The 144,179-nt window shown below is 40.1% G+C and overlaps 1 protein-coding gene across 1 annotated transcript; it reads left to right on the top strand.

Annotated features, from left to right (window-relative positions):
- Window positions 1–43,064: 43,064 nt before the first annotated feature.
- Window positions 43,065–142,303, top strand: INO80 (INO80 complex ATPase subunit). Its single transcript, XM_008702234.2, has 35 exons — window positions 43,065–43,651; window positions 43,880–44,049; window positions 44,142–44,209; window positions 45,983–46,144; window positions 50,437–50,557; window positions 51,623–51,837; window positions 59,058–59,111; window positions 60,128–60,331; window positions 62,354–62,549; window positions 63,808–63,875; window positions 64,923–65,132; window positions 65,616–65,696; window positions 66,387–66,482; window positions 71,659–71,718; window positions 72,155–72,297; window positions 73,430–73,514; window positions 74,500–74,617; window positions 75,562–75,647; window positions 78,663–78,830; window positions 79,046–79,179; window positions 80,428–80,495; window positions 81,194–81,287; window positions 82,050–82,221; window positions 97,035–97,175; window positions 102,844–103,069; window positions 107,189–107,316; window positions 118,201–118,295; window positions 124,886–124,958; window positions 132,380–132,538; window positions 133,161–133,263; window positions 134,490–134,578; window positions 137,213–137,368; window positions 137,671–137,830; window positions 138,537–138,752; window positions 140,709–142,303. The coding sequence occupies exons 1-35, from the start codon at window positions 43,509–43,511 to the stop codon at window positions 140,924–140,926; spliced, it is 4,680 nt and encodes a 1,559-aa protein (XP_008700456.2). The 5' UTR covers window positions 43,065–43,508; the 3' UTR covers window positions 140,927–142,303.
- The last annotated feature ends 1,876 nt before the right edge of the window (window positions 142,304–144,179 follow it).

Below are 144,179 nucleotides of genomic sequence, written 5' to 3'. Positions count from 1 at the left end.
TTTAAAATCTAATCTGTCTGATATGAGAATTGCTATCCCAGCTTTCTTTTGAGGTCCATTGGCATGAAAAATGGTTTTCCATCCCTTCACTTTCAGTCTGGATGTATCTTTAGGTTCAAAATGAGTCTCTTGCAGACAGCAAATGGATGGGTCATGTCTTTTTATCCAATCTGCAACCCTGTGGCGTTATGGGAGCATTTAGGCCATTCACATTGAGAATGATTATTGAAAGAAATGATTTTAACGATGTCATGTTGCCTGTGAAGTCTTTTGTTTCTATAGATTGTAAATTTCTGTTCTGCATCATTCTTGGGGCCTTTTTACTTTTATAGAACCCCCTTAATATCTCCTGTAGGGCTGGTTTGGTGGTTACGAATTCCTTCAGTTTCTGCCGATCCTGGAAGGTCCTTATCTCTCCATCAATTCTGAATGACAGCCTTGCTGGATAAAGGATCCTTGGCTGCATGGTTCTTCTCAGATAGAGCTTTGAAAATACCCTGCCAGCCCTTCCTAGCCTGCCAGGTCTCTGTAGACAGGTCTGACGTTATTCTGATATTTTTCCCTCTGTACGTAAGGATTTTCTTCCCCCTGGCCGCTTTCAATACTGTATCCTTGGATCTAATATTTGCGAATTGCACTATGACATGACATTATGTAGGTCTGTTCTCATTGACCTTGGGAGGGGTCCTCTCTGCTTCCTGGACACAAATGCTTGTTTCCTTTGTCAGATTAGGGAGGTTCTCAGCTACAATTTGTTCAAATATCTCTTCTAGACCTCTCTCTTTCTCCACCCCCTCGGGGATGCTGATGATTCTGACACTGGAATGTTTCATTGAGTCAGTAATCTCCCGTAATCTAAATTCTTGAGATTGGATTTTTTTGAGGCAAGTTTCTGTTTTAACTTTCTCTTCTACCATCCCATTCTCCAATTCACTAATTTGTTCTTCTGCCTCATTTACCCTGGCCGTCAGAGCGTCTAGTTTAGACTGCATTTGATTCATAGCATTTTTAATTTCTGCCAGACTCACTCTCACTTCTGCCCTTAGAGATTCTATATTCTCGTTAATATTTTCATTAATAGTTTTTTTCAAGCCTACACATCATCTTGACCACTGTTACTCTGAACTCCATTTCTGACAATTTGGTTATATCCATATCCATCAGTTCTGTGGCGAGGCCACAGACTCATTATCTTTTCTTTGCTGGGGGATTTCTCCTTCTTCATTCTGATGAGGAGAGGTTGTGGGGATGCCCAGAGCCCAAGTTATTGACCAGGACACAGGCAGTGTGCACTTGTTTTATAGGGACTGCTAATGGTATTAATTGACAGTGTGAGCCTTCTGCTACGACGCACTGAAAAGAACTTGGCATCACTTCTGTGGAACTACAGCTGAACTAACATAACCTAAATCTAATGTCAGAGAAGGTCAAATTGAGAGACATTAGCTCAAAAATTAACTAGGTTTAAAAGATGGTGAGTAAACAAACTTCTCTGTTCCTGTTAATTACAACTAAACCCCCAAAACACTATTTAGAAAACAAACATAAGACTCTGAATGGTGGACAGAAGACAAACCAGCAAGGAACACCAGGACATCAGGAATGACATAGTGGCAAGATCCCTGGATTTTCTTTTTGTCTTGTGTACCAGGTTTGGATCTGAAGAAGCTGGCAAACTTGAAACCAATGGGTACAGATTAAAAACCCCCCAAAACCCACTTTTTAGCCAAAAGAACCAGGAAAAGGGCAGCCTGGCAAGACAGAAAATTTTTACAAAATATCACACTCCAGCCAAATAACACAGGAAAAAAAACTGGCCCAGCCCACATCCATCCAGCAAAGGCTGGCTGGGAGCCTGACTTTTGCCCTTGCAGCCTATAACAAGGTGCCCCAACCTATGAGATGCACCAAAGAAAGCCAAGTAGGGAGCCAGGACTTTCATCCTATCTTGGGGTAGCAAGTCCTCCTACCCCAAGACATCAGTGGAGAGAGACCATGTGGAGATATGGAACTCAAACCTCCCACCAGCCTAACAGGAGCCCCACATTCAGATATCAATGGAAACAAGTGAAGAACCTGAATTTCTACCTCCACCTGCAGTAACAAGATGGCACAACTCCCTTCCCCTGCTGGCGTGCTGTCAGAGAAGGCCAACTAAAACAGGGCTAAAAAGACCGCGAATCATATTTGAAGACACAGATGAAAATGTCCAGGTTTCAGTGGAGATCACCAAGAATTAACATCTCTAACTTCATGATAAAAAGACTATTAATAGAGCTGAGACTAAAATAACGGAGACATTTCCTATTCAGGAAAAATAATTGAGATGACAGTGAATTTCTTTTTAAAAATTTTATTTATTTATTTTAAGTAATCTCTACACCCAACATGGGGCTCAAACTCACAACCCCAAAATCAAGAGTCACATGCTCTACCGAAGCCAGCCAGGTACCTCTAAATTACAGTAGATTTCTTATCAGAAATCATGGAGACAGGAAGAGAGTTGCACAATATTTTTCCAATGATGAAAGAATGCCAACTCAGAATCCTATACTTAGTGAAATATCTTTCAGGGTTGAGGAAATCAAGACATTGTCAGATGAAGAAAAACTAAGAGACTATTAGTCATAAGACCTTCCTAAAAGAATGGCTAAAGGAGTTCTCTAAAAGGAATTATGAAAGAAGGAACTTGAACATCAGGGAAGAAAAAGGAACAGATAAGTAAAAATAATGTAAGGTAGGCGCCTGGATGGCTCGTCGGTTAAGCATCTGCCTTCAGCTCAGGTCATGATCTCAGGGTCCTGGGGTCAGGCTCCCTGCTTGTGGGAGCCTGCTTCTCCTCTCCCTCTGCAGCTCCCCTGCTTGTGTTCTGTCTGTGTCAAATAAATAAATAAATAAAATCTTAAAAAAATATATATATATATATGGCTTTTTTCTCCTCGATTTTGTTTGACTTAGTGTTTGTTGTATGTTTGTCAAACATCTCCCTGATTATGTGACAGTTGAGGCAAAAACTATACCACTACTATGGGCTGAATGTTGTGTCCCTCCAAAATTCTTATAAAAAACCTAATGCACAAGGTATGGTATTAGGGAGATGGGGCTTTCAGAAGGTGATGATCATGAGGTTATAGCTCTTATGAGTGGAAGTAGTGGCTTTATAAAAAAACCATAGGACTCCCTAGCCCCTTCCACCATGTGAGGACACAGTGAGAAGTCAGTATAATCTGCAACCCAAAAGAAGGTCTTACCAGAACTTGATCATGACAACACACTGATCTTGGACTTCATCAGAACTATGAGTAATAAACTTCCGTTGTTTAGAAGCCCAGTCTGGGGCACCTGAATGGCTCAGTCAGTTAACAAGCGTCTCCCTTGGCTCAGGTCATGATCCCAGGGTCCTTGGTTCAAGCCAATGTCAGCCTCTCAGGCAGCCTGCTTCTCCCCCTCTTGTTCCTCCCCGCCCTGCCTGTACTCTCTCTCTGCCTCTCAAATAAATAAATAAATAAATAAATAAAATCTTTAAAAATAAATAAATAAATAAAAGCCACCCAGTCTATGGTATTTTGTTATAGTAGTCCAAATGGACTAAGACAATCACTGTCTGATGTTCTAAATATATGTAGAGAAATATTTGGAACAGCAGAATGCTGCGTTCTAGAAGTACTTTAAGGCAAGTAAGGGAAATAAAAACACATTCGAATTGGAAAGGAAGAAATAAAACTGCCCCATTTGTAGATGACATGATTGTCTACTAGAAAAAAAGGAAAAGAAATCTACCAAAGAAATTTAAGAACCAATATGCGAGGTCAGTAAGATCTTAGGATACAAGATAACCATATAAAAATAAACTGCAGTTTGATTTACTGGCAATGAACATGTGGACACTTGGATTAAAATACAATAGCATTTAGATCACTCAGGAAAATAAAAAATATTTACGTATAAATCTAGCATTGTAACCTATGAAGCACAAAGTCTTAATTTTGATAAAGTCCAATTCATATATTTTTCTTTCTTCTTTCTTTTTTGAGATTTTATTTTTAAGTAATCTCTACACCCAGCATGGGGCTTGAACTCACAACTCTGAGATCAAGAGCTCCACCAACTGAGCCAGCCAGACACCCTCATATATATTTTTTCTTTTTGTGGCTTGTGCTTTTGATATGATATCCAGGCAACCATTGCTAAACCCAAGGTCACAAAGACCAGCTGAATTACAAAAGCAAATCATTGTAAGAAAGATAACCTTTTCAACAAATGGTGCTGGAGTAACTGCACACCTATAATGGGAAAAAATGACGTTGACCTAAGTCTCGCACCACATAATAAATTAACTCAAAGTGGATCATGGACTTAGATGTAAATTGTAAAACTACAAACTCTCAGGAAAAAATATAGCAGAAAATCTTTGGAATATAGGACTAGGCAGAGTTTTTCGACTTGAAACCAAAAGCATTATCCATAAAAATAAACAGATGAATTTTACTTCATCAAAATGAAAAACTCTCTGAAAGAATTCATTAAGAGGATGAAAAGACAGACTACAGACTGAAAGAAAATATTGCAAACCACATATCTGTCCAAGGACAAGTATTTAAAATATATTAACAACTCTCAAAACTCAACAGTAGCCTTTTGCCTTCTCCCATCCATTAAAGCGAGATGGGTCACCACCAGTTCCATTGAAGCCACTCATGAGAATCCAGCCAGGTGCTTGCTCTTGCTACCTTTGCTCAAATCTGCACAATCTGGTCTGGAAATAAGGCCTCAGTTAAGTGACAGCAGTGTTTGCATCAGTGTGCAGTGGGATAGGTTGCATCCAGTTGGACTAGGTGATATTCCTTGAGTGGCTCATCCAAGACATCTAGTGACAAAACAAACAAAAAAACAATGCCAGCCCTTCTACTTTAAGCAATGGAGATAACAATGAGAACAACAAACTTAACAGTAGATAGGAAACAATCTAAATAGCAAACAGTCCAAAAGCAAAGAATCCATGGACAAAAGACATGAAAAGACATTTCAACAAGGAAGATATACGGACGGCAAATAAACACATGAAAAGCTGCTCAACATCGATAGCCATCAGGGAAATGCAAAATAAAATCCTGATGAGCTACCACCTCACCCCATTCACACTGCAAAAATAATAAATACAGACAATACAAGTGTCACGCAGATTTGGCGAAACTGCATTGCTCCTACATTGCTGCTGGGAATGCAAAATGGTATAGCCACTTTGGAAAACAATCTGATGGTTTCTTTAAAAATTAAACATATAACAATCATACAACCTAGCAGTTGCACTCCTAGGTAGTTCTCCCAGAGAAAGACTTAGGATCACAGCAAAACCTCTATATAAGTGTTTATATTAGCTTTATGCATCACAGTAAAAAAATTGGAAACAACCCAGATGTCTTTCAGTAGATCCATACCATGAAATAGTACTCGGCAAGAAGGAAAGATTGCTGCACGCAACAATTCCTACATGAATCTCCAGAGAACTGTGCTGGGTAAACGCCAATCCAAAATGTTACATACCATATGGTTCTGGCTATATAACTTTCTTGAAACAAAATTAGAAAATGAACAGTGTACTGCTTTCCAGGATTAAGGAGGAGATAGGGGTGGCAGGAAAATGAAGGTGGCTGTAAAGGGCAGTATGAAGGAAACTTCTGGTGATAAATGTTCCATATCTTTTTTTTTAAAAGATTTTATTTATTTATTTGACAGAGATAGAGACAGCCAGCGAGAGAGGGAACACAAGCAGGGGAGTGAGAGAGGAAGAAGCAGGCTCATAGCAGAGGAGTCTGATGTGGGGCTCGATCCCATAACGCTGGATCGCGCCCTGAGCCGGACAGACGGCTTAACCGCTGTGCACCCAGGTGCCCCAAATGTTCCATATCTTGACTGTATATATTACGTAACACATGAAAAAATGTTCAAAATCATTAGCCATCAGGGAAATTCAAATCAAAACCACATTGAGATACCACCTTACGCCAGTTAGAATGGCAAAAATTGACAAGGCAGGAAACAACAAATGTTGGAGAGGATGTGGAGAAAGGGGATCCCTCTTACACTGTTGGTGGGAATGCAAGTTGGTACAGCCACTTTGGAAAACAGTGTGGAGGTCCCTTAAAAAGTTAAAAATTGAGCTACCCTATGATCCAGCCATTGCACTACTGGGTATTTACCCCATTGATACAGATGTAGTGAAGAGAAGGGCCATATGCACCCCAATGTTCATAGCAGCGTTGTCCACAATAGCTAAATCGTGGAAGGAGCCGAGATGCCCTTCAACAGATGACTGGATTAAGAAGATGTGGTCCATATATACAATGGAATATTACTCAGCCCTCAGAAAAAACGATTACACAACATTTGCAGCAACATGGACGGGACTGGAGGAGATTATGCTAAGTGAAATAAGTCAAGCAGAGAAGACAATTACCATATGGTTTCACTCATTTATAGAACATAAGAAATAGGAAGATCGGTAGGAGAAGGAAGGGAAGAATGAAGGGGGGTAAACACTTGATCTTAGCCAAAAGGCTGAGAAGCGATTGAAGGGGGGGTAAACAGAAGGGAGAATGAACCATTAAAGACTGTGGACTCTGGGAAACAAACTGAGGGCTTCAGAGGGGAGAGGGGTGGGGAATTGGGATAGGCCGGTGATGGGTATTAAGGAGGGCACATATTGCATGGTGCACTGGGTGTTATATGCAAGTAATGAATCATGGAACATTGCATCAAGAACTGGGGATGTACTGGGGCGCCTGGGTGGCACAGCAGTTAAGTGTCTGCGTTCGGCTCAGGGCGTGACCCCGGCATTATGGGATCGAGCCCCACATCAGGCTCCTCCGCTATGAGCCTGCTTCTTCCTCTCCCACTCCCCCTGCTTGTGTTCCCTCTCTCGCTGGCTGTCTCTATCTCTGTCAAATAAATAAATAAAATCTTAAAAAAAAAAGTTAAAAAAAAAAGAACTGGGGATGTACTGTATGGTGACTAATATAACAAAATAAATATTATTTTAAAAAATACCATTACCAGTGATGTTAACTTCCCTTGCTTTTGTTCACTTGGTTAAGTTGATGTTTGCCACGCTTCTCCACTATGAAGTTACTTTTTTGACCTTTTTTGGTTAATAAGTATTTTGTACGGAGATACTTTGAGACTGTGTAAATATTCTCTTACTCTTCGAACTTTCACCTGCTAGTTAATGCAGTGATGATACTTGCCTGAATCAGTTATTATGGTTTTCAAATGATTTTCCAATCTTATCATTCCTTCCTCATTTATTAATTTACATTTAAATGAAAGAAGAGCTTTCCCTTCTTCACCATTCATTCACTCGTTCATTCATTTATCTATATATCTATTCATATCAGCTTATGGAGTCTTTTATTATAATAATAATTCTGTACTATTAGTATTTATTTTGATGCTCAAATTGTCCCAGATTTGGCCAGTGGGATCCCTCTTTAGTTATCTCTTATATCCCTGTGACATGTCTTTATTCAAAGACAACAAGATCAGGGGTGCCTGCCTGGCTCAGTTGGTAGAGCATGTGACCCTTGATCTTGGGATCATGAGTTCGAGCCCCATGCTGGGTGTAGAGATGACTTAAAAAAATTAAATTGAAAAAAACAACAACAAAGACAACATGATCATCTACATAGAAAATCCTAGAGAAGCTACAAGAAAACTACCAGAACTGTGAGAATAACAGTGTTTTAGGATACAGATTAATATACTAAAATCAGTCATAATTCTACATAATAGGAGCAAGCAACTGAAAATTAAAGTGTTAAAAATACCATTTACAAGAACAAAAATAACGTGAAATATCTAGGGATAAATCTAACAAAATATGTGCCAGATTTGTATTTTGTTTTTTTTGGTTTTTTTTTTTTCAGATTTGTATTTTGAAACTACAGTTGATAAGATAAATTAAGGAAGACTTAAATAAATGGAGAGACCTACCTGTTTATGTATTGAAGAGTCATAATTGTTAAACTGTTAATTCTTCCCAAATTTTGGGTAGAGATTGGTAAGCTGATTTTAAATTTATATGAAAAAACAAAGATCTCAAATAGCTAAAACAATTTTGAAAAAGGACATAGTTGGAGAACTCATACTATCTAATAAGACTTATGCTAAAGCTATAATAATCAAGACTACGTGGTATTGGTATAAATATAGACAAATATGTAAATGGAAAAAAATGAGTACAGATTGTCAATTCATTGTCAACAAAGTTTCTAAGATGATTCAATAGAGAAAGGATAATCTTTCAAAAAATGGTTGTGGGAACTATTGGACATCGATATAAAAAATGAGCCTTGACACTTGCCTAACAACAGATTAAAAAAAGTAACTTAAAATGGATCACAGACCTAAATCCTTAAAACCTAAAATATAACTTCTAGAGGAAAGCACAGGAGAAAAATCTTTGTGATATTGAATTAGGAAAAGATACCAAAAAGAGGACACAAAAATAAACTCAGTAGCAAGAAACCCCAAACAATTCCTTTAAAAAATGGGCAGAGTTGCTGAATAGACATTTTTCCAAAGGAGGCATATAAATGGCCAATAGGTACACGAAATAGTACTGCACAGTATTAATCATCAGGAAAATGCAACTTAAAACCACAGTGAGATATTACCTCACACATATTAAAATGGCTATTATCAAAAAGGTAAGTGTTGGCAAGGATGTGGAGAAAAGTGAACCCTTGTGTACTGGTGGTGGGAATGTAAATTTATACAGCCACTATGGGGGGTCTTCAAAAAAATTTAAAATAGAACTACCATATGATCCAGCAGTCCCAATTCTGGGTGTATATTCAAAGCAAATGAAATAGATCTCGAATTGATACCTGCAGTCCCATACTCATTGCAGCATTATTCACAATAGCCAAGCTATGGAAACAATATGAGCATCTGTCTGATATTTCTTCTCTGTTAGTTAGTAGCCAGCTTATGATTAGATACAGAAAATCTTAAATCCCTGCAGTTTATAATTCTCCCTGACTTTTCCAAAAGGCTCTGTATGTCTATTTGGGTACACCTTTAATGCTCTAGCTTTCTCTTCTGGCTTACATATTAGGTGTGAAACAAAGGATTGATGGTATTAACAAAATGAATTCTGTTGAGCCACCCTACAGCCAGAAGAGAAAATACAAAATTGTTGAGGCCAATAACTATAGAAAGAAAACTGGCTAAAGAAACCCAAATCTAGTAGCATAGCTGGTTGAAATGGGGATAAGGTGCCAGAGTCAAACTCTAACATCCCCTGGATCAAGGCATAGTAGGTCACCTGAAAGGACTTGCCACGGAAACACTGTTTGAACCCTTTCACTCTCTCTACATCCAACTAGTCAAATTGACAATCGTTATGCCTTTTTCTCCAGGGGATCGATGGGTTAGTTTTATCACTGTGGTTGGGTAAAAACTGAGTTTCTAAGATCAGTCAATATTATAACTAGAGTGTGCTGACATATACTAGACAGAACTTTTCCCCTTTTTTAAAAACCTTTTCTGGGACGCCTGGGTGGCTCAGTTGGTTAAGCATCTGCCTTCAGTTCAGGTCATGAACCCAGAGTCCTGGGATTGAGTCCCGCATCGGGATCTTTGCTCAGCAGTGAGTCTGCTTCTCCCTCTGACTGCGGCTCTCCCTGCTTGTGCGCTCTCTCTCTCTCTCTCTGGCAAATCAATAAAATCTTAAAAAAAAAACCCACCAACAACAAAAAACCTTTTCTTACGGAAAATGTCTAACACACTTAAAAGTATGTAAAAGAGTATAATAAATCCCCAGGTACTCATGATTACACTTGCATAATTATTAATATTCTGTCATTCTTGTTTCATCTGTTCTTTTCATTTTTTTCTGAAGCATTCTTTAAAGATTTATTTATTTATTTATTTGAAGGGGCGGGAGAACCTTTATCGTTTTATTTTTCCATTTGACACTTTTACATTTTTGGCGACCCAGAGGAGCACCCCATGTTTTTGGAAATCTGTTGTCCCCCTCTACAATCCGATGGTTCTGGTAGTGGGTTGTCTGTTGTAACCCACTGCTCCAGTTCAGCCCGTTGCGGATCAGAAGCTCCTTGTGTATATAGAGGAAATTTCGCTGGCATACTGTAGTCTTATTACTGATATTTACCTTGATCACTTGGTTAAGGTGGTTCTGCCAAGTTTCACTACCGTAAAGTTACCACCTTTCTCTTTTGTGCTAAAATATATCTTGGGTGAGACCCTTTGAATCTATATAAATCCTCAAATTTTCACCAGCTAATTTGGCGTCCATCAGTGGGTTTTGTCTGCAACAGTTATTACTGTGGTGTTTGCTTAATCGTAATTTTTGTTATCCTCTTACCTTCTATATTTATTAAATGGAATTCTGCTCTGAGAAAGAGCTGTCTGGGGGCACCTGGCTGGCTCAGTTGGAAGAGCATGTGACTCTTGATCTCAGAGTTGTGAGCTCATGCCCCACATGGGGTGTAGAGATTACTAAATAAATAAATAATGAAAGCGCTGTCTCTTCTCCCTTATTCATTTAAATAACCAAGTACTATATCAGGATAGACACAGAACTGTTAAAAATAAATATCTTTGGGTCATAATGCAATACTATCATTATGTATTTTCTGTTTTGGCTGTTAGGAGCTCTTTCAGGTTGGCTCCTGTGTTTTCGTGATGTCCTTTGTTGAGTATTGTTTCCTGGCATCACAAGATATTCCAATCTCATCTTGAATCAATCATTTCTTCAAGGTTCTCCTGTTCTTTTTATTGGAGAATGGTGTTTAGAAATCAGTATCTGGGGCGCCTGGGTGGCTCAGTTGGTTGAGCGACTGCCTTTGGCTCAGGTCATGATCCTGGACTCTCAGGATGGAATCCCACATCAGGCTCCCTGCTCAGCAGGGAGTCTGCTTCTCCCTCTGACCCTCCTCCGTCTCATGCTCTTTCTCTCTCTCTCAAATAAATAAAATCTTAAAAAAAAAATCAGTATCTGTGTACTCGGTATCCTCATTGCTTGTAGATACTCTCAGCAGACAACTAGCAAATATATATGTTTATTTACAAATATATTTATATTAATCCACACATACACACCAATCTATATTTCCGTACTTGTACATATATTAAAAACCATAATCTTATACTGATACCTCAGATTGCAGTCCAACACCACAGGCTTCATTTTAGTTTTCCCCTTTTCCTTAATAACTTTTTTCTTCAACATTGAGAAACTCCGCTCATGATCTACAATATATTTGTTTAACTCTAGCATACACATTAGTTTCAAATTGCTAATCTACCTCCCACACCCCTGAAAAAAACACTTAGTATGTAGACGACAGCATTTCTGTACAGTATATTTGATCTTACTCTTAGGTATCCAGTCGATATACTATTTACCTCGGTTATTTAGGTGATTTCTTTTCTTCCCTATCCTCTGCAGAGTGCCTAGGTATAATCACAAGGATCCTGAAAAGGGTAAGAGTTGGTTGGATATGATGTGAGAAGGATCCAACCTGCCATTGTTGGCTTTGCAGATGGGAGGCTTTGGAACTGGAAGCCGAAGAATGCGAGCAGACTCTGGAAGCTGGAAAAGGAAATAATTCTTCCATAGAACCTCCAGGAAGTAAGACAGCCCTGCCAACACCTTGATTTTAGCCCAGTTTGAGATCTATTTCAGTTTTCCTATCTATAGAACTTAAGATTATAAGTTTGTGTTATTTTAAGCCACCGCATTTGTGGTACTCTGTTTGCACACTGATAGAAAAGAAATACAAGAGTCATCCTATACTTGAACTTTATTTTTTAAAAGATTGTATGTATTTGACAGAGAAAGCGAGAGAGCACAAGCTGGGGAAGCAGCAGAGGGAAAGGGAGAAGCAGCCTCCCCAATGAGCAGGCCCCTGAATCATGACCTGAGCCAAAGGCAGAGGCTTCACTGAGCCACCCAGGCGCCCCTACACTTGAAGGTTCTACATCTTGGTCCCTCTAGGGGCTTACTGACTTATTCCCTTTATTCTTTTCCTTTCGGTCTATGCTACAGTCAACTCATTGGTACTCAAATATTATCCTAGTTGTTTTAGGTGTTTATTTTTGGGGGTATGTGAAACACAACTATGGTTCAAAGAGTCCTATACAACAATATTTACCACACTCTTCTCAATCTTGTTACCTTGTTCCCATTCCTCCCCACATTCCCACCCTTCTAAGACACCATCACTTTAATTTCTAGTTTATTCCCCCCCCAGCCCCGCAACAGATACTTGTGTGTTTTCTTATGTCCTCTTTGTTGTTTCACAAAGGGTACTGTCTGTATTTTTGCCTTTAAGCAAAACTTTCCGAAGTGCAGTAAGTTTAGCACAAGAAGAGTACTGAATGACCTTATGGAAATACTGTTCTACTTAAATGCGAAGGGCCAGATCGAAATGAATTACAGCATTAAATGTGAGGGAACTGAAACACTGTAGCATAGTTAACTTTCAAGGAAATCTAATTCTTATCTTCAGTTAGGCTTTACACTAGGTACTTCTAATCACAGATCCTGGTAACTGAATCTCACTAACTTTAGTAAACGTGGGTAGCGGAGGGCTTGAACTGTGGAGCTGGCACAGACAAATCAGGCTGAGTGGGTGGGTTTGAAAATAGAAGACATTTCCGCTGACAGGTCTGTGAGTTTCCACGTCCTTGAATCCTGGAGCTTTCACTTAGGCATCTGCCTAACTATGCCACAGCATCGTGGTCTTGGTCCCTAAGCCCTAAAGGGGAGCTCAAAACTGTACTGTACTGAATGAGCAGCTCCACATAGCGGCACTTTCCCAACGATGTACAACCACGCTCAACGTGGCCACAAACAGGATAAAATATCGTACCCCAGCCTGATCTTTCCCTCAAGTGATCTCAGGGTTCAGTGGCCCCTAGCAAACTAATCACTAGCATCCTCCCACCGCCTGCCTGCGGAAACGAATATTCCCAGGATCCCGGGCCGTTTCGATTGACGTTACTTCCGGGGAAAGTAACCTTTCTCCGGCGGTTGCAGGACCGGAGAGGTCTCGCGACATTTGCTCCCGCGAGATCTGCTTGCTCACTCTAGCGATGACATCCTCCTCCTCCTCCCCGCCGCCTTTCGGCAATCTTCGCCAGTCCCAGCCCCGACCAATCTGCACTCAGATGGCATAGATCAGGGTCTCCCCCCGAACCCCAGTCCGCACTGGGCGTCAGGCGGCAGCGGCGGGGTGCGAGCTGCACGAGGCCGACGGCGGCGGCACTGCGGGAGGCCACGGGCTGGCGACGATCTGCGAGCGTGGGCGGGGCAGGGGTAAGCTAGCTGAGTAGCGGCTCGATTGTTCTGGCCTGGCTATGGCGCCTCTCCTCCCCCCCGCCATGGCTCCCCGTGTCCCTGCTCCGCTCCTCTCAGTGAGTGAAAGTGGCCGCCGCCGCCGCCGGCCCAGCGCCCGCAGCCGCCTCAGCGCCGCCGCCATCTTGGGGTCCCAGGAGCCGCCGAGGGAGCGAGCTAGGAGCGTCCACGCCCAACGCAGTCACCGTCCCCCGGCCTCAGAGAGCGAACCGCGGCTCCACCGTCGGCGGGGCGACCCCCCCCTTCGGACCCCGCCCGCACCCCGCCCCCCCTCCGCCGCCGCCGCGGCGGCGGGGCCCGGCGGCCCGAGGTGAGGCTACTAGACGTGGGCGGGCGAACGGAGGGGGGGTTGTGTAGGCCCCGTTGCGCCCCTCTCTGCGGGCGACGACTGGGCCGCGTCTTAAAGGGGCCGTCGCCCCCGGCCCTTGGATTTGTTGGGGTTAGTGGGGAGGATGGGTGTGGACACTCCACGTAGGGTTGGGACCTCAGGGACTTGGGCCTCGTCCTTTCCCCTCTCATACCTCTAGAGACCCGGGGTCACGCGGTGACCTCAGATAGCCGAGGAAGCCCGTGGGGCGCCCACACGTGGGGAGTGTGTTAGACCAGGTGCACGTGGGACCCGGTGGGGCGGTGTCGGGCTAACACGTGTGTGGGTTTGGGGGTGGGGTGGGTCAGGGCGGGGGCTGGTTGAGCTCGAGTGGGAACCCTGTGAGGGCTTTATCTGTCCTCTTAAACAAATGAGATCTAAGAGCTTGGTAGTATGTCAGTTTAGGGGGAGCAAGTTGGGTTATGGGTAAATAAATGGTGCATGCTGCTTGTTGGTGTTAGGTGGGGACAGCCTAACACGTGTACTACTTAGGAGTGTGTAGGGGATACCCTTTGTGGTCTTTTAGGCTTTTGTAGAACGTCTAGGCAAGTGTCATCCTATTTTGACATTCCTTCTTGAGCTTGCTGATGAAAACTACTACTTCCGTAATCAGCTAGGGTGGAAGCCCCCTATAGTTAAGGAGTGATAGAGCCCAAGAAGGCACTCACTATTTTAGTTTACAGCCAACTGTGCCCGAATTTTTTGATTCATACACTGCCTAGTTTCATGTTTGAGTACTTGTTGGTAGGATTTGGAGATGGAATTAGTAGTTAGACTTCTCTAGAATCACAGGTAACCAGCTTACTTTTCCAATCAGTGACTTTTCATGATTTCCTTTTCCAAGGAGATTTTCCTTGTGGTTTGTTGGTGGCCGCATTTTATTTATTTTTAAGTAACAACTTTTTTGCAATATAATTCCCATACCAAAAGACTTACACTTTCTAAGTGTACAGTTCCGTGATTTTTAATATACTCATAGAGTTGTACAGCTTTCACCAGTATGTAATTCATCACCCCAAAAAGAAGCCCCCTTAGCAGTCACTTCCTCATCAGCCCTTCCCCTGGCCCCTAGCAACCACTAATCTATTTTCTGTCTTTATAGATTTGCCTATTTGGGGTATTTCGTACAAAGGGAATCATCCAGTGTGTCTTTTTGTGACTGGCTTCTTTCACTTAACATGCTCTCAAGGTTCATCCATGTTGTAGCATGTGTCAGGACTTTGTTCCCTTTTGTTGCCAAATAATATTCCATTCCCATTGTGTTTTATGCTTGAAATTCTCAAGCTTTCCTTTAAATCAACAATTTGTGATTATTATATGTGGTAAAAGTCACATGCCTACTACATAATAAAATGAATTTGTGCTTTGGGGTTAAATTCTGTTATTTTAGTTTCCTGTGTTCTTTTCCTCTTTATTTTGCTTCAGAAGAATCCAAACTAATATTTAAAGATCCATGTCTTTTAATAGGAAGTAACTATAAAGAGCACAAATTGATTCGAAAACTTTATGACTAATAAAAGCATTTTGAGGACATAAGGTAGAAATGTGAATAAGTCTAAGCAACAGACCATAAACTATGGTGTTATAGCTTCACTTAATAAGAATTTGTCATAGTACTACCAAGGAATGGTATTGTAACAGCTTTTGAGTGCTGTTACTTGTGTAGACATAGGGCTAAGGAGAGAGTAATAGACACCTCTCTGCCCTCCAGAAGATTAAAACTGGTTTGGGGTTTTAACATGTCAACACATGAGTTCACACAAAATATAAATGCTGGGATGCAGTGAATTTTTGAGATATTGGACGGGATAGGGTTAATGTGACACTTTGAATTTGTGTGGGAAAATCAGTGAAGTTGATGACAAGTTTTAAAGTTGAATCTTAAGCATGAGCATTTTGATATGATAGGCTGTAGCATGCAGAGGATGAGAAGAACATAGTTGCTAATACTTACTAAACACCTGTTGTGGATACTCATCCTAATCATGAGGGCTCTGGTCCCCCCCAATACCATCATCTTTGTAGTTAGGATTTCAACATATGATTGGGGGAGCACAGGCGTTCAGACTGTGGCTGTACATTAAGTTAGGAATTCAGCTATAGAGCTTTGGATTCGCTTGCTAATCTTGATGGCGTAGGTTTGCTTAGTGTTGAAAAGATCACAAACCTTAATGCTTGGCTTTAATAAGTACGTTAGAGAGATTTCTATATATGTTAGGTCAGAATTAGGAGATCAGTAATAGTAAATAGTTGACAAATCAGATACTAAAAAAAAAAATCATTGGGACTAAATGCTATCCATATTTTCAGTGGACTAAAAGACAGTGAATCAACTGTGTGACATGCTTTTATAAACCTTCAGTACCAAGGATTGATAGCCTGTGTGATGGTCTATAAAGCAGGGTTCTTTTTTTTTTTTTTTTAAAGTAGGCTCCACGCCCAGTGTGGGGCTTGAACTCACAACCCTGAGATCAAGGGTCGCATGCTCTACCAACTTGAGCCAGCCAGGCACCCCTATAGAGCAGGGTTCTTAATGTTTTTTATGTGCCCTGGACCCTTTGCAGTCTAAAGAAGCCTGTGAATGCCTTCTCAGAATATGACATTTAAATGTATAAATATAGTTCACATATTTAGAAAACAATTAATGATGTAAGAAATTTCCTTTTTATTACTGAATTAAATGACTAGTGAAAGTCTCATACCTATGGGCTTTGCTGCCTACATTCAGAACTGAAGGAAATGCTAATTTCAGTTATAGGTTAGTGAAAATAAGGATGGAAATTTTTTTCCATCCAGGTTTATGGACACGCTAAGTGATTTCATATGGGGCAAACCAGTGTTTTCCTATCAAGAAGTAGGATTATTGACTCTTAAGTTCATGTTCACAAGAACATGAACATGACTTCTTATGGAAAGAGCAAGGGATAGTTTAGCTAAGGGGAAACCTGGTAGTGTGATATAGGGACATTGTTTTTAGGCTAAAAAAGATTTGGGTTTGAGTCCCACTTACCTATTGGGTAAGCTGCTCAACTTTTTTTTTTTTTTTTTTTTGAGATTTACATATTTATTTTAGACTGAGACAGTGCACTCGGGAGTGTGAGTGAGGGGAGGGGGAGAAGGAGAGAATCTCCAGGCAAACTCCTTGCTGAGCATGGAGTCTGACACAAGGCTCGATCCCAGGACCCATGAGATCATGACCTGAGCTGAAACCGAGTCAGATGCTTAACTGACTGAGCCACCCGGGTGCCCCAAGCTACTCAACTTCTTTCAGTTTCAGTTCTCCTTATATGTAAAATGGGGATAATGATTTTCTCTTCTGAAATTAAATGACATATTAACTATAAGACAGCATATTGATGAATGTTGGTTTATTTTTGTCTTTGAGGAAATAAACACACCAAAGGCCATGACGTACATTTAGTTTTTATTTGGGAGACGGGAAACTATTTGTTATGTAGTAGAAAGGAACGGTCCATATGGCATATGGGATCTACTCAGGGTATTCAGATCTAGAGTTCATCTTTGATGGTACTAATCTTTTGGTGGTAATGGTACTAAAACTATTTTTACTTTTTGTAAAAGAACAAACAAGGCACCTTCAGGTTTGCATGTGCGAGCTAGCTCTTCTGTGGAAGAAGGTGGTAGCTAAGTAGACCAAACTGTGGGTAAATCTGTCATATTTTTGTGCACGAACAGAAAAATGACTAGTGAACAGCAGTATGGTAGAAAGAACGTTTGGGTCACTTTATCCCTGAGAATGTTGCCTGAGTGTTGCCGGAAAGCCAACAAAATGTTAGTCATTCCCTGGAGAGGTATGTAAAAGAAAATATAAAAACGGACTGCATTATCTTGGTACAAAACCACAATACATCCACTCGTAGACTATAGAATGGATTCCAATTATTGCACCTCAAGGAAGAATAAATTTATCAGGAGGGAAGTTTTCAGAAAATGTCAGTATAAATATGAAGGCACTGGTAAGGCTTTCACCTGAAGATAAAGAAATTTGACTCGATAATGGAATGATGAAGACTGGGATGGACTGTGATTAAATTATATTGAATTAGGAAAACCATGCATTGTAATCCTGGAAAATTATAACTAGCTTGAAAAATGAATATTGTTTGACAGGTGTATAATGAGTGGTTTGTTTATGAAACTTATTAGGACAGAAGGTTGGTTAAGGCTCAAGAACAAGCCAGACACAATGTAAGGGTTACAAAGCCAGAGACTTGTGATCCAGTCCTCGTTCATTTCAGGTCAACAAACCATTTAATGATGCTTGTACCTAATGGTTTATGAAACTCCTTATTTTGTTCATTCAATAAATATTTATTGAACGCCTAATGAGTGCTTTTTGACCCTCCCAACAACAATTTGTTGAGCATCTGCCACACTCAAGGTACTGCGGTAGACTCTGGGGGTTTTCAAGTGAATTAATCCAGGTGTGTGTGTTTGTATGGAAAGTGCAGAGGGGCTCTGCAAAGATAAACATGTGGTTATGCAAACTCTAGGTGCCATAGAGAAGTATGAACCTAAATATTCTTTTGAGTTGCTGATAGGAATTAGTAGTACTTAGTTGTTTTTTTATTTAGTAAAGATTTTATTTATTTGTCAGAGAGAGCATGCGTGAAACAGCACAAGCAGTGGCAGCGCCCCTCAGAGGGAGAAGCAGGCTCCCTGCTCAGCGAGCAGCCCGATGTGGGGATGTGGGTTGTGGGACTCCATCCCAGGATCCTGGGATCATGACCTGAGCCGAAGGCAGACACTTAACAGACTGAGCCACCCAGGCGTTGAGTAGCACTTAGTTTTTAGTCTTAAAAAAAAAAAATTATTGAGACATTGTTTTTATTTGTTTAAAGGCCCGAATCTGCCTTGTTAACAGAGCATTGTAATCTAGTGGCAGTGTATTACAGTTGAGCCCCTTCTAGATCCTAGAGCCAGATTAGCTGGGTTCGAATTTTAACTCTCCCTCTTATTAACTGTATGACCTTTGGAAAGCCATTAAGCTTCAGTTTCTTCATCTGTTAAATTAGGAGAATAATTGTACCTACTTCGTAGAGGATAATCGTGAGAAATAAATGAGTGCATAAATGAGTAATTGCTTAGAATGATCTCTGGCACATAGTGCTTTCAACAAGTGTTAGCTATGATTGAGGGTACCGTTTTATTTTCACAGTTTAATTAGTTTTATCTAAAGTTTTAGTTTATAAAGTATTGAAATCTGAACCTTTTGAGCAGAAAATATCTCCGATCTTTTTCTTAGATAAGGTGGGGACAAATACACCAATGAAGAGAATAGTTACAGTGCGTTAACCTTTGTGTTGATGTAATGCACACTATTAGATGTCAATAGAAATATCTTTCTAGTTAAGATTATAACTCAAAGAGGTGGTATTTTGCAACATTAAACATTTTAGTTCAGGGTCTAAAATGTTTCTGTCTTGGATGTTATTCTAATATTAGTAATAGTTTGCCTTTTTTAGGGTCATTCTTATAGTGTAATAGTAGACTCAGGCTTTAGAGCAGGGCTTGGAAATGTTTTCCTGTAAATGGTCAAATAATAAATCTTATGTTTTGGTGGTCATACTTTCTCTGTGGCAACCACTGGGCTCTGCCCTTCTACAGTGTGAAAGCAGCCATAGTCAATATGTAAGTGGATGAGTGGGGCTATGTTCCAATAAAACTTTATTTATGAGCCCTGAAATTTTAATTTCGTATAATTTTCACATGTCATGAAATATCATTCCCCCCATATTTAAAAATGTAAAAACAATTCTTTCCTATCAAGAATAAAAAAATGGGTGGTGGGCTGGATTTGACATGCAGGCCATACTGTCCTGACTCCTGCTCTAGAGTCTTTACAACTCCCTGGCTAGGTGATTTTCTGCAAGCTAGTATGAAGCCTTAATGTCTTTTTTTTTTTTTTCCTTGCGATTTTATTTAAGAGAGAGAATGAGCGGTGGAGAGAGGCAGAGGGGGATAGAGAGAGAAAAGCAGACTTCCACTGAGCAGGATACCTGATGCAGGGCCCAGTCCCAGGACCCTGAGATCATGACCCCAACTGAAGGCAGAGACTTAACCAACTGATCCACCCAGGCACCCCCTTAATGTCATCTTTTAAATGGAGATAATAGTATCTACTTCATATAGTTGTTAGGAATAAGATAATCTATGTTAAATACTTAGCACCATCCCTGACACAGTGTTTAATAAATGCTATATATATATATATATATATAATTATCTAATTGAACCCCCCTTATTTTACAGTGAGGCTCTTGGGACCCTGAGAGGATAGCCAATAGTCCTAAAGTCTATCTGTGGCTTGTCGATAGCATTAAAGTCACAGGTCTTGACTTCAGCTTCTCTACCCAACCATGTTGCTTCCATAGAGGATTGTAGTACCTTGTAATTTATTATTATTTTTTTTAAGTAGGCTCCAACTCAAGACCCTGAGATCAGGAGTTGCATGTTCTACCAACTGAGCCCACCAGGTGCTTCTAGTACCGTGTAATTTAGTTAAAATACTGCTTGATAAAACTATTTTATCGAATACCGTAATGGTGGATAGGACATGAATTTTTCAAAACCCATAGGGCTTTATGGCACAAAATAAACTTTAATGTGTACAAATTAAACAAAAATCATTTGGGAGGTGGAGAGGTCCCAGGAAGGAATGTAGGCTGTGACAAGAGAATCTGATTGTATTAGAAATGTATGAAGAAGGGGTGTGCAGACCTAAGGAACCTTGGAAATGAGTGGCATCTAAAACGAAAGGAATTTTACATAAGCACTGTAATCTAATTCATAAAGTTGTATCCCATGAAGGTACAGGTTAATTTTGATACTGTTATACATTTATACTGCAATTGAACAGTTAGTAAATAGATGGTAAGAGACCGGCTTCTCACTGTTAGTGTGTGAATTTACAGATAAGCAAGGGAAGGAGGCTAGAATGATTCATGTGGTAATAGATTAGAGTTGGGAACATTAGCATGAACTCATGTTTAGCTTAATACAGATGGTTACATGGGGCGCCTGGGTGGCTCAGTCGTTAAGCGTCTGCCTTCGGCTCAGGGCGTGATCCCAGCGTTCTGGGATCGAGCCCCGCATCAGGCTCTTCCACTGGGAGTCTGCTTCTTCTTCTCCCACTCTCCTTGCTTGTGTTCCCTCTCTAGCTGGCTGTCTCTCTCTCTGTCAAATAAATAAATAAAATCTTTAAAAAAATACAGATGGTTACATATTGAAATACTTATATACCTGTATACATGCTTGAGTTTATACCCACACACTGTGCTGTATCAGCTGAAGTTAAAAGAAACCCAGGAGCAACACCTAAAACCCAGATGTTAGTTTCTAATACCATTACTTAATACAAGGAACGAGAGCTCCTTAGAGAAATGGCTGATTCTAGGACGGGGCAGGAAATATACAAGATGAGCCTGGAACATCTTGTAGTGCCAGAAGGTAAGGAAGTGCTCTAACAACAACCACCCACCACCACCACCACAGCACAACCCCATGATGAGGAGGCTATGTCAGAGGAGCACAGGAGCCAGCTGAAAGAGCTCTCAGTGGCCCAAACTGCAATGATTTGAGCAGCAAAATAAACTAAGCAGCACTGGATTATAACCCATAATATAAAATCAATATTTTTTAGTCTAAAATGCTCTAAATAAATGGTTAGATAAATGAATATACTGTTTGGAGTACTGCATTAGCATAGTTTTATGTCCTCAGAGCCACTGGTTTGCTTGAGGTCTTTCAGACAATACTGGAGTTTAAGCATGTGGGGCTTTGGAGTCAGACTTCTTGGATTTCAGACCTGGCTCTGGCACTTCTGGCTGTGTGACCTTGGGCAGGTTATTTAAGCTCACTTTCTTTATCTGTAAAATGAAGGTTATAATAGTGCCTCTGTCATAAAAGGATTAAATAACTTATTGCACATTTAAAGTACATATGCATATAAAATGTTTGGCACATAGCTTTCTTTTTTTGTAAGATTTTATTTATTAATAGAGCATGAGCAGAAGGGGGGGTAGAGGAAGAAGGAGAAGCAGACTCCCGACTGAACAGGAAGCCCGATGTGGGACTTGATCACAGGATCCTGGTTTTATGACCTGAGCCAAAGGCAGATGCTTAGCCGACTGAGCCCCCAGGCATCCCTGGCACGTAGCTTTCAATAGAATGTGTATATAGCCTCCTTATTACAGTGGTATTTGATACAACAAGATCAAAAAATTTGGAATCCCATTTGGAATTGTTTGTAATGGAGTCTCCCTCCTTACCCCTCACAGTTCTTGAATAGAAGAAAAAGTCTAACTTCAATTTAACAAATGTTCATCGAGGGTAGTTTGATGTACACATACCTGCTTTTCCTAATTGACTGTATAGACTGTATAAGGAAGAGAATGAGAGTGAATTTATTTAGTGTTAATAAAATCCTTACACATCTAAGTGACTGAAATATCTAACCAATAAAAAGCAAGATCCATTTAGTATACAGTTCAACTTGTGCTTATTTACAGATGGTGTGTCCCTAGGAAGAATTACCCGAACTTTGATTTCTCAGGCTTCTTTGGAGACCACAGTTCAACACAACTGCTCTGTTAGTGTGTTCACTTTCAAAATGAAAACTGACTTTTAGTATAGGACAACTAAATATAAAAGTGAATTTTGGAACATTGAGTATTTATGGATACCTCTTACTTTTTATTCTCGGTAATAACCTTTCACCATCACTCATGTAATAATGGAGGATTAACTGTATGGAACTGAGAGCTAAACTTTCCCCGCACTTTGTGAGGCTTCTCACTTTTTCACAAGTAACTGTTAAGCAAGCTAATGGTATCTTCCCTTTGCTGAGGAATGAAATGAGTTGCTCACGTTTTCTGGGCTGCTGAGTTCAGTCCTTTAATTTGTCTCTTCTATGGGAGCGTCTTTTTCTCAGCGGTCTCATTCCTTGGAAGTGATGGATCTAGCTGTGAAATTTGTTGAAATAACTGGTTTTTCAGTAAGAGATCTTCAGCTATGTTTTCAAATTTTTATTTTGATAAATTGTTATTAAATGGGTGCTTTTCATTGTAAGACTTATGAAAATATAACCCAGGGACCTCTGTCATAGCATAACTTTAAAAAAGTAATATATTTTTAAGTTACCGTGTGGAAAGGTCCATTAGATACCTCAGGAAACAGTTCCTCCCTTTTGGATTTTTGATTTACTAATACATAAACCCGAAATGCTTAAATGAGGATTAAACTTGTTTGACCAAAGGTTCTGTCTGTAGTGTATACTATAGAACTCCATAGAGGCAGTCGTGCTAGTAAAGAGACTTCTTTTATTATCCGGTAAGATGTTTTTGTTCCCTATCTTGGAGAAGATACTTTTCCAGGAAGTTGAAATGGTACTCTCCTAGAGGAGAGTACATGCATTGTAATTGATTCTACATGCATTGTAATTGATTCTTTTTCATCTTTGGTAACGTATTTCATTTTGGTATAATAGTCCAGTGTCATTAATGAAGAACAGTGGGGAAGGGAAAATGTGGATAAGCATTTTTTTCTTCCCCACAATATGCCTTTGAAGTAGGCCAAAATATTTTCTTTGCCATTTTTGAAATTTATGAAAGGGCTATCCTTTTTAAGCTAGAAGTTCTTTATTCTGTTTAAAATGCGGGTGTTATTATTTCTGAAACTTTGTGTTTTGGGTAAACTCTGGGCTTGTTAATTTGCTAGACTGTACCCATGCTATTATAGTGATTCCTTTGAGTGATTGTTTCTGGCCTGCTTGTAGAGGGCTCTGTCAGCCTTTGTTCCTTGAGGACAAGGTCTGGTATATAGTAGCCTTTTAGTGAATATTTGATGGTCCGAAAGGAAAGTTTTGGTTCAACTAGGGTTTTATTTAAAGAGCGCTTTGTGATTTATTTACTTCTTATTTACCATGTGCTGGGGTGACCAAAAGTTTATTGTTCAATTGTGGATACTTTTGAAAGTGAAGGGTGAGGGACTATTAGTAATTATGCTTAGGACAGTGAACTTACACGGTGTTGGCAAACCAAGGAGGAGGTGTGGTCACCCAGATCAGGAGGCTTCTTTGCTTTGGTTACAGAGGTCTGGTGGTGAAGAATTGGAAATTTGGTGTCACCAGCGATAGATCTGAGTTCTAATTCTAGCTTAGGCAAATTATGTAGCTTAACTAAAATGAGAAAAAGATTTCAATTGTTGTGAGGATTAAACGGTCTAGTATTATCATGAAAGCACCCAGGACAGAAAAGCCCCTCACGCTAATGTCCTCTTGCTCAGGGTAGGTGCCTTGTCTTCTCCCATCACGCCACCCTAGAGTCTCTGCTTTCAACTGAGGCTGGCTTTGAAAGCTTTTTTAATGGTTAAGAGTAACTGAAACATTGTACTAAAACATTTTAGTGAATGCAGGAATGTTTCTCAGCTAAGCCAGTGAGCTTATTATTTGTTAACTTGTGTAATATGGTGAGCCGGAAATGAATGCTCAATGAAACCTAATTACTCTTACTCTTTCTCAGAATATTCATGAAAACCTTTTTTTCCCCAATTATTTTTTGCAGAATTGCTGAAAGATGTTTTAATAGTTTCATTTTGGCAAAATAGTCACTTGTAACCTTTATTTCAACTTAGTGGATGCATACAAATTTTACTGGTTAGGGAAAAAAGGATTTAAATGAAAATTTCATTAAGTTTCTTATCAGTATTTATACTGTGCAGAATTATGTTTTCTCTTTGGGTATTTAAGTTATTTTTCCCCCGTATTTTTTGATATTTTGCTCAAATTTTAACTTTTTAAAATTTAAAATTTTCAAATCTTAATCTTGCTCAAAGTCAGTTTTAATTATTTGTGATTTTTAAAAAAGGAAACCAAAGAAAAACAGTCTTCATGGACTTCATGCCTTTAGTATAGCATCCACACTGTGAACCAAGGGGAAGTATTCTGCTACCAAGACCTCCATCTGCTTCTGGTATTGCCTGTGATTCCTTACTTACCAAACAGCAGATAAGAAAATAATGTAGAAAGACCTAGGGTTAAAAACAATACAGTGATATAGCTGCAACTAAGAGAAAAGGGTATTACTTAGTTTGCTACTTTTGGCGTACATTAAATTCTTGCTTCCTGTAAAATATTGGAGAGTTAGGGAAGACACTCTTGTTTATTTTATCAGTAAGGAGTATTACTTAAGCACAGTGTATGTTGTGCGAGCTTTTAGTATCTACCTTAGATTGGTACCGGAAGAACACAAAAAAATACTTTTAAGGCCACGGCTGGAAGTTGGATCCTAATTTGAGCTGCAAAAGAGAAAGTGTACCAGGATCTTTTGGAGTAAACCTGGGTGGCCTTGGAACTCCTCAGACTTCATGAGAAGCCTGATAAGGTTATGACATTTGTGTTAGAGGGAATTTGTACCTCTATTTGGTATAGAGTTGCAAATGGAGCCACTTAGCTTGATTACATATTATTTGCATTGCCCTCTGCAGGCTGACTTTTTTTAATGTCCTTGAAAACTGATAAAGAATAAAACCAAGCAAAGAATGATTAACAATTTTAAAAAAAATATTTTATTTATTTATTGGACAGAGAGAGACAGCGAGAGAGGGAATACCAGCAGGGGGAGTGGGAGAGGGAGAAGCAGGCTTCCCGCTGTGCAGGGAGCCTGATACGGGGGCTCAATCCCAGGACCCTGGGATCATGACCTGAGCCGAAGGCAGGCGCTTAACGACTGAGCCACCCAGGCGCCCCTAACAATTTTTTTTATGGAAGTTTTTAATTTTCATTAAGTCAGTTAGTATTTTCTCTCATGGTTAGTGCTTTCTGTGTCCTAAGAAATTTTTTTTTTAAGACTTTAAGTATTTATATTTTTGGAGAGAGAGCGAGAACAAGAGCAGGGCGGGGAGGCAGAGAGAGAAACCCCAGCAGACTCCAAGTTGAGTGTGGATCCCACCACAGGGCTTGATCTCATGACCCTGAGATTGTGACCTGAGCTGAAATCAAGAATCGGACACTTTATCTGAGCCACCCACACACCTGTGTGTCCTAAGAAATTTTTACCTGCTCCAACTCACAAATATACGTTCTTAATGTTTTCTTTTAGAAGCTTTATCATTTTCGCTTTACATTTAAGTCTGTGCTTAATCTTTCACTTCATTTTTGTATATGGTATAAGGTAGGAGTTTGAAGTTCACGCCCCCAAATATGGATTTCCAGTTGTTTCAGCACCATTTCTTGGAGAAACTTTTCTTTCCCTGTTGGATTGTTCCTCAAGAATTGGTGTGACCATGTAAGTGTGGGTCTTTTTCTGGACTGTGTTCTGTACCATTGGTTTGTCTGTCCTTAGGCCAGTGCACTATACCATCATGATTACTGTAACTTTTAGCAATTCTTATAATCACATAGTGTGAACTCCCAGTTTTGCTCATCTTTTTCAAACTTGTCTGTGCTGTTTTGCTTTTCCATATAAATTTTAGGCTGAGCTTGTCAATTTCTTCAAAAATCCTTCTGGTGGGGCAACAGGGTGGCTCAGTTGGTTAAACGTCTGCCTTCGGCTCAGGTCGTGATCCCAGGGTCCTGGAATGGAGTCCCGCATCGGGCTCCTTTCTCATCGGAGAGCCCGCTTCTCCCTCTGCCTGCCGCTCCCCCGCTTGGGCCCCTCTCCCCTGACAAATAAATCAAATCTTTATTTGTTTTTATTTTTTTTTAAAGATTTTTATTTATTTATTTGACAGAGAGACAGCTAGAGAGGGAACGCAAGTAGGGGGAGTGGGAGAGGGAGAAGCAGGCTTCCTGCCGAGTGGGGAGCCCGATGCGGGGCTCGATCCCAGAACGCTGGGATCATGACCTGAGCCAAAGGCAGACGCTTAATGACTGAGTCACCCAGGTGCCCCTAATAAAATCTTTAAAAAAAGAAGTACTATGATTAGGATGTTGGGCTCCCTGCTCTGCGGGGAGTCTGCTTCTCCCTTTCCCTCTCCCCGCGGCTCCCCTTCTTGTGCTCAGTCTCTCTCTGTCAAATAAATAAATAAAAGCTTAAAAAAACCCGGAAACAACATAACCCAAAAAAACCAGAAACCCTTTTGGCATTGGATTGGAAATCTATAGATGAGAGGATATATAGGAGACAACATCTTAATAATAATGAATATTCCAGTCCATGAACATGTGGTAATGCTAACACATATGTCTGACAAAGGAATTATTTGTATAATATATAAAGGACTTCTGTAACTCAGCATTTTCAAATGTGGTCAAAAAACTTTAACAGATAGTTCATAAAGGAAGTTACATAAACAGCCAATAAGTATGTGAAAAGGTGCTCATCAGTCACCAGGGATGTACAAATTAAAATCACATCAAGGGACGCCTGGGTGGCCCCGTCGGTTGAGCGTCTGCCTTTGGCTCCTGTCATGATCCCAGAGTCCTGGGATTGAGTCCCACGTGGGGCTCCTTGCTCGGTGGGGAGCCTGCTTCTCCGTCTGCCTGCCATTTCCCCTGCTTGTACTCTTGCTCTCTCTCTCTGGCAAATAAATAAATAAAATCTTTAAAAAAAAATAAAATCACAGTGAGATACTATTATAACACCAGGTGTTGGCAAAGATGAGAAGCAACCAGAATTGCTGTTCATTGTTGGTGGGGGATGTAAAACAGCAGAACCTTTTTTGGAAAGTTTTTGGTGGTTTGTTATAAAGTTAAACATATGCATCTAACTGTGGCCTAGCAGTTCCATTCCCAGGAATTTACCCAATGTGAAATGAAAATCCAAGTATCCATCAACAGGTGAATAAACTCTGGTTATAGTCATTCTTATGATGGAATCTGTTTCAGCAACAAAAAGTAGTGAATTCCTGATGTATGCAGTAACATGGATAAATCTCAAAAACATGCTTAAAAAAAAAATCCAGACACAAAAGTGTATGTGCAATATGATTCCCTTTTTCTAAATTTCTAGAGCATACTAGAAATTAGTTAATCTGTGGTCATAGATATCAGAATACTGGTTGCCTCTAGGGTAGGAGCAATTGACTGGGAAGAAGCACAAGCCTGAGAGAACTTTCTGGGGTAATGAGCTATTCTTATATACCTGATCGGGATGAAAATTAGACATGTGTGTGCATAGGTCAAAACTCATCAAACTATGTATTTAATATTTGTTTCAATATATAAGCTATACCTCAATTTAAAAATCTTCATAATTTTTCATTTGGAAAAATTACATGCAGTACATGGTAAGAATTTTGAAAAATATTGAAATTAAAAAATAGAAAACGGAGTTCCCTCTTGGTCCAGTTCCCAGAAAGAAACACCTTAAGTTGTTTGAGATGTAACTTTTCAGACATTTTCTAATCTTACGGTGTTAACGGTTAAAGATGAGGGTTTGGGGCAAGCTCTCCCTCTGCTCAGCGGCAAGTCTGCTTCTCTCTCTCCGTGATCTCTCTCCCTCTCAAAAAATAAATAAAGTCTTTAAAAAAAAAAAGAGGGGGTGCCTGGTTGGCTCAGTCAGTTAGGCGTCTACCTTCAGCTCAGGTCATGATCTTGGGGTCTTAGGATCGAGCCCCGCGTGGAGCTCTCCACTCAGTGGCAAGTCGTCGTCTTCCTCTCCCTTTGTGATCTCTTTCACTGTCTCTCAAAATGAATAAATAAAACCTTTAAAAAAAATGATGAGGGCTTGGGGGTCAGATTATCTGGATTCAAATCCACATTCCATGTTAAATTGTACAGCCTTGAGCAAGTTACTTAAAATGTGTAAGTAACGTGGTTCCTCATCTGTAAATGGGATAATAGTAACAATCTCTGTTTTTTCCTTTTTTAAACATTTAAATTCACTTAATTAGCATAATCTTCACTTTTTTATTTAAATACAATGAATTAACATATACTGGTAACAATCTCTTTAAACAGAAAATTATTGGGCAGGTTCTGTGTTCTTAGAGGTCTTATAGTATTGCTCAAATTTTTTGAGAACCGTCTGTATGACACTAAAATTGGTAAACTTGTAAACATTTTTCACAATTTATCATTTACTTTTTATCTCTGTTGTTTTGTCTTGTGCAGAAATAATACACTTTAAGCATGTTTATTGAGATATAATGCTCAGTCTGTAGAATTCACCTACTTAAAGTATATGTGGTTGGAGCGCCTAGGTGGGTCAGTTGGTTAAGCGTCTTTCTTTGACTCATATCATGATCTCAGGGTCCTAGGATCCAGCCCTGCATGGGCTCCCTGCTCAGCAGGGGAGCCTGCTTCTCCCTTTCCCACTGAGTGCTACTCCCCCTGTTTGTGCTCTCTCTCTCTGTCAAATAAATAAATAAAATATAAATAAAAAATAAAGTATATGTGGTTTTAGTATGTTCATTATCTTTAGTATATCCACAGTTACAACCACCACCACAGTCTTAAGTTTAAAACATTTCCATTAGCCCAAAAAGGAACCCCTACCCATTAGTAGTCACTTCCCATCCTGCCACTGCGCAGTACCACAGTCTGCACCTCCCCCTTCCCCATGCAACCACTGATCTACTGTGGCGTTTTCTTTTTTATGGTTATTTCTTGTAAATGGTATATTACGATATGAGGCCTTGGTTGAGTAGCTTATTTACCTAGCATAATGTTTTCGGGGTTCATCCATGTTGTAGCATCAGTTAGTATTTAGTTTCCTTTCAGTTACCAAGCAATATTCAATTATGTGGATATATCACATTTTATCCATTCATCACTTGGTGGACATTTAGGTTGTTTCCATCTTTTGGCTGTTGTGAATGTTGCTGTGAAGATTCATGTCTGAGTTTTTTTGTGGACTTAGTTTCCATTTGTCTTGGGTACACCTAGAAGTTACATATGGTAACTTTATGTTTAACCTTTTGAGGAACTGCCAAACCTTTCCAAAATGGCCACACCATTTTACATTTCCACCAGCAGTATAGGAGGGTTCCAATTTCTCCACATCCTTGTCAGCTCTTCTTATCTTTCTTAAAATCTATACTAGTAGGTGCTCAGTATTATCTCATTGTGGTTTTGATTTACATTTCCCTGTGGCTAATGATGTTAAAACTTCTTTTCATGTGCTTATTAGCCATTGGTATATTTCCTTTGGAGAAATGTTTATTCAGTTCTTTGGCCATTTAAAAATTTGGTTACTTGGGGTGCCTGGGTGGCACAGCAGTTAAGCGCCTGCCTTCGGCTCAGGGCGTGATCCCAGCGTTCTGGGATCGAGCCCCACATCAGGCTCCTCCGCCAGGAGCCTGCTTCTTCCTCTCCCACTCCCCCTGCTGTGTTCCCTCTCTCCCTGGCTGTTTCTATCTCTGTCGAATAAATAAATAAAATCTTTAAAAAAAAAAATTTGGTTACTTGCCATTTTATTATTGAGTTTTAAAGAGTTTTTAAAAAATACTTTTAGGATATCAAACCCTTATCAGACAATATGATTTGGAAGTCTGTCTTCCCAAGTGTTGTTTTTCAGTTTCTTGTAGCTTGGTTTATAGCACTAAAGTTAATTTTGATGAAGTCTAATATATCTATTTTACCTTTTGTTGTTTTTGCTATTGGTATAATATCTAAGAAACCATTACCTCATTCAAGGCCATGAAGATTTACCTCTCTGTTTTCTTCTAAGAGTTTTATAGTTTTAGCTCTTAAATTTACCTCTGTGATCTCTTTAGTGTTCATTTTTGTGTATAAAGAAGAGATCCAACTTCATTTTTTTGCATGTGGCTGTCTAGTTGTCACAGTACCATTTGTTGAAAAGGCTCTTCTTTTGCAATTGAATTATCTTGACAGGCGTGTTGGTAATCAGTTGACTCTCAAGTTAAGGGTTTATGTCTCAGTTCTGTTCCATTGATCTATATGTCTAGCCTTATGTCCTAGCACATGTCTAAACTAATGCAGCTATGTAGTAAGCTTTGAAATTGGGAGTTTGAGTCCTCCAGCTTTGTTCTGCATTGTCAAGATTGTTTTGGCTATCCTAGGGCCCTTGCCCTTCCATATGAATTTTAGGACCATCGTGTCTATTTCTGCAAAAAAGCCAGCTTGAATTTTGTTAGGTGTTACATTTAATTTATATACCATTACTGTCTTCCTAATATTAATCATTTGATCCAAGAACCATAGAATGTTTTCTCATTTAATCATTTTCAGTAATGTCCTGTTTTCAGTATAAATATGTCTTGTAGTACTTTCATTAAATTTGTTCCAAAGTCAGTCTTTCTTTTCTCTTTCCTTTTTTCTTTTCTTTTCTTCTTTTGTTCTTGTATTTCTTCTTTCTGTGTTTTGTTCTTTTTGATGCTATTGTAAATGGAATTATTTTCTTCATCTTATTTTCAGATTATTCATTGCTAGTATATAGAAATAGTACTGATTTTTGTATATTGGTCTTATAGCCTACAGGATTACTGAGCTTGTTTGTTAGTTATAATCATTTTTTAGTGCATTCTTTCGGATTATCTATCTATCTATAAGTATCTATAAATAATAGTTTTACCTCTTTCCAGTCTGGGTGATGTTTATTTTAATTTGTTTTGTTTTGCTTTCCTAATTGCTCTGGCTAGAACTTTAAGTACACTTTTTTTGTTTTTTTTTTAAAGATTTTATTTATTTATTTGACAGAGAGAGACAGCCAGTGAGAGAGGGAACACAAGCAGGGGGAGTGGGAGAGGAAGAAGCAGGCTCCCAGCAGAGGAGCCTGATGTGGGGCTCGATCCCATAACGCCAGGATCACACCCTGAGCCGAAGGCAGACGCTCAACCGCTGTGCCACCCAGGCGCCCCTAAGTACAGTTTTGAATATGAGTTATGAAAGCAGACAACCTTGTCTTATTCCTGATTTTAAGGGGGATAGCATTCTTTCACCATTAGAATGATTTTGTGAGTGTTTTGTAAGTGCCCTTTATGGGATTATGGGAGTTCCCTTCTAGTTTGTTGAGGGCTTTTATTTTGAAATGGTGCTGGATCCTGTCAAGTCATTTTTCTGTGTTAATTGAGATGCTCCGGTGGTTTTCATCCTTTGTTCTGTTCATGCGGGTGTAGTACATTGATTTGCAGGTGTTCTACAAACCTTCCATTCCTAGGATAAATTCTGCGTGTTAATGGTGTATAATTCTTTTTATCTGTTGCTAGATTTAATTGTTAATATTTTATTGAGGATTTTTGTTTCTATAAGGGATTTTAGCCTGTAGTTTTCTTGTGATGTCTTTTTGTGGCTTCAGAATCAGGATAATGCCCATCACATAGAATGATGTGGCAATTGTTCTTTCTTCTGTGATCAGGAAAAGTTTGTGAAGCATTGGTATTAATTCTACTTTAAATGTTTGATAAAATTCACCAGTGGAGCCATTTGGTCTGGGCTTTTTTTTTTTCTTTTCCTTTCTTTTTCTTTTTTTTCTTTTCTTTTTTTTTTTTTTTGGTGGGAAGTTGGAAACATTAAATTTTATATGATCATCAGACTACTTGTTTTCTGTTCTTTTGGTCATAAATACATAGAAGGATCTTCCATATCCTAACCTGCTGTTTCCTCATCAAAGATGTAGATATATATAACCTAATGTAGACAGTAGGATTGACCGATTCCTTATATGACATTTAACATGGTCTAACACTCATAAATATTCATTTTTTCCTGAACTCCGTGGCACTTTATCTGTACATCTTTTAAGTGACTTCCCAAGTGTGGTTTTTATTGTTATTTATGTTTGAGTCTTAACCTCCTCTATGAAACTGAATTCTCTGAAGGAAATACCTTCTGTCTACACTGTGCTTAGAGTTCAGCAATTGAATGGCTGAGTGAATGAAAATGTTACTCTAATGTTTATGTTAAAATTACATCCCACTTCTTTTTGGTCTTATTCTATCTGTTAAAATATTATGAAGTTCATTTATTTGGCCTGATCCTGCTATTTGTGCTATAGTCCTGCAAATTATCCGTGTAACCTGTTGATCTGATTCGGTAGATCACATTCAGTCATAACGGGTTTGGGCTACAGAGTGTCTGAGTTACAGGGGAGCAGAGGTGAGAAATTCAGTTATTTTGTTCCCTTAATGGTTTGGCCTTTTGTATAAGCTAGAGCCCATAGCTCCTACAGGCTATCTTAGTCCTGCAAATGCTTTCGAGCTATGTAGTTTGGGGATGCCCCAGGGGCTCAGTCTGTTAAGCATCTGCCTTCGGCTCAGGTCATGATCTCAGGGTCCTGGGATGGAGTCCTGCATTGGGCTCCCTGCTCAGCGGGGAGCCTCCTTCTCCCTCTCCCCAGCCCCCCCCACTCTCCCTCTCTCTCTCTCTCTCAAATAAATAAATAAAATCTTTAAAAAAAAATGTACTTTTTTTTAAGCTTTTTTTTTTTTTTGTTAAGAGCTATACCTTCTTTTGGCCTTTTCTGTATTAGTCTTGGTAAGTTTAAGAATTATTTATTTCTTAAAAAAAAAAAAGAATTACTTCTTAAAGGCATATATAATTGAACTCTTTTTAGATATTTGACTGAATCATTGATGCCCCATCTGGTCTTCTCTGAGTTATTTTGATAGGTATTTTGACGAAAATGGTCAAATAAGTTTGGAATTCCTTTTGGAGAGAGACTCTGAGTACGTTAGCATATTGAAGAGGAAAAAATTTTAGGCCTAACATTAATGGACTTTTGTATTTTTTCATATTAATGGACATTTGTTAATATCTTTTTTTTTAAGATTTTATTTTTATTTATTTGACAGAGAGTGAGTGAGCACAAGCAGAGGGAGCAGCAGGCAGAGGGAGAGGGAGAAGCAGGCTCCCCGCTGAGCAGGGGCTCCATCCCAGGACCCTGGGATCATGACCTGAGCCACCGAGGTGTCCCCCATTTGTTAATATCTTGAGCTAGTATTCAGAGAAGCAAAGTTGGAGAAATGCTTCTATAAATGATTGGTATGAAACCAATTTTGGGCAGTGTCTATAAAGAGAAATCAGAAGTGAAAGTAGAGTTAAGTGTGGAAAGGTTAAATGTGTAGTTGTTCAGACAAGTACTTGTTAATGGCCATCATTGTAATTGTAGTACTTTATGAGGGGGTCATTATTTGTCACGTCCTTACCTTTGCTGTTAGGAAAAAAAAAAAAGATTAAAAGTCACCCCCACTCTATTTAAAAATAAAAAACATGGGGCGCCTGGGTGGCTCAGTCGTTAAGCGTCTGCCTTGGGCTCAGGGTGTGATCCCGGAGTTCTGGGTTCGAGCCCCACATCGGGCTCCTCCACTAAGAGCCTGCTTCTTCCTCTCCCACTCCCCCTGCTTGTGTTCCCTCTCTCCCTGGCTGTCTCTCTCTCAAATAAAATAAAATCTTAAAAAAAAATTTTTTTTTTTAAACCAAACTAAAAACTGTTAGATTAGGCTACCATTTGAACAGTGCTTCCTAGTTTATCTCCGTCCAGAGATAGGGTGGCTTTCTCTCCAAGTAATTTTTGTTAGGCTTTTTATTTGGAAGAAGATGAAAATCCTGTCCTTGTGTAAGAATTGGCAGTTGGTGCAGGTATCCTTCAGATTCTTGTCTAGAAGTAACACTTTGATCTCCTCTCACCTCCCAGTATTTATCTAAAGCTTGTCTGATACACAGTTTTTATGTAGGATTGCCCAGAAGATTTTTAGTACATGCCTTCTCCTGTTCAGCAAGTATGGATAATGGATGATCGCACCCATTCTGCTTAACTTTGTTACCTGATTTTGTATCTTTTCATTTGTTTCATTTAAACTTTCATCCCCAAATCGTGTGTCCAGGATAGAACTAGAGCCCCATGGTCATGGACTATAGATTGTCTTTATATAGGATCTAACATTAGAACTAGAGTTTTGTAGCCTTGACCTTTGACACTATGCATAAAAAAGCAGATTAATATGGTTATTTGTAAATATCAGAACCATATAGATTCATGAGATAGGGACGCTGCTCAAATAGTGTATAGTTTAGTAAGAGATAAGGCATGCATGTATATAGTAAATAGACTGTAAGATCATATAAGTGCCAGGCTTACTATAAATAACCATTTAGAACTTCAAAGAAGAGAGAGAATAGCCTTAGCTAAGCTAGGAATAATCCAAAAGTATTTCCTGGAATGGGGTGTTTCATTTTGTCTTTGAAGGATTTTGGTTTAACTTGGTAAGACTTCTTACAGAAACATCATTCACAGGACAAGGGCAAGACAGCTTCCATAGAGACATAGCAGTAATTAGAGAGTGCAAAGCAATCAGTCCAGGATCACACATGGACACAGGTAGGGTGTATGTATGTGGGTGTGATTCAGAAGCAGACACTTTACCATGGATATCAAACTGAATCAGGGCTGCTGAAGTATGATCAAAGTCCAGTTGAGGATAACCAGGATTAAAGAGCCAGAGTTCAGGGTATGGACCAGGCCAATCAATGGTGAATTGCTCTAACAACATATATTAATACTCCTTCCATTCTTTGAAATTGTTAGTATGACCCTGTGATCAGATGAATTTTAAAGAGCTCTTCACTTGAAGATTAGGATGGGTCTGACGGGTAGTTAAGAGACATCTTCAGGATGTTCTTAATTTATCTGGAGTGTGGGGGGATAGTAAAAGATTAAATTGGAAAGGTAGCTTGGAGCCAGATGATAAAGGTCTTTGAATTTCAGGCAGAGGAATTTAGACTTTATTGAATTTTGGAAGCAAGTTGGAAAGCAGTTGAGGGATAACAATGTAATCAGAGTGATGTTTTGGTAATACTGAGATTAAAGTGAGAAGAACATAGAGGTGGGGAGCCAAATTAGGATGCAGTAGTTTAGGGGTGATATGATAAGAACCTAAATGAAAACAATAATAAGAGAAGGACAGATTCTAGACATCATCCCTAAAGAAGTATTGACTAGACATCGAGACCGTTTGGGTGTAAAGAGAGAGGTAGAGAGGAATGTAAAAACTGATGCATAGATTTTGAGTCTGACTAACTAACTGTTGTGTAAATAGGAAAGACAGATGGACTAGCTGCTGTAGGGGCAGATGAAAAGTTTTGAGTTTGAAGGGGTCAGTTGTCTATCAAGGGTGGAATATGCAAGCATCAAGAAATGTAGATTGTGTACTTTTAAAATGGAGGCCAGAAAGTCAGCCATACAGCAGTACTTTTTTTTTTTTTTAAGATTTTATTTATTTATTTGACAGAGAGAGACAGCCAGCGAGAGAGGGAAGACAAGGGGGGGAGTGGGAGAGGGAGAAGCAGGCTCCCAGCGGAACAGGGAGCCCAGTGCGGGGCTCAATCCCAGGACCCTGGGATCGTGACCTGAGACGAAGGCAGGCGCTTAACGACTGAGCCACCCAGGCGCCCCAGCCATACAGCAGTATTAATCCAAGTTAGTAGCGGATGAGGTTTACTAAGGGGTAAGAATGGATGACAGAACTTGGGTGGACTCCACATTTAGAATAAAGAAATTTCCATTAAGGAGGTAAAGAAGTAGTTGAAGAAGTTGTCAAAGACATAGAGAGTATCCAGAAGCAAGTGTCAGTCAACAATTTTGACTTCTGTTCATACGTTTTGATAAACAGTGCTTTATCAGACAGAGCGGTTCTCAGCCATTTCAGACCCAACTCTCCCTTTTTTATTATTTATTTTATTTTATTTTTTAAAGATTTTGTTTATTCATTCTGAGAGAGAGAGAGCATGAGCAGAGGAGGATCAGAGGGAAAGGGGGAAGCAGACTCTCCCCTGAGCAGGAAGCCCAATGTGGGGCTCCATCCCAGGACCTGAAGATCACGACCCGAGCGGAAGGCAGATGCTTAACCATTTGAACTACCAGGTGCCCCCAACTCTCTTTTTTTAAAAAAATATAGTATTTTCTTTTCTATCCTTAAAATAAAATCTATAGGTAATATTTTGTACATAAGTATGTATCAACTTATATGTATATATAAAATTAAAAAGCAGTATGATGCCCCAATTGTAATATATTGGGGGAAAAATAAAATAATTTGTAATAACTCATGTATTTTAAATTGTGACTGCATGGGTCTGACCGACAGTGGATGACGTAATGAAGTAGTCCTATTTTTACACCAGACGTAGAATACCTTGACGGGAGAGTTATAATGTAGACTGATAAAGTCTACTTGTATTTGTGGCTCAAATACCACAAAGAATAAGAGAAGAAAAGAGGGAATTATAGTAGAATAGAAAAGAATGGAGAGATTTGCTTCTCCTCAAGCCCTTCCAAGATGAGGGGGAATGAGTTCAGAATTTTGAGGAAGAGGGGAAAATGTTTGAAATAATCTTTGTAGGGAATGAGAAACAATTGATAAGAGGTGGGTAAAAGGGTTTTTGAGAAATGTCATTTGCTCTGTTGAAGTTGGATAACAGCTCGTGGGTCAGGTTAGCATGGCCCTGTTGTTTCCTTGTGAAGAATGAGAGAAAGACAAGTTTAGGAGGTGAAAGTATAGGCTATTAGAGAAACAGCTTTTTTTTTTTTTTTTTTTTTTAAGTAGTCTCTACATCCAACGTGGGGCTTGAACTTACAACCCTGAGATCAAGAGTCTTGTGCTCTGCTCACTGAGCCAGCCAGGTGCCCCAGAGAAGCAGCTTTTAGCAGACTGTCCAAGGCAACTGGGTTGAATAGAGAGGCCACTAGTTTTAAAAGATGATTAAAAATATAATTGAGGATGGTGGTGATGGCTGATTGGCACAACTTTGTGAATGTACTTAATGCTACTAAACTGTACACTTAAAATGATTAAAATGGTAAATTTTACGTTAAAATATATTTTACCACAATAAAAGGAATCTAATTGAACACTTAAAAATATTCCTTTACTCTCCAGGTATAATCTTAAGACTATTTGTGGAAATATGTCAGAAACTTCATACTTGAAGTACCTCCTCTCTTTAGCCTTGTGGAAATAAGGGAGTGCATCATGCTTGCCATTTCAGCCATTAGTGGTGATATGCTACAAAGTAATTCTGGGAGACTCTCCCAGAATTGGGATTGATGGGTACTGGGAGTCACATGGAGACACATATTGAGTATCATGAGACTGTAGAAGTAACTGCGATCTTTCCTGGACAGATTGGTTTTGACTTCATGTTCATATACAGCTTAGTTACTGAGGAATTATTTTTTGAAAAGAGTTCTTTTTGAATCACCCAGTATTACTTTGTAGTCATACCTTCATACTTTCTTAATCATTTTCATTATCAGCCAAAATAAGTACATGAGATCAATTATTATTTTTTTTAAAAGATTTTATTTATTTATTTGACAGAGACAGCCAGCCAGCTAGAGAGAGAACATAAGCAGGGGGAGTGGGAGAGGAAGAAGCAGGCTCCTAGTGGAGGAGCCTGATGCGGGGCTCGATCCCAGAACGTTGGGATCACGCCCTGAGTTGAAGGCAGACACTTAACGACTGCGCCACCCAGGCGCCCCGAGATCAATTATTTTTTAATGAAACATTTAGGAGGGAGCCAAGTAGCAATTTTATATGCTTTGATTTTTATGTATGTATATCTAGATGAATTATATGCATTCTCTTAGAGAATTTTGCTGTGTTTTTAAAACTGTTTCTTTGAAATCTTTTGGAATGGGTACATGTTAGCTCTCACACTGAAAAGTAGAACCTATTGAAGTCTTTAAAAATATTCAACATTCTTTTCTCTTTGACTGTGTTACTAAAAACTATTTTAAATTCATGAAATTTATCTCATTTATATGTACGATTGAGTGATTTTTATCAAACTTACAGAATTGTACAACCATCAATCCAGTGTGCGTTTAGAACATTTCCAACTTCCCTAAAAAAGAGGTCTCGTATCTATTTACAGTCAGTCCGCCTTTGTACACCTAGCCAACCACTAATCCACTTCCTGACTATAGATTTCCTTTTCTGGATATTTCATATAAATGGAATCATACAATATGTGGTCTTTTGTGCCTGGCATTTTTTTTTTTTTAACTTAGCATAACGTTTTTGAGATCCATTCATGTCGTTGCATGTATTAACATGTTTATTACTTTTTATTACTAATAATATTCTGTTGTGTGGGTGTACATTTTGTTTATCCATTCACCAGTTGATAAATGTTTGGATTGTTTTGCTTTCTTTTCTTTTCTTTTCTTTTAAGATTTTCTTTATTTATTTGACACAGAGAGACAGAGAGGGAACACAAGTAGGGAGTGGGAGAGGGAGACACAGGCCTCCTGCTGAGCAGGGAGCCTGATGTGGGGCTCGACCCCAGGACCCCAGGATCGTGACCTGAGCCAAAGGCAGACGCTTAACAGCTAGGCCACCCAGGTGCCCCTGGATTGTTTGCTTGTGAATAGTGCTGCTGTGTTCACATTAAAGGCTTTGGGTGGACATATGTTTTTATTTCTCTTGAGTAAATAACCAGGAGTGGAAGTGCTCGGTCATATGGTAACTTTATATTTAGAATTTTAAGAAAGTGCCAAACTGTTTTCTATAGTGACTATAGTAGTTTACATTTTAACCAGCAGTGTGTGAGGGTTTCAGAAATTGTTATAATTTTTCTTTTTTATTATAGCCATTCTGGTGAGTGTAAAGTGGTATCTCACTGTAATTTTAATTTGCATTTTTTGATGTTGAGCATCTTCATATACCTATTAGCCATTCGTATTTCTTTGGTAAAATGTCCGTAAAAGGTCTTTTGCCCATTTTTTAGTTGTCGTCTTACTGAGTCATAGAGTTCTTTATGTATTATGGATACAAGTCTGTGTTCCCCTCCCCGATTGAAACCTAGTAATACTTCCTTATATAATTCACTTGAATACAAAGTTTAGATGAAATAGGTTATATAGTGAAGATTTTTGCCATCTGAGCAGTTAAAAAAATCTTAGCTTTATGAGCCTTGCCACCGTTCTTCTATTTCTTAAATTCTCCCAGTGAGATTCTGTTTGAGTAGACATAGCGTAGATTCAACCCAATGTCCAAAAGGGTTTTTTCCGTCTAATTTATTTATTTCAGAGAGAGAGAGAGAAAGATTGCGAGCAGGGGGAGGGCCAGAGGGAGAGGGAGAGAGAAAATCCTCAAGCAGACTCCGGCTAAGCTGGGAGCCTGACGTGTGGCTCTATCCCAAGACCTGATACGATCCGAGCTGAAATCAAGAGTCAGCTACTTCACCAACTGAGCCACCCAGGTGCCCCCAAAAAGGTTTTCTTCTAACATATAACACTATAAACAAATTAATGTGTTGCCTATTTAATCTAAAAATTAATGCCGGCATCCTCTTCAATAATTCCAAGACTAAATTTTTACATCAATATTGAATTGAACTTCAGGCAGGAGTATTCCACTATTAACATGTTATTCTGCTTTAGTGTCTTTGTAATCACATCAGTTAAAAAACAATGATTATTGACAGCTTATATTGGCCATTTATTGACCTTGAACTAAGGGCTAATCTGTTTAGCTTAACATAGATCCTATTTGTTCTTTTATAAAACCCTGCACCTCAATGAGCAAGAATGGTTTCTAAACAGGTATTTCAAATAATGCAAATACTAAGTGATCTTTTTTCTGTAGAATTGGTGCTTTAAAAATATTTGGCTCTTGGGATTGTGTTCTTCACAAGATCAAAGCATACACTCGAGCAGCTTAAGAGGTAGATCCTGTCTAGGGAGACAGTTTGCCGAGATTGAAGAAGTACTGGTTTAGGAACTAGGAACCTGGCTCTGCAAAAGAGCTCACATTATTTAATCTTTCTGGTTTTTAGTTTCTTCATCTGTAATATGACCCAGTTGGACTGGATAATCTCGGTGACCCCTCCCAACTCTGAATATGTGAGCATACACTGAAAATACTTTGGCATTTCTTATAAAGCTCTTTCACATATACTTCATTTTATCCTTAAAAGATTGAAGTAGAGAAGGCAGGTGTTTTTTAGAGGATAGATAGAAAAGTTGGGTATCCCGTTTTTATTATTTTTTAAAAGATTTTATTTATTTATTTGAGAGAGAGCATGAGTGGGGGTGGGGAGGAGGCACAGACAGAAAGGGAGAAGCAGACTCGCTGTTGAGCAGGGAGCCCCATGCAGGGCTTGATCCCAAGACCCTGAGATCATGACTTGAACTGAAGGCAGATGCTTAACCGACTGAGCTACCCAGTCACCCCTATTATTTTTTTAAATATTAATTGAAGTATAGTTGATATACAATGTTATATTAGTTTTAGGTGTACAACATAGTGATTTGACAGTTCTATACATTACTCAGTGCTCACCACTCAGCATAGTCCCCTTCTGTTACTGTTGTTATATTATTGACTATATTCTCTATGTTATACTTTTCATCTCCATGACTTTTTTATTTTATAATTAGATATCGTATACAAGTCCTTTATCAGATAGACAACTTGCAGATATTTTCTTCTAGCCTGTGGCTTGTTTTCCTCTTTTTAATAATACTGCTTAAATACAAAAGTTTAAAATTTTCATGGCCTAATTTGTCAGTTGTGGTTTTTTTTTTTTTTCAATGGATTGTGCTTTTGATGTCATATCTGAAGACTTTTTGCTTAACAAAGATCATGAAGATTTTCCCCCATGTTTTCCTGTAGAAGTTTTACAGTTTGGGGTTTTACACTTAAGTGCCTGATCCATTTTGAGTTAATTTTTATGTATAATGTGATGTAAGGTTTTTTTTAAAGGTTTAAATTAATCTTTTTGTATGTGAATATCCAGTTGTCCAACACAGTTTGTTGAAAAGACGGTCTTTTCTCCCATTGAATTGCCTTGGCACCTTCATTGAAAATTGACTATAAGTGTAAGCGTTGTTTGTTTGTTTTTAAAGATTTATTTATTGATTTATTTATAAAGATTTTATTTATTTATCTGACCCAGCGAGCAAGCAAGAGAGCACAAGCAAGGGGAGTGTTAGGCAGAGGGAGAAGCAGACTGTGACTCCCTGCTGAGCAGAGAGCCCCATGCGGGACTCAGTCCTAGGGTCCTGGGATCATGACCTGAGCCGAAGGCAACGCTTAACTGAGCCACCCAGGCGTCCCATAAAGATTTATTTATTTATTTTAGAGTGAGAGCGTGCAAGCACAAGTCAGGGTGAGGTGGGGGGCAGAGGCAGAGGGGAGAGGGAGGGAGCGAATCTCAATCAGACTGCGCTGAACACAGAGTCTGACATGGGGCTTGATCTGATGACTTGATATGACCTGAGGAGAAATCAGGTGTCAGACGTTCATCCAGCTGAGCCACCCAGGTACCCCGGTTTGGTTTTTTGTTTTTTTTACCCCAAATATTTTTTTTTCTTTTTTTTAAAGTCAGCTTTATGCCCAGTGTGGGACCTGACCTCAAGACCCTGAGATCAAGAGTCACATGCTCTACCAACTGAGCCAGCCAGGCACCCCTGTAAGGGTTTATTTCTGGATTCTCAGGTCTGTTCTATTGGTCTATGTGGTTATCCTTATGCCACTATCACACTGACCTGATTACTGTGGCTTTATAATATGTTTTAAAATCAGGAAGTGGGGGTACCTGGATGGCTCAGTTGATTAAATGTCTGCCTTCAGCTCAGGTCATGATCCTGGAGTCCTGGAGTCCTAGAGTCCACTTCTCCCTTTCCCTCTGCCTCTCCCCGTGCTTGTGTTCTCTCTCTCTCTTCCTCTCTCTCTTTCACTCAAATAAATAAATAAAAGCTTTTCAAAAAATAAATAAAATCAGGAAATATAAGTTATTCAACCCTCTTCAGTTTTTTTTTTTTAATATTTTATTTATTTATTTGAGAGAGAGAGAGCATGAGTGGGGGTCAAAGCGAGAGGGAGAAGCAGGCTCCCCAATGAGCAGGGATCCTGACCTGAGGCTCCATCCTAGGATCCTGGGATTATGACCTGAGCTGAAGGCAAACACTTAAGCAGCTGAGCCACCCAGGCACCCTGAACCTTCTTTTTCAAAATTATTTTGGCTATTTTTATTTCTTTGCATTTCCATATAAATTTAAGAATTAGCTTGTCAGTTTCTGAAAAAGAAAAGGAAGCCTGCTGGGGAGATTCTGTTCACTCTGTACATCAACTAGAGTAGAATTTTTAACATGTCCTTAAGAATAAAGATTATATAGGAAACTTTTAAAAACTGTAATAAAAAGAGAAGATGCTCAAAGGTGTTATGATTTCCTTTAACACCACAAGGTAGCAAAGAAAATGCTCAGGCTGTATACCTCTGTTTCTCACTCTTACACTCTCTTTGGTCCAGTTTTCTAAATCATTTCTTTATTTTACACTTTAAAGAATGTTTACAAGTAAGTAAAATACTCTGACAATATCTCTCTTCCCTTGTAAGTGGAATATCTCATACATAATGTACAAAGGTAAATACAAAATGAAAAAGGAAGAAGCAGCTGTTTTGAAGGTGATGCTGGGAACAAGTGTTCCTCTATGAGGTGTGCAAGAGAGCTTGTGGTGTAGAGTTAGATGATTGTGACTAATTGTTAATTGTAGGACAAAAGGTAAGTGGGTGTAAATTTTAAGGTACTCTTTCAAAAAAGTATAATATGAATTTTTGTTCTGACATATGACAGTATTTCTATATTTTGATGTTCTCATTCTTTTAACTTCTGCCTTTGCATTAGAAAAAAGTGCCTAACGAGAACTTTATTATGATCTTTCCATAGACTGCTGTCTTCTTGACTTGTGTTCTAGAAGGTCCGATTTCTCTTCACATTGATAGTAAGCAAGCAAAATAAAGGGAGAATAAATTGTATTCTGTCTTTCACTTCATCTCCATTCTTCAGCCGAGAAGTCGGAGACCCTTGTGCATGAAGACAGATTTGTTCTATGGCCTCGGAGTTGGGTGCCGGGGACGATGGCGGCTGCACTGAGCTGGCAAAGCCCCTCTATCTTCAGTACTTGGAGAGGGCCCTCCGGTTGGACCATTTCTTGCGACAAACATCAGCCATCTTCAACAGGAATATTTCTAGGTATGCAGTTACATATTCCCAGTATAATGTTTGACCACTTTCTGATTCCCATTATCTCTGGTTTTAGGGTTAAAGTATTTTCTGATTTTTGGTATGTTGGTATTTTTTTCTTCCTTCTTTCAATAGAACACAGTCAACTTTATTTAAAGGATCAATTTCTTCTGTCTGCTAACTGTGTAGAATTTTGCTGGATTAGCTGTGATTGTAGATTTATTCTTCAATTTATAGTGATGAGAGTGAAGATGGACTGGATGACAGTAATCCTTTATTGCCCCAGTCTGGGGATCCCTTAATACAAGTTAAGGAAGAACCTCCAAATTCATTGCTTGGAGAAACTTCTGGAGCAGGGAGTTCTGGAATGTTAAACACATACTCGCTGAATGGAGTTCTACAGTCAGGTCAGTGTGGTGTGAGATCCGTCTGTGGGCTATCAGTTCTCTTGGGGCAGTCTTCCTTTCATTTTTGTTGTTCTTTATGTTTCTTTACACAGAATCAAAATCTGACAAAGGGAATTTATATAACTTCTCTAAGTTGAAGAAAAGCAGAAAGTGGCTAAAGGTAAGAGATAAGGCAAATGCTTATAATTCAAATAACCTACTAAAATTACAAATAGAAGGGAAGGTTATTGACTCATTCTGACACATTAGCGGATATTTTTCTAGACGCGAATCTTCTACTGTGGGTGTGATTTTTTGTTGTTGTTTTCTGAAGAGATTATAGAGGAAAATCTAAAGGCCTCAATGAAGTTCATTTTAGCAAACATTTTTGAGTATAAAGCACTGTGCAGAGCAAAGGAGTAAAAAAATAGGTAAGATCCTTGCCCTCCCTGGCTCACATTGTAATCAGGATTATTAGTGTCCTTTTCATTAGTTCTTGAGTTGTTGAGATGTTGATTGAGTATATCCTACCTCCAGATACTGTTGTAAACAGACAGGGTTCCCGTACTGTAGAGCTTACATTCAAATGGGGGGAGGCAGTGAGTAAGTCTATAAACAAAAAAATAAAAATGGCTTCTTTAAAGAGGTAACATTTCAGCTGATTTCTGAATGATCAGAACTATGTGAATGTTTAAGGTAAGAGCATTTCAATCGGAAGGAACATAACTGCAAAATTCTTGAGAAAGGAAGCAATTCAGTATGTTTGGAGGAGAAAGAAGGCTAGTATAGCCGGAGCACAAGGAAAGAGGGGATGGTAGAAGATGACGTACGCCATGTTAAAGAATTTGTATTTTACCCTAATAAATTTCTGTTCAGTGTTTATAGGCAATATAGAGTGTTTCTATATTTTCCGTGAGTGTTTATAGGCAAGGAAATGGTAGACTCTTGTTTACAGTCTTACAAGAGTACTGTCATTGGCCCAACTGAGTTAAGGCTAGCATTTCTTCTGTTAAAACTAATTATTTCTCTATTGCTTTCTTTTCTTGTGAAGAGCTCAAAGTAATTTAAAGGTACTCTTTCATTATCATCATGAAGTCCTTTAAAAGGTTTGTGTATAAAGGGCCTAATTTGATTCCTATCAGTGAGGCTTTAAGCTGTTGGCAATGCAGAAATCTTTGTTTAGCCATCACATTTTTAAAAATTGAGATACAATCCACATGCCATAAAATCTACCCTTTTAAAGTGCGTATTGTAGTAAAGTTCTGTGCAGCCATCACAACTAATTCCAGAACATTTTCATCACTCTAAAAAGAAACTCTGGTTATTAGCAGTCACTTCCCATCGCTCCTGGCAGCCACTAATCTGTTTTCTTTTCGCACGGATTTGCCTATCCTGGACATTTCATATAAATGGAATCCTATAATATGCAGCTTTCTGTGCCTGGCTTCTTTCACTTAGCATAGTTTTCAGTTTCGTTCATGTGGCACATATCAGTACTCCATTCCTTTTTATGGCTAAATAATACTTCATTATTTGGATAATAACAAAATCAATTAATGATTTTTTGGGTTGTTTCTCCTTTATTAGCTATCACGGCTGGCTTGCTTTCTATATTCCTTTATACCCTAAAGGTTGTGGGGTTTTGGGGGGTTTTTTTGGTTTTTTGTTTTAGTTTTTTGCCTTAAGTATTTGACAGTTAAAATATCCTACATATATTTGTTAAGTACTTAGTGAAATCTAGCTTTGTTGCTGTTTCTAGCATTTCCATATGTTAGTGCTCTTGAATTCATGCCCACTAGGTTCAGTTGGTATCCTTTTCTTTTCCACATGAATTGGGAAACTGGAGTGACTCTCTTCCAGCTGTTTTTGTCCTTGTGTTGGGAAAAGATGCTTGGGTCATAGAAGTTCTTGCTCCATAGTGACAGATTCCATTCCCATTTCCTCCCATTTGCAGAGCATTCTGCTAAGTGATGAGTCCAGTGAGGCAGATTCTCAGAGTGAAGACAACGAAGAAGAAGAGGAAGAGCTCCACCTCAGCAGAGAAGAGCTTCATAACATGTTGCGACTGCACAAGTATAAGAAACTTCACCAGAATAAGTATAGCAAAGACAAGGAGGTAAGAGAGTTTCAGGGGGAATCTCAGACCTTTGCGCTGGGTATTTAATTTAGCCTTTAGTTAACATTCATTGAAGACGTGTCATTTCACCTTTATATTTAGATGGTGGTAGTGGTGGTTCTAATACAAGCTTTATTGAAATATATTTCACATACCAAAAATAGCCTTCTAAAGTGTACAGTTCAGTGGTTTTTAGTATATTTATAGAGATATGTAACTATCATCACTATATGATTCCAGAATGTTTTCTCACTCCAAAAGGAAGCCCTACTCCCCTTAGCTGTTGTCTTTCATTTTTTTCCATTCCCCTCAGTCCTAGGAAGCCACTCAGCACTATAAATGTGCCTGTTCTAGACATTTCATGCAAATGGAACAACATGTGGTCCTTTATGTCCATCTTCTCACTTAGCATGTTTTCAAGGTTCATTCATGTTGTAGTGTGTATCAGTACCTCACTCCTTTTTACTGCCAAGTAATATGCTGTTGTGTGCAGACACACTGCATTTTACTCTCCATGTATCACTTAATGAATTAATTGGATTGTTTCTACTTTTTGGCTTTTACAAATGGTAGCTATGAGTAGTGAGTTGTTTCTACTTTTGACTGTTACGAATAATGCTGCCGTGAAGATTTGTGTACAGGTTTCAGTGTGGACATTTGTTTTCATTTCTTTTTTGTGTATACCTATAAGAGGAATCAGTGGGTCATATGGTAACTGTGTGCTTATCCTTTCTGAGGCACTGCCAGGCCGTTTTCCAAAGTGGCTGCACCGTTTTAATCTAGGGGTTCCTTTTTTATTGCACTTGCTCTTTGGAAGTGTCCCTATCTTGAAAAAACTCCTTTTCTTTACGTACTAACATTAGATTGATGATAGTTTTTAGTGACAACTATTTGAATATTGTTACCAAAGGCGCCTGATTTTTGTCAGAAGTGTGGTGCTTTGAACACGATGAGCAATAGCATATTTGAAGACCGAAATTCTTTTTAACAACTGATTAACATTCAAAGTTAGTTCAGAAAGCTTTGAATAATATGCCAAAGATTTGGGGCACCTGGCTGGCTCAGTCAGTTAAGCATCCGACTCTTGATTTTGGCTCAGGTCATGATCTCAGGGTTGTGAGATCGAACCCTGGGTCAGGCTCTGCACTGGGCATGGAGCCTGCTTAAGATTCTGCCTCACCCTCTCCCTCTGTCCACCCCGCCCCTCACCTCCCCACTTGGGTCTCTCTCTCTCTCTAGGGGAAAAAAATAGGTAGATAGATAGATAGAAAGATAGATAGACAGACAGACAGACGTGTATATAAATGGTGAAGTTTATAAACATGCAGAAGTAGTAAATAGTAAGATATCTGACTATTTTTGACTAGAGTTCCTTCTTAAAGTACAGTGCTAGGCATTTGGTACTTGAAATAGTTGGTCTTTTTTTTTTTTTTTTAGCGTAGTTGACGTAAAATAATTAGTTTCACTTATACAACATAAGTGATTTAACATCTCTATACATTATATTGTGCTCACAAGTGTAGCTATGATCTGTCACCATACAACACTATTATAATATTGACTGTATTCCTTGTGCTGGGCCTTTTATTCCAATGATTTACTCATTCCATAACTGGAAGCCTGTATCTCCCACTCCCTTTCTCCCATTTTGCCCAACCCCCGTTACCCTCTTCCCCTCTTGATAACCATCAAGTTTGTTCTCTCTTCAGGTCTGATTCTGCTTTTTGTTTGTTTTTTAGATTCTGCGTATGAGTGAAATCATGTGGTATTTGTCTTTTTCAATCTGACTTATTTCACTGAGCATGATACCCTGTAGGTTCATCCATGTCACAAATGGGAGGAGCTCATATACATGCGTACGGGTGTGTACGTGCACGTGCGCCACATTTTTATCCATTCACCAGTCAGTAGACACTTAGGTTGCTTCTGTATCTTGTCTGTTGTAAATAATGCTGCGGTAACCATGAGTGCATGTATCTCTCTCTCTCTCTCTCTCTCTTTCTTTTTAACATTTTATTTATTTGTCGGAGAGCACAAGCAGGGGGAGCGGCAGTCAGAGAGAGATGCAGGCACCCCACCGAACAAGGAGCCCAGTGTGGGGCTCGATACCAGAACCCTGTGATCGTGACCTGAGCCAAAGGCAGCTGGCTAACCGACTGAGCCACCCAGGCACCCCGCGCATACCTCTTTGAATTAGTCTTTTTATTTTCTTTGGGTAGTTACCCAGTAGTGGAATTATTGGATATGATTTTCCCACTTTTAATTTTTTGAGGAACCTCCATTCTGTTTTCAAGAGTGGCTGTACCAATTTGCATTCCCCCCAACAGTGCATGAGGATTCCTTTTCCTCTACATCCTCACCAACACCTGTTATTTCTTGTGTTTTTGACACTAGCCATTCTGACAGGTGTAAGGCGATATCTCGTTGTAGTTGATTTGCATTTTCCTGATGATTAGTGATGTCGAGCATCTTTCCATATGTCTGTTGGCCGTCTGGATGTCTTTTGGGAAAGTGTCTATTTAGGTACTGTGCCTATTTTTTTAATCATCTTGTTTGTTTTTTGTTGTTGAGTTTTACAAGTTCTTAACGTATTTTGGATATTAACCGCTTATTGGATATATAATTTGCAAATATCCTGTCCCATTCTGTAGGTTGCCTTTTTGTTTTGTCGATGGTTTCTTTCACTGTGCAAAAGCTTTTTATTTTGAAGTAGTCCAGTAGTTTATTTTTGCTTTTGTTTCCCTTGCCGTAGGAGACATATCTAGAAAAATGTTGCTATGGCTCATGTCAGAGAGATTACTGTCTCTCTTCTCTTCTAAGATTTTTATGGTTTTAGGTCTCAAATTTAGGTTTTTAATCCATTTTGTTTGTGGTGGTAGAAAGTGGTCCAGTTTCATTCTCGTGTATGTGGCGGGTCCAGTTTTCCCAGCACCATTTATTGAAGAGACTGTCTTTTCCCCATTTTGTATTCTTGCCTCCTTTGACATAGATTAATTGGCTATATAAGTATGGGTTTATTTCTGAGTTCTCTGTTCTGTGTTGAAATTATTTGTTTGTTTGTTTATTTATTTATTTATTTTAAAGTAAGCTCTATGCCCAACACGGGGCTTGAACTCATGACACTGAGATCAAGAGTCACATGCTCTACCAACTGAGCCAGCTCGGCGTCTCTTATTTCTGGGTTCTCTGTTCTGTTCCACAGATCAGTGTGTCTGTTTCTGCACCGGCACTGTACTGTTTTGATCGCTGCAGCTTTGTAGGATACCTTGGAATCTGAAATTGTGATACTTCCAGCTTTGGTTTTCTTTCTCAAGATTGCTTTGGCTACTTGGGGTCTTTTGTGGTTCCGTACAGATTTTAGTGTTGTTTCTTTTAGTTCTGTGAAAAATGCTGTTGATACTTTGGTAGGGATTGTAATACTTGGTCTTTTTTTTAGATTGAAGTAAAACATATATGGGAAAGTTCATAGATTTTAACTATATAGCTCAAAGAATGCTCATATAATTTTGACCATTGACAGGGGACCTCATGATAGTTCTCCATGTCACTCTTCTGTCCTAGTTTCGGTTCTTGAACTGGCTGTAATCTAGGAAGGAGATTCAACAGTGGACTGTTTAATTTTATATTCATATTTATCCATTAGTAATAAGTGAGACAAAATCAATGTGAGCTTTGGGGGTCAGTTTAAATGCAGTGTTTGAAAGAATCTCTGCCTGGACAGAAAAGAAAATCGATCATTCATATGTTAGGAATCTGACAATGTAGGCATTATCCATAATATTGTCAACCTCTATTAGCGGGAGATATAAAGAGTGAAGAGACTTGAAAGATAGGAGAATTGGGATGGCTAGTGACTCTCTGAACCAGATAGAAGACCAAAAGCCAGAATAACAGGTATCAAAACCTTATTAAATCTGAGGACCTATTGGTAAAAGAAATATGGTTTCTTTCTTATTGATGACTTCCATGCAGAGCCCTTTCTGCAGTTAATTGTATCTCTCAAATATGTGTCAGTTCCAAACAAATAGTCTGGTGGAAATTCAGAAGCATGAAGCGTTTTTCTTGTTTTCAGCAGTTTACCATGTACATAGCTGATGAACCCATTTTGTTCTGAAGTAAGGAAATAATTCACCTGGAGATACTAAATCTTTATTGGTCTTTTTGTGGGATGAACACCATATCTAGGATCTGTGGTTTTTCTCTGGCTCAGCTTTTTGTAGTGAAGGTGATGTGAAGGCAGGCTTAGAGCACAGACGAGCCCTTGTAAGCCTCCCTGTCTTTGCCTGCTTCAGTTGCAGCAGTACCAGTACTACAGTGCAGGCCTGCTCTCCACATACGACCCCTTCTATGAGCAACAACGGCACCTACTTGGACCTAAAAAAAAGAGATTCAAGGAGGAAAAGAAACTTAAAGGTGAGCATACTGACCTGCCTTCTATAGTTCCTCATTCTTAGTTTCAGGGTTGTGCGTAGCCTTTTGGTACATTTGGACTTTGAACATAATCCATGTATTAGAAACTTGCTTTATCTGAGAAACCCTAGTCTTCCCTATCCAAGTAATATGGATTGTTAACCTTATTTCGTATTTGGTTTATGATCTTTTCTAGCATTATAAAGACGTATGGATTCCTAGCCAAAGGTTTAAGCCAATTAGTTTATTCCTTTTGTCTTCTGCACACTCTTCCAAATGTTGAAAATGTTCTGGGAGAGGAAGAAGTTGGTTATGCGCAGGGAAGTACGAAGAACAACCCGAAGTCTTGGGAATAAGTCATAATTGTTGCTGTATGTGGAACTTTTAAATAGATCACCGCTTGCTAATCTTGTGTAGTGTTTGTTTGCATGTTTGCCAGGAAGTGTGTTTTCCTCCCTTACTGAGCTCCAAACAGCTGGAAATCAGGAAGGAAGTAGGAAGGGAAAGTTTTAAACTATCTGTGCGAGACAGATTTTATTCCCCTGAAGGTATGAACTCTACTCAGAATTTCTGTTCAGCCTTCTTCCCTTTCTCCCACATCTGCTAGTTTATCTCTATTTTCTCATCCTCCACACTCTCACCCCCAAATAAGTTTTTTATTCTGTGTATGATTTTCTCTTCATAGGTCATAATGTCCTATCAGCTCGTTTTTTTCTTTCTTTGTTATTTCTCCTTAATCACCTTACGTTGCCGCCAAGTAGAAATGTTTCCTTCCTCTTGGCTATTACTTGAGTTCGTGGTACTTTGTAAGTCTCCCTTCCTGTTGTTGGGTTCGACAGAAATTCAGTTTTTAGATTTTATTTTGTGTTTCTCTTTCATGTAAACATAGGGAGTATCCAGTTTTCTTTTCCAAGGTAGTAAGATCTTCCTCTTGGAATATTCATAGTCCTGAATAGATAAAGAGATAAACATTGCCAGCCTCAGGTGGAAGGAGGAGAGAACCTTGAATTGTCTTAGAGCGAGGGATGGGCAGAAATGCAAGATTCTCAGTGTCTGTTTCCTTTGCAGCCAAGTTGAAAAAAGTGAAGAAAAAGAGGCGAAGGGACGAAGAGCTTTCCTCTGAAGAATCTCCTCGTTGCCACCACCATCAGACCAAAGTCTTTGCCAAGTTCTCTCATGACGCACCTCCTCCTGGCACCAAGAAGAAGCACTTATCCATTGAGCAGCTTAATGCTCGTCGCAGGAAAGTATGGCTCAGCATTGTGAAAAAGGAACTACCAAAGGTACGTGAGTGCCTCCAGCGTAGGGGACGGCAAGAGTATTTTGTCTCCCTGCCCTCTAAAGAGGAGCTGTGAGAGCTACATACCTTCACAGTGTTCAGAAAGGAAACTGATCTCTTGGAATTAAGATCTTGTTGAAGAATACTCTTGCCAATCAACTGTTTCCCTAGATTTTGGTGAGAATTTACAAGACAGTTGTTATATGATGTTCCTTGTCCAAAAAATGGAGGGAAAGTTCTTTGAGAAAGGAAAGCAGTTTTCTTACTTATAGCAATAGAGATCTGACAGCAAATTGATAGGTGATAATAGAGGAAATCAAAATGAAATGGTAGAGTTATGTTTCTTGGAGAATCTAGAAATATTTGGATGTTACCGAGTAATCACAGGCATTGGGAAAAAATGTGAATGATGTAAGAGAAAGATATATAAGCATTCTTTTTGCTCTTTTAATTTGTTTGGTTTTGATAACATTTTATTTTGATATAACTTCAAGTTTGAAAGTTTTAGGAATTGTTAGAGGAATGTCCATATACCCTTTATTCAGTTACTCACCAGTTGTTTGCATTTTACTTAGTTAATAGCCTTATAAATTGTGTGCGATCCTAATAGAAAAATGAACAGGCTATTTTCTGAATTTAGAAAAGTTGATACTAACCTCAAGGAAAAAGTCAGTGTGTAAGAATTGCTGGAGAAACACTGAAAAAGCACCATCAAACTTTAAAATATACTATAACCCTCTGTAATTAAAACAACATAGTACTGCCACATGAATAGACAAATAGAACAGCAGAGTAGACTAATGCACTTTTTAATAAATTGTGCTGGAACAAATAGGTAGCCATTTGGAAAAAAATAAAATTAGATGTTTCTCACTCATATACTCCGAATGTATTAGCGTTCTCAATGTAAAAAATGAAACCATACAAAGACTAGAAGAAAGCTATTACAATCCTATTTAATCTTGTCATAGGAAAAGTTTCTATGTGTGACCCAGAGGCAATGAAAGAAAACATTGGTAAATTTGACTAAATACAAATACATTTTTTCATGACAAAAGACAACTGACAAAGTGGGAAAAGTTATTTACTTTGTATGTCACAGTCAAAGGGCTATTATCTCTAATATATAAAAAAAACTCTTAAAAATTGAGGGACACTTTTGACAGAGGACCAGAGCATGGGGAGACAGCTAGATCTCAGGATGTTAGGCGCAGGAGACCTTCCTAAAAGTAACTTTGTGAAAGAGGAATTTTAGTCATCACCAACTATGCTTGGAACTTCTGAGCCTGCAACAGCAAATGCAGGTTTAAAGGAAAACACCAGAAGCATTCATAAAGGAAATGAACAATGTTCACTGAGAAACACTTGGCAGATTTGGAATTCTTGTTCAGGAAAAACCCCTACCCTGCTCCCAGCCTTAAGAAAGAAGTAGCTTCAACACTGGAGATACATCCCACAGTACTTCAGGTTTGGTTCAAGAACCGTAGAGCAAAACTCAAGAAAGCCGAACAACAGCAATGAGCTGTGGTGGAAGGTCCAGACCAGCTCTTCCAAGAGAAACATGGATGCACCTCCAGCATCCCCCAGTGGTGCCTACCCTGCTTCCCTGTTATATACAGATCATCCAGTACGTTCCTTCCAACTCAGCATACGCTCCAATTGTAAGGCTCTCCCAGACCATTCTTTTGGCCACAAAATAGTCCATTTTGTCTGCTGGCAAGATCCTAACATCTACTCCCTTTGTCCCGTTATGGAATCTCAAATTCTTTCCACGAGCTTCACTGCTAATTCTTTTGGTTCTTCATCTCCACAAAGAACTTAATGAGAGGGGCGCCTGGGTGGAGCAGTCGTTAAGCGTCTGCCTTGGGCTCAGGGCGTGATCCCGGTGTTCTGGGATCGAGCCCCACATCAGGCTCCTCGCTAAGAGTCTGCTTCTTCCTCTCACACTCCCCCTGCTGTGTTCCCTCTCTCACTGGCTGTCTCTCTGTCAAATAAATAAATAAAATCTTAAAAAAAAAAAAAAAAAAGAACTTAATGAGAGAAACCAGACACAAAAGGTCCCATATTGTAATGATTTCAAATGATTCCCATACAAGAGACAGATATGAGATCTACACAATGTGGGTGCATTTCAAAAACATGCTCCGTGAAAGAAAAAAAAAACACAGAAGTGCCCTTGTGGTGGAATTGAGTGGAAAGAGGCACTAAGCAAACTTATTGTGATGGGGATGTTTCATGTTGTAATTAGGATGGCAGTAAGCTGCATGTATAAATTCATCTAAAGACACAGAACTGTCATACTATATTACGTACGCTACAAAAAACAACCGTGACGGGATGGAGGTGTCAGCTAATGCTGTGGTGGTAATCATTCTGAAATGTATCAGATCAACATGTTGTACACCTTGCATTTGCAATGGTGTACGACAGCTGTGTCTCAGTAAAGCTGGAGAAATTTTTTAAATTACAAAAATCTCAATAAATGTATATAATGAAAAAAATCGAGGGACAAAGGACCACAGATTCAGTAGACAAAATGACATGAATAGAAATTCACAAAGCAAGTATAAAAATGGCCCTTGGGGCACCTGGGTGGCTCAGTCAGTTAAGTGGCTACCTTTGGCTCATGTTATGATCCCAGGGTCCTGGGATTGAGCTTCACATTGGGCTCCCCGCTCAGCGGAAAGCCTGCTTCTCCCTCTCCCTCTCCCTCTGCCTGCTGCTCCCCCTGCTGTGCTCTCTCTCTCTCAAATAAGTAAAATCTTTTTTTAAAAAAAAATTGGCCCTCAAACATGAAAAAGGTTTAAAGTCTCTCGTAATTGGAGTAATCTAAATTAAAATAATACCTAGATACCATTTTGTACTTAACCACAGTGGCAAAAATTTTTAAATATGGTAACACATTCTGTCAAGGAGGCTGTGAGGAAACGGGCACTTTCATACATTGCTGCTAGGAATGCAAATTTGACAGAACTCTTCTGGAGGGCAAGTTGGCAATACTTAACAATCTCCATATGCACTTACCTTTCAAACCAGCATTTATGCTTCTAGAAATTATCCTGAGGCTAAATCTCTAGCAATACAAAAATACATGTAAACAGAGTTACTCATTGCAGCATTATTGTTACTATTTTAAAATTTATTTATTTATAATTTCTACACCCAACGTGGAGCTCGAACTCACAATCCCAAAATCGAGAGTAGCAAGCTCTACTGAGCCAGCCAGGTGCCCCACAGCATTATTTTTAATTGCAAAAGAAACAACTTAAGTACCTATATGTGGGGCTTGAATTGAACTATGGTAGATCTACACAGTGGATTATTATGCTGTAGTTAAAAAGAAATAATGAGGAAGGCCTTCTTGAGATGATGTGGAGTAATTTCTAGGACGTACTGTTAAGTGAGAAAAGCAAACAAAAACAGGTATCTGTAGTATTTACCTTTCATGTAAGCAAAAGAGGCATATAAGAAAATATATAAATAAATCCTCATTCATGCAAAAGAAATTCAGGAAGGGTAAACCAGAAATGTGGATTTTTTATAAGGGGCAGTTTGGAAAAACGTAGAAAGAAAGGGGGGAATGGACAGGTTAGCAGGGATGAGGGGGCAGTCTTTAAGTACATCTTTTATGTATAGGGCTGACTTTCAGAATCCTAGTAATGTTTCATGTACTCCTCACATACTCACGTACTCCTATAGTAAAACCATTAAAACCAGCCAGGATGTGGGTGAAGAAGGAGGTTGAGGGGATATGTGGGCAAAGTTGAATAAAGACAGGAGCAAGTGCTTAACTGCATTAGAAATGAGTAACATAATCAAGTTGCAAGGAGTGGGGAAAGAAAAGGACTCATTGAAGTAACGGAGGAAATCAGTATTTTAACTGCATATGTAAGGCTAAAGACCAAAAGAACTATACATAAATGCTATGATTAGTATAGTGAGTGTTTCTTACAAAGGAGTAGGTTAGTAATTTTAGAACTACTTTAAATGAGCACTAGAATTGAACAAATAAATATGTTGTAGTTGACAGCCAGTTTGTCACTGTTGGAAATGCTAAAGTGAAGCCTTTGAAATTTGATTGGAATCAGAGCTATCAGTATAAATTCATGGGTTTTTATATATATACAGATAGATATGTACAGAAATATAGTTGTGTGTGCATGCATAGGTTAGTATGCATATATACTTACTTTTTAGCTCTGTTTGCTGAGAGTGCCTGGAAACAGTGACGCCCCAGTAACAGTGTGGGTATCTTGTGCCCAGGTCTTGATTTCTAAACACCTTTTATTCTCTAATAAAATGAACCAGAGCTCCTTGGAGAAGTAGTTTATACCAGAACTTGGCAGGGAAAATACAAGATGAGCCTTAAACATCTTGGAGTACCAGAAAGTAAGGAAGTGCTTAAAGAAATTTGAGTGTGCGGAATTGTCAAAAAAACACAGGGGCAACCTGAAGGAGCTCCTCATGGTCAAAGTTAGAATAATTGAGCACCAAAATTGATAATGATTATACTGGGGTACCTGGGTGGCTCAGTTGGTAAGCATCCACTCTTGATTTCAGATTAGGTCTTGATCTCAGCGTTTTGAGTTCAAGTCCTGCAATGGGCTCCACACTGGGCGTGTGGCTTACTTAAAGAAAAAAAAAAAAAGATAATACTGAATTTTAACACATAGATTTAAAGAAATACTTATGAGTCCATACGGTTTTAAATAAATAAGCAAATAGATAAGGTAGAAGGAACAACTCTTCCTGACAGTAGAATTCCAATTAATGAGTGCAGAAGAAAGGAAGTAGAGAGCCATCATTACACAAATACCACAGTGATAATTGTTGCAGACTGGATCCATTGATGTAGACTGAAATTAGAGGATGAAGGTTAGAAGAGAAGCAGTTTGCACAGACTAAAAGCATCTACTCAGCATACATATTAGCACAAAAAGAAAGATAGTAACTATTATGGTGAAAATTGGCAGAATCTACTTTACCCAAATGATCTAGGGAGTCCCTTGTAATATAAATGTTGACATCGTGAACTTGACGTGATGCATGAAGAACACATCATTTCTGTGGTATTCTTGCCAGAATGCATAACATCATTCCATTCATGAAAAAATACCAGAAAATCACAAATTTGGGGACATTCTACAGAGTAACTGATTGGTGCCTTTCAAAAGTGTTGAGGACATAAGAGAAAGATTGAAGAAATGAAACATACAGGAAGAGACTAAGGAGAAAAGCAACTAAATACATGGGATCCTGTTACCGGATGCTGGAACAGGAAGAGGATTTTAGTGGAAAAATTGTTGACACTCAAATAAGACTTGTAATTTAATATTTTACCAGTGTTATTTTCCTTTCTTAGTAATTGTATTCTAGTTATATAAGATGCTAAAACTAGGGAAAGCAGCAGGAGGGATGTAAAGAACCTCTATTATTTTTTGCAACTTTTTCTGTAAATTTAAAATTAGTTCAAAACAAGAAGTTTTAAAATAATATGAGAAGAATAATGCAAGGAACTTCCATGTAACTTTTACTCATAGTTAGCAATTGTTTGCTTCCTTTGCTTTGGTTATATAAATGCATGCTTTTTTTCCCTCCCCCATTTTGAGGGTTAGTTTGACACTTTGTACTGAACTTTGTAATAGTTCATTGTATGTTTCTTAAAAGGACATTCTCTCATACAGTACCACAGTGAAGTTATAAAAATTATTTTCTGGTCCACAGACCATATTCAGATTTCTTATCAGTTGGCTCTGTAACGTCCTTTATAGGTTTTTTTTTTTTTCTTGATTCAATCCAGGATCCAGTCTGACTCCGTGTTTCATTTCGTTGTCACCTCTCTTTGATCTCTGACACAGGGTACCCTGTAAATCCGACATAGTATACCCCTGTTGTTTTGTACAGTGTTTCTGAATTTGGGTTCATGCGAGTCCTCATGATTAGATTTGGGTTATGCATTTGGGGCAGGATTACCAAAGGAGTGACGTGTCCTTCTTGGTATGACACATTAGGAAGCACATGACACGTGTGTCCCAGAATGATGATACTAGCTTTGAGCCCTTGGTGTGTAGGTGCTTCTCTACTGTATAATGGCTGTTTTTCTCCCCATACCAGTTGTAAGTATTTTTGGAGAGAAAGTTTAGATAGGAACATTTTTGATGGGAGAAGTAATGGGGAAACCCTCTTTGTACCTGGTGAAGAGGCTTCAGAATGATGCCCTTCCAGGGCACCTGGCTGGCTCAGTGTGTAGAGCACATGACTCTTAATCTCAGGATTGTGAGTTCAAGCCTCACATTGGGTGTAGAGATTACTTTAAAAAATAAATAAAAATATTTTTTAAAAAATGATGCCCTTCTGATGATCAGGAATTCACTAGAAATATCTGAGATTCTTGTCTTTAAAGTGGCAGTAGCTAGCTGCTTAAGCAGTAGTAAAAGTTTTTTTTTTATAAAAAGCCTAGAAATTCCTATAAGCAGACAGTCTGAGGTGGGAATTTTATATAAATGGCATTTGGGCTGTCAGTAACTTTGTACCCACTGTTTCTTCAGAATTAGGGGGAGAGTTCTTTAACAGCCAGAGCATCACTCAGCTGTGCCTGTGCTGTGTCTTCTCCCATGTCAAGTGGATCATCCTGGGAAATCAGGTTTCTTCATTAGGTTTTTGTTTTAACTGAATTGCAAGACAAAATAAGCAGCTTGTGACTGGTTTGTTGGCTGCTGAATCATCTTGTGTTAGGTCTGCCTTGGAATTTTTTGTTTGAGGAGATGAAGCTTAAGTGTTGGCAGAAATGAAGAGTAGCAGCAGGTTTGTCCTGGTTGGAGGATAGACTCACAGACTGGGAGGCTGGTTTCCCTCTCTCCTAACAGGTTCTGTGTGTGAGTGACTACTATCGCAGCTTCTTTGCAGATTGGCTCTGGAAAGCAGTGTGTTTTAGTCAGGATGGTATACGTTGGGTATGTTGTTATACTTTCCTAGTCTACGTCAAGCCTAAAATATAACTGAAATTCTTTCCAGAAGGTTGCAGAAGACTCTATTTAAGGCGGCCACAGGACTAGCTTATTCTTCTTAATACTGCTCTAGTAGCTTTGCGTGGGGTTCTGAGTTGGGGTGTTTGTATGACTTTTTTTTTAACCCTCGAGGAATTGAGTAGAAGACCGTGTCAGTCTACATTATCTTATTTCAAAAGGACTCCTAAATGAAATAATTTGTTTTTAAATATTTTAGGCCAACAAGCAGAAAGCTTCAGCTCGTAACCTGTTTCTCACCAATAGCCGAAAGGTAAATTATAGTTTTGTATTTCCCATTTTATGTTGTGCTGGAACGTAATTTATGTTTGCTGCTCTTGTCTCTTGTGACCTGTTGATAATGAATCTAGTAGTACCTAAGAGGATTTCTGAATGTTCTCAATTTATTTTAAAAATAAAATTGCCGAGGCGCCTGGGTGGCTCAGTCGGTTAAGCGTCTGCCTTCGGCTCAGGTTGTGATCTCAGGGTCCTGGGATCAAGCCCCACATCGGGCTCCCTGCTCTGCTCGGGCCCTGCTTCTCCCTCTGCCTGTCACTCTGCCTACTTGTGATCCCTCTCTCTGTGTCAAATAAATAAATAAAATCTTTAAAAAAAGAAAATAAAATTGCTCTCCTCACATTTCTGGTATTTGACCCTTTTTGGATGAGACCATAGGCTGCTCTGATTCCTTAGGCAGATCATGGAAGCTTCCTGTGCTCAGTCTCTTTATCTAAGAAATGATGATGTTAATATCGATACCTTCCTTCAGAGGGAAGTAGCACAGCTTCCTTTGAAAGCTGTGAGATCGGATGAGGTAATGTTGTTAGTTCTGTTTCCCTGGGCTGGTCACTCATCCTTAGTTTCCTCATCTGTAACATGAGGATGTTGATACTACCAACTTCATAGAGTTTTTGTGAAGAATAAATTAGTTTAATATATGTTAGGCTTAGAGTGGAGCGTAACATATAATAAGCATTAATAACTATTACTATTAATGTGTGTGATAATACTCTAACTTCCCAGCACATCTCAGATCGTTACGCTCCCCCCCCCATCTACTAAGGCAGTACGTGTATATATTTCTCATTCCTTGTATTACCTCGGGGTTGGGTCTGGGTCTGGGTCACAGTACTGTGCGGGAACATTAATCACGTAGGAGGAGAAAGAGATGTGACCATAGGAATACTGTGTGCACTGAACAGACTGAGGAGTTCTGTGGTTTATAGTTCAGGGAGAACTGGCCCTGGTGTTGGGTCTTCTTCTTTGTGAGACTGCTGTTGTCATCTGCAGCTTGCCCACCAGTGCATGAAGGAGGTGCGTCGAGCTGCCTTGCAGGCCCAGAAGAACTGTAAGGAGACCTTGCCTCGTGCCCGCCGCCTCACCAAGGAGATGCTTCTGTACTGGAAGAAGTATGAGAAGGTGGAGAAGGAACACCGCAAACGCGCAGAGAAGGAGGCCTTGGAGCAGCGGAAATTGGATGAGGAGATGCGGGAGGTATGACAGTAGTATAAAATTTTGAAACCCTGATTGCTGCAGCCATATCCAGAGGTTGGTGTGTACTACGTAAGTTGCAAGTTAATCAATGAAATCGTTGGAAAAACATTTTAAGACATAATTTTGAGGATAGTAATTGTAGTCCAATAAACCGATTCTGTTTTTATCCTTTCAGTAAGGCCCTCTTCCTGGCCTTCACCTCTCTTTTTCTATGCCAAGTTTTTCTGTTCTTTGTAGCCTTATTCCTCTGTATATTTCTTGAGGAGCAAAAAAAAGGAAAAAGAAGAGGGATAAACGAAACAAAAAGAAAACTGCTTACAGCTTATCTTGGCTTGGTTCCAGGCACTGGCTGCAGTTTCTTCCTTGTTGGAAGGACAGGGCTGGCTGCCAGATTTAGGGCCAGATAGGAACAATAGACCGCTAGTTCGGTTTTGAGACCCATCCCCCCACCTGCTTCACTGTTTTAACTTTCAGCCAGTACTCTTTAAACTCGATGTCAGCTAATGTAGGTGAGTAGATTGTTCAGGGAAGCAAGAAGAGAGGGTAGGAGAACGAAATCATTGTGTTGACGTGGGCAAACCAGTTGGGATGTGTGGAAGGAAAGTTGAGGTCTGGAGGAAGGGAATCAGCGGATCGGTTAATGTTTCCTTTCAGGTATGGGTAGTACTCCTGTCAGAGCAGAGCTGTGGCTGTTTCTGAGCTCTTGATCTTCTGTCCTTTATCATGCCTTTGAGGATGAATATGGATTTTGCCCAGTTCTCTTAAGTCCTCTGGGTAACGTTTATCTTTGCATGCAAGATAGACATATTAGTGTGTTAGGAAACATTTGATGCTATCTGGAATACTTACTGAATTTAGAGGCATTTGAGAGTTAGTCACAGATCCTAAAGTTTTGCAAGCACCAGACTTCTAGTCTAGGTTTGTGAGACGTTCTCTCAATTTTGTCGATAGTTAACCAATGAGTTTCCTTCATGGTTATATTTATGTCTTTCTCCGATCTTTTGAAATAAAACTATTTGTGATGAAACTTGATTGTTCCTTTAATTTACCTGGTTCATTTGAACACGTAGTATTTGACTTTTTTTTAAGGTTAAAGCAGATATTACTGTTCTGTTTTAATTTGGAAAGGTTTTTTTGAAGTATGTTCGCTTTGCTAACATACTAAGCATAAACACCTGTATCCATTATGGAAAGTAACTCCATTTTCTGTTAAACTGTCTTTCAGATTTCCTACTCACTTGAACCTGGCTCAAGTACTGTAAAATCATAAAGAGAGAGCATAGTTTTGCGTAACATTTTTTAGGACTGGTCTCCTTTCTTGGCTAACTTCCTTGTTATGTTTTTATTTTTAATTTGGGGAGGTATTGGATCAAGGATAAATCAGCTGTACCTCTTAAGAGTTTTATTGTAAACTAGTTCCTGCAGAGCAGTGACCGTGTGCGTGTGTGTATTTGATCTATAGTCATCCTTCGTAGATCATTATCACAGATGAACTATACACTGTTTTCAGGAGGATTTTCTTCCTTTGATTGGCTTCTCCTGCATTGACTTTTCAGAATAATTCATAGCTCCTAGTCACTTATTTTGACTTTTGGTGATGAAGAAGATCTTTTCACATGTTTACATTTTTTAAGATATTAAAGCTGTACACATGTATCTGCACCCAGGTTGTGGAATAAAATGCGTTGGTTGAGTTTAGTTGGTGTCTCAGTGCCACTCTAGGAAAATCATACAGTAAAGAAATAAGCATTTTAGACAGAAGCCTAATAGAGAACAGATTTCATATTGTAAATGAGAGCAAAGCCCATGTTATTATTAAATATAAGTAAAGGCTATTCTTTGCTTTTAGTACCCCTGACTTGATTATAATAAAATTGTGTGTTAGCAATTAACTACCTTTCCAAAGACAAAGAATTTGTAGAAGAATTATATGCAAACTATATATAGATTTGGTGAATTCTATTGATCACCTTTTGTATGTGATTCACTCTCTTTAGTGAAAATAACTTTCTTCCCCTTTAGGCCAAGAGGCAACAGCGAAAACTGAACTTCCTAATCACCCAGACAGAGTTATATGCCCATTTCATGAGTCGCAAACGAGACATGGGTCATGATGGAATTCAGGAAGAAATCCTAAGGAAACTGGAAGACAGTTCCACCCAAAGACAAATTGACATTGGTGGAGGGGTGGTAGTTAACATCACACAGGAGGATTATGGTGAGTCCTGAATCAGGAAGTAGAGGGAGTGGATATCCTCCATTATTTTATACCTAAGGCTATACACATGATTAGTTCTTATAAGTTTTATCTTGATCGGTAGGTAATGATTAGTAAAGGGGAATTTATTGCACTGGAGTAGGGAAAGGATGAATAAAACAAACATACAGAATAACTTTTATTAAAGAATTTGAAAAGGAAAGGGTGTGTTTATATAAGTTTGGGAATATTTTATATGTTTTGATTTGTTGGTAGAAATGGAGGGTATTATATCAGAAGAATTCAGTGAACATGTCTCAGCAGAGAAAATCATCTCTCACATAACAAGGTTCTTGGTGATACAAGTCAAGCATGAGAAAGAGACTGTTCAGTTGTGGTGGTTTTTTTGTTTTTTAGTCTTTTTTAGATTTATTTGAGAGAGAGGGAGAGAGGGAGAGAGAGATAGCGAGAGAAAGCACAAGTGGGGAGGAGAGGGAGAAGCAGGCTCCCTGCGAGCAGGGAGCCCAATGCAGGGCTCGGTCCCAGGACCCTGGGATCATAACCTGAGCCAACTAGGCGCCCCTGTGGTATTATTTTTTAGAAAGATTTTATTTGTTTCTTAGAGTGAGAGCACAGGCCAGGGAGGGAGAGAGAAGGACAAGCAGACCCCTTGCTGAGCAGGGAGCCCAATGCGGGGCACTATCACAGGACCCTCAGATCACGACCTGAGCCAAAGGCAGATGCTTAACTGACTGAGCCACCCAGGCGCCCCTCAGTTGTGGTCTTTTTGTAACCACAAGGGGAGGGATGAATTGGGGTGAAATTCGAGGGGAATTTCATAGAGAATAGTGATCAAGATCGCTTTGAGCTCTGAATAAAAAGAATGAGTGTGCTTGCAAGGCTCTTGGGGTTTATACATGTTTGGATTTCTTCTTTGGGAATAGTTTCACCCAGCGGAAATCTATCACAATTTTGAATCCTCATTGTTTTGCTTTTCTTTGCTTTGTGCAAGAAACCCAGGATTGGGAGATGAGCTCAGTATTCTGGTGGTTTCTGTGAGCTTCCTGTGGCTATGGAGACCATGGCAGCCCTCTGCCTTCATAGCCACTTCTAGGTCCTTACCTCTGTCATGTAATTTGAACCTTTCTACACTCTCACTCCCTGTGAGCTTAGGGATGAGTAAATTGGGGGAGTTAGGGATTGACAATGTTCGCGTGAGTTGCATGTTTGAAGGAGATCAGTTAATGACATGTGATAATCTCTAAGTTTTCCTTTTCAGATAGTAACCATTTCAAAGCCCAGGCCCTGAAGAATGCTGAAAATGCTTATCATATTCATCAAGCTCGGGTGAGTCTTAAAAATGAAAAGAAACTGTGAGGGACTCTGGAAGTACCCTACAACCTTTCATTTGGGTGGTCTTCCTTTATTCTTCCTCATATTTTCAATTAAAAGCATTGGCAGATGTGTATATATGTGACTGTATTGGGTGCAGGCTGTGTCTCTATTTTAGTACAGTTGGAATAATTGAGGAAGGATGGAAAATGAGCATTCACTTGTCTAAACTTTAGGAGTGTGTTGATTGAAGCTAGGACAGTTTACCTATTGTTTTGTTGACCTGAGTAATCATGGGTAACATAGTGTTAAATGCATCATGATTGTTTAGTGGAAAAGACCACACTGGTGCTTGTTAAGAGAGCTGTATCATTGCCTTAAGAATACTGCTATGTTAGGACCTTCTTTCATCTTAGTAATAACTAGCTAATTCTTGATGTAGTACTACTTCATGAAATCAGAAGAAACTGCAGTTAGATTAAGTTGAAGTTGAAGTAAGTAAAGAAAGTAAAAAAAATATTGCATAGGAACCCCATGTAACAGTGTCCAAGTCAGAATAAACTTGACCTTCTCCACACCAACCCCAGCTAAACAAATTTTATATCAGATTTTTAACACATTCCTTGATTAAACAAGTGGTCATGTAATATGGTTTATAGTCTTGTAATATGTCTGCTCATCAAAAGCGTATTCTTAATATAATTGTTAAATTAATGTAAAATATTAGTAGTGTTTCATATATTGTGCTTTTTTTTTTTAATTTGAAGAGAACATGAACAGGGGGAGGAGCAGAGGGAGGAGAAGGCTCCCAGCTGAGCAGGGAGCCCAGGCCAGGGCTCAATCCTAGGACCCCGAGATCATGACCTGAGCTGAAGGCAGCCGCTTAACCAACTGAACCACCCAGGCGCCCCTCGTATATTATACTTTATACATAATATGTTACATAATGTTACCAGAAATTTTGTTCCAGTTACCACAAAGTAGATATATTATCATTATGAACTTTATTTGAATTTCATTTTTTCCCTCTTATTTTTCTTCTAACACGTTTTTATTTTCCAGACAAGGTCATTTGATGAAGATGCAAAAGAAAGTCGAGCAGCTGCCCTTCGGGCAGCAAACAAGTCTGGCACTGGGTTTGGGGAGAGTTACAGCCTGGCAAACCCATCTATCCGGGCTGGGGAAGATATTCCACAGCCTACAATTTTTAATGGCAAATTAAAAGGCTATCAGCTGAAAGGCATGAATTGGTTGGCAAATCTCTATGAACAGGTGAATTTTAGAACTATGCCATACCCACTCTCTTTCGTTACATTTTCCTAAAGTCACTGGTTCAGTGTATTGTGAAATGAGCATGAGACAATGTTTTAAATTTCATCCCTTTGAAAAGCTTTATCCTCTGACAAGAGTCAGAAAGATGTCTTTATATTTTTAATCTGAAATTTTATTGGAGAATATTTGTATAGTGTACATAGTTTGTCTTATGTGGTCTTGGTAAACGTGATTGCTTTTTTGCCTGGATTAAACTAGCTGAAAAACTGGCTTTGGCCTGTTCACCTCAGATAACCATGATTCATAGTTGTAGCTATGGAGTTGGCAAAAGGAATCATTACAGCAGTGGGTAATAGTAATGAAATGGTATTTCTAGCCACTTCTGTTTAAATAAGACTGACAGTTTGGTTAGTTTTGGGGGACAGTAGATTGAATCCTGTATGATGGAATGTGAGAGGTTATTGACTGTATTTTTTTTTCCAGGGCATTAATGGCATTCTTGCAGATGAAATGGGCCTTGGTAAAACAGTACAGAGTATTGCCCTCCTTGCCCATCTGGCTGAGGTGGGTAGCTGCAGTCCTTCTATCTTCCCCACTCTAGAGTCTGGAGCGGGAATCAGCCATTATCAAGCATTATGCTAGGCTTTGTAGCATATGAGAACAGCAGGTATAGTGGCAAAGACATTGTAGTTAGTTAGAACCAGAAGACCCAGGTTCACATCTGAACTCTCTGTTGACTATAAACAATGTAAACTGGCAATTCATCTGATCTCTTTTGCTCTGACTTCACTTTAATTCTCTGAGGTTTAGTTTCTACTTGCACAGAGTGGGGATAATACCTACTTTGTAGGAATTCTGTGAAAATTAAATGAGAAAATAGGTGTAGAAGCATTTTGAAAATAGCAAAAGCTCCAATAACAGTAAAATTGTTACGATCATCTCGTATAAGGGAAAGCAATACATACAAGTCAGGATATCATAAGTGCTTTGTGAATGATAGAAATTAGGACCTATAAGTGGTGGGGGTGGGAGTAATTGCTTGGTATTTTCTCTCATGGTTTTTCTGAGCAAATTCCTTGCCTGTGTTATTATTAACATAGGATATTATTACTGAGTATTCAGATGTGGGAGCTAGGCACCATTTCTCATGTTGTAATGTATTATTTATTCTTGAACTGCTCTTGTCATTGATTATAATTTTGAACTAAGTATCTTCAGTTTTCAGCAGTTAGCTGACCCAGTTTTGTCTTTCAGAGAGAGAACATCTGGGGACCTTTCTTAATAATTTCACCTGCTTCTACTCTTAACAATTGGCACCAGGAGTTTACTAGATTTGTTCCTAAATTTAAGGTAAAAATCCAACAAAAATTTCTTTTCCTCTTTAAAATAAACTTTCTGACTTTTGTTTTGCTGCCTTACTTAATTGCTCTAAGAGTTTTGAATTTCTTGCATTTTTTCCCAAAATACTTTAAGTACATTCCCTTTAAAAGTTACTGATGGGTGGAGCGCCTGGGTGGCTCAGTCAGTTAGGGGTCCAGCTCTTGATTTCTGCTCACGTCATAATCTCAGGGTCCTGGGCTCCATGCTCAGCGAGGAGTCAGCTTGAGATTCTCCCTCTCCCTTCACTCCTCCCTTCCGCGTTCACTCTCATGCGCACACTCTCTCTTGTCTCTCTCTCTCTCTCTCTCTCTCTCTCTCTCTCATGCCCTCTCTCTAAAATAAGTATATCTTAAAGAAAAATTACTGGGGTGCTTGGATGGCTCAGTTGGTTAAGCGTCTGCCTTTTAGCTCAGGTCATGATCCCAGGGTCCTGGAATTGAGCCCCCTGTTAGGCTCCCTGCTTAGCGGGGAGCCTTCTTCTCCCACTCCCTTTGCTGCTCCCTCTGTGCTCTCTCTCTCTTTCAAATAAATACATAAAATCTTAAAAGAAAAAAAAGTTACTGATGGGAGCAATAAGAGGGCATATTACATCCTTACGTTTCATAAGTGAGAAAGCCAAAGTCCAATTTGAATGATTTGCTGCATTAGCCACATAGATTGATACTCCTGGTCAAACTGCCATAGAAGAAAATATCTACCTTATTTGTTTAACAGAGATTTTGGCAAATCATATTATCAGGGCACATACCCTATAATTTACGGCATGGTCGTCCCCCCATATATTCAGAAATAATTTATTTTCTTGATACTCTAAAATCAGATCTTTAGTCCTAGTCCAGACTATAATGTCTGGCGTAGATAATAAGAAAGTTGATTTTAACTAATTTAGAGGAAAAGAAGTGAGATTGAGGTCGGAAGTGATCAGCAAGGAAGTATGTTCCACTAAGTTGGGTAAGATGTGGATAAGATTTATTAAACAGGGTTTAATTGTGGAAAGTTATTGGTATGTAAGAAAGAATGGGTAGGATTTATTATATTGCTTGCAAGTAAAAATGGTGAAATCTGTTAAATATGTGTTCTGTCCCTGAAGTAATATAATGATGATGAAATTGCATGGTGAGGAGGATCTTATAGAGTTTCTATATCAAGAGTTACTGTTATGGTCTCCCTGATTTGGGGTCTCCATGATGCACAGGTTCCATGCAATTTAAAGGGCACAGGATAGGGTGGAAGTGGGGGGGGGGGTCATGTGTTTTCTCACTTATATTTTGTAGGGAATAATGACACGTCTGAGATATTCCACTTTGGGATACCTTTGTGGCTAAGTTGTAGATTTAGAAACTGTTTACAAGGCACATTAAGTGTATAACTTTTAACTTTGCTGACTCATTTTTAAATTTCTAAGAAGATGAGATTCTAAAGCAATTTGTTGAGTATTTTTCTCTAGAGTTCTTTGCCATTGGGAATATGGAGCTGCCATATTTTTTATTCATTCATTCGTTCGTTCATCCATTCATTCATTTTTGTTTCCTTTTCCGGTACATGTTGAATAATCAGAAAGTTTCCACCAAACCACTTGAGTTTTCAGTATTAACTTCCTGGCCATTAGATGGCAATGTAGTACTGCTTGCATCATTGATACCTCTCCTTTGATTTTGTGCCTAGGCCTGGAACTGAGCACTCGTTTCCATGTTGAGCTTCCTTTTGGTATTCTAGGGGTCACTAAAATTCCAGTTGCCACTTTCATTTGTCCTAGTTTGTTTTGTTTCATTGTTTTAAATTGTGATAAAATACACATACATAAGGAGAGCACCTGCCTCGCTCAGTCAGTAGAGCATCCAACTAGATTTCAGGGTCGTGAGTTCAAGCCCCACATTGGATGTAGAGATTACTTAAGAAAAAAAAAAACCACACACATACATAAAAAGTCTAAAATGTACCGATTTAAAGTGTACAATTTACTAGTATTATGTACATTTACAGTGTGGTGCAATGGTCAGTGCTGTCTGGTTGCAGAATTTTTTCATCATCCCAAACAGAAACCTCTTCCCCATTAAACAGTCACTTCCTAATCCCCTTTCCCTCTAGCCCCTGGCTACCACAAGTCTGCTTCTCTGGATTTGCTAATTCTGGATATTTCATCTAATTGGAATCATATAATCGGTGGCCTTTTATGTCTGGCTTCTTTTCACATAACACAATATTTTCATGTTTTAGCATGTCATTCCTTTTTATGACTGAATAATGTGTCATTATCTGGGCACACTATATTTTGTTTATCCATTTATCTCTCAATGGTATTTGGGCTGTTTCCACCTTTTGGCTATTGCTAATAGTACTGTTACGAACATTCATGTACAGGTTATCATTTGAATACCCGTCCTGTTTTCATTTCAGTTCTTTTCGTATATACTTCAGAGTGGAATTGCAGGGTCATTCTGTATTGAACTTATTGAGAAATCTGCCACCTGTTTTTTTGTACAGCTTGCAAGCTAAAGGTAGTTTTCATGTTTTTAAACTGTTGTAGGTATATGTTGAGACACAGCCATGCTCTTCCATTTAAGTGTTATTTATGGTTACATTCTCACTACAGCAGCATAGTTGAATGGTTGTGACAGAGATCATATCGCCTGCAAAGCCGAAAATATTTATCATTTACCTGTTTACAGAAAAGGTTTGATGACCTCTGCTCTATTGATTCATTGCTTCTATTGCCATTACTCCTTTAGATCGTCAGAAATGTACTCACTTCCCTACAGAACATAGTTAAATGTAGACTCTGCTCAGATTTGTAGTTAGTTTGCATTCAAAGATACTTTGATCTATGATGATAACATCTGAAAGTTCATTTTATCTGGCAGGTATCTGAGTAACATTTGTTTTATGATTCTAGTATGATCAATGCCTCTGATTCCTCTTTTTTTCCCTGAGAAATATGGTTTACATTTTTTTCTATGGTTAATATTCCATTTTCATTCCTGAAATTGGCTCTTTTATGTGTTTTCTATTTCATTCATTTCTGCTCTTTTATTATTATTGTCTACTTTTTTGTGCACTTTTTTCTTTTTCTAACATCTCTGGATGGAGCTTAGATTGTTGATTTTCAGCCTTTTCCAGTAAGTGTATTTAAGGGTATTAATCGCTTTCTAAGCATGACTATAGCCATCCAAAGGTTTGATGGGCCACATTTGCATTATTCTTTAATTCAAAATAATTTCTAGCTTCTATTTCAAGTCCCTGTTTGATTCATGGCTTGTTTTAGAGTGGTTTTTGGGGGTGCCTGGGTGGCTCAGTTGCTTAAGCATCTCCATCAGCTCAGGTCATGGTCCCGGGGTCCTGGGATGGAGCCCCACATCAGGCTCTTGCACTATGAGTCTGCTTCTTCCTCTCCCACTCCCCCTGCTTGTGTTCCCTCTCTCGCTGGCTGTCTCTATCTCTGTCAAATAAATAAATAAAATCTTTAAAAAAAAAAAAAGTAATATAAATTAATACTATTACTGCTTTCCAGACAGTACAAGGGCTTTAGTGTACTTTTTTTTTTTCCTTAGAGTTTGAGAGAGAGCCCGTGAGTGGGGTGGGATGGAGGCAGAGAGAGAGGGAGAGAAAGAATCCTAAGCAGGTTCCACAACCCTGAGATCATGACTTGAGCCAGTATCAGAGTTGGACACTTAACCAAGTGAGCCACCCAGGTGCCCTGGGCTTTTAGTATACTTTACGTACATTCCTTTTCTGTAGACTTACGTGCTGTTGTTGTTTTAAAGATTTTATTTATTTATTTGAGAGAGAGAGACATGCTGTTGTTTTTGTATATATTTTCTCTTTGAAACCCCACAAAGCATTTTATTATTACTATACATTTTAAATTTGTTTAGATATATTCATATTACCTATTCACTGTTTCCACTGCTCTTCATTTCTTCTTGTATATTTATACTTCATCGTGACTGAGATTTTTCAAAACAACAAAAAAACGTCAAGCTACAGATCCAAGAAGCAGTTTGAAAGAAAATCACACCTAGAGACGTCACAGAAAAAGTGCTGAATTTTGCATTCTTTTGTTTCACCATGCTTTAGTCTAAATATTTCCTTCTAACCTAACATCTGTTTCACTAATTTTCTCTAAGCTGCATCTAATCTATCATTAAACCCATGGTTGAATTCTCAGTTTTAGTTCTTGTGTTTTCCAGTTCTAAAAAAACTCCCTTTGGTACTTTATAGTTTCTGGTACACCACTGAAATTCCCAAGCTTATCTTTTAATTCCAGGAACAAATTAGTATCTTTTTTAAAAGTCTGTTTCTGATATTTTCATTATTTGGGTCTCCTCTAGTTTTATTTCCTGTATCTGTTTCTCATGTTGGTTTTCAGTCATGGGGTCTAGCCTTTCCATATGTCTGGGGCTTTTTTGTTGGTTTTGTTTGTGTTTTTATTGTATGCCAGACATCATATAGGAAAAATTCTAGAAATAATTGTGTGCTCTGTTTTCTTCTTCCAGAGAGGACTTATGTGTGTTCTGGGTTGGTGGTGTTTGTTTTGTTTTTGGCCTCTAGTAATTTGGTGGGGCCAGGTTGGGGGGGGTGGGCACTAATAATCCAAAGTCCCCACCTTAATCTGGTCAGGAATTGAGATGATTCAGAGTTGGCATTCAGTACTTGGTAAGGCTCATCTGTCTGTAGTTGACCTTTACTGCCCATGGATATGTGTCCTGTGATTCCTGTCTTAAGGCCAGGGAGGTGGGTGGTTATCTAATCCTTCCTCCTTGAACTACAGGTTTTGTTCTGTAGGCCATGCATCTCTTAAAAAAAATACTCTGCTCAATTTCTTAGCTTCTCAACTAGAACTTTTGGAAAGGATCAACACCTTTAGGAAGGACACATACCAGGTGTCAGGCTTTACTTTCTGGACAGACTTTCTTTTCTGGATCTTGACTCTGTAATTCTCTGCCATGGTAGATTTCTGATGCCTTCTCACAAATGTTGTGTATGTGTGTTTTAATTCAGTCAGCAGGAAGCGTACTAGTGGCAGTGACAGAAGAGGAATTCCTATATTTGTTTTTTAGGTTCTTTTAAAATCATTCTGAATAACATTTGTGATCATACTTTTAAGATTATAAGTAGGAAATAATCTGTATAATGGTCCTTTTTCCAGGTGCTACCATACTGGGGAAATCCTCATGATAGAAAAGTTATCAGGAGGTTCTGGAGTCAGGTAACTTTCAGCTTATTGCATATACACATATGCCCATGCATACACACACACACACATACATATGCAATCATTTCTCCATTTTATTTGAGTAATTTCTTGTGTATAAAATCTTGTATATATTTCTAGACACTAGGCCAGTGCACTTTTTTTCTTCTACAACACTTTTCTCATTATAGACAATCAGCTGGACTTAAAGTCCAGGATTAAGTAAGAACTCTTAAATAAGCTGAAGATTAATGTTTAACATGGTCTGTAATTAAGGAGTACTTTAAAAACAGTTATGGTTTAATTCAGTTTACATCTGCTACGTAGGAGAAGCACATCTTTAGTAGGACTGTCTTAAACTTCTTAGAAGCCTTAGAAGATAAAATCCATTCCTCATTATCTTATGAATTATTAGGTACCTATTTTCATTCTTCCCTTCTTGTATTTACAGAAGACCCTCTACACTCAGGATGCCCCCTTCCATGTGGTTATCACCAGCTACCAGCTGGTGGTGCAGGATGTAAAGTACTTCCAGCGGGTCAAGTGGCAGTACATGGTATTGGATGAGGCCCAGGCACTCAAGAGTAGTTCCAGGTAACATGATTAATAGAAACCAAACTCTGTAGACTGAGGCTGTGTAGATATATAAATATAGGATATAGACATATGTATACACACAGGTGAATAAAGATCAGAGAGGTTTCAGAACATGGCATGATACGTTCTCTGCAAGTGCCATGTATCTGACCAGAAAGCAAAAATTTCCTTTTGCATTTTACATGGAATACAAATATCAATGTTTAGAATACAGGGTTTTTCTTAACTTCTATTTCTCTACTCAATAATTATTGCATCTTAATAGGTCTTTGTTCTTCCAGGAACATTTTTGTAGGAGAAGGCTTGTCCGCCCTTTGATTCAGGGAACATTTCGAACAAGAGATCTTAGGAGGAAGTAGAATATTACATTTTATAGATTGTAGGTTCTGTCTGTGTTATGCAGGTTGTCCTAGTCCCTGATTGGTTATTAGAGCCCCAGGATCTTTTTTATTGGAAGTTACATGTTTAAAATATTCTATTACCTTCAAAGTAACAAACTGAATACTAAGTTGGTGTTTGACTTTAAAGTATTACTCAGTGGTATTAAATGTTGCATTTGATGCATTTTTATTAACTCTTGGTGAGCCCCTAAGACTTTCTTGGAAATCCATTTTAACTGACAGGATGGTACTTTCTATCCTCTGATGGTCATTACTTCATATTCTGCTCTTCTGAAGTAGGACATGCTTACTGCTGGGAGCAATATACTCCTTTTGCATTTTCTTCTCACACCCTTCTCCTTTCTCCATTGATCTCTCTAAACTCACACTGGAAGCGCACAGATTAATAATTGTAAAGCTTTCTACTACAGATAAATACCTTATAATTAAGTGGCTCGTGTCAACAAAACTGACCAGAGGTAGTAGAGCACTTTGTTAAGCCAGAAAGGATCCTACTCTGCCCATTTGAGAGCTATTTTTTCTAAACCCGAATACCATGTTTTCTGTATGCAGGAGTCATTTTCTGTCCTCAGCTTTGTTGAATAATATTTTTCAGTGTGTACACGGTGGAGTACTTGATTCTGGGTGTTTGGCAGTTTTTTGGAAAGCATGTTTAGAAATACAGGATCTTAGTAGGGTGAAGAAAGATTTACTGCTAACTTGGAATTTCTAATTCATTTACTGAACAGTGTTCGTTGGAAGATTCTCTTGCAGTTCCAGTGTCGGAATCGGCTTTTGCTAACTGGGACCCCAATTCAGAACACCATGGCAGAGGTAGGCATTAGTAAAGGCTTCAGTTTTCTGTCTGCATTAAACAGAATGGGTCTAGCACAGAATAGAATTCTTTTCCCATGCCCACCTGGAATATTAACTGCTCTGTACAAGTTATAATCCCCACATAAAAGGAAGAGTTTGACCATAGTTTGCCCTAAATGGGTTTTCTGGGCATCATTCCTATTTTATTATTCTCTGGCATGGGCAAATAAATTAATGTATTCCTTTGTATTTATGGAATAAATAGTGACTACATTAGGAATGTTACCTATCTAATGCGGAGATGTTTTTGTGACAGAATGAAAAGGTTAATATTCTTTGGCACTGAGAGGAGCTAAAATTCCTTATTTAGAAAAGATAAATGATCATCTAGAACAGGAGTCAGAAAACTTTCTGTAAAGAGCGAGACAGTAAATTTTTTTCTCAGATAGTAAATATTTTACACCATAGGCCATATTGCTGCTATTGCAGCTGCTCAGCCTTGCCATTCTAATGTGAAAGCAGCCATAGATGACACATAAGGGAATAGATGTAGCTATGTTCCAGTAAAACTTTATTTATAAAAATAGTTGGCAAACCAGCCTTGGCATCATAGGCCATAATTTACTGACTCCTGATTAAGAGTTACTATTAGCAAGTTATGCGAGTTCAGATTGTGTTCGGTTGTGAAATGGATTTTTTAATGTATAAAATCTTTAAAACTATCCCATTGCAAAATATGAGCAGGACTTTTACTTTCAGACTTTTAGTTTGAAATTAATTGAGAAATAATCTTATTTTGCTATTGCATCTTAGAAAATAAGGGTTGGTTGATGAGGCATGTGCTTCCACACTCATTCTTTTTCGCCCACTTGCCCACACTTACATCTGTTCCTAGACACACACACACACACCTGCAACTTTCACTCTCTCCAAACCCTTGTCATATCCTCACACACTGTCATTTTGTTGTTCTACAGTTATTTCACATTTCTTCTGTTTCCAGCTCTGGGCTCTGCTGCATTTCATTATGCCAACATTATTTGATTCACATGAGGAATTTAATGAATGGTTTTCCAAGGACATTGAGAGCCACGCCGAAAACAAATCCGCAATTGATGAGAGTGAGTGCTTTTATGAACTCTCTTTCTTTCTGCCTATTAGTGTAGGCTACCACATAATTGAATATTTTCTTCTATTAAAGAGTTTTTCTTCCAGTATTCATAGAAGGATCGGGGGCGGGGGGTAGTTTTTTCTCTTATTAAGTATGTGCTTTGTTCATGTTTAAAAGAGCCGAAAGGACTAATACAGGTGATACTGCTGTACTGTTGACTATTGAATCAAGGTAGAACAGGCAGAGTTCAAAAAGTGCCACATTTTGGCTTATAGTATCCTCATTTTCCATGTAGATCCTGAAAAATTCATATCAGAATGATATTCCTTATGGAATGAGGTGAGGTTTTTTATCCTGTGAGAAAAACAGAAATATTAGAGGGGTCATTTTTGTGATTTTTCTAATATATATTAGGATTTGTTTCTACTGTGAATATTTTAAACCTTATTTATCAATAATTTTGACCTTGTTGAATAATATCTTTTAAGAGAGTTATGAAGTGTTTATTACATAGATATGAACTGACATCTACCAACTATTAGAAAAGTCCTAAAGTCATTTCTTATACTGCAATTTGTTAATTTGCTGACATACTTTGAAAAAATATTTTTAGAGGAACACTGGGAGGCCCAGAGAGCAGATATCAATAACAGGGTTATTGATAAAATGATCCTAAAACAGTCTGAAGGTGAATTCGAATGAAAATAAAGTTGTCCTTGCTGGTGTGAGTAAATGATAGAAAAATGCATTTGCCCCATCAACTATAGGTGGATGCTATGGAAATTCAGACTCCTTGGTTTCCTCCTTGAGGAAAAAATTAAGTTTTAGTCGTCTTTCAAAGGTTCATTAAGCCAAAAAGTATAGGGACATTTTAGTGAGAGATCATGATATTTCTTTTGTTTGTGTTAAGTCAATATAATGTATTATTTGTCGGGGGGCCTCCTGGCATTTCAGATCAACTCTCTCGATTACACATGATCTTGAAGCCATTTATGCTGAGGAGAATCAAGAAAGATGTAGAAAATGAATTGTCTGACAAGGTAAGGAAAGAAGACTTCATTAGTTTAAGCCTTAATAGGCACCACCTTAGGGTTCCAGGACAAAAAAAATTCCTTGGTAAATGTTTAGTTGAAGGGTGATTAGTTCGATTGAGAGAGGACCGTTAAACTTGAGTGGATCAAAGAAGACTTAAAATGAGTCAGACAACCAAGGCAGGTAATATTGTTTCTTCTTTTTGTTTTATACTTTTTATTATGGTGAATTTGAGACATTACAAAAGTAGAAAAAATAGTATAATGAACCCTCTTGTAACCACCATACAGCTTCAACAGTGATTAACTCATTTCCATCCCCGTCCCTCTAGATTATTCTGAAGCAAATCTCAGATGTCTTTTATTTCATTTACAAATATTTTCATCTGTACTCTATAAGATTTAGTCTTTTTTTTTTTAAGGATTTAGTCTTTTTAAAAATACATAACCAGGTGGCACCTGGGTGGTTCAGTCGTTAAGTGTCTGCCTTCGGCCCAGGGCGTGATCCCAGGATCCTGGGATCGAGCCCCGCATTGGGCTCCCTGCTCCACTGGGAGCCTGCTTCTCCTTTTCCCACTCCCCCCGCTTGTGTTCCCTCTCTCGCTGGCTCTTTCTCTCTCTCTCTCTGTCAAATAAATAAATAATTATTTATTATTATTTATTAAAAAAAATAAATTTATTTAATTTATCACCTCTGCTAAAGGAGACAGTAATTCCATTATACTATCACATATCCAGTCATTGCTCAGCTATCCCCATTTGTCCAGGTGTGTGTTTCTCTCTCTTCCCTCTCTGTCCCTCCAAGTTCTGTTCTCTGCCTCCCTCTATCTCTGTTAAAGAATTAAAGATTTTTGAAATCAGAATCCAAGCAAGGCCCACACATAGCATTTGGGTGATAAGTGTCTTAATTATCTTTTAGTCTCCCTACTTTTTTCCCTTGTTGAAGAAACTGAGTTATTTGTCCTATAGAGTTTCCCACATGTAGGATTTTGCTAACCGCATCATTGTGGTGTTGTCTAACATGTTGTGTGGTCTCCTGTATTTCTGTAAGCTAAGCATTAGATTTAGAAGCTTAATGTGCTTCGGGTTTTAATATTTTTTCCTTATACTAAGCCAATAATTTTGGTTTGTTGGGGTGTCCAGCTGGCTTAGTCAGTGCAACTCTTGATCTTGGGGTTGTGAGTTCAAGCCCCACGTTTGGTGTAGAGATGACTTAAAAATAAAAGCTTAAATTTAAAAAAATTTTTGTTTTTAATTTATAAATATCTTTTTTTGAATCCTTACCAAACTTCTCTTGTTTTTTTCTTATCTTCTGTGAATCCTCCCTATATTTTCCTTTCTTCTTTTTTTCCTCCCAGTTCCCAGTCCTTCTTTTCCCCATCTACCATAGATTCCACCTGTTTCTCACAATTCTTCTTTCTACCCAAAAGGCATCTCTCAAGGTTCTTGATAATATCAGGTGGTTCTCCTTTATCACTGCCAAAAGGTTAGATTATTTTGAAATTAGTAACTCACTTTGAAAGATTGTGGTGGGGATGTACACCTTTAAAATGTGGAGTACCTTTTTGTACCTTCGTTTTATTTATTTTTAAGAAATCTTGATGACTATTTTGTGAACCTGGCTGACTTTAACTAAATAGCAGTGTTGCACAGATATACCTGATAGAAGGAAAATACTTTATAAAACAGTGAATCCTTTTATATCAGAAAGGGCTTAAAAAACTATAGCGGTGTCATAATTTTTGTTATTTGGTGGTGAGTAGGGAGGTGATCAGAAGATGTAGTATGGTTCTTAATCACTGTGCATAGTATTTTCCTCAAGATTTCTTAAACATCAGTATTGTTTCTGATCTATTTTTAAATAGTATATTTCTTTATTAAACTCTTATTGCCTGCTAGCCACTGATATATAAAGATGTAGTATCCAGGTTCTATTCAGATTTCCAAGGGAGATGAATACATAACCAACTAATACTGTATCAGAAGAGATACAGTGATTATCTATGTGAAGTATAATGGGAACACAGATAAGGGAGTACTTCTGTTAGGGAAGGTTAGAGAAGGCATCAAAGCAGAAATGACTTGTGAGGTAGGTCTGGAATAATGAATTGGCATTTACTAGGAAACTAGTAAGCAGGTGTTAGGCGACAGGAGCAATGTGAACAAAGGTAGAGCAACATTCAGATAGGTAGCATGTTTAGCAGACTTTATTCAGAGCATTGTTGCTAGGGTATATAGGAGGACGTGGTGATGAGACTGGGATAGTAGGGTTGGTTAGAGTATGGGAGACCTTCTCTTCCTACCAGAGAATTTTTAATATGTTACTATAGACAGTAATGTACATTGAAGGTTTTTTAGCAGTTGGAATCACCTTATAATATTTGTATGGAAAGTTTCTTAGAACCACTGAAGACTGTATAGGCAGGAAGACACACCCCCTTTTCCCCCAGATAGTAACAGTCTAATATGATGAGATTCTGCAGTAAGACAATGGGAGTGGTCAGAAAGGATGATTATTAGAGGTTAATTTCCTGGTGGATTTGAGGGACTTAGGAAATGATAGAACATGGGCATGAGAAGGAGAAAAATCAGAGCTGGTTGAAATTTGTTTTTGGGTGACTGAGTGAGTGGTAATGCTGTAATCAATTTAGTAAATTCTGGAAAAGATTTTTTTTCCCCGCTGACTCTGAGTGGTACGATTGTAATGGGTAGTTGAAAATATGGGGCTGGGAATATTAGGGAAAGTGTTTTTGCAAGTCGCTGCAATGGATTACAGTTGGTGCTATTGAAAATGGAAGAGATTTCTCAGGGCGAGCATGTAGAGTGGGTGACAGGGAAAAGTGTCAAGAAAAGAATATTTTTCTGGATAATTAGCCACATCACAAATTTATAGAGATAGTGAGTTTCTAGAGATATGTATATTGTCTGTTCAATCATAATCTGGCTTGCATGTGTTTCTTATGCTGATACTGAATTCTCTTAGAAACTGGTTTTCAAAATATAAATGTCCTCATTGATTTTTAGATTGAGATTCTAATGTATTGCCAACTGACCAGCCGACAGAAGCTGCTATATCAGGCACTAAAGAACAAAATTTCTATTGAGGATTTATTACAGTCTTCTATGGGCTCTACCCAGCAAGCACAGACCACCACCAGCAGCCTCATGAATCTGGTCATGCAGTTTAGAAAGGTAAGATTTTAGGTCAGCAGCCTTGGACTTGTCTCATTAACCCATTTCAAGAAGAAGGCTCTAACCTTGGTCAGATAAGCAAAGGCTGTTAAAAAGAGATGAAATGAGAAAGTATATTCACAAAGGTAAGCATTAAATGTTTGGGATGCCCCAAACATTTCTGAGAGTGATGTCTGCATGTGTCAGTGGTGTCTTGTCATTTTCCTTTCTCTTAGGTGTGTAATCACCCAGAGTTATTTGAACGACAAGAAACTTGGTCTCCATTTCATATTTCCCTAAAGCCATACCAGATTTCTAAGTTTATCTACCGTCATGGACAGATCAGGGTCTTCAACCATTCACGAGACAGGTGAGCACGTACTAATATCTGTTTATTCTAGGGTGTTTTTGTAATTTGGGGTTTTGCGGCTTAGTGCTTTTGGGGGTTTAGTGGAGAGTGTTTGAGTTCCCCAACAATGAGGTATTTAAGCCTAGGGTGGACAACTATTTATTGAGGGACATTGTGAGTAGGAATCTGTGCAGTATCAAGTGTTTAATTGGATGACCTTAATAGCTCTAGCCACTTCTGGTTGCTTTTCTGATTGGGGAATGCGCACGTGTGTGCATATATGTACTTGTACGAGGACAGAACACCGTATGTCTCTGCTCCAGTACTGAAATTGTTTTTCAGTGGCTTATTTTATACTTGGAATAGCACTTGTGGGAGAACTGATTGGATTTCAGATTAATCAAATTTACCTTCCTCCCAGAATCAGCAGTGACGGATTTGGTTAAAGGTGAAATGTAATATGCTAGAGACGAGTTCCATTCAGAAGAAGTGTGCAGGTCCATTCTACACATGGGAGTGAGGATATGCATGGCTTCTGGATTTTTTAACAAGCTCCCAAAGGATTTTTGTGCACATCATAATTTGAGAATCATGGATTTAGAAAGTTCCATCTGTAGAGAAAAAATATAAGCACCATTACCAAAATAATCATCAACAATATTTAGCCTAATGAAACTGAAGTTGAGACACATTTCTTGGGTTTAATAAGAATTCTTTGTTTATGGGATGCCTGGATGGCTCAGTCGATTAAGTCTCTGACTCTTGATCTCAGGTCAGGTCATGATCTCAGGGTCATGGGATTGAACCCCGTGTCTGGCTCCCTGCTCAGCTGGGAGTCTGCTGGCGATTCTCTCCCTCTGTCCCTGCTCCCATGCTCTCTCTCTCTGTAAAATAAATAAATATTTTTAAAATCTTTGTCTGTGATAACTCCCAGGGTATTACTCAACTAGATGGGCAGGGGGAAACAGACCAGAGTTGTAGTGCTATTTGTTTCATATGGTATATGGCAACTTACAGCTTTGAACTGTGATTCTCTGAAATGAAATGAGACTACTTTGAATTTGTATTACTTCCTTTTATCTATATTAATTACTTAGCACTGTACTTGGTACATGCCATGAGTTTTGCCTGGTAATATGGCAGCAGACCTCTTAAAAGTAGAAACAGTTTCAAATCTAAAAGATTCTTTTTAGTGTTGGACCTCCAATCTAGTTCATTTCCCAGTATTTATATTTAGGTTTGGATTTGATTTATTTACTGATTTTACAGGTGGTTAAGGGTTCTTCTTTCTCCGTTTGCACCAGACTACATCCAGCAGTCTCTCTTTCACAGAAAAGGTAGGTGTTTTGATTTGGGGGAAGGAAAGTATGCCAGGGATTTAGTAGGATGCTCTTTGTTTTGCTGAGTGATTGATTTTCAATTAGCAATGGTTTTGCCTGCACGCTAGGTCTTTATTTATAAAGTCTTAATAAGCTTTAAGTAAATTAGTTGTCTTCATTTGTAGATGCTATGATTTGTGGCTATAACAAGAAGCAATGAAAAATTATTACATTGACCTTCCATCTTTATTTTATACCTGCCTCTTAAGAGTTTCTTACACCCTTGAAACTTGACAGAGACAGTGCAGGACTTTCATTAATGTGACTTAGTTCCTTCCTCTTTAGTCTAAGGGAAAGGAGCAGCTCACCTTTGAGCATTGTCCATGGTATTGAGGCAGAGGTTCAGGATCTTTCAACTCTATGCTTTTCTTGCCACGATGAAAAGAGAATGGCAATTAGCCGAGGATCCAAAAAGCCCAAAGGTAGCTGATGAGCCACCTCCACTCTGGCCCATATATGCCATATCTCGTAGGTCTGCCTCTCCCGCTTGCGACTGTAGTACACAAATGTGACACCCTGACTTTCATCATAGTGGCTGGGTCAGAACCTTTAGGTACCTTTTCATTCTTGAACAGAAAGACAGCAGTTCAGTAGCTTTAGTTGACTGTTACCTCTTGGCTTGCTGTTGGGTTTAACTTTGTTCTTTGGTATTCCAGGTGTTAATGAAGAAAGCTGTTTCTCCTTCCTTCGCTTTATTGATGTATCTCCAGCAGAAATGGCAAACCTCATGCTTCAGGGACTTTTGGCCAGGTGAGAAGTTTGTGTAATTTGATGAGAGAGCAGTTGGGAATAAACAGGCAGAGACTTTGAACTGTGAAACTAAATACTTAATATTGGAGCCTCTTATTTTTTTCTTGTTAAGAGTAAAGATTTTTATAAGGGAAACACAGTTTTCTTTTGATTATTTAATAATCGCACGATGCTTCATGATATACCTTAAATACAAATTATTTCGGCTCTCCCCCCAAATGCTACCAGAAGGTCTTTAAGTCTTCGTAATTTCTAGTTAGTCTTCTGTGTTGTATTTGCTTCTGCAGGGCAGATGATGGCTAGTGAGTCCTTCACTTGGTAGTGATTGCAGCATAGCCTGCCTTAAGTATTCTGGGAAACTTAGTTCTGTGTTCTTTTTCTTTGGAATAATGGTTTTCACTTAAGTCGTTATTTTGTATTTATGTAATAAATAGCGACCTTGTTAGAAAAGTTTATCTCCCTAATTATGAGGATGTTTTTGTAATAGAATTTTTGTGATAGAGTTAAATATTCTTTAATACTGAGTGGAGCTTTACAGAAGATTTTAGTTTTCATAGTAGCAAACCAGGTCATGCCAGAGATAGAATTTATAGAAGAAAAGTGTGAAATGGCTTCATCTGAAAGTAGGGAAGAACTGTTTCTAAAATGCTCAAGATGTACAAAAGAGACACATAAATGAAAGACAAGGTTCCTCGCTGCTCTGAACTACCCTCAAACCTCCATGGAGCACTGAATAAGCATGTCTGCTGTGGTCTGTTTCAGATGGTTAGCTCTTTTCCTGTCTCTGAAAGCCTCCTACAGGCTCCATCAGCTGCGCTCCTGGGGAGAGCCAGAAGGGGAGAACCAGCAGAGATATCTGAGAAACAAGGATTTCCTTCTTGGGGTTAACTTTCCACTCTCCTTTCCCAACCTTTGCAGCTGCCCTTTGTTAAAGGTAAGCACTTATTTCAGCTTCAGCTCTCCATAGTAGTACTCACTTCCCTTCTCTTTGCATCAGTCAAAGGAATAATAAAGTCAGTGATGACCTCATGGAGCCAAAAGTTCCTAGAGGAGTGGGAGCGGTGTACTGAGTCATAACTTACTATCACTTCATAGACGTGTTGTAGATGTATGGAGATATATAGATATATAGTGTGTGTGCATGTGTGTATATTTAATATATATTTTGTATATAACTTTACTGTAAAGTTCACAGAATTTAAATGTACAACTCTTTGAATTTATCAATGTGGATACACTTACGTAACGACTAGATTATACCTAGATTAAGGTATAGAACGTTTCCAGCACCCAGAAGTCTCCCTCATGCATCTTCCCATTTAATACCTCCATTTCAGAACAAACCAACAAAATAACTGTTCTATCACCATAGATTATTTTTGCCTGTTTTTGACCTTAATGTAAATGGAATCATCCAGTATGTGCACTTTTGTGTCCATATTATGTCTGTGAGATGCATCCACATTGCATTGTAGCATTCTTTTGTAATACTATGAAGTAAGCCATTGTCCGAATAGACCACAATTTATTAACCTGTACTACTGTTCGTGGCTATTTAGGTTGCTTCCACTTGGGGGCTATTGTAAATAAAAGTGCAATGCATATTCTTGTACATGTCTTCTGATAAATGTAAGCACCAATTTTTTGGGGTTTATATCTAGGCATGAGATTGCTGTATCACCAGGTATATGTATGTTTAGATTTAGTAGCCACTACCAAGCCTTTTTCCAAAATGGTTTTAGAAATTTATACTCCTACTAGCAATATGAGAAGTTTGCTGCTGTTCATCGTCCTTGCCAGTACCTGATATTGTCAGTCCATTTTGTTGCATTTGTAGTGTTACCTCGTTATCTCGATTTTAAATTGCATTTCCATGAAAAATAATGATGTTGAACACTTTTTCATATAGTTGTTCTGGCCATTGTAGAGTAGGTGAGAGAGAAAGTGACAGGAAATAACGTTATAGATGTAGGTCCAGATCAGTACTTGCAAGGATTTGGATTTTATTCTGAATGAAATGGGTAACACTGGAGAGTTTTGAAAAGAGATTTGTATATCTATATGTTACAGTCCTTCAACAAAATTAAAACTTAAGAAGGCAGGATGTTTTCCTTGGGTCCTCTAAAAAATGTAATGGGTCATTAGTCTTACAGTTCATTGCTATTGAATGCTGGATATTCTTTGGTTGGATCTGGTATTTGCCCCCTGTACACTGAAGAACCCATGTGACTTCTTTCTCTTTTCCCAATTGGTTTCTTAAGCATTGCTCCATGTGCTTTTTTGGACTCTGGAGAGAAGATCGGTAATTCAGAAAGGAGAATAGAATTAGGTTCCAGTCCTGTTGGAATAATGTAGTCAGTGGTGGCAGGGCAACTTCCTACTAATGAAATATTGCTGTAGCTGGTCAAGAGTTGCTTAACTTCCTGTAGACTGGTTCACCTACATCTGGTAATTTATATTACTATATAGTTATAAATTGTTGCTAGTTTTATTTTTGGTACAGGAAGCACCATTCTCCGATGGGTTTATTATGTCTTCTTATGTAGACACCTGCATCTTACTAAACACTCAAAGATCCTCCTTCCCTTATTTGTATTCTTCTGCTTTCTGAAAATACAGTAGTGTATTCATTGTGTCTGTTCAGTGAGGTCCTTGTATCAGTTAATGAATTTCCTGAGAAATTCAGGTATGGGCCATATGCCTTATGGGAAATTGGTAGTGAAATCTGTAAGGTTATCTCATTGAAGTTAGATTCACTTTCATTTCCTCTTTAATTTTATTTCATGCTGTGGATGGACATTTGCTCTCATAGGGGCTTACCATGTACACAACCAGTAGGTCGCAGGTGACTTAAAGCTAGTTCTGTATGTGTAGAAACACTGCTCTGCTTTTGGTTTCATCATCCTTAGCTCCCAACATGTATATATTGAAATATCAACCAGGCAGTGTATTTTGCCAGAGTTTGTTGATCTGTTTTAAGAACTTGTTGCTTTCAACCAAGCAGAATGATCTTTACATGGTATCTAGTCTTAAAGATTGACCTAACTTCTGAATAAAGAATTATTTTCTTGAGACTCCATGTGTAACAATTAATAAAAATATAATAAAGCCCATTATATCTGTGGCTTTTGAAGTGTGACCATAGCTCAAGAATATTTTTTAAGAATATTTTATATCACCACCTAGTAAGTATGTAGATAAACGAAATACTAAATACATGTACATAAATTTTTATAACAAAATATTCACAAAACAATACTTCATGTGCAATGAACTCTGATTTTTTTCTTTTGTTCTTTTTTTTCTTAATGTTAGGTTAGAATCTACTAAAAAATGATTTCATGACCCTTACTAATCACAGTTTGAAAAATGCAACATTATATGACCTCATACTATTAGAATAGTCAGAGGACTAGAAAAATAGAGTCACCATGTAGAAGATTCTGGATCATTCTTTTTAATAGTAAGAACAAAACTGACTTTTGAAACTTAAGGAAGAGTTTCACTTTCAGAAGTTTCTCCGAGACTTGAATGCACATATGGAATCAGAGTTTTTTGTTTTCACAGGAAATAGACTTATAACTAACTATGCTTACTGTTTTCAGTAAATGTCCTGACAGTATAACTTGAGATTATTTGCTATAATTCAAATGGTGAATTACAAACTTAAGAAGGATGAGAAAAGTCTTGAAAGATTAGAAAAAGACAGACATAAATGTGGGGTCCATCTTAAAGCTTGTGGGGGTAGGAAGAAAATTTGGGAATGATAACCAGTACCCTAATGAAGTTATTAGGGAAGTTAAAAAATTTTTTTTTCTAACAAAATTAATTAGCAACTATTTGAATTTATGATTCTCAGAAGCAGCTAACTTGATTCTGAAAAGATGAGCATTTGCTTTGCTTTAGTAAATAACAAGCCAAGTAGATTAGAGAGGCAGAAGTAATCAATACAGCATATTAAACTTTTTTTTTTTTTTAAGATTTTATGTATTTATTTGACAGAGAGACAGCCAGCGAGAGAGGGAACACAAGCAGGGGGAGTGGGAGAGGAAGAAGCAGGCTCATAGCAGAGGAGCCTGATGTGGGGCTCGATCCCAGAACGCCGGGATCACGCCCTGAGCCGGAGGCAGATGCTTAACCGCTGTGCCACCCAGGCGCCCCAGCATATTAAACTTTTTATATCTTCTCTTTTGTTGCCTTAGCTGTCCTTCTAGAGCTACTAACATGCATATGGGAAAGTGCACAGATCATAAGTGTACATAGAGCTGAGTTACTTCACAAACACTCCTGGAACTCCGGAAGTCCCTTGTGCCCACTTCATTCACTTTTCCTCTCCGCTGCCTTGCCTTCCCAAGCGTTACTGTGCGTGATTTGAGTGATTCCTAGTTTTTGTTGTTACAGATACTACTGTTGTGAGTGACAAATATTTGGGTGATTCCTAGTTTTTGTTTTTACAAATACTACTGTTGTGAGTATTACCGTAAACATCTTTTAGTGAAAATTCACATGCAGTTTGTAGGGTATAGATCGAGTAATCAAATTGCTGGGTCATAGAGTATGCATATGGTCATCTTCAACAGATAATGCCAGTTTTCTTAAACAATTGTATCAGTGTTTTCACTCTCAGTAACAGCATATTAGAGGTTCGAGTTGTTCCACATCCTTGCCAGAATGTTGTATTATTTGTTCATTTTAGCAGCCTTTCTGTGTGGTTTTATCTCGTTGTGGCTTTAAATTACATTTCCCTTATGAATAATGATGTTGAATAACCTTTCCTAATGCTTCTTAGCCATTTGGATAACCTCCTTTATGAACTCTTATTGAAGATCTTGCTTATTTTTCTGTGAGGCTGTCTGTTTTCATAGTGATTTGTAGTCCTTATGTATCACAGACGATATTCTGTTCTGCAGCTTACTTTTGCACTCAGTGGTGTCTTTTGTTAAATAGTTAGCATTTTGTGTCTTGTTGAAGAAATCTTTGCCTATATACAAAGGTCATGAAGGTAATCCTCTACGTTTTTCTCCCAAAGTTTTATTTATTTATTTATTTATTTACCTTTCACATTCCAATCTACAGGGAATTGTGGTGGTGTTTTAGTCTGTGGTGAGGATTTTTTTTTTTTTTTTTTTTTTTTTACATATAGATATCCATATCCATTTGACACAGATCCATTTATTGAAAAGATCGTCTTTACTTCCCTCCGCATCACTTTTGCCAGATACGTGGCTGTATATGTATGAGTCTGTTTCTGGGCGCTTTTTGTTCCAATGGTCTATTTTGCTGTCCTTGAACTGTACCACCCTGTCCGAACTATAGCTTCATAATAAGTCTTGATGACTGGCAGCACAGATCTTCTAGCTTCATCTCTCATCAGTATTGCCTTGGCTGTTCTTAGCTTTTTGCATTCTTATGTAAATTTTAGAATCAGCTTATAAATCTTATTTTAAACTCTTAAGCATTGTAGATATATAGGCCACTGGTCCCCAAATGTTTTTTGATTATGTCCCCCTGTTATTAAAATATATTTAATCCATTTTGACTATACCTGTGTATTATTTTCTTTAAAATGATACACTTGGACTAATGTGTAAATATTATTTACCTTGTGAATCTTGCATATGAAGCTTTGTAGACCACTAGTCTAGATAGTAAAAGAAGCCTAATTGAGTAAGGAATGGTGATAGAGAGGAGGACCCAGTATTTACTGGGGGAAGTACTCCTTTTTCTTGACACACCCTTTTCTTTTTCTCTCTTAATGCTGTTTTTAATTGTTCAGTACTAAGGCCAATTGGAGTGAATGGGTGTATCAGTCTATATGTCAGAAGACCTGACTGATCGAATGAATCTCTGGTGGTAGAATGTGATATTGGCTTAATGATCAGGGGTTGTCGGATGCTCCTTTTTTTCTGGTCAGACTACCTTTAGAATTGCCTCCTTTCAATGTCAGTCTGCTCCCACAGAGAGCATATGTAATTACTGTTGTTTACCAACCTGTTAGTCAGCAGTGTCTATTGTGGGCAAGGTGTGTTAGCAGTCACGGTCCCTGTTTTCTGGTTTGAAAAATCATTCATGCATGTAGTAAAAACACACACATTTTAAAAGACTTTATTTTTTATTTTTTAAAACATCTATTTATTTGAGAGAAAATACACGGTGGGAGGGGGAGGTGCAGAGGGAGAGAGAGAATCTTGAGCAGACTCCCAACTGTGTGGGGCCGGGGATAGAGCTCAATCTCACAACCCTGAGATTGTGACCTGAACCAATACCAAGAGTTGGGCACTTAACCGACCGAGCCACCCAGGCGTCTCTTAGAAAGACTTTAAAAACAAAAATGACTGAAGATAAGAGTTGAAAGAAGACATAATTAACTGCCAGATTGATGGTGGATGATTAATGGTAAAGTTCAGAATGGGAAATCGCCTTAGATTGAAATGGACAAAAAAGTCTTTCTAGAAATGGTGTTGTTTTATTTTTTTTTTAATATTTTATTTATTTATTTGGAGAGAGAGAGGGAGGAAGAGTGAGCAGGAGTGGGTGAGGGACAGGGGAGAGGGAAGAGCAGGCTCCCTGCTCCAGGGAGTCTGACATGGGGCTCGATCCCAGGACCCTGAGATCATGAGGTGAAGGCAGATGCTTAACTGTCTGAGCCACCCAGGTGTCTGAAATGTTGTTTTCGTTGGACTTTGAGTGATAGAGATCTGGGTAAGAGGAAGGATATACCAAGTTAAAGACTGGAGCTAAACAAAAGAAAGGGCCAGAAAGGTAAGTTGTAGGAGTCTTTAAATGCCAGTCTGTTGGGGTTCAGATATTAAACCAGGAGTTTTAGCCTTTTTTTGGCTTATGTTATTATATAGATGCTATAGTTGTAGTCTTGGGGAAATAAACTTTTGGTGGCTACTATCAAGCCACTGGAAGGAGTAATTTGGTAGCCAGTTTCAGGAAGGCCACTTAATCACTCAAATCACAAGCACAGCAGTGGGGATCTCGGTCATTGGTATTTAATAAAGATTAATCTCAGTGTGTGATGTCACGAAAGACGGGACACCAGGGGTCCGTGTTAAGGAGGATGTTTTTTTGTTTTGTTTTGTTTTTTAAAGATTTTATTTATTTATTCGACAGAGAGAGACAGCCAGCGAGAGAGGGAACACAAGCAGGGGGAGTGGGAGAGGAAGAAGCAGGCTCACAGAGGAAGAGCCTGATGTGGGGCTCGATCCCGTAACGCCGGGGTCACGCCCCGAGCCGAAGGCAGACGCTCAACCGCTGTGCCACCCAGGCGCCCCAAGGAGGATGTTAAACAAAGGTTGCAATGGTAGTAACTAAATGTGAGGAAGGGTCAGTGGAGCGCTTGGGTGGCACAGCTGGTTAAGCCCCCGCTCTTGAGTTCTGCTCTGGTTATGCTATCATGGTTGTGAGATTGAGCCCTGTGCAGAGTCTACTTAAGACTCTCTCTCCTTCTTTCTCTCCCTGCCCCCCCCCCAAAATAAATAAATAAATCTTAAAGAGAGGGTCAAGGGACTCTGATTTGGATATGGATGATTATTGTCAGTGAAGGAATCACTTCCAAAACCCAGAGTTCAAGAGAAGATCCAAAAGAATGATAAATTCTTTTTTTAAGTTTAAAGCAGATACACCGGGATAAGATTAGTAGCTTTTGTTGTTGTGAGTGTACATAGAAGACAGAAGACCCAGGTGGAGGGATTTACAGGGAGAGGGATTCTGGTTAGAAAGTGTAGAGAGCACATGAAGTGTGCAATGAAGTGTGACAGTCAAAAAGAATAGGGAAGTATTTCAGGAGGGACACTGGGTTTAAGTCAAAGTTGAGTTTGTAGGGGAGAGGAGACTCAGATTTGAAGATTAAAATGGAAGAAGCCTGCAAAGAAGGAAATTGAACGTGAGAGAGAGACGACTGGGGGGATTGCAAAGTGGTTAACTACCCTTTTTATGTGGTAGAAAACTCCAGTAAATACTGGTGGGAGCTCTATAATTAATGGAAAGGTACTCTCTACCACAAAGAAAGTTTTGCTAATTCTAGAAGCTCTGAAACTAAGCTTAACATGAAAAAAGAAAGTGTTACTAAGCAGTGCTTTCGTTTTATTTTTTATTTTATTGTTTTGTCATTCCTTTTTCTTCCCCAAGTGAGAACACAGTTCATGTGTTTGTATATTTTATATAGTCCCTCTTGTCTTTGCGGACTTGCACAAAAAAAGTTAAGTAAATGTTTCCTGAATGATTTAATAGTGGTGCTTTGTATTGTATTTGTGTTGGTTTTCCCTTTGGAATTTGATGTGTATTCTCATCTGAGGGAATGTTCTCCAGCCTAAAATTATAACATCAGTATTTAAAATAGAATTTTGTGAAAAGTTCTAACATTCCTTTGGAGGTCAAGAAATGTGGGATTGGTAACTTGTTTGATCACTCATTGATTTTATCATACATCAGTTGTTTTTACCCTGCAGTTTCTGTTGATCAGGAACTTGGGAGCAACTTAGCTAGGTGAGTGTAGCTCAGAAAATCTTACAAAGTTCCAGTCAAGATGTCAGCTAAGGTTACAGTTATTTGAAAGATTGGCTAGAGCATAGGATTTACTTCCAAGTATCTTATTTACATGCTTAGGAAGGTGATGCTGGCTATTGGCTGGAGGCCTCAGTTTCTTGCTGTGTGGACTTTTCCATGGGGCTGCTTGAGTGTCCTCATGACATGGCAGCTGGCTTCCCCCAGGGTAAGTGATGAGAGAGAGAGAGCAAGCGAGGAAGAGGCACAGTGCCTTTTACGATCTAGTTTTAGGAATCCTAGGAGAGGGGAAGGAACTAGGCTCTACCTTTTAAAGAGAAAGCTACCAAAGAATTTGTGAACATATCTTAAAATGACCAGAGCCTCTTACTGTTGGGCTGATGCCTTTATATTGGGTATTTCATTGTAAAGTTTGTTCTGGTATTCCTAGTTCTGAGATTTTGGCCTAGGCTATTGATGGGTTCTGAGTGTGACATCATGAAAGTTCTTAAATTGATTAAAGGCTGTTGGTGTCTCTCCCTGCACTCCGTGTCACTCATCTTGTTCACAGTTTTATTAGCCACAGCAGTGTCAGCTGGGGAGAATATTAAATACTGGATGATATCTGGCTTTCATCTTCAGCAGAAATTCACTGCAAAGTCCTTGTAGGCAAAATATTTTCATTGCAATCTCTGTTGTATTCTGTATCTTGCATTTTCATTTGATTTGCCACCTTAATTCTGATTATGTAACCTTGATTATTTATGAAGAGATGCTATTTCTCCAACTCGTTGCTTTGCTTTCTTTTGTAGTCCTAAAAAGTGGAATAGCCTTGTTTTTATGCAAGGTAAATACCAATTGTGTTTCAAAGTTTTGGGGGGAGTGGGTCACCTGGCTGGCTCAGCCAGTGGAGCGTGCGACTCTTGATCTTGATGTCGTGAGTTTGAGCCCACGTTGAGTATAGAGATTACTTAAAAAAATAAAATCTTTAAAACAACAACAAAGTTTTGATGAAAGAACATAGGAATGATTCCATGTTCAAGTTCCATTTTTAAAGGTGAAGTTTGGGGGTATTTCTTTTCTTTTCTTTTCTTTTCTTTTCTTTTCTTTCTTTTTTCTTTTCTTTTTTCTTTTCTTTTCTTTTCTTTTTTTTCCTTCCTTCCTTCCTTCCTTCCTTCCTTCCTTCCTTCCTTCCTTCATTTCTCTGCCCATCATGGGGCTCAAACTCACAGCCCTTAGATCAAGGGTGGCATGCTCTACCGACTGAGCCAGCCAGGCACCTTTGGGGTTATTCTTGAGTGTATAGACCTGAGAGCAAAGAGAAGAGGAAATGCTAAAATTGGAAGCAAGTGTAGAATTCTTTCTCTTGTACTATTCAAATGACAATTTCAAGTAAAATTCCTTTGGAGCTACCACATTAGCTTTGAATTAATGTTTCCATATGCAGCTTTGTCCTCTTATTGCAGACAATTCTTCATTCTCTTCTGCGCCTTCATTTGTTTTATAAAGAGTGGTAGTTATTGTTCCAGCAGCCTGTCTCCCAAATACAGCTTCCTACCATCAGATCAGGTAAAGGCTTTGTTCTTATTCCTCTAAGAAGACAGGTAATGAGTGTTGACTTGGCTACATGTTGTCATCTTGTTCCTGGTAAGCTACCTCAGATCCCATACTACTGAGTCATTCGGCAATCTAACCCAGTCCTCACCTCATTCTTTCCCATTGTGAATATGAATGAATGTGGGCAGTGAGAAGCTTTCTTCCAGGGGTGCCCGTAAAACCCTTGTTCTCACTCTGCAGTGAATGTTAGGTTTGAATTCTGTGTTACAGAGGTCAAGGAAGTACTAGTCTCATAATACTGGCTTTGGGATGATATGTAAACATGAAGGAACTAGGCTAAGGACACAGATCGAATGACACTTAGGGGCGTTTTAAACAAAGTTTAGGGCCTTTTTAACCCTCTTACTTGATGTGAATGCTTGTCTGATATTTCTTTCTTTTGTGATACTTGTGGAACAAAAGCCAGCATGGTTCACTGTGTTCCACTTAATTTTATTATGCTCCACCCTGCTTTACGGGTGAGAATTTTGAGAAGGAATAGTAGTTAGTTCAAATTTTTCATAAATTCATTCTCACACACCTCCTTCCCCACTGTGAGCTCTGGCCAGAACTCCTTTCTTGTACAGTTTTGTAGGGGTTAAAGAGTACAAGTCTCACACATAAGAATCTTTTTCTTTTTAATCTTGTTTTGCTTAGAAGAATAAAGGCAAAATCCAGAATCTATAGGATATATACCATGTGTAGTGATCTTTTGGGGAGGGGAAGCAGATTACAAGGCGTCCCCCACTTCAAAAGTTCAAGGTTATGCCACTTGACTTTTACAAAAAACCTACTTTTGTACCTGTTTTACGAATCAAAAGAAGTCTGAGGAGGACTTTTGCTTTTACCAAAAAAAAAAAAAAAAAAGACAAAAAGTAGAACTAGAGTTCAGCATTTGTTTGGCACTGAGCCGTTACAGAGCTCTGTGCACTGGAGCAGTGAGAGTGGCACCGCCGAGCTCCTTCCCCAGGAGCTGTGCTCAACCTTGAGCTGCCATAGCTTTGAACTGTGTGTGTGAGCATCTGTGCTTTATTTCAATTTATTTTGTGCATCCTAAGATATCAGAAAAGCCTAAAAGAGGTTATTTTTGGGGGTCTGGTAATGCTCAAAAAAATTTCCATATAGATTAATGGTAATTGCTTCTTTATTTTATGCTATGTCAGCTTACGAAAGTTTTCAAAGGAATTCTCTACTTTGGGGTAGCAAGGGAAACCTGTACCAGCACTGATTCCATCTCCTAACTCTGTTTCAGTGAAACTGTTGTCATGGTAATGGGCCACTTAGGCATCATGTGTGTCAAAAGCTTTACATACTCCACAGCTTTTGTGAGCTATCTCATAAAAATTGGGGGCAGTTCAGATTTTGCCGTTTAAAATGTACAAAAGGGTCTAAACGTAAAGAATTGTTTTTGAAAAGAGTGGTATGGTTTAAGTTTTAAGCACTGTTCTCTATTAAATGCTTAGAGAGCTTTGACTGGCTATTGATGAAGAATCCCAAATAGGAAGTTTTCAAAAACTCATCTGCTAAATGTTAATTTGCAACTACAGTATTTATATATGTCATTATTTCCTGAGATCGCGAAGGCTGCCAGCGCCTCTTGTGGAAAGCTCTGAGAAGCCATTGTATTCAGGGTTTTTCTGTGCTTTATTTTCTCTCTTTTTGTTTGGTCACTTAAAATATCTGAAAATAGAATCCATTTAGTCTAGCAGTTGATCTATAAGCACTATGCCCTTTCATTTAAGGTGAGACCTTTCCTCACAGACTCTTAATTATAGAGAACAAAGTGACGGTTACCAGAGGGGAAGGGGGTTGGGGGAAGGTTGATGAGGATTAAGGAGTACACTTGTGATGAGCACTGGGTGATTTTTGAAATTGTTGAATCACTATATTGTGCACCTGAATCTTATATACTGTATGTTAACTAACTGGAATTAAAATAAAAACTTAAAAAGCAAAATAATAATAATAATAAAGTGAGACCTTTTCCCTGTACCCATGTTTGATGTATTTTTTAAGAACAAAAGCAGAAAATTAATTTCTGGGTGATGAAGACCTAATGGTAACATAAACGCTCCTTTTAATTTTAAACAAGACATGGAGAATAAAGTATGGCCCCTTGTTAAATGGGTAAGCCTGTGTCTGAGGGGAAAAACATCTGTGTGTTTTCTGTGCTATACTGTGGCAAGAAGTTTACAGCTGTGGGATCGGTCTTCCTGCCCTACTTACTTTCATTTGAGAGTTTTGCGTGTTGCCAAGAGACTCTTTACAAAAGCCTAACTTCTCTGTTATGTGCATATTGTGGTTCTGGTAGCAAGACACACACAGCTGTCAGTGCCTACAGGGTAATGAAGACACTCAAGAGCATGAGGAAGAGACAACAGAACAGCAAAGCCTGTGCCCACATCATAACGCAATCATGTCTCCCATAGTGTGACTTTCTGTGTCTTTTTTTCCTAATTTGTTCTAGGCCAAAACAGGTTAATGTAGTAATGAACCTTCTTTTCTGTCCCTCCTGTACCTATTCACCCAAGCATCTTATGCAGTGGTGCTTAAGGTGTCCTTTGTGTTCCTCTGCGTTAAGCATTAAATTTTTTTGTAGGTAGCAGTGTCTGGTAGTTCATGTCATTATGTGAAGAGAATGTGGGTAGTGTGGTATTAAGGACCACCTATACTAAGGAAGAATTGATGGAACCAATGTTAAGAGAAAATAATGTAGAAAAGTACAGATTGAGTAAATATGCTGGGAGTGGCCAGGGTTTCTCTGAAGCTAAGGCTGTGTGTGAGCATTTTGAACTAGTGATTTTTTTTAAATCTAAAATCAGAAAGCTACAAATCACCTTGCCTTTAGTGAGTTCCACTGAGAATACATCATAACCTAGCTCATGTAAGACAAGTGAACATGTTTTAATTTGGGAATGACCACCCCTAGGAGTAGAATTATCATTAGATGTTTTCCAGAAAGGTGTCACAAATAACATATTATGTTAAAAGGACTCCCTACAGTGAATGTTGTAACCGTTTCTTACTAATAACTATAATGCTGAAGAGAAAATTACTGACGGAAATGTTCATTCTTTCATCTTTTACCTTTATATTCTAGGAATGAATTAAGAAACAGGCTTTATTGAATTTTGCCATTTGAGAATACTTAAAATGAGGGTGACTTTAAGAGATCCCTGGCAGAGACATTGTTTAGTTACTGTTCATAGAAGTTAGTAGACAATTCAGAGGTCTTTAGGTCCTCTACTGCTGCTGCCTCAGCCACCTGGGTGGCAGTAGACACCCTAACTAGCAGTCTGAACTACTCCTGTAGCTCGATGACATGAGCCATAGTTACTTGACTCTTACCTCTTCTCTCCACCCTCTAGGAGGCGCAAGGGGGCTTACCACCAATAATAGAATATGTGCTTGCCAAAAACAAGATTGACTACCTTCATCTGTGCTTTAGGAGTAGGAATTTTTTTAAGTGTTCATTCTTAGGTATCCAGTATCTAGTATTGGAAGAACAGCGTGATACCTGGTCTAATAATCTTTGTAATGTCCTCACCCTAGGCATTCAGAAGGTAATGGGCATAAATAGGTAGCAAGGCAGATGAACTTAAATGCAGATGCTAGCCAACATACAGATGAGAACGCAGATATTGTTGAAAAACCATCAGAAGGTTAAAATTCTTTTCTCAGTAATGACAGGGACATCAACATCTAGAGGAGAATATCAAACATGTCAAAGCTACGTGGACCCAATGTTGTAGTAAAGCATTGTAAAGACTTCCGTACAGTGTGGTTAGAAACCACTGGAGACTGCCCAACTCTCCTGGAAACAGTTCAGGCCTTTCAGTTTGTTCATGACCACTATTCAGAAAATGCTGATTGGTTTTTGGAAAACAGATTGTGATACACATACCCTGCAGGACAGCTTTAAGATGGCGTCTCTCAAAGTGTGATCCTGAAGAGCCCATTTACTTTGGGAAAAGATCTCTATGAACAAAGAAGCCTTGAAGAGATTCAGTCCTGAAATCTTTTGGTACTAGAATTATGACTGTTATTCTTCTGTACAGAGTCCTGGTTACTGTTCATCTTGCAGTTTGTTTTCTTGACCTTACACCAGTGTATAAATTTGCCTACCTTGTATATGTATTATCTTCATCTGTATGGGCATTTAGGTTACCAACCTGCCTTTCTGAGAAAACTAAGAAAAAAAGTGAAGTAATCAAGAATGAAGATCAAAAGATAAAATGTCTAATGCACTGAAGAAAGAATTGCATTTGCACTAAAGAGCACTGTAATCCCACTGACAGATTCTTTTATGTGGACATTCCATACTTTTTTTTTTAAAGATTTTATTTATTTTGAGAGAGAGAAAGACAAACCAAGAAAGCAAGAGAGGGCACTAGTGGGGAGGAGAGGGAGGAGCAGCAGGGTCCCCCCTGAGCAGGAAGCCTGTCGAGGGGCTTGATCCCAGGACCCCAGGATCGTGACCTGAGCCGAAGGCAGACTCTTAACCAACTGAGCCACCCAGGCACCCCAACATTCCATACTTTGAAAAAAATCTTTCGCATGAATGCTTATAAACTGAAGCTTTAGTATGAGCTTTTAGTCTGTTAAAATGTGTTGATATGGTAACATAAATGAAGAATTTATATTTTTAAAAAAATGGTCAGATAAAGGAACTAAAGCAATATTGTTTCCTTTTTCCTGAGCACTTGTATTGATACCACTGAATACGTGAAACAGCTAACCTTGCTAGAACTACAGTTGACTCTTGAACAACGCAGGGGTTAGGGATGCTGCCCCTCTCTGCAGTCAAAACTCCGCATATAACTTTTGACTCCCCAAAAACTTAACTACTAGTAGCCCGCTGTTGACAGGAAGCCTTACCAATAACATAAGCAGCCAGTTAACACATATTTTGTATGTTGTATGTGTTATATACTGTATTCTTATAATAAAGTAAGGTGGAGAAAAGAAAATTATTAAAATTGTAAGGAAAATACATTTACAGTATTGTGCAGTTACTTTTGAGAAAAATCCATGTATAAGTGGATCCACACATTTCAAACCCATGTTCTTCAAGGGTCAGCTGTGCATTGCGCTGTTAATATACATGTGTGATGCTAAACAGATGTGCCTTATGCCTGGCTGGCTCAGTCAGTAAGTAGGGTATGCAACTCTTGATCTCGTGGTTGTAAGCTCGAGCCCCACGTTGGGTGTAGAGATTACTTAAAAATAAAATCGTTAAAAATCTGCCTTGAAGAAAAATTTAGAAGGAAATATTGTTGGCCACCATGTTTTTAATTTACGATGTGAGTTCGCATCCGTGGTATAACAAATGAACTAAACTTCCCCCCACATATACGTTGTTCTGCCTAATGAAAGTTATGTTCTCAGTATTTATAATTAGCAGTATCTCTTCCAGAAAAAGATAAAATTAGGAATGCCACTTGCTTACAGTATATTGATAAAAACCATGTTTCAAAATTAGCATGAACCTTGACTATGTTATACATTTGGTTCTAAATACTGGTTTATTATTTATTAGAATTAATAATATTCACTAAGAAGAATGTGTTTAAGTCAGATGTTTAATACGTGACATTTTTTCCATTTTGCTTGCATTAAACATACTTGCCAATGTCACTAATTCGCATTTTTGTTTTGTAGTCTCTGGTTTTCAGCAGCCACTGTAAAGCAGTGAGTGGCTACTCAGACCAGGTCATCCATCAGCGGAGATCAGCTACCTCCTCACTTCGTTGCTGCCTGCTCACTGAACTGCCATCTTTTTTGTGTGTGGCCAGTCCACGAGTAAGTGCCACAGGAGGGAAGAGACAAAATACATGATACTTGAAGAAATAAACCAACTTTTAAGAGATCCACTTCTTAAACAGAACTGTTTTAAGCTGTTTGGACCTTGAGAAACATAAATCCTCAGTATTTATTTATTTATTTATTTATTTATTTAAAAGATTTTATTTATTTATTTGGCGGAGAGAGACAGCAAGAGAGGGAACACAAGCAGGGGGAGCGTGAGAGGGAGAAGCAGGCTTCCTACGAAGCAGGGAGCCCGATGCGGGGCTCAATCCCAGGACCCTGGGATCATGACCTGAGCTGAAGGCAAACGCTTAACGGCTGAGCCACCCACCCCAAATCCTCAGTATTTAGAAGACATACGTGGTCCTGGCTTTCCCAAGACAGTACTCCTCCCTTTAAATTGTGTTGGTTTGAGAACTGTTGTATGGTAGATAGGAACGGCTTCTTTCCCTGACCATGTCTCTCCTGTGTAGATCCTCTCCTTTAGTCAGGGGCTCTAAACTACCATGGTAGCAAGCCAACTGTTAGGTAGATTATCACTGAACAGCAGGGTCAGGGCAGTGCAATATTTGAAAAGGAGAGGGAGCCATTTGTTACCTGCATTGAGGTTTTTGAGGATTTTTTTTAGAGGAGGCGGCCATATTGGGAGGGAGATTTGATCTGGCCTTATCACCTCAGTGCAGTCTCCACATAACAAAAGGAAACATAACACTCCAGCATCAAGAAATTTCTTAGTCTGGTGTTCTCTCGCTTTCCTCAGCAGCCCTACCTAGACTGTGGTTCACAGGTATGTTCCCTTTGAAGAGTGACTGTTGTGCTCTGTTCCCCATTCGGCAGCCATAATTTTATTTGCAGGTTGGGAGCAGTTTCTGTTGTGGTTTCAACATTGAGCACCTGTTAGTTCCTTCCTAACACTCCATTTATCAAAACAGGGCACTCTGGTGATTGCCAACAGCATCGCTGCAAAGGCTCCCCTTTGTACGGTGCTGTTTTTTACTCTGCTTTCCTCTTCCATTCTTTGTCATTGATCAGAGCTAGACAGAAGCTGTCTTACAACTCTGAACAAATATATGAAGGGAGAGGGGCAAAGCAGAGATGTGCTAGACTCTGTGGTTAGAGCAGAGAACAAGTTTCTGTCTTCCCAGCTCATTTCCTTTTTGCTCTAAGGAACATCTTTCAGTTAGCCAGGAAAATTCTTAAGAGGCCGACGTTTCTCACCCTTCTGTGTTTTATCTTGTTTTCTCCACTCATTCTAGAAGGTCTAAAGAAGGTGGAGCCTTTTGAATCTTTCTTAGTGATATTTTTCTGTCATTATTTACATCAGCTTGCATCTTTATTAAGTTATCAAAGGTCAGATTCTGGCAGGGGTCCCAAGAAAGTTGATAAATGGAAGTGAGATGATGGTGGTACTGAGTCCCATTGACTCCTCCCTGCCTTCCCTTCTTTCTGCTGACCCTGTACTACATGAACTTGATTCCCAGGCCACCTGCCAACTGTGATTTATATTGGCTGTCTAAATAGAAATTATTTAGATTTTCTATGTATCCTGTTCTTCCAGAGCATTTTTGGTCTTAAGTCAATGCAGGGAAATGCACCTTTTCTAGAAAACATTTGAAGTCAGCTGCTTTTATAGGAAGTGGTCTTCAGGCTTCATAGTTGCGTGGTTCATTTCCTTTTCACCTTCCCAAGCTGATGTGTATACTGAGAGGCCTAATAAGAGGAAGTCTGGATTTCAGAGAGGGATGTTTAGATATTTTTACTTCTCATATCCCTACAGATTTATAGAGCCAATTAAAATGTAAGCTGCCTTGGGCTGTCATTGCATTTGCAGGCATAAAAATTCCTCATTTGTTCCACTCAGAGCTCTGTAGCCATCCACTCTGAAGAAGAACCCCACTCTTCCCACATGCTCACACATGCAGTACCCCAGCTGTACAACTGGAGACTCGTTTTCTGAGGAGCCCAAAATCTAAACTGTCGTGCCTGGTGCTGCTGTTTCCCTAAAGAACAGTAAATAATGACTAGCTTGAAGAAGGCTAGAATAGCATAAAGGTGGGGTGGCAGGAAGGGAACAGAAGAAAACTTCTTATCATTTGGCTGAAATGTTCTGCCCCAGCACCCTCCTTTCCTACTCAGCCCCTCTCTCCATAATTGTTTGTAGAGTTTCTTCACATAGCAGATGCCAAACCTGAAATGGGAGTAATTACACTGTGGTTATATGGACAGGAAAAGGAGTTTTAAATATGTCTGAATATTTTTTACACTCATATGCAAGCTTTTACCTTTCAGATCAGGCCTGGAGTGTGAATAATCCTGAGATACCTTGATTATCTTATATTGATTTCTTTTTTTTTTTTTTTTAAGATTTTATTTATTTATTTGACAGAGATAGAGACAGCCAGCGAGACAGGGAACACAAGCAGAGGGAGTGGGAGAGGAAGAAGCAGGCTCATAGCGGAGGAGCCTGATGTGGGGCTCGATCCCAGAACGCCGGGATCACGCCCTGAGCCGAAGGCAGACACTCAACCGCTGTGCCACCCAGGCGCCCCCTTATATTGATTTCTAACGCAAGACTTCCTTTAAAGTCTTAACCGTAACCTTGAGGCTAAAACAAATTAATATCCCTGTCTTGTGGTGTGGAAACTTTAGGATCAGTTTTGGAAGAACTGTGTCCCTAAGGAAGGAATTACAGGAGCTGTTTTCTCATTAGCCGAGGAAATTAATTCTGCAGGGTTAATAAACCAAGACCCTGGAAATCCATCTCACCACAAAACTGAAGCGCTTGGAGGGGTCACGCTTCCTAGAGCTAGAGCAGGAGTGTACACGTCCTCAGGAAGGACGCGCTAAAGGCTTGAGGAGACAGCCCTTGAAGATACTATAGTTTAGGATGTTAATGAAGCAAGAAGCAGAGGTTAGTTCATGTGAGACTGAAGGGAGTATGCATTTCCATTTGGGGGGGGGAGAATGGTATGTCATGCTCCATCTCCCCCTGCTTCTGAGCCATCAGGAAGGCCACTTGGGGTTAGAAGAATGGGTGGAGGCTGTCTAGGATAGAGCGGACTTGGGAAGCACAGTTTAATTAGAAGTGGACTTGTTTGCCTCCTTTTGGACCTCATGAGTTCACTGCTTACGTACTTATGACATGATATTCTGTGATTCTGCATATATCTTGATCCAGGGCTCCTGCCAAAGAAGCTTATCAAAACATTAAGAAATATTTCACTAAGAACTGGGCCTCACATACCTCCTAGTTTTCAGTCCTGGACTTGGAAGGATATCAGCAGAATGAAATTGGAAAATGGATGAAAGTTCATAACTGGAGAAAGTTGTTTTGTTTTTAAACTGTAAGAGTGCCTAGGAGTGAGTTCTAGACAGGAAAAACATTTTCCCTGTGTCAGTGTTCCCCTGTTCCTTTGTGCTGAGTTTCTGGCTTTTGATTTTTCATCTGGAGAATCTGGGCCCAAAGTCTATATATATTTTTTATTTTTATTATTCTTATTATTATTTTAGAGAGAGCGCATGCATGAGAGCAAATGGGAGAGGGAGAAAGGGAAAAAAAATCTTAAGCAGGTTCCACATCCGGCACAGAGCCTGATGTGGGACTCGATCTCGTGACCCTGAGATCATGACCTGAGCCAAAATGAGGAGTAGGACGTTTAACCCACTAAACCACCCAGGTGCCTCCCAAAGTCTGTATAAGTCTAGTATAAGTTCTGCTTTTCTACAAAATAACAACAACAAAAACAAAGCAGTTATCTTTGAGTGTAAAATTCATCAGTATAAGTCTCTCATTAGAAAAGTGTAAATATGCTTTACTCATCCAAAAGCATATATACTATATAGAACTGGTCATACTTCTGCAGTCGAACCACTGCTGCTTTTATCACTGTTACGAAAGTACAGCCACCATTGATTGTGAGGTTCTGGGACTCGTACCCTAGATGGTAGATAGCTGCTGAGTTACTGCTAGGACAGGCCATAGCACGAAAGATCCAGTTTTTATCCACCTGTTTTTTATTTCTGTCTTCGTTTGTCTATGGTCAGCTTTCGGTGGGAAAAAGGAGTAAGTTGGAAACAAGAGAACAAACTCCTTTTGGAGTGGGTAAAGATGATAGGAGATTACCAACACCTTTGCCTGGTACTGTGTGTGAAACTGATTCATGTGTGAGCCTGTCTGGGTTTTGGAGCTGCAGGGGCCCAGCTTGCTGTGACCCTCCCTGTAGTTTTGTGTCTGGACTGTAGATGGCACTGTTCTCTAGCAAACTCTGTTCAGCTTTATCTGTAAGCCAGAGTAGAGGACGCTGTGGTAATTAGGAAATGATGCTCCTTCTCTTGTTTTAGTATTCTCTAGTCTCCAGCAGAGGCACCTGCAGCCCCGCAGTCAGCTAGCTGACTGTTAACGTACTTTAAGGCAGCATTAAGGCTTGGCCTGAGGGGCCGTGGTTTCGTTAAAAGCCTAGAGCTACTGGCTTCTCCCTTAGACCTTCTGGATCAAAATCTGCACTTTAGATAAGCTCCCAGGAAGGTTCTTATGCATACCAAAACTTGACAGCCATTCCATTGCCCTGGAGATTGATGTGCATGAAGATAGAAAAGTTAATAACAAGATATATTTTCCCAAATGTCTCACTTCTGGGAAATAATAGCAACAGTAGAACTAGCTAACTAGTTACGGCTGGTGTTCTGTGTTTTCTCTCTCATTCCTCTGCACTTGCTCCTTATACCCAGTTTCTCCCCATTTCTTGGTCTTCCTCCAAGGTTTTTCTCAGCCATTTAGTGCATATAATGAGACTTCAGCATTTTTATCAGCCTGAGCTTGCAGATAATCACAACCTCCAAATTTCAACAGAACGTAACTCAGGCTTCTAATCAGGTGATTTCACAGCTATCTGAATACACAGATGCTTATTAGAGTGGGACAAGACCCAGATCACTAAAGGATTAAAAAGCCTGTTTCTTAATTGGCGGGAGCCTTCTATTCCATGGAGAGGCGGCATTTCAGTGTTGTTGCACCTTGTAGGGAGATAAAAATATGTGCACAGCCTCTGTCCTAATGAATCCACCACTCTCTAGCAGTTGCTTTCTCCACCCTCCTCCACCATATCCCAGCTTATGGCCTGAAAGAAAGGTTCTCTTATATTTCATTAGGTTTGTCAGTTAGCAGCTTTGTCAGGAAAGAGGAGAAAGAAGTCTTGATAAACTTGGGAGCTTTGCCACAAAAACATTGAAGATAGTTTCAAATGCACCAGGCCAATACCTCTTTTCGTTCTTTAGTAATGACTGCGTAGCTCCAGCTCCCTTCCTGATCTCCCCATTCTGTGTATGGCTAACAGAACTTGGCGAAAAACACCATCCAGCAATGAGGGGAGGTGGCAGAGTTGGATCAGAAATACACAGAACCGTGGTAGAATTATTCGTGACCTGGTATCCTAGTTTTCCTGCAAACTCCAGCACTCGGGATCTTTAGTTTGCTGCAGATTTATGTTATAAGACGTTGGCCTTTTACTTGGACCAGCTCACTAAGTCAGTAATTAGGGGCAGCTTATTTGTCAGAACAAGGAAGTTAAAACCACTAGCCTAAAAATTACCCACATTTGTCTGATTTCAAAGTTGGGGTGTAGAAAATGTGCAAGAGCTATCTCATGTGACTGTCTCACTGCAGGTTACCGCAGTGCCATTGGATTCTTACTGCAATGACCGAAGTGCAGAATATGAGCGGCGAGTGCTGAAAGAAGGAGGGAGTCTGGCAGCCAAGCAGTGTTTGTTAAATGGGGCTCCTGAACTGGCAGCAGATTGGCTAAATCGACGATCCCAGTTCTTCCCAGAACCAGCTGGAGGACTGTGGAGCATCAGGCCTCAGAATGGCTGGTCTTTCATCAGAATTCCAGGTAAGTTGTCTGTTCTCTTGGAATGTGTTCCCAGCTCTGGCAAGGGAAGAGGAACCGAGGAGATACTCCATGTGATGGCTTTAGATATTTGGTATTCAAAGTTCTTGGGGTTTGTTTCCTGTTTTGCCCTTACTAACTTTATATGTAAAAATACTTAAGTAATTTATGACTTAAGAGAGAAATGTTTTTAGATTTGTGCTTACGTACTCTCCTTTGACAAGCTTACAACTGAGAAAGGAATGCCACCCTTGGAAAAAAAGGGGGGGCTTTTTTTTTCTACCAAGAAATAAGCTTGGTAGGAAAGGCTTCAGGTCGAGTGAGTACAGTTGTCTTGTGCCATTGCCGGCAGGGTGAATGAGAATGTCGTCACTCGCAGAAAGCCTAGTTGAAGTAGCATAAACAGTGTCCTGCACGGAGCACTAGAGATCTGAATGATAACCAGAAGAAAAACAGTGTGTTTTGTGCCAAAATGCTAGCAGATTCCCAGACCTCGTAGAGTCAAGGTCGAGGGTTGAAAGGAAACTAGGTTTTCATCTTTGCTTTAGTGAGACTACTGTTAAGGAAACTGAACACAGGGTTCATAAGCTATGTTCTTTGCTTACACCTGCTGGCAGATTGGAGTGGTAGTTGAGAGCTACCGTGTTAGTTTTGGTTGTCCAGGTTCTCTGATACTTTGATTGTATTCTTTTTACTGGTTATAATGGAAGTAAACTAGAGCTGAGCGTTCAGAAGAGAGACTCTGCCAAGCGTCAGGGGACTGGGTCAGCCTGGTAGTTGCTGTGGGGGTGCTTTGAACTAGAAGGTGCCATTGTGAGATTGTAAGAGCAATATAGTCTGCGGCCTGCTAGTGGACTTAAAACACCTGAAGGCAGTGGGTGAAGGTGTACTGTTGGAAAACAAGGGGAAAGCCCAGTTGTAAAGCAGGCCTACGTTAGTAATGGGAATAGAGGACTAAAATCCAGCAGGTCTGGAAGCCATCGAGTCCCAGGCAGAAGATGAGCACAGGTGTTGAAAGAAGCAAGACAACACCTTATTTCTTCTTTCTCCCTTCTTCATTCTGGCTCCTGAGTTCCCAGTACAGGAGTAGAGGGCTTATTGCTGGCGCTGTGGGAATCTCTTGTGGCTTTTCCTGTTCTTTGAAAGAAAAATGGACCTTGTTTAAATAGCAGGAAGTGTCTGAGTTCTTTTCGCATCGATAAAAAGCGCCAGCCTCACTGGCTGTTTACTGTGAGAACCAACCAGCTCCTCACTGACCCCATTGTGCTCTGTAGACTAGCTGGGGCAGGGCAGTGAGGGGTGGGGGGCTGCGGGGTCACTGGAACCTGTATTTTATCTCTTTTTTTTCTCTGTACTTTTACATTTTCTGTTTCCTTGGGAAAGATTGGTTCCATTATAGTCCCCGAAAGACCAGAATCTCCTGAATTTCACATCTTGAATGCATCTCCCTGTTTGACCAGGAGAAAGGTGTATGGTCCTTTCAAAAGTCTCCTCTCCTTGGAAAAAGGAGATATTTCCTCTATTAGCCTAGTTTTACTGCCATGGGATATGTTCATTTTGTCCCTAAGCAGGCTCTTACACTGCGGCCAGTAAGAACTCGTGTCTGAGTGAAAATATTGAAAGATTGTACTATAGGATCGTAGAAATTATTGCGAGAGAGTAGAATAGGTCTGTACAACATTTTTTGAGATCCTGTTTTAAAGAGAGGTTTGACTTGGCACAATCAGCCTAATTTCTAGGGAATTGTGCTCTTTTTGGCTCTGTGCCCTGCTTAGCAACAGGTGGTGCTGTTGTCCGGTGCAACTTTGGTAGCTCCTAAAAATTGGGTAATGGGTGCCAGGCCCAAAAGATCGCAATGTGTGCATGGAAAGAAACCCATTTTTTCTGCCTATCTTTCTAAGGACAAGTACTGGGTTGTTGAGTTAACATGCTTAACAGAGAAGCAGAAATCCTGTTCATTGCTTCAGTATTCGAAGGCTATTGCTGCAGTCTTTCTGCTTAGGCCTTTTCTTTCAGGGTAGTCCAGAGAAATCCAGTGCACCCGCCTTCGCTTCCCATGTACACAGTAACAGCTAACAGCGGGCACCGCTCTTGCTTCTTTCAGGTGCATCAGAGTCTGTGTGCATCTTCATCTCTGAGTCGCCTCTCTTAGCATCAGGTCGTTCTGGTTCACAGAGGAAAGGAGATGTGGGAAGCAGGAATTGNNGTCTGAAAGCCATTGAATCATGATTTTGAGATGAAACTTCTCAAAATGCAGACATGAGACAGATTTACGTACACTAAAATATTTGTGTGGAGAGAGTAGATGTGAATGGAGAGAGAAAATAAGCAGGCTGCAGAAATCTGATGAGCTTAGCTTGCCCACTCTACTCAGCAACTGATTCTCTTTTTCTTTTCCCACCTTCCTGTGCTTTTAATGAAAAAAGAAAGAAACTTATTGTCTAAAGCTGATTGGTAGCTCTGTGGGGAATGTTTAGGAGCTACCAAAATTGAGGGATCCCAGGGAATCCAATTAAAGGAGAAAGGTAATTGTGACAAGGAGAAAACGTTGAAGTTGTTAGGATAGTGTAGCCGCCTGATCAGACTTGGAATTCATACAGGCCTCCGTGTCTGGTGCCAGGGAGAGGGCCTCGCATTTGGTTCTGTCCCAGCTGCAGTCATTTGATTGTGTTGGTACGGAGATCAACAAAAAGAAGAGCATTTCAATAATCTAAACAGGACCAAACAAAGAGGCTGAACAAAGGTGTGTGTGCCACAGCATCAGGGAGGGGGTGGTGGAGGGAGAGATGTGGCCTGGCAGCGTTCCGAAGGTGGGAAAAGGCAGGCAGCAGTGCAGAGGAGTAAACATCCAGGGCCTGTGGCTTTGTAGCAAAAACAGAGTGGCTGATGATTTGTTATGGTGCTGTCAGCACATCCGTTCTCGTTTGGTTTATACAATGATTGTGCACTTGGCAAATAGTGGCGAGAACAGAGAAATATCCATTGAGAACTCTTGGATTGCTCTCAACAGTCAGCCTCTGCAGTTGTGAGGGGGAAAAAAACCATGGGTTCGAACCCAGAAACTAGGCATAGACTGTATGTTTTTTTAATAGTTCCCTTTTTTCCTTTTAGTGGTTAGTTGTCTGTCGTCTCTCTATCCTTTTTGTCTCTCCCTTTTTGCATCCCACAGCCACTTCCACATATACTCTTAAATCTCCAAGCTCCTTCAGCCTCATTTCTTCCCCCTCTTAGTGGCAGCGATTGTTCAGGGCATGTTTATGGACCAGTCTGCAAACAGGAAACTCTACTTCCTGAAATGTGATGGGAGTTGAATGATACTGAATGGATAAGATGAAAATTTGAGAGTTAAGTGCTCTGTAAAGATCTCTGGCTAAGATGTTTTTTTTCTTTTTTTAATGGGAAGTGGAAAGAGAAAGCGCAGGTTAGTGAGTAAAAGCAGCTTCCATTTCACAGAAACCCAATGTCAGTCCTTCTGAGAAGCTGAACAAACCTTAGTGTCTTTATTGAATTACAGTTTAGGATAATGACATTTACCAGCCAACCTATTTGAAATCATCCAGGAGGAGTTTGGATTTAAACAGAGAGGCAGGAGTGGATATGCGTATTTGCATTTCTCGGTATTTAAGTTTCTCCAGGGACAGGCAAGAGTAGCCCTTGTTTCCCTACGTTTTCATGCTTTCAGGAGGTGTAAACAATTTAGCCACAGATCTAGCAGAAACAGATATCTAGAGATAGGATGAAGAAGGAAAAACAAGTTTCTCAGGTCATTTAGAACAGATACGACACGGACCTCACTCTTAGATGTCCACGTGTACCTGCTGTCCCCTGAGTAAGGACGTGGAGCAGGGAAGCTTTCAGTTGTCTTAGCAGCAGATACCTGATTGGGAACTGTCCGTTGGAAGGGAACCTACACCTCCCTCTTTCAGGATACTTCTTCCCAGAGCACTACTGGATCTCGACTTAACAGTGCTTGCATTCTTCTCTAGAGTTACTTTCCTGCTCTCATGATGACAAGTATCCTGGTTGTAGTAATTTTGGCTACATACAGCTTTGCAGTGAGTGATTTTGCTGCTTCAATTAAATACAGTTTCCCCCTCCTCCCCCCCCTTTTCTTCTCCCCAGGCAAGGAGAGCCTCATCACTGACAGTGGAAAGCTGTATGCCCTTGATGTCCTCCTGACTCGGCTCAAGTCTCAAGGACATAGGGTCCTTATCTACTCCCAGATGACCAGGATGATAGACCTGCTGGAGGTAGGAGAAGGAACCTTGGGGACCTAGGACACCTTGACATTTAATTTGCAAGAATCAGATGTCTATGACTAATGTCCGTCCTACTTAATGGGAACCCAAAACTTGTCTTTGTGATTTTACTGTCTATAAAGGGAGGAGAAGCAGCTCTTGGCAGATAAGAGAATATGCAAAGGACTTCTACCTCCTTCCCTACTCCAGTGAAAATAGAATATCACCTACTCCTTCCTTTACTAGGGAAGGAATTCCCTAATTTAAAGGAGATCAGAGTTTAGGGATTACTTAAGAAGTCCTCTGAAATACTGTATGGAAAACAAGATTCAGGCCCCTATATAAAAAACCAGAGAGCAGCTGTTCAGTCTGACTTAATGTAGTGGCCTCAGCTTGGCTCAGGATTGCATCTCCTGGAGGAGCTTTAACAAATACTGATGTCTTGTCCCGTCCTCAGAGATTGTTATTTAATAACTTTGGAATGAGACCTAAGCATCAGGATACTTAAGAGCTCCTGAGGTGATTCTAATAGGCAACCAGAGTTGACAACCACTGGCTTATGCTGAAAGATACAGCTTGTTTTACTGTGCAGGGCAGCTTCTGTTTCTTCAGTTACTTCTTTCTGCATGTTGTCTGAGTGAAGGTTAATTACTTAAGGGAGAGGAAGTCATGGACAAGGAAATAGGAGAGTGAAACTGAGGACAAATAATCACAAACCACCAGAGTTAGTGTTTAGTGCTAGAAAGTTGGAAAGCCGCTGGGGTCGGGGGGCTAAAGCACCCGAATGTAAGTAGTGTATCAATATTTGCATATTTTCGATGGGCTTTTTATAGTTAAGGCTTCCTGTTGTAACCCTGCTACTCCAGGGACTAGCTGGTAGTAAATAAGTGGAAATTGGACCATGATTACCCCTATCTAGGAATAAGGAAGTAGGGATCATATCAACACAGAAGGAATGAAAGCTAGCGTAGGGAAGAAGTTTTTGGTTTCTGGAAGCCAAGCCTGGCTTGCTGAATTTCTCGGTCAATACTTTGGTAATTCGGTAGCAGGCTTTTTTTAATAGTCTGGCAACTTCTTTTAGCAAGAGACATAGCACATGATACTTGAGGTCACTTTAATCACTAAGTCTGGCATTTAACCCAGTGTTTAGCCCCTCAAATGCTGTCAACAGGCTGAACTTTCTGTTTTGTCCTATAGAATAGGTCACCTATTTCTAAATGATGGAAAAATGCTTATTGGTGGCAGTAAATCACTGTAAGAGAAGTAATTAAACCATTGTGTTTGATGCAGATCTTAACTGTGTTAAAGGTCCTAACAGCAGTAATCCAGAATAAAAGGACTGCCTGCATCTTTAATGTTCTGTTCAAACCAAATGATGCCAACGGCCCAAACAATATGAGTAACTTTCCTTCAGTGGGATCCTCTTAAAGTGCACTTGCCTTGTCCTGAGGAGTAAGGGAAGTACAGATGAAGGAGTGATCTTGCATTGTTGTGAATTACAGAAAAAGCAGTATGCTAAAGATTTTGTAAAGGAAGTGATGGATCTTTTTTTTTCCCCCCAAGACTATGTCGGTGTATTTTGGAGTCCTTAAAATTTGCTTCATGTTAAAGGCAAGTTCAAGAGTAAGTGGGGTAAGCTACCAAAAAATAGCTAGCTCTGAGAGCTGAAGGGGAGTGTAGATGGTTTAAATTTGATATAATCCTACATTTGAGTTCCTCATTCTATATATTACACACTTCTAGGTACTCCGAAATACTACCGAAATAAGTGATTCTCGAAGTATGATAATGAGCTTTGTTCAGGATGAGTGCTGTAAACCCTACCCACCAGGGTCACTTCCTACCTCTTTCTAATCCAGCAGGTTTTTGGGAGAGGTTTGTGAGGATGTGGACGTTCTGGGTAGGTTGTGCAAACATGGCAGCCTGAGAATCTTCTCTAAATATAGTTGTATCTCACTATGGGGAATTCTAAATTAGGGAAAACTGAATTTCACAGCTGCTAACATTCCTTAGCCGTATGGATAACATGCATCTAGGGTGCTGAAGCCAGAAAATGTTGCAACTGTTTACGTGTTTTACTGAAACTGTTGTCTAGTTTTTTTTTTTTTAACACTATACTGTTCTTTTTCCTTCAACATTTACATTTCCTAAAAGTTCATTTGTCCTTTCTTTTTTCTCTCTATTTGTTTTAATGTTGTTTACTCATATGAACCACATTCTGTATTTCAGGGGGTTAAATCCTCAAAATTTATTTTGTGGGCATGGAGTTAAAATGCCCGCAGTGCTTAATATATGTCTAATCATTTATTGGAATGTAAATGTATTGTGGATCATAATGGCAATGCAGGATTAGGTCTGCATTTCTTTACCTTTTCAAAGAGTTACTCTGGGTTTTTTAGTCATTGTCATAATAGAAGCTTTCACTGTAAACATTCATTAGAGCCGTGTTTCAGCTTTAAAACATGACCTGGCATGTGAACCTAAGGGTCATGTTATAGAAAGGCCCTTCTGTATAGATGCTTTCCCTTGAGTACACTTGACATTTTCTTTAAAAAAAAATACCTTAACCCTTGCCTTGCTTCTTCATTCTCAAATGTGTTGTGGGTTTTGTTTGGTTGGTTAGTTTTAGATTAAAAAAAAAATTTTTTTTCAGGATTCTCTTTTTTACCTTGACACCTTACACCTTGTATATCAAAGAAGTTGTGAATTACAGAAAAAGCAGTATGCTAAAGATTTTGTAAAGGAAGTGATGGATCTTTTTTTTTCCCCCAAGACTATGTCGGTGTATTTTGGAGTCCTTAAAATTTGCTTCATGTTAAAGGCAAGTTCAAGAGTAAGTGGGGTAAGCTACCAAAAAATAGCTAGCTCTGAGAGCTGAAGGGGAGTGTAGATGGTTTAAATTTGATATAATCCTACATTTGAGTTCCTCATTCTATATATTACACACTTCTAGGTACTCCGAAATACTACCGAAATAAGTGATTCTCAAAGTATGATAATGAGCTTTGTTCAGGATGAGTGCTGTAAACCCTACCCACCAGGGTCGCTTCCTACCTCTTTCTAATCCAGCAGGTTTTTGGGAGAGGTTTGTGAGGATGTGGACGTTCTGGGTAGGTTGTGCAAACATGGCAGCCTGAGAATCTTCTCTAAATATAGTTGTATCTCACTATGGGGAATTCTAAATTAGGGAAAACTGAATTTCACAGCTGCTAATATTCCTTAGCCGTATGGATAACATGCATCTAGGGTGCTGAAGCCAGAAAATGTTGCAACTGTTTACGTGTTTTACTGAAACTGTTGTCTAGTTTTTTTTTTTTTAACACTATACTGTTCTTTTTCCTTCAACATTTACATTTCCTAAAAGTTCATTTGTCCTTTCTTTTTTCTCTCTATTTGTTTTAATGTTGTTTACTCATATGAACCACATTCTGTATTTCAGGGGGTTAAATCCTCAAAATTTATTTTGTGGGCATGGAGTTAAAATGCCCGCAGTGCTTAATATATGTCTAATCATTTATTGGAATGTAAATGTATTGTGGATCATAATGGCAATGCAGGATTAGGTCTGCATTTCTTTACCTTTTCAAAGAGTTACTCTGGGTTTTTTAGTCATTGTCATAATAGAAGCTTTCACTGTAAACATTCATTAGAGCCGTGTTTCAGCTTTAAAACATGACCTGGCATGTGAACCTAAGGGTCATGTTATAGAAAGGCCCTTCTGTATAGATGCTTTCCCTTGAGTACACTTGACATTTTCTTTAAAAAAAAATACCTTAACCCTTGCCTTGCTTCTTCATTCTCAAATGTGTTGTGGGTTTTGTTTGGTTGGTTAGTTTTAGATTAAAAAAAAAATTTTTTTTCAGGATTCTCTTTTTTACCTTGACACCTTACACCTTGTATATCAAAGAAGGAAAGAAAAGCTTCCAGTAGATCAGAAGTAAGAAACTCATGTGGGGGAATTGAAGCTCTGTTGTGTTCAAACTGTAGAGCACATCAGCATCTCTTTCATGCAACAGCCTTTTGGGGCTTTTTGTTCTGTGCCTTCACCTTGGCTGTTTGTTTCTAGGACTCAGAAGAACCAAAAGACAGTAAAAATCCATGTGGGTTTTGTTTGGTTGGTTAGTTTTAGATTAAAAAAAAATTTTTTTTTCAGGATTCTCTTTTTTACCTTGACATCTTACACCTTGTATATCAAAAAGGGAAAGAAAAGCTTCCAGTAGATCAGAAGTAAGAAACTCATGTGGGGGAATTGAAGCTCTGTTGTGTTCAAACTGTAGAGCACATCAGCATCTCTTTCATGCAACAGCCTTTTGGGGCTTTTTGTTCTGTGCCTTCACCTTGGCTGTTTGTTTCTAGGACTCAGAAGAACCAAAAGACAGTAAAAATCCACATACTTCTGTATGACCAGTTTTCCATTTGGGGAGAAATACTAGTTCTGGGCACTTAGTATTTGCTCAGTATTTTTTTGAAGTGATTAATAGCCTCTTCCTCTTGGGCAAAAATCTGATTTTAAGTTTCTTATGAATATATCAGATCTTATTCCAAATAGAATTCTGTATTCAGAAATGTCTTATTCTTTCCCATGGTATCTAAATACTATTTCTGGATAGGGGATAAAAAAGCAGACTGCTAAACTTCCAGGGCCAGGAATTTTTAGTGTGCCACAGGGAGTAGTCAAAGTCATAGATAGGGGAGGTTATGCTATCACTAAATGTTATGTTACGGATTTGTTTTACATTTACTGAGTCACCTGTAGGGTCTTTGCTGGTGGGGTACTGTGAAAGCAGACATGGCCTTTGTGCAGTTGGGATGGTGGTATCCAGCTGGATGTCAGACAAAACTCCTACCGCCACCATTTTTACCCTAGTTTGGAACCTCCCCACTCTCTACCACCATATTCTGACAGTTGCAGAAAGCTTTTAACTCACTACAGATGACTTACATCATCTCTGCGTTGTCTCATTTGAGGTTCATTCCTGTTGCATCAAGCAGCTGAGTCTATAGTTAAAGGAAATAAGTGTCAGTATTTTCTATCCAATACAAAAGTACTGGGAAAGGTCAGCCAGCTGGTACTGTATGTGGTGTGATTGCTAAGTACTGAAACCCAGACAAATTTTGTATTGCACCAGTGTATGAAAATAGTGCAATACAGAATTAAATCCAGATAATCTGTAGCTAATGACATTTGAGACGCTAGGTTGTATAACTCGCCCAGTCAACACGTACCTCACTTGGATAGGATTTATCCTGAACAGACGTTCTATCATTTATGAGCTGGCTTCTATTAAAACTCCCAGCTACCTTTGAGAACTGTGATTCTGAGCATACTGGGAATCTGGGTACTAAAACTGCCCCACGGAATGAAAAGCAAATTGGGGTCACTGTTAACTAGCATTTTGATTAGGCTTTAGGAATGATGGAAGGAAGTGTGTCAGCTTCCAACCACACCATATTCTGTTTCTTTCATTTCTTTTCATGCTGAGCATGAGGAAGGCATTGTGCTTAGGCAGATGTGAACATAAGTTAAATGTGGTCTTTGGCTTCAAGAAGTGTTTCTAGTGGAGGATATCTCTCACACACACACACACACACACAACTGTCAAGTGTACCCTGATACCAGTGCCCCAAATGAACCATTAACAGAACTGAAGATAGCAAGACGATACGTTTATTTCTAACTGGGTCACTTGAGGAGGGGTTCCCACTGATAGTAACTTCTAAACTGAACTTAAATAGAATTTTAACCATCAGGGGCGCCTGGGTGGCACAGCGGTTGAGCGTCTGCCTTTGGCTCAGGGCGTGATCCCAGCGTTATGGGATCGAGCCCCACATCAGGCTCTTCTGCTATGAGCCTGCTTCTTCCTCTCCCACTCCCCCTGCTTGTGTTCCCTCTCTCGCTGGCTGTCTCTATCTCTATCGAATAAATAAATAAATAAAATCTTTAAAAAAAAAAAAGAATTTTAACCATCAGCGAGAAGGGCATTCCAGACTAAGGAAGCCAGATGTAAAAAGGCACAGAGATGGGAAGGTATAAGACATTTGGGGCAGACTAGCTCAGTGTGACTGGAGCATATGGTGTAGGAGACAAGGGTGAAGGCAGATTATGATGGGCCTATGTATGCCTTGTAATTAGGTCTTGCTCCACAGGACTCTTTGTATTAGATAAGGGAAGGGTGGCTGCATATTTCACTCATTTGGTGCAATTATAACTGTAATAGAGACTGTGAGAGGAGCCTTACTTTTTGCTGGTGATATACCCCAAAGATGGAAAGTGGCATGTTCAGGAAGTAGTTACACCAGTTCTGCAGGTTTGTGGATCATACTGAGTCTTTCCCCCAGTTTGTTTTGGGAGAGTGAAATTGGGTTGAAGTGAATAGCAGAGGCATCTTTGAAATAGAAAAGAAGACTCCTAACGGAAGGTTCAAGTTAAAGATGTACAAACATTTGCCTTTATTTTTTTCAAATGCCCAGTTATCCTTTTTTTATGATGATAGTGGGTGGAGGTTATGAACAACATGTATTAACCCTATGTGGCTTCTCCCCGACACACTACAACCATCTTTTTTTCCCTGGTGGTGGTGAGCTTCAGTTCCATGTGGAAAGCAGTAAAGGGATTAAGCCAGAGGCTCTGGCACCAATTAACTTGAGTTCCAATCCTAGCTCCATTACCCGCTGCCTATGTAACGTTAGAGACCTTACTTAACGTCTGTTATGTGGGAGGGCCGATAACAACACCTATCTTAAAGACGACTATAGTGAGGATTAGATAGGCAGGACCAGGTAAAATGTACAGAATAGTGTTTGTCACTTAGTAAATGCTCAGTAAATGCTAGCCACCATCATCACCACTCCTTCAAGATGAACCTGGTCCCTTGTAAGACACCACTGGGTGTGTGAATGTTTGCTTTTATTTAATGTACTTTAAAGGAGCGAGTGGTACTTGTGGAAAGTAGTTTGAATTATACTGATACCTCTGCAGCTACTGCTTTAAAAGTGATTTACAGATCTGATCCGGAGCCAACTAGTCTCAATGTGTATTCCAGGAGTGGTTTTCAAAGTGGTAGTGTGGGATAGAGGACAGGAAACGTAGTAGAGATTAAGCAGATGGGGCCCTGGACTTCCCCTTCTTCATCAACCAGAATAATAATGCTTTTTATGAATTTTATATTAGAGGGGTTTCTTTTCTTTTCTTTTTTTTTTTTAAGGTTTCATTTATTCATTTGAGAGAGTGAGAGAACATGAGCAGGGGCAGAGGGAGAGGGAAAAGTAGATTCCGCTGAACAGGGGAGCCTCACAGAGCTCAGTCTCAGGACCCTGAGATCATGACTTGAGCCAAAGGCAGATGCTTAACCAACTAAGCCACCCAGGAGCCCTTAGAGGGGTTTCATACAAGATTTCACTTGGAAAAAGAAAAAGTTCCAGTTCTTTTAAAATAGTATAAGGATATTATTCTGCAACAGTGTTTCTGAAACTTAAATGTACTTATAAGTAATACATGTTAAAACACAAATTCTGATTCATTAGTTATGGGGTATATCCCTCAATTCTGCATTTTTTTTAAAAGTAGGTTTCACAAGCCCAACACAGGACTTGAACTCAACAACCCTGAGATCAAGACCTGAGCTGAGGTCAAGAGTCGGATGCTTAACTGACTGAGCTACCTAGGTGCCCCTCAATTCTGCATTTTTAACAAATTGCAGGTGTTGCCAGTGCGGCTCATCTGAAGGCCGTGCTGCAATAGCAAGATTCTGAGGGACCCCGTCCTGCCTTCTCTTTGTAGTGGTGGTTCTCAGCTGCAGATATAGGGTATCTATTGCACTCATCTTTGAGCTTTTTAAAAATAAACCAGTCCGGGCCCTATCCCAAACCTACAGAGTCTGAATCCCTGGGGTGGGTCCAGGCACGTGTATTTTTAATCCTGGTTGAGAATCACTATTCAAATACCAAGAGTACATCTTGTCCATAACCCCTTTGGCTTCTTCGATAATTTTTAAAAATAGTATCTACCAGGACTGTATAGCTCTCAAGACTTCCTAAATGTTAAAAGCCATAATTTTTATTTTATTAGTTCAAGCAGTGTTAGAATTTACTTTGGTTAGTAGTTATTGATCCACAAGAATCCACTTGAGAGTACTCATGTTCATATTTATCTAATTAAAGGAGGATACTAAATTATGAGACTTCTGGAAGAAGAAGGTCTATATTTGGTTTCTCTTCTCTCTTTGCTTCTTTAAGTGGAGCAAAAAGAATTGCTTTACCAGGCTCCAGGAAATTTAATCATACTGGTGGATCATTTTCTAAGTCTTTCCTAAATACCAAAAGGGACTTGGATAAGAGATAGCCTTGTTGTCTACAGAGTACCTTGTGTAAGGAAGGACTGGATAATGGTTCATCTTTCTGTTCCATAAGCCTTCTTTAATGCACAGGAGTGTTAAGCGTGACACAGTTCCTACAGACCATAGTAGTCATCCAGCAAGTATAGTAAAATCAGCCAGCAGTGGTCCTCAGACATGGGAATGAACTACAAAGAGTTGGGGCATGACTGGAACTATTTAAAATGGATCTTAGAAAACCTTATGATGTAGAGATTGTTAGATGGAGATATATATATATATGAGATAGATTTTTAAAATAAACTTTCGAGGGACACCTGGCTGGCTGAGTCAGAAGGGCATGTGACTCTTATTTCAGGGTTGTGAGTTCAAGCCTCACATTGGGTGTAGAGATTATATAAATATACATAAATATCCACAGTGCTATGACTTATCATTTATTGTTAGCATTTGTGTTCTGATTGTAACAAAATGGAATTTGATTTTTAAATCTTTAGACCTTTTTAGATCATAGGAAAGCTGAACTAAGCATAGAAGTGGTCTTGAATTTAGAGTTTGAGGTCTTGAAATTAGAGTTTGAAAGAAGCGAGGCATTTCTTTCCAGATTAAATGAAGTGTCTTTTCTAAACCACCCAGAATTGTAGAGACACATCTAAAATAGCTTTGGTATAGCCAGAATTTGTGAATGAAGGAAACACTGAGTTGCTTTTTTAATCTCTGCCTTTATCTTTTAGCTGTTTTTCTGTGGTGTGAGGATGTAGACGTTCCTCTATTCTGCTTTTAACTGCTTTTTTCATGTCCATTTACTTGTTGTTTTGAAGCCATTTACTGAAATCGGATCTAAACTCATCTAAGCCTTTTGAAATCCCACTGCTCCCCTGGGTAGGAGAGCCAAGGCTTAAAGCAGTAAACGGAAAAGATGCACTTCTGTTGCCTCAGTAACAGGCTCTCTGTAATCAGCGTTGGTTTGATTATGGTCCAGGATTAGTATCTCTGGTGTCATGCTGACCTTGACATATAACTGATGTCAACAGGAAGTTCTACAAGAAGATTCATTCATCAGTGCTCACTGAGGTTAGGAGTTCTGGTTCAGAAGGCAAGAGTGCCTGTGCAGAAAGCCCACCTTGTGGTAGAAGTCCAACGTGCAAATATCTCTGGGTAGGATCTAGTTAGTTGGACGTTCTGGATGGCAGCATCCCTGATTGGATTGGCTACCAAGCTATAGCTAGTCTCTAAAGACTATCCTCATGCTCTCATTTTTCATCTTTTTTCCCGAATCCTTCCTTATCTAAAACACCCCTTACTCTTCTATTAATCCAGTCCCATTATACCGCTATACCACTAAATCTGAACTTGAAACTCTCCTTTGAATATGTTCTATCCCGCTTTGATTATCAAAGCCCTTAAAGAGCCACTTCGGAAAGAAAAAAATAGTAAAAATATATACAAACCACAATGAAGATGTGTACCTCGATGAGGTTGTGTACTTTGTCAACCAGCCCCGCCTCATAGGTACTCTAGCCAGAGACCTCTGTCAGGCCATTAAAGGAGTTTTGGTACTCGCTTGCTCTGAGAGTGGGCTGCCACATGCACTGTACTGGCCGTCCCCAGCTGTAGCAACCTTGTGTGCTCAGATACCCAGCCAGGTGTAATAAGAGCTACATAAGAGAATATTGCAGTAAACGAACATTTGACCATAGAGAATTAACACAGACTCTCCCAAATGTAGAAATAACTAGTCTTTTTCAATAGGAAAAAATTACTTTAGAACTGAAATAATTGTTTCATGGTGTTCCTTATAAATGGGCAGCTGTGTTGCGTTTTTGATAATGGTTCCTCTACAAATGGACTTCTTGAAATGTAATCCATATAATCGGGTAGGAAAGAGGAAATCAGTGCTCATTTGGACGTCATCTGTAAGAGGAATTGCAGCTTTTAAAAATGGCATTATGTTCTCTCCATTGCATCTCTTGAAGTTTTTTCTCCGTTCTTTAAAATTGTAATTCCTCTTACAGGTAATGTCCAGAACATGCTCTGCCATGGAAAGTTATCTTGTCTTCTGTTCACTCTGATGCCTAGCCTTCGCTTAACGAGGATGCGTGCCCTGCTGGGAGAAGGAAACTTAGGCTGTAAACTCAAGGATATTGGTCAGCAAGGATATGTTGGGGAGAAAAACACTAGGGCAAGTTACTTAGGGAAGGAAAACTAGATATTCCGTAGCTGTGAGAAATATCTGGTCGCTGACTGAAAGGCCATTTTTGTTTGGAAATTTCATTTTATTTTGTTGGTTTATTTTTATGAAACCTACTGAAATCTGCAGGAATATGATGGTTTCCAAGTTGAAATTGAGGGTGGCTGTAGTCTTCACAATACGCCCAATTTTCATATACTGGCAATAAATTCATTTACAAGTTAAGTTCTTCTACTTTTGAGATTACTTTCTTCTTACTCAGGATATAATGACTTGCCCCCAGTAAGGATGAGGTGGAAGGTGGGTAGAGATTGTGGGAATTAGAATACAGTAATTTGCATCTGACTTCTGTTTGTTTACTCTGATTGGCAGGAATACATGGTTTACAGGAAGCATACCTACATGAGGCTTGATGGCTCATCAAAGATCTCAGAGAGGCGGGACATGGTTGCTGATTTTCAGAACAGGTAACGTTAATAGAAATTACAAAAATTCTCACTTGATTTTCCTTTAGTGCTTAAGATGATGAGTTTAAAAGAAATGTCAACATATCTCATATTGTTAAGCAATCATGATATAGTCATTTTAAGAGGTAGGTAAATCGGTTTATATTGGTTCAGATCTATGTGTGTGTGGGAGAGAGAGAGAAAATGAATACTCAATAATTTTTGTATTCAAAATATGCCTTCTTATCAAATCAGCACCCTTTTATTTGGGCAATAAAAGAAATGATTTCTGTGTATGAACCAAGATCCTCCTCCTTTATATGGATAATATATATGTAGAAAGAAATCCACAATGCTATATTTCTAAATGTTAACAGTGGCTATTCTGAATATTGACTTATAGTGGATTTTAAAGAAAAATACCTTCCTTTCTCCTGCTCTCCCTCGAGCACTGTAGTAATACTATAGTGTGGCAGAGCGCAGTGGTGCACAGTCCACTCAGCTGGCAGCTCTCAGTTACAGTACTTCTCCCACCTGATAATGAGCCTATGAAATCTCAAATACCGCCTGCTGGATGCTGATGGCTTACAGAGCCATAATTATCCTAAGTGCAGGTTCTCACTGTAATAAGCAGAGTCTGGTTACTGCTCCCTCCAAGGAGAAAGCCAGGCTCCACTAGCCAGGAACAGGGCTGCTGACCTCCACCCTTGAATTTTCTTCCTTAGACCTGGAATAACTAACTAGAGTAGATCTTAGTGTGCTATAAATCACAACAATTCTGGATTTTTGGACTTGAATCGCATAGTTTGTTAATATTTAAGTTTTAAATTCTTAGGAAGAAAAGTAAGCACATAGTCATTTGTATTTAGGTTATAATTTTTAATTTCTTTCATTTCAGTTTTAAAGCATGGTTTACGTCAGATATAAAACAATTTAGCCTAAAGCAAATTCATAGTTCAACATAGAGTGCCCTCTGATTGATAATTTCTGCTATTGCATGCTGCTTTATAATGAAGCACGAGTAAGGAGATAAAAACCCTGTTTTGGTTTACAGTCTTACAGTCAAGCCAGGAACTCCTAAGTTGAAACTATACGGCAGAATTCGAGTGGTTGTGTAACGAACAATGGAGGGGGAGGAGGGGGAAGATCTGCTTTGAACCTATTTCACTTGGTTACCTTGTTGGAACTGTGTGGATGGCCTAACCTAGCTTCTCACCTAGCAGAAGCTATTGGCAGATTCTTAAATTGATTATTTTAGACATGTATAAGTCTGATACAGTTGACCCTCAAATAACATGGTTTTGAACTGTGCAGGCCCACTTATACATGGGTTTTTTTCCAGTAAATATAAAACAGTGCTATAAATGTATTTTCTCTTCCTTGTGCTTTTCTTAATTACTTTTCTCTAGTTTATTTTATTGTAAGATTATAATATAAAATACACATAACATCCAAAATATGTATTAATCAGGGGCGCCTGGGTGGCACAGCGGTTAAGCGTCTACCTTCGGCTCAGGGCGTGATCCCGGCGTTCTGGGATCGAGCCCCACATCAGGCTCCTCTGCTGGGAGCCTGCTTCTTCCTCTCCCACTCCCCCTGCTTGTGTTCCCTCTCTCGCTGGCTGTCTCTATCTCTGTCAAATAAATAAATAAAATCTTTAAAAAAAAATAAAAAAATATGTATTAATCAACTGCTTATATTATTGGTAAGGCTTCTAGTCCACAGTAGGCTATTAATAGTTAAGTTTTTGGAGAGTCAAAAGTTATATCCAGATTTTCGACTATGCCAGGAGATTGGCTCCCCTTACCCTCCTGCATTGTTCAAGGGTCAACTGTAGTGTCTCCAAACCCCATCATACTGTTATGCGCCCCCCACAAAAAATTTTTTACCAGCTGACCTTAGTCTTTTCTTGATTCTGAAATCAAATGAAACATGTTTTACTTATTCCTTGCCTGCTTCAACTCTTACGTATATCCCTCTGGTCTTTAATATGTGTGTGGTTGTATTTACATGTTGATACCATATTGTAGATATGATTGTGTATCCTGATTTCTTCCACTTAATATATATTAAACATCTTCGCGTATCATTTAAAAAGTCTTTGTAATCATTTTTAATGGCTGATATTCCATTACACTGTATATTTATACCAAATTTCTCTTGTTAAAATGTTGAGTGAATATCTTTGTTTACAAAGTTTTATCACCATTTTAATTTTCTTAATAGAGATTCAGACAAGGAAAATTACTTAGTGAAGGGATATGCATATTTAAGACTTTGCAAATTATCACATTGCTCTGTAGAAAGTTCTGCCAACTTAGAGTCCGACCAGAGTTCTGTAGTATGTTGATTTATAGTGATTTCAATCTTCTGAATTATAGAGGTACAGCTCTTCTAGCTGACCCAGTGGACATGAGATCCCAGGCTAAGTATATTTTACAGTGGTCTTTTAGTGGAAAGAACTAGTAGATGTATCTAATTTATTACTTCTGAAAACTTCTATTTAACTTGTGGAACAGCTGTTTGGGCAATCCCAGTATCGCACAATAGTTCTGAAAAGTTTAGCTCTAAAAGAAGGGTATTTTCACCATTAATTATATTGGATGTGTTTAGTAAATACTTGCTTTACACAGCTTGCTTGGGAAACCTTACTTAGGCTTCCAGACCCTACACTTGAGAGTTATTTAGGGAGCAGTGATTTTTATTAAGATTCAACATTTGCGTAATCATCAATTTAACACCTGTGTCTAGTAATAGGCAAAATGAGAAAAAAAAAGAAACAGACTAATGTCTCCTTCCCTGCCTACATGATGAGGTGTAGGTAGTGGACTGGAGTTGGAATTATGAGTAGGACATAATCTCTTCTTCTCATACATAGAGTTTGAACTGTGCCTATGCTGATAAGAAGCTTATCCAGCAGACCCCTCCAAATGGGAAGAAGTTATCAACTTCTAAATTTGAGTGGCTTATGTAGCCTAATATAGAGAAAAAGACAGGTGTTTTTGAAAACAAAAAAGCATGCCTTGCCAAATATTTTCATTATTATTAATGAAAAGACATCAAAAGAAAAAAATGTAGTTTCAACTGAAGAGCCCTGTGGCTCAAAGGTCAGCCAGAGTAAACAAGAACTCCTATAAAAAGCCATTTACATTCCCTTCATACAAGATTTATTTATGAGGGATCCTTCCAGGAAAGAGTCCGACTGAGACTAAAGACTGTTTGGCCAGGATGTCCTGACTGGGCAACATTCAGAACATGTGATCAGTGCATGATCCTAGAAGCCATTCACAAGGTCTTTGCTCTGGAGTGCCTCGGCCTTTGCTTCTCTTCCTCCTACCCCATGACATTTACCAAATGGATCAGCCCCCTCCCCCCCAACATCTGATCCCTCAGAGTGACCCTTTGGAAGACATGAGAAAAAGTTAGTGTAGCATCAATTTTTCTTCCTTGGTGAGAGTGTTGTAGAGTTCCAGCCTCTTCTTTCATTCTGGCTCTTTTTCAGTCATTGAGCAAGTCTTCATTACAGTCGGTCAGGCTGCATGCCCAGGACTGTTTGGGTATTTTGGTGCAGAGTGGCCTCAGTGGGTCCTTAAACAAGAATAAGAGTGAGACCTTAGCATGTCTTTGCTACGTGATTTCATAGGCTCCTTCACAGACCACCCAGAAGCCTGCTTGCTGAGGCCTGTTGCAGCGGAAACCCTGAATTGAAATTCTTTTTCAGCCCCCTAGAGGGCACCCAGACCATCATGTTGCCTTCAGGGAGTCTGTTTTCTTCCCTTTGGTCAGAGCCCCCAAAACAGTAATTCACATTATCAATACTAGATTTATTAAGTTGAAAGGAATTTTTCAGCAGTTTGATTTAGATGTTTTTGTTTATAAATGATCCAGCAGTGTGTTCTAGGATGGACAGTAGTTTATTTTAACAACCCAAGGTTTCCATAATCCTTATCTTTCCATTTCAATATGATAAAGTTATCAAACCTTGCTGCTTACCATCTAACCTTATCATTAAAAGGCATCTTTTCAATACATAATTAATATCCAGAAAAAGGTGTCTTCCACTGTTACATTTCTAAGTTTTGCTACTGATTTATTTTTACCTAGATTCCCTTCACTGCTTTTTCTACATATGGTCCCTGTTTGTAATTGATTACCATAGCTGGGGACTTACCTCTGGCTGTCCAGACTATGGAAGTGACCTATCTTTCTGCCTCTACCCTCCCCCCTTTTAAAGATTTTGTTTATTTATTTGACAGTGAGAGAGTACAAACGGGGGAGCAGCAGGCAGAGGCAGAGGGAGAAGCAGGCTCCCCACTGAGCAAGGAACCTGACTCAGGGCTCGGTCCCAGGACCCTGGGATCATGACCTGAGCTAAAGGAAGACGTGTAACCCCCTGAGCCACCCAGGCGCCCCATGGGGCTTGAACTCACTCACGATCCTGAGATCAAGACCTGAGCTGAGATCAACAGTCAGATGCTTAACCGACTGAGCCACCCAGGCACCCCTGCCTCTACTCTTCCGTATATTGCAGTTCCTAACTGCTTTCTACCTCCCTCCCTGTCTCATCTCCCTTCCCCCACGCCTACCCCTTGCTCAGGCTCTGAACTTCTTTAGGAGTTAGCAAGAGTCCTAGCCTTTGGGTGGTTCCACCAGCTCCACACAGGTATTGAAGAGCAGCCTTTGACCACTGCTTCTGTATCCACCAAAGCAGGAGAGAAGTATGGGGAGGAGCAGTCTTCTCAGGGTCAGAGAGGGAAGAATTTTTCTGTAGAGATTAGTACACCCCTGGAAAGTTCAATTGGTTTTTATTTGCAGCCTCACAGTGGTTAGATACTGTCCTCTGGGCTGTGAGGTATCAAGCTTCCATTTACATTATCTCATATCTGTGGGAAAATGTGTTTGCAAACCAGCATGTGTCTTTTAACTTTTTGGTTTGCCCTATATGTATTAACTATAAACGAGGACATTTTATAAATTAAATAAAATTATGAAATATTAAACTTGATAAAATTCAAGGATAAACTAGTAGAACTTCAGTGGGAGTATATAGCTTTTGGAATATCTGGCCTTATAACAGGCCTGCAGACATACTTTGTTATCATTCCTGCCTCTAGGAACCTTGTGTTTAACTAAATGCAAATAATGGACAGATTTCTCTAGGACCAGCACAGCTTAGTGATTAATCAGGAGGCTAATTTCAAAATAGTTCCTTCACTGATACTCATGTTTACTGTTGATATGTCATCACGTAGTCACTTCAGCTATATTCAGAGCACCCTCATTTTATAATCCAGGAAACAGACCTTCAGCAGTCAAATGACTTTACCAAGGAAGAAGAGCATCAGGGAATGAGAGCATCCTGATACCACTGTGTTTCCTTTGTTTTTAAGGGGGTTTGGGAACCAGCAGAATAAAATTCATTTTACATTGGGATTTAGTACCTCTATGCCATATCTAAACTTGAGTCGTATGCTCTTCTGACTGAGCCAAGCAGGTGCCCCTGTGTTATAATATTTTCTAATCTGTTCTGTTCCTTTCTTTAATTTGTTTCTTTAATGTGGTCCAGATCTACCAAACTAATTTCATGACCAGGTGTGACTTTCAATTTGAATAACACTGGTCTAAGTGAATTTCTAGTTGTACTCTTCATTTTAATCATGAGAAAAGAGATTAGCAGCTTGATTTAAAGGACTGTAAAGTTTGCTCACTAGGTATAATGGAGTTCCTTTCTCTCTCAAATGTTCTGGAAAATAACCTCGGGTAGCAAGAACATGAAAATGCAAGAGAGTCTTTAAAAATATGCAAGAATTGGGTTCAAACTGAGCCCTTAATTGTATGTGTGTACATAGATAAATCTTATAGTCCAGGCTTGCTTGCTGTGATCTGACATGGGCCTCGTTCCTAGAAGGTGTTCAGTAAATATTTGTTGTCTGAATGAGTGGCAGTGGCATCTACTGGTTTATTTGTAATTCTGTAAAAGGACGAAGGATGTCAAGACAACTATATCTAACCATCAGGGTTATGTTGCCATTCATTAAAAAGTACTTTAATTCCAGCCTGTCTCCATAGATTGATCCTAAGTTCAGCTTAAGATATAGAAGTCTTGAGCTGTGTCTTAGTCCTGACCTCAGGGTCATTTTTCTGGAACTGACTTTATTCTTCTGAAAATGAGTACTTTGGGAATTATAATCATTAGTTCCCAAATTATTGAAAGTCATGACTCCTGAGGGAAGCACCAAGGAATACTGATTTTTGTCCCCTCTGTATGAACTAGGAATGGTTTGACTTGCTTGAACTATGACTGTTACATAACTACTTCCATGATAACATATTTTTCTGTTATATTTGCTACATGTTGTAATTACATTGCCTATGAGTCTGTCAGTATTAGTGGGCCGCAGAAGTATATCTGCAGATTAGAAGATGACAGCCATGATTTCATTTTAACATCAGAGCACCTTGGTACAATGTGTCAAGGAATGTGGGTCAGGCCTGGGTAACCTTTTCTAGCCCTGGACACTATTCTGTTTTCAGAGATCCCTGTCTTTTGTCACATGCCGTCTTTCTCTTTTAGTATTCCCTTTTAACGTATCTTCTTCCCTTTTCTGCAGGAATGACATCTTTGTGTTCCTGCTAAGCACACGAGCCGGAGGACTGGGTATCAATCTCACTGCTGCAGATACAGTAAGTAAAGAGAACACAACATACCAGATGTGCAGGTTTTCTAGTATAAATATGTTGTCCAGTTGGTATTACCCTTCGCTTTGGGTCACACTTTTTATTTCTTTGCCTCATTATGTTAAAAGACAATAGTTGCATTTTGGCTGGAACTAAGACATTTTAGCTTTCCTTCTGGACTTTTCTGTCCATTCTCTGTGAATAAGTTTCTTACACATTCATTCAACAGATATTTAGGGAATGCCAACTATGTGTCTGATACTGTTCTAGACACTTGGAGTACCTCAGTGAATAAACAGACTTAAATAATCTGGCTGGATTAACAATTTTTCTTAGTAGCTATAACTGAACAAATCTGAAATGATTGTTTTATTGCTCTTATGCATTATTCCACCAGGGGAGGAAGTCATACTTTTTAATCCCAAACTTCAAAAGGTGGTTGGAGAGCAATGAAATTGGTAATTTAAAAAATAGGGGCGCCTGGGTGGCGCAGTCGTTAAGCATCTGCCTTCGGCTCAGGGCGTGATCCCGGCGATCTGGGATCGAGCCCCACATCAGGCTCCTCTGCTGGGAGTCTGCTGCTTCCTCTCCCACTCCCCCCTGCTTGTGTTCTCTCTCTCGCTGGCTGTCTCTGTCAAATAAATAAATAAAATCTTTTAAAAAAATAAAAATAAAATAAAGACATTGTATCAAATTATTTATCCTTTCTTACCCAGTCTCCTTGGAAGAATACTTCAGTTGACTAAAATGGAAAAGAGCATTCCTTTTGAATCTCAGAATTATTCCCAGTGTTCAAATATGTTTAATTACAATTTTCGTAACCTTGAGACATAAAAATGCATAAGTGGGAAATTGTTTTGTAGCAAGTATGACATAAAACGGCATTTTATGTGGCTGTTGTGGTGCTTCTCTGTGAAACACAGAGCATGAAAATTCCAGAAATGGGATGAAGGTGCAAACTCTGGGGGGTCATGGAGAGATGAGGTAGAAGGGGGAAGAGGCTTGAGTAGACTCACAAGCTGCAGAGCTAGAACTAGGGCTCGCATTTCCTAGTCCGCGCCCCTAGGCTGTGTCCACTCCCTCTCCTTATTTCCTGCTGTATGGTAGAGCCGCCTGACTTCGAGAAAGAAAAGCAGATTGTGACATCACCTAGTAGAATATCAGCCACAGGACTCCGCTGTACCTTCCTTGGCATGTTAAGCTCATCAGCCAGTTAACCAGGTTTCCACAAGGCTTCATGGCCTGAGGACTGCTGGAAGCCTACCTAGGTAGAGGCTGGATCTAACATGCACATAATCAGTTTCGGTCATCCTAAGGCAAGGCTGTCATTGGTGGTAGGTGTGTTCTTGTGGGTTCTCTGAGGTGGTGTCACATCAGATAGCAGAAATTTGGCTTTCTTTTTACTCCTTGCTTCTTGGCTCTATTTTTTAAGCATTCCATATAGTCCTAACTTAGTCATACTCTCAGTGAGTACAGGAGTCACCACTTTCTCCTAGTGAATCTTTTGGACTCCAGTCTCAGCCCCCAGCCCCATATTTATTCTCTTGGTTTATTTATACCATTCTTTTTTAACCATGCCACTCCCTTTACCCAAAATTCTCAGGGAATCTCCATCATCTTATAAGACAAAGGATAGGCTCCTTTACATGGCATACAAGGCCCTTCATTTTGTGGCCTTTATCCTTTCCAGTCTAATTGCCAGATTGACTTCCCCCTTCCCAGAATTTTACGTTCCAGAAATAATGATTGACTTTTTGTGCCTGAACGTACCATACTGTATTAAAACGCTGCATGAACTGTTCGCTCAGTGCGTCTTCCACCTGGTAAACTTCTGTTTATTCTTCAAGACCCCATTCGTGATCGGGGGTGGTGGTTTTATACGGAGTGATATAGCTTCTCTGATAAGGCGACACTTGAGCCAAGATCTGAAGAGAGTGAGGAAACAAGCCAAGCATGTATCTGGCAGAAAGAAGAGCATTCCAGGCAGAAGAGATAACTGCAACACCCCGCGGCAAGAACGTGCTTGGCATGAGCAGGCCATAGCAAGCAGCCCTTTGTAGATGGAACAGAAGGATGAGGGGGAAAGGTTGTCAGATAAGTGTTGTGAAGCAGATCGTGGAAGGCTTCATGGGCCGTAGTAAGACTTTTGAGATGGGAGGCCGCTGGAAAAATTTGAACAGAGAGGTAACTTGATTTGACTTGGGTTTTAAATATGTCCCTCTGGCTTTGGGGGAGTAGTAGGGTGGGAAGATCTACAAGGAGAAAGGTAGAAGCAGGAAGTTCAGTTAGGAGTTAGACGCTAGGGAGAGCCTGGGTGGCTCAGTCGTTAAGCGTCCGCCTTCGGCTCAGGGCGTGATCCCGGAGTTCTGGGATCGAGCCCCACGTCAGGCTCTTCTGCTGGGAGCCTGCTTCTTCCTTTCCCACTTCCCCTGCTTCTGTTCCCTCTCTCTCTGGCTGTCTCTCTCTCTCTGTCAAATAAATAAAATAAATCTTAAAAAAAAAAAAAGAGACGCAAGGTGATGGTGACTTGGATAAGGGTTGAAGCAGTGGAGGTGGGGCGAATAATAGGAATTTGCATGTATTTGGGGGGCACAAGCAGTAGAGTTTGCTAATACATTGGATATGGGATGTGTAGGAGGTGTCCAAACTCCAAGGTGTTTGACCCAGGCAACTGGAATGATGGAGACATCAATTACCAATTAAGGGATAGATGCCGGGAAGAAGGGGTTTGAGAGGAGAAATCAAGAGTTTGGTTTGGGGTGTATTCAGTTCAAGATTCTTAGCAAACACTAAGGGGCAAGGTCACCCAGGCAGCAGGGTCTGGAGTTCAGTAGATAGCATAAATTCATGTGATTAAATCAAAATACATCTCAGCCTGCCTATCTCAGGTTTGGTCTATGGTTTCGTCAGGGATAGTTCCTATGGCGCCTAGGTGGCTCAGTCAGTTAAACTTGATTTCGGCTCGGGTCATATCTCAGGGTCTGCTGGGTGGGGGCGTACTGCTTGTCTCCCTCTGCCCCTCCCCCAGGTCATGCGTGCTTTCTTTCTTGAATAAATAAATAAGTCTTAAAAAAAAAAAAGGAATAGTTCTTGTCATTTATTTGCATAGTCAAGAAAAAAAAAGATTTGAGCAAGGAGATGCTGCTTTATGCTTCCAGTATTCACATAATTTGCCCTGGGGAGGTTAGGAGCTCCTGCCAGCCTCAAAGAACCAAAGTAGGCGGAACCCATGGCTAGAGAAGTAGAAGTAGGAATTCCCTTTTCATCCTAGGGACTAAAGAGAAAGGCTCTGAATATTCTGAGTTCCCAATTCCAAAGTAATTTACATTTAATTTTGAGGGAAAGGCTTGGGGACTCACTTGTAAATTAGAACCTCCTGGAATACTTCTCAATAAAATGTTCCTCAAGATTGAAATGAATTTCTAGGTTATGCTTTGTATGAAGTCGAAGTGCGCGGTGTGTGTGTGTGTGTGTGTGTGCGCGCGCACGTGCATGATTAGAGAAACAATAGGCTTAACTGCTTGCCTGGCATTCTTCCTTTGTCCTGAGATTTATTTAGCTTTGGAAGATTCCCCAGAACCATTTATGGACAAGGAAGAGGTTAGTCAGCCTAAAATGTCAGGAAAAACTTAATGTCTTATGATTGAAAATGCATATATAAATATGTATTTTGTAAACAGTGGGACTCTTGCCCACTCTGTTAGTAAAAACATGATTTTAGCGTGTGATTAATGGCCCCTTGCTGGCTGTTTTGTTCTTTGTATATTTTTCCTAAAGTAGGGATCTCTTTGCATTTGACTATCTTTAGTGTGGGGTTGTTGTAAACTTGACTGTTTTGTTCCTGTGTCTCACATGTAGAGAGAGAAGGAGCTTTTCTCTCTTGGTGGCAATGTAAGAATTCCTATATGTCCCGTGAGACATGGGACAGACAACTTTCAGCCCTCCCAAGGTACTGAGCTCCCACCCATTCTCTCGGGTGAGAGTTTCACCCTTCAAGTGTTGGTCCAACTTTTTCCAGTTGTTCCTCTCGAAATTTTCCTGTTTTCTATTTCACTCCCTCATCCCCTGAAACTCCCTCTCATTGATCTGTAAAGCCAGTGCCTCCACCCCTTCTCAGCTCTCACTTCCCTCCTCCCCTCGTGCCTGTCCAGCTTGGCATGTACAACTTCATGAAGGTGCTGTCTATTAATATATCTCCCCTTAGTCATTGCTTGGTCATGCTTTGTGGCCATCCATTGACTTGCTTTAATCTTTACTGGCTAAGTTAGTTCTTATCCTTTAATTGTTATTTGTGTTTCTCTAGATTGTCTCACTGAGCTCGGTAAACCTGATTACCAAATCTAGGTGTCATCTCTTTTCCACTGTGGTGGGCATTGTCTCCCCCAGCACCCCTCCTCACAGCCCCCAGTTCAAGTCCGGATTGATTCAGTGTTCATTTCATTGTCAGGTTAGATAATAACCATCTATCTGGCTTGGTTTTTTTTTATTTCTCCCATTCTTGGTTTTAACTTACTAGTTTATATATACTTCATACTCTTTTTCCCGGTTAAGTATTTTTCATAATAGGATCTTATTTTATTCTGGTCCACCCAAATTCCCCACCTCTTTTAACCCATTTAAATGATAATTAGCCACTAAATGTGTGGGTTGTTTGAAGTTAGATTGCTGACCTGTCTCCTTAGCTTTAATTTTCTTACCTTTTATGAGCTCAGAAAACCCAAGTTGAATCAGGTCTCATTTGCTGCTGAGACTTCCAGGAAAAAATGTAAATGTTAAGGAAGCACCTCTGAAATGATTCATAATATAGAACTTCCTATTACGAATTCCTGCTGCACCATTGCCTCCGGCTCAGGTAACTAAAGGTACTGTCTTTTGGATGAGACATCCCCTGTCATTTTCCAGTAATAGTCATTTTAGGTGTGATGGGCAAGTAGTTTCTCCCCAGTCCAATCAGAGGCCTCGTTTTCATTAACTCTGTCTTGTCCTTGTTCTCTCTGAAAGTTTAAGGTAGATTTTCTAGAATTTTGCATATCCTGTTGAATCTCCAAAATATTCTGTCTTTACTCTGCTCCTCTACAAATGGCAAGCATTGTGTACTTCGAAGTCCTAGGTCTTTGGACACTGTGGATTAGCAGTGAGTTTTCACAATGATTTTCTTTCCTTTGGCAGGCAGTTACTAATTTTCTCCCCAAGGATTCTGACACTAAAAATTGCGGGATTATACCACACATAAAAGCAAGACAAAAGGAGCAGCATCAGAAAGAGCCAGCGGGGGGTTTACTATTGTAGGCAAGAGTGTTGAAAATGCCAGTGCCTTTTGTCCATCTTCACTCAAAGTCTGAGTTCTGCAGAGAATGGCAGAATTGTGTCCAATTTTAAAAGAGAGAACAAATAAATTACTCTGGAGTGAATCATTCAGTTTACATTTTTAGGCTTGCTCTAGTGTTGATCGATTCCCTTAGAAATTCTAGTATTAATCAACTAGTATTTGTGGAATTCTACTTTGCACTGATGGCTGCTGTCTGTCCTGCAATATGACTAGATAGGGAGATTTTTAAAATAATACACATGAAATAATTGGGCACCCATAGAAGATAGTCGGTGATTCAGTGGAACTTGGACCAGGATAGGCAGTGCAAGGTATTGTTAATAGTGCAGGTTGTAGAGGGTGACTGTTAGTACTGTGAGCTCAGGCCAATGTCTTTCTGATTGATAAGATGAAGGAAACACACAAGATTTTCGTGAAAATTTAGTGAGATATGTACGTACACTAGTGCCAGATACATTGTAAGCACTGAACAGATTTTTTTTTTTTAAGATTTTATTTATTTATTTGACAGAGACAGCCAGTGAGAGGGAACACAAGCAGGGGGAGTGGGAGAGGAAGAAGCAGGCTCCTAGTGGAGGAGCCTGATGTGGGGCTCGATCCCAGAACACCGGGATCACGCCCTGAGCCGAAGGCAGACGCTTAACAACTGAGCCACCCAGGCGCCCCAGCACTGAACAGATTTTAACCATTATTATTTCTAGTAGGAATCCACGAGGAATAGGGAAAAGGGACATTGTTATAGGCAGGAGAAATCAGGGAGGCCTTCTTGAAAGTGGGAAGCTTGAATCAAACCTTAAAGGACCAATAGGGAAGACTTGAGGGACTACAGGTCAGAAAAAGAGCTTGATCAAAAAGTGGTGCAAACAATCATGAGTGAGGAGCGCTGAAGAGACCTCTTGACAAAAAGGAAGGGGCGTGTTTATTTTAGAAAAGAAGAAAAATTAAGTTGGCTCAGCATAGCAGGGACTGATTATTGAGGGGAGTTTGGACTTGGTGTGTTACCGCATAACTGGCAGGGAAGTAGAGTGGCCTACAGTAGACTAAAAAAAGACTAAAGAAGAGAGACTGAGTTCTAGAAAGCCTGCTGGTCTGACATAGGCAGCAAGCCAGGTGTAGGTGATGAGGTCCCAGTCTAGGATAGGGACAGTGGGACTGTAAAAAGGAGAGGTTCATTTCTGAAGAAGCAGTAGCTGGATATGGTGACTTGCTTGAATATTGATGAGGACCATTTGGAGCTGGCTTTCTTTCAGAAGGTCCTGTATATTCAATAGTAGCCTCAGGGCTGAGGACCCAGGAGTCTATTGGCTGTAGGATCACTTGTGGGGTAGAGGAGAGGAGGGTACATTCTGTTGTTGTTTATGTTTGTTGTTTAGCAAACTAAAATTAGCTTCCAGGGAACCCTTAAATATGTCTTTGCTGAATTCAAGGGATAGGAAATATGAACTGGAGAATGCCAGGAAAGCCATGCCTATCCTTTACCCTGGTAGACTTAGTGTTAAAGAGAAGGCTTTCAGGGATGCCTGGATGGCTCAGTTGGAAGAGCATGGAGCTCTTGATCTTGGGGTTGTGAGTTCGAGCTCCACGTTGAGCGTAGAGATTGCTTAAATAAATACATGAAAACTTGAAAAAAAAGAGAAGGCTTTCATATCCCCTGCCTCATAGGCCTACCATGTACTTAGGCTCTGTGATCTTGGATACATTCTGTAATTCCTATGTGTCTCAGTTTCCTCATCTGTAAAATGGGGCTCTTAACAGTACCTAAATCATAGTGATTGTAGGATGTGAGTTGATACACATAAAGCAACTAGAACAGTGACTGGCAGATAGTAAGCATTAAGTATTCATTAACTGTTAATATCATTGCTGTTCCCTCTTTGTAAATGAAAATACTGAAAAAAAAGCTAGAGTATGTCTATTTTGCCCAAGGCAAGTGAAGAAATGGCCTTGGTTTTATGAGTGGATGTCTGCTCATCTTAATATCCTAGGAAAAAATCTGGCATCAAACTGCAAATGACAAGTGGCTGGGTCGCTCTCAGAATTCCCAGTCTTGCCATAAGAGTGTCTCAGTCTTTGCTGTATTCTTGTCCTGCCCGTGCAGGTGATTTTTTATGATAGCGACTGGAACCCCACTGTGGACCAGCAGGCCATGGACAGGGCCCACCGCTTGGGGCAGACAAAGCAGGTTACTGTGTACCGGCTCATCTGTAAAGGCACCATTGAAGAACGCATTCTGCAGCGAGCCAAGGAGAAGAGTGAGGTAAGCAGCAGTCAGAGGAAGTACTGTCGTGGTGGAGAAGCTGGAAAGTCCAACCGCATTTACTGGGCTAAGACCCTTGCCTTCCGTGGGTCAGGAAGGGGCGGAAAGTTCTTCTGAATAGAAAATAAAATCAAGTCCGGTACTGCCCTGGCTGTTCATTCCTCACTCCTTTTCTAGCTGAATGGTGTCTACAGCCTAGATGGGGCTGTCGTTCATGGGGGGATGACATCAGTCATGGTCCTCCTGTTTCACATACTTTCCTGTTCAGGGCAAGAAGGAATGACATTTGAGCTCTCATCCTAGTACTCTCAATTTGACAGCCTCTAAGTTGTATGCCAGGTTTGCTAGTTTCCGAAGAAATGATTATTTGGGGGGGTTGTTTTTTTATCTTGATTTCAGTATTATTGGATCTTCTAGCTATCAATTAGCAGTCCCAAGCAAAAGAACTTCTCATTGTTCTTTCTGTTGGACAAATAATCTGGATGAGCCAGTAAGATGAATGAGAAGAAATAGGGAATCCAAGTGCCAGAGGAGCAGATTGAGAAAGATGTTGCCTTCTTTCTGGATATTAGCCATAGGAAATGGGGGCCTGGTGGTGATGTTTTGATCTGCTTTGGTATAGATTCAACGGATGGTGATTTCTGGTGGGAACTTCAAACCAGATACATTGAAACCCAAAGAGGTGGTTAGTCTTCTTCTAGATGATGAAGAACTGGAGAAGAAATGTAAGTACTCTAAACCTCTTACTAAAGCTCTCTCCTCCCTACAAAAGATGTTTCTCTGGCCCCACCCATCCAAAAATGGTAGGACCCCTTGGCTATATGCCAAGGGTAGGCAAAGCCAAGGACTGTATTTGGGGAGAAACATTTTTTATGTTAATAACCTATATTAAAACCCAAACAAGAATGTGTGATAGAGTAGAAGACAGACTCTCATATATATTAAAAGTACTATGACTTCCGGGGCGCCTGGGTGGTGTAGTCGTTGGGCGTCTGCCTTCGGCTCAGGGCGTGATCCCAGCGTTATGGGATCGAGCCCCACATTAGGCTCCTCCTCTGGGAGCCTGCTTCTTCCTCTCCCACTCCCCTGCTGTGTTCCCTCTCTCGCTGGCTGTCTCTCTGTCACATAAAAAAAAAAAAAAAAAAAGTACTATGACTTTGAATAAATTTGCATGAGGGAGGCTATATCCCTAGACTCCTCAGCAGTAATGAATTTACTCTGTTCTGCCCAAAGAAATGTTTTTATGGAGAAGTTGGAGAAACACATTGCTGTAGCACTTCTCCCATGTATTGCTGGCTTTTGAGAACAATTGGTTTCAGAATTACCTTGTGAGCCCCTGTGGATGTCAGCATCACATCAGGAAGTATGAAGCTCCTTTCTTACAGTGCTCATATTTGCCACCACCTTCTAAAACCCTTTCAGGACTCTACAACCATACTTGATCTGTGCAATGCAGAGATATTAAAAGGCTAAAAAGAGGGGCGCCTGGGTGGCTCAGTCGTTAAGCGTCTGCCTTCGGCTCAGGGCGTGATCCTGGCATTCTGGGATCGAGCCCCACATCAGGCTCCTCTGCTGGGAGCCTGCTTCTTCCTCTCCCACTCCCCCTGCTTGTGTTCCCTCTCTCACTGGCTGTCTCTCTCTTTGTCAAATAAATAAATAAAATCTTAAAAATTTAAAAAAATAAAAGGCTGAAAAGAAAAGGAGAGTAAAGTCAAGGAACGGCCCATGACAGTTAAACTGAATGATAGTTTGAACCCCAAAACTGTTAAAAATCCAAGAACTCTGTTCCGTCTCCAAGTTAAAAAACCACCAGTTAATCTGTCCTAGACAGAAGTCCTACCCTTAGAACATAAATATCAGATGGTGTGGCCACCTTAATTTCAGACAGTGAGGATTATGATTACCACAGATACTTCATCAGATCTTCAGATCTTTTTAATTTTCTTGATAGTGAGACTGCGGCAGGAAGAGAAACGGCAGCAAGAGGAAACCAACCGAGTCAAAGAGCGCAAGCGCAAGCGGGAGAAGTATGCAGAGAAGGTATCTCAAGCTTCGGGTGGCTGACAGGGACCGGTGGGGGACAGGGCGGTGCTTACAAAAAGGCCTTGGGTACATGGCTTATCATCTTGGTTACTGGTTGGTATCCAGCTCCAGCTGTATATGGTAAGTAACAGCTTTGTGCTGATTGACATTTGATTGGGAGAAATGCACCCTTGGTAGACCAGTAGTCCCCACACAGACCTACCTTGTCTGTGGTCGCATGTAATTATGGAAACCATTTGTCAGGGCTGTTGCAAAGCATAAGGCTAAATGTGGAAAAGGTGGATCTTACTTACATTACAGATTCCATAGAGTCGTAGAAGGGGCCTAAGAGGTCATTATGTCCAATCCTACCTTAATTCTGCTAGTGTTCCATTCAGTGTCGTCTGCCGTTGGAAAGAGAAATCACTGGCCAGTCTGTTCATCTCTTTTTCTCTAATTTATGCCAAAGATGTGTGCTGTTTTTTGTCTCCCTTCTCACATTTCCCACTTGACCCCACCAGCCAGCTACAAAGTGGAATGTAGTGCCGCTTACATTTCTCCCTATCTTGCTGTTTCTACCAGAGTTTTATTTCAGTGATCCTTATTCCTGGTCTTTATTGACAAGTAAATCAAAGTGAGGCCTTCAGGATTTATTCTTGTTTCAGTGTTTCAGGAGTCAGTCCACTGGTTCTGACCAGGTTCCCAGATGTAGCACCAAAGGATTGTTGGTTCAGAACCATTTTACTACCTTCCAGAAAGTATGTCCCAATTTTTTCTGGTGGGTTTGGCTTACCTTTGGGTTGTGCTGCCCTTCCCATCTTTATCAGCCTTCGTTGGGCCCCTGGTCTCGAACAAGATAGCTACCATGAGCTTCAGGCATTTGGGTAGCTCTGGGTCCTCGAGCCCAATAGTTGTCCATGCTTCGTTTCCCTGGACTGTTTAGTTTGTCTGAAGCATGTTGTGTGGCCACATGTTCAAATTGCTTCTGTCGTAAGTGGAGGTTGACTTCTTCCCCTTATCCAGGCTGATATTGGGCCTCATGTCCCTTGTCGCTTTGGCCATATGACCTTGATGATCAGCAGCCTAGGAACTTGTCTGTATTATTTGATCATCTTCAGTAGATTTACCAACTCTTCCTTTTGTAAAATCCACACCCTCCTTTGTACCTTCTACTGAGCAGAACTATCTCTAACCTGAAGGATGCCTGGTACTCACTATATCAAAGATGAAAAATCCAGAAACTAGGACTCCACCCTCAAATCTCTAACCCATTACTTACTACTATTTATAATTAAGATAGCTTTAATATTCAGAAACAACATCAAAGAAGAAAAGGTGGTGGTTTTTGGGGGGTGGGGGTTGTTTGCTTTTTATTTTAGCCTAAGTCCAGTAAACTTATTTTGCAAAACAGTTGATATCCTGAGCGTTACTGAGCCAACAGAACATCAAAATAAAAAGTAGTCTGAAGTTAAAGGCAGGGGCACCTGAGTGGCTCAGTCGGTTAAGCGTCTGCCTTTGGCTCAGGTCATGATCCCAGGGTCCTGGGATCGAGTCCTATATCAGGCTCCCTGCTCAGTGGGGTGCCTGATTCTCCCTCTCCTGCTGCCCCTGCTTGTGCTCTTTTCTCTCTCTGTCAAATAAATAAATAAATCTTCCAAAAAAAAAAAAAAAAAAGTAAAGTTAAAGGCATAGTACGTTAATAAACAAATGACCCTCAGTCACAAAATTATAAATGGCAGTTTGGGATGGACAGGAGGGGAGTTAATCCAAACTACAGCAGTGAAGTCTTTGAACCACAGAAGGTGGTTTTCTAATACAGGACACTGGGGGGGTTACTGAGTTTGCATCAGAAGCCATTCCTGCTCTGAGTAAAGAAGTCTCAGATAAACATCCAGTGGTAGTATAAACTACACAAAGACATTAACCCTAACATAGGGGTCGATACAAATGCAGTTAGATACAGTGAGTGGATGTGATTCCCATAATTTTCCAAGCACATTCTGCGATTTCAGGTCCGTACACGGTGACAGAGCCCTACTGAGCTTTGTTCTAGACCTGCATAATGTCGCTCAACCCGCAAGTATTTATATGTAAACTAAGAAAATAATGACAAAAGCAACCCATTATTTCTTGGGTATGATAAGAACAAAGCTTATCATAAGAACGTGGCTTCGTGCAGCCCCGATTCAGTGTGACTGGCCTGCGTCTCAACTCTGTATTACGGGGGTGGAATATACATAAATTCTTATGCATATTTTAAAAGAAGCAGAGTGAAAACAGATGTGCCGAAAATACACTAAAGGCACTGGGCCTCCCTCTTGTAGGACTGAATCAGTTCCACCCCTGTGAGTGCTGCAGCTCGGACATGCCCCTCATGGGTCAGGCCTCGTGCAGCCCTGATTCAGTGTGACTGGCCTGCCTCTCAACTCTGTATCACTGGGGTAGAATATACATAAACTCTTCTTAAGCTATTCCTTTCCTCCTTCCTTAGGAGTTTTTCCTTCCTTAAAAGTATGCTAATTGAAAAAAAACAAAACAAAACTGAGTTTACAGAGAGTCAGCTTTCTGTCATCACTTTCTTTTCCAACCCCACTTTTCTTTTGGTGCCTATCTTCATGCTTTTTCCAAATTTCTTGATTTGTGTGTTCCCAGAAGAAAAAGGAAGATGAATTGGATGGGAAAAGGAGAAAAGAGGGTGTGAACCTAGTGATCCCATTTGTTCCCTCGGCTGATAACTCCAACCTCTCTGCTGACGGGGACGACTCCTTCATTAGCGTGGACTCGGCCATGCCCAGCCCTTTCAGTGAGGTGAGGCTCCTTTTAGATGCCTTCATCCTAGCAGTGGGGACTACGTCCTGACCTTGTAGCCTTTGCTTCTCCTGGAGTTCTGCATTGGGGAAGGGGGCTGCACATGGAATCCATAAGGAGAAAAGGAAATGAGGACAGGCTGGCTTCTCTGGAGCCAAAGCCCGGGATTTCACCCTTAGGAGTAAAGCCAGGCAGGAGAGGGAAATAGTGATGAGGCCTAAGAAGCACATCCTCACGTGGGTATGAGGGCCATGGGCTGTGGGCACCAAGAATGGTGGTGATCTCAACCTTTCCTCTTCCAGATCTCCATCAGCAGTGAGCTGCACACTGGCTCCATCCCTCCTGACGAGAGCAGCAGTGATATGCTGGTCATCGTGGATGACCCAGCCTCCTCAGCCCCCCAGTCTCGGGCCACCAACTCTCCTGCTTCCATAACGGGCTCCGTTTCAGACACGGTGAACGGTGAGTGGTGCTGCAGTCTCCTACAGCTTGGGCCTGGTCCAGTGCCTCAGGAGAGGCATTGGTTTCATGCTGGATGAAGTTCCAACTCCTTCTAAGATCATGGCATTTTCTACTGTCTAAAGAAGAGTGGAGTGGAGGGAAAAGAATTGATAGGCTTATTCTTTCAGTAGCCCTGTCAAGTGAAAGGGAGAAAGAACTTTATAAAGATTTCAAACGTCTTTGTTTTTTAGTCAGCCCTGTCTTTCATATTTCACCTTTATTTTTGCTAGTTTTTAGTTAAAGTCGGCTTCTCTGGGCCTTTCCTCACTTTGTTCTGTGGGACCCAGTGGTGCTATTTCTTGAGCTCTAGCTTTAAAACTTGGGGGTAAAAGTTGACTCTTCAAGGCAGGAGCACATTGAAGTGTGCTGGTGAATCACAGGCAGCACACCCCTGGGGTTCATTTAGTAATGAACTAGTTTAAAGAAGAAATTCAGGAGTAATGGAACCACTCTTTTAGAATGAAAAGCAGCTTAAGCAGTCAGGCTGTTTTAGCTGTTCAGAATTCTTACTAATTCTATGACTCCTTGGCCCAGCCATTAAATGGGGATGGAGCCCTCCCTGGGAGTCCTGAAACACCCCAAGAGCCAGCCCTCCCTGTCCGAGGAAGATTCTGTTAACATGGAAGAGACTGACTCTTTTTCCCTCTTGGCCCATTTGTTCCCACAGGAATTTCCATTCAGGAAATGCCAGCTGCAGGACGGGGTCACTCAGCTCGAAGCCGAGGCCGCCCCAAAGGTTCAGGAAGCACAGCCAAAGGAGCCGGGAAAGGCCGGAGCCGGAAGTCCACCGCAGGCAGTGCTGCTGCAATGGCGGGAGCCAAAGCGGGGGCCGCGGCGGCCTCAGCAGCCGCCTATGCTGCATACGGGTACAATGTGTCTAAAGGTGCGGAGGCCCTGGGGTAGGGGTGAGCTGCAGGCGCCATTATGGTGAGGGACAGTCTGGAGGGTCTTTGGAGTGTTCTGCCCCGAGAGCACGTAGGGCACCCCCTGGGCCAGGAAGCTCCTTCCCGGAGGCCACGTTGGGTTCTGCCGTGCTGAGCATTCCTGACTCTGCCCTTGCCCCGGTGACTTAGTACATACAGTTTCACCTTCGAAGTGGAAGTAACTACGAAGAGAGAGCTGAATTTCTGGACTATACTGCTTTATTTTAAACAATCACAGTTCTTCCTGCTTTGAGAACTGGTGTTTTTTCCAAGACGCACATCTCAGTAATTCTATTTCAGTAATACGGGCTAACATAGTCAACATTTGCCATCACCCGTGCTGTGTGCATGAGAGTGTAACACACGGCCCCCGCTCTGGAGTGCGTAGTAGAAGTGAGAAGAGGGAGCTGTCTGTGGAATATGTTTAACAGCATACACGACAGTAGGCTTGTGCTGAGTGACAAAAAAGGGTGAGGCCTTAATTATAGCTGTAGCTCGGAAGAAGGGGGAATCCATGGACCTGAAGACAAAGTTGCCAGGCTGTAATTCAGAAAGAAGGAGAATGATGACAAAGGAAGGGGTATCTCCGGTGTCACCGAGCAGGCCAGTCAGGCCGTCCTCAGGAGGAGCAATAGGAGTCAGGAGTGGAAACACACGGCAGGATCTTATGGACAGGAGCTTCTCAGGTGTGTGATGAGGAGCTAGAAAGTTTGAGAAGGGAGGTGGCTATGGTGAGCACACCGTGTGGAGAATAATGATAAGCGTAGCCTGTAGGACAGCTGCAGGGGGTGAGAAGGGGAGCACCGTTTACTGGTCTCTCTCCACATTCACAGCCTGGGAGTTAGGTGAGAGTGGTGTAGCGGGTGTTGCCCAGTACTGGATAGAAGGTGCTTAGTAAGTGTTAGCTCCCCTCCCCTTCCTCCTACGGCAGGAATCTCTGCTTTCATTGATTTGTCCAATCAATGAATTTGAAGTATAATAGCCTAGTCCAGCAATTCTCAACCTTTTGTCGGCTTATCACATCCTTGGAAAATAGCAGTCGTACCAGCAGTGAAGGCTGCCATGGCATGGTCTCCCCCACGGACAGGCGGAGTACAGCACCCATCAGGCTTTCCCCTGGAGATCCGGTCTGAGAAGGTGCAGGAGGTGTGAAGGAGGCAAAGTGTCACAAGAAAAATGAACAATTGCTTGGTGACCGGGAATGGGAAAACCAGGGAAAGGACTGATTCAGAGATGCCCTGCAGGGCCATCCTCCACGGTGGATGGGAAGAGACAGTTGTGTGCCCACCAGGCACTTACTGTGCTTTTTCAGGATAGTCAGGCCAGCCCGCAAGAAACAATTGAAGCATATCAGACAGTGTGTTATGGGGTGTAAGTGGATTTGGCTCATACAAATAAGAAAGAGTTGTCACCCAGGGAGCCATCACTGGGGATGAGCAATTTGAACTGGGTCCTTGAAGCAGCAGAGCTTGGGGAGTAGAGGACATCTTGTGAAGTGAAGGAGGAGTGATTAGGAGCAGCTAATCACAAGTGGTGTCCCAAGGAGGAAGAAGGAACACGTAAGAAAATACCTTCGTGCCTAAGAAGTTACACGCCATCCTGCAGCCTTGGCTTCCCCACGTTGTGTAACATGTGCTCTGTCCTTGAGCTTCAAGGTGACATCTTACTTCTTGTGGATGAGGTGATGTGGAGAAGGCGGAGCGCGTGTTGCTTTTCCCTGAAAAAAGCATCCCTCTTACAGAACAGACAGTTGATAGGAGAGCAAGCAGATGTGCTAAGAAGAGGTTGGCAAGGAATGGGAGGGGTTCCCCCAACCTCACCTCCAGCCCAGACTCCAGTAACCAAGGTCAGGCATCGGGGCAGCTCAGACAGGCCTGGTGCCTATACTCTTCTCATCTCTTTCTCCATCCCCACAGGAATCTCTGCCAGCAGTCCTCTGCAGACGTCTCTTGTTCGGCCTGCTGGCCTTGCTGACTTTGGACCTTCAAGCGCCTCTTCTCCCTTGAGTTCCCCTTTGAGCAAAGGAAATAATGTTCCTGGGACTCCCAAGAGCCTCCACTTGACCAGCAGCCTAGCCCCAGACTCCCTGGTCCGGAAACAGGGCAAAGGCACCAACCCCTCTGGAGGACGGTAACCACCTGGACCCTCTAGCTTCCTTCAACCAAACCAGGGGCCAGAGTTCTGGCCTGCACATGGTCTTTGGATGGCTTGCCCAGTGCAGCGTCTTACATCCCAGGTCAGAGGGCAGAGGTGAACCAGTTGCAGCAAGGCAAGGACAGGCAGGTGGCTGGTGTGAGCACTTTTCTAACCTGTGTCTCAAGACGAGTGCTCTGGGGGGCCTATTAGGAAAAAGGCCCAAGGACAGAGATCGGCCTTGCAGCATCTCAAGTGAACTTTACAGCCACATCTTAAACCTCGCACTGGGGAAGGGCCTGACATAGACCCCTTTAGATGCTCAGGCACACAGTCTCCATCCCCATTCCACTCTGGGGCTCTGGCCATCTCCCTTGCAGAAGCTCTGCAAGTGCTGTGAAGAACCTTCCACAGTGGAGACCTCTCTTAGGGCTGTGATTTCCTGTAGGGCTAGGAAGGGAGGAAATCATGTGTCTGGCATCCTCGGTCTTTGGGCAGCTCCCCAGGTCTTCAGACCCCATTTGACAGAGTGTCAGCACCGAAGAGAACAGTGAGTGCGAGAAGCTTAGCGGCTCATGAGGGTGACAGAGGCTAGAGGAGGCATGCCCGGAGGCACTTGTTTTCCCAGCATTTCCTCCCCTGTCCTGCATGGTTCATGCCAGAGAACCTTCAGGTCCCACCAGCAACCGTAGCAGCAGCTTCCACCCCGGAACTCCCAGAAGCCAGTAAAGAGACCAGGATTCACCTCAATCAGCAGGACATCCTTACTGTCCCTCTTGCAGACTCCCCTTGCCCTTCCTGAATGCACAGTCTCCCCACCCCTGCCCTTCAGCCCCCTGCTTGGCTGTATGCACTGTCTGTATTGCACTGAGAAAGGAAGGGACAGCAGGAGTGAGGCGGAGAGGATGGAGAAAGGGCAAAGCTCAGCACCAACCCTACTGGCCCCAACCCCACGCGCCTGAGCTTGCTTCCCCCCTGAGAGAGGCAAAGGGGTGGTGTTTGCATGGGAGGAGTTTCTTCCTGCCCCCAGCCTGATGTCCCTGGTGGAGCAGGTGCTTCCGGGCGGGCCAGCCTCTAATTTGCACACCTGAAAATCGCGGAATTGAGTTTAGACAGATTGATTTTTAAAACTTTTTTTTGGAGTAGGGGTGGTAGGGGAATCATTTAATTTAAATCATTAAGATTCCCCTGCCCAAACCCAGACTCTTGTGTACAGATGCTATTTAGAGGGAATCAGAAAAATGCCAAGCCTTTTTTCTCTTTGAATGTGCTGTCTATTTTTATAACTGAACTTGTACATATGTATAAAGAGAGACACATCTTTCTTTTACTAACTGGAGAAAAAAAATCTTAAATAAAATGGAGTGAGATAATTTTATGTAAATCAGGGTGTCTGTGGTCTTTGCAGCTGCCTCTCTTGGGGGCATAGAGGGTTCTTGGAGGAATGTGGCAGGGTAAAGGGGAAACAGAGCTCTAACATCATTCCTGTGGTCAGAGAGGACAGGTCGTCATTGGGACGAGGAGTGCTCTGTGGGCATTTCCTCAGTGGCTGTGGGCATTTCCTCAGTGGCATTTTAAATCAGGCTTAGGAATTTGCCTGCAGCCATCAGAGAGGAGGTCTGACCAGTCCCTGGCATGCTGAGGCCAAGGCCCTCGGGGTGTGAACTAATTATGACTCAGGACCTAGACTCTCAGGCTCAGGTGTGTACGGCTTGGTCTGGTCCACCGTCAGATAGCTTTCTAGTGGTAATCTTAAGACCGACAGGTTCTGTCTCCAAAAACCACAAGTGAGAGATGATCCTGGCAATGTGTAATGTGTCAAATCTCCAACTAATAGGAACAGCTTTACGGTCTCACTTTCTAAAACTGTGGTGTATGTACACGAATGTGTGCGTTGGCAGTTCCAGGACACTGCGTGTGGGTCGGTTAAGGCAGCGGAAGTACTAACAAACTTTGAACGGAATTCAGTGTTCTCAGTGTTAGCCCTGCTTGTAAGAATCATGAACGAAAATAGTGAAATATGTTGCAATGATTCCAAAGACATCCACGCTCTGAAAACTTAGCTCTGAGATCAGTTGGTAAAAGAGCAAGTTCCCAGCCTAGACTGGCAGTTGGTGTTTCTCTGATTGAGCGGAAACACTGATATGCTCTTGCGTCACCTTCAAGCAGGGCTCGTGCTGTTCCCGAGTACGTTGCTGTGTGGCCTCCTGAGCCTTGGCTCACCCTGCATACCCTTGATCGGAGTGGGCTGGCTCCTGAGTAGCGGCTGCTCACCCAGTCGCAGGGGTCGGCCTTTTCTTCATCTTGTTGATCCCCAGTAGCACTGTCCTACGCGCCAGGTCTTGTTTTCCCTGCTGCTGGTAAACTTGACCAAGGCCTCACACAGAACAGACCAGTGTCAGTTTCCCAACTAACCATGCTCTCTTGTCGTCACCACTGTGGCTTGTGGTCACAACAAGCCCACTAGGATGGGTCCTCTGCAGTTCTCATCACTCAGCAAGGCCCCCAGTGACATTCCTGCTGGAGCCTTGCCAACGTTGGCAGCGGCTACCTCTCTGGAAACCTGACAACTTGGATCCTGTCACAGCTTCGTCCAGATGTGGGTAGGCTAATGACCCTGACTGAAAAGCATGTTAAGTTTTGGGTCAGAGACCTTTAGTCTTCTCAGTCCCCAAACATGCTACCATACTCCCCTTTCACCCATTTTTAATCCAGCGCTGAAGAAACACAGCTAACATTTCATAATGATAAACACTCACCGCCTTAATGTTCCGCCTCACCTGTCCCTCCCTTCCCTGAGGATAGATGGATGCAACTTGAATCTTAAAAGTGAAAGCTTCAAGCTCATTAACCAGTCCCCGAGTCATAACTCGTGCTCTGTCTACCCACTTTCTGAAGACTTGTCCATCTCCCATGTGAGAGAGCCCCAGCTCTCTTAGGAACGCAGGGAAGCAGTGCCCTAACACGGAAAAAGGCTGGGGAGGCTCCTGCCTGCTAAAGGAAGCGTCTGTCGGGAAGCCTGGAAGCCCAGGCCTTCGAGTGCCGGTCTGGCCTGGATCACAGTGAGCCTGTCCCTTTGGCCAGGATCACCTCGCCACACAAGTCTACTCTGGGGCCCCTAGGTAAGTGAATTTTAAGATTGTGGGTCTGTATGAGCAGCCCTGGAAATGCAGGGTCTGTGGTGGACTTACTATCCCAGTGTCTATGTGTAGGGATTTGTTGAGGCATCCAGGACTCTCTGGGGACACACCAGG

The sequence above is a fragment of the Ursus maritimus genome, unplaced genomic scaffold (genome assembly GCF_017311325.1).
Source record: "Ursus maritimus isolate PB19 unplaced genomic scaffold, ASM1731132v1 scaffold_35, whole genome shotgun sequence".
In the NCBI taxonomy this organism is placed as follows: Eukaryota; Metazoa; Chordata; class Mammalia; order Carnivora; family Ursidae; genus Ursus; species Ursus maritimus.
This window is presented reverse-complemented; position numbering and strand designations above follow the sequence as displayed.

Coding starts and splice junctions, on each gene's coding strand:
- INO80 (XM_008702234.2), top strand. CDS start 43,509: ATGGCCTCGGAGTTGGGTGCCGGGGACGATGGCGGCTGCACTGAGCTG. Junction 59,112..60,127: donor TTCTCACCAATAGCCGAAAG/GTAAATTATAGT, acceptor TGTCATCTGCAG/CTTGCCCACCAGTGCATGAA. Junction 82,222..97,034: donor GCAGCTGCCCTTTGTTAAAG/GTAAGCACTTAT, acceptor TTTGTTTTGTAG/TCTCTGGTTTTCAGCAGCCA.